The sequence below is a fragment of the Panulirus ornatus genome, chromosome 6 (assembly GCF_036320965.1).
Source record: "Panulirus ornatus isolate Po-2019 chromosome 6, ASM3632096v1, whole genome shotgun sequence".
Lineage (NCBI taxonomy): Eukaryota > Metazoa > Arthropoda > Malacostraca > Decapoda > Palinuridae > Panulirus > Panulirus ornatus.
Window position 1 is genome coordinate 54,744,268 of NC_092229.1, and position 144,179 is coordinate 54,888,446.

A 144,179-nucleotide genomic window follows, 5' to 3' on the forward strand; every position below is an offset into this window, starting at 1 on the left:
CCTACTCCAGACACTCTTGCATACTAGTTAGTCTAGATTTGGAAGGATACACTGTACATCAGTAACTATGCAAATGTTGAAATGTTATGCTTTTTTCCTTTTACGCTTTTTCCTCCTTCTTGCTTCTTTATTCTTTTTCTTTTGAATACTAGAATCATACTGATCAAGAATCTCAAAAATTTCTTGAGAAAGGCAGTTCATGTTTAACTTTTCAAAAACACTGCATACAACCTGGGAAGGTCTTAGTGTTTCAGAGTAATCAATCATATTTGTCTTACTTTTCAGTATAAACTTCGCTAAAAATGCCCCATCTATGTGGTGCTGATGACAGTAGACCCTCCTGGTATAATGCATTTGCCTGTGAAACCTAGGAAGATAGAAGGCTTTTAAGCTGGATTTACTCGGGGATAAAGTAAGCAGTATATATATGGATAAGACATGAGTAGAGAAGACATTCAGTGACAGATGTAGCGATGACGCTACTTAGAAGGTATCTTATTGATAAGAGTAAAGATGACCTACAGTGATGGATTCAATGATGACGCAATTTCATAGGTATCTTATGTGTAAGATACGAGTGCAGATGACCTCCAAAGAAGATGCAGTGATCATGCTACTTGCAAGGCATCTTACTTATATCAGAAGAGTGCAGATGACCTTCAGTCACAGATGCAGTGATGATGCTACTTGCAAAGGATCTTTAATGAAGCATCACCTCTAAGGCAACCAAAGGTGATGAGCATCAAAGACTCGAAAAAAGAGGCTTGTGGATAGGGAAGTCAGTAAGTAAAGTTGGAATGTCATGAACAACAGTTATGAGGTGGAAAAGACAAATAAGCAGAAAACATACAAGGGATAATTGTGTGTGGTTATCTCAGATATATAGAAGAAGCACAAATGCAGTTCCTCCCAATCTCTACTTGTCAAGCATGGGAAAAAGCAGTGGAGCTGCCATGTACTCCTCATATGCCAATTCTCAGAATTGGTCAGAATGACTACGATCATATTAGTCCCTCCCCAAGCATTGAAGTCCTCAAAATCATAACAGAAGAAAGGTTTTTTAATATGGCCTGAATGCAATGTATGTGAGGGAGCAGTGTGTGGAGGAAGAATGCCAAATAACAGATGGAGAAGAATACACAAGAGCTTAAAGCTGTGAGTCTGTTATTTTTTGGCAAAAGCAAAAGAACAGTAACATGCACTTTGGAACCTTGGGACAATAACAGGGATTCCGGAGACAGGAGTCCTGGGCACTTTTGGCACCAGAGGCAGCTCAGATAGGGCAGCATACAATAGGCACACCAGAAAGGTCAGCATACCAATTATTAATAGGCAAATCTTAAATGAAACTTGCAGGAAGATCTCCAAAGGTAGAAGAGTAAAAAGTGGTGAGTTAAGGGGAGTAGCTTAAGAAAATGAGTTAGGAAGATAGATGATATGGAATGAAAGAGGGAAGATGATATGGAACGAAAGAGGGAAATGAATGGCTAATAACTCACACGGGTAATATATTTAGGTGGGTATAAAAGGTGGAAGCCCTTCAGCATGTTAGCCTGAAGAGTGACACTCAGCCAGTTACAACAGACATCACACTTCATGGAGCATTAATAAGAGTGCTTCACTACCCAAGCTAATAAGAAAGGCCCACCATAAGGTGACTGAAGGGGTTTGTGACCAAATTCACAAATGAAAACTACCAAAATCCCCATACAAAACTTAATTGCAAAGGAGTGCCTGACTTTAACCCTTATATGGAGGGAATGTAAAAGAAAAATCCAAAGCAGTAAAATAAAAAAACACAATTACCCCTAAACCAATATACATGAAAGAGTCCTGGTGTAACCAAGGATCTTAATAAAAGCCCTTGCAGCCCAAGGTGGTTCTACTATCAGTAGCAGGGAACTGTAGACTCCTTTGGAGTGAGTTCTTTCTTTGCTGAGATTGTATTCCAAATGATAAAACTTCATTAAAGATGACAAGGACAGGACACCAGTCATGAATATGCCAAAGTACAGAGAGAGAAGAAAGAGAAAATATGATTACAAATTACAACTTTCTAAATGAAAATGACAATGTTTATAGTGAGAACCCATTTAAATCAGCAAAAAAAATCAATGACAGGACCTAGCAAGAAATGCACAAAACAAAACAAAAACAACTTACAAAAGATATGAATAACTACTCAGATTGTTGTGGATGAATGGAGCAGCGTAAGTGAAAAAAAAAGTATGACGTCAAAAAAGTTACAGACAGGTCCCAAAAGTGTAGAACTCCTTGCCTGTATTGTACAGATGGGAATTATACAAGAGAGCTGAACAGCTGAAACATATCAAACATACCTTTGGCCTTGGAAGTATGTAAACCCTGGAAAGCCTATGTCTATACCAGTTGGGACAAGCTCCAACTTGGGGTATTTTCTAAGTATGAAGTCCACGACACATTCATTTTCTTCAACCTGATGCCAAAAGTGCAAAATATGAAGTTGGTGCAGTCTTCTTTACTATTCAATACAAAACCTAGGACTACTATAAATACTACTTACAACTACTAATACTTACTGCTACTAGTACTACTACTATAACAGAAACATTAGGGTGGAGGTGAGTGGAAAGGTTCTGGGAGCACTTAAGAATATGTGGAAAGAGAGAAGGTTATCTAGGAGAGCAAAAATGATTATGTTTGAAGGAAGAGTAGTCCTAACAATATTATATGGATGCAAAGCATGGGCTATAGATAAGGCTGTGCAGAGGATGGTGGATGTGTTTGAAATGAAATGTTGAGCAGAAATGGTTTGGACATATGGAAAGAATGAGTAAGAAAAAATTGACAAGGAGGATATATGTGTTAACATTGAAGGGAAAAGGGAGAATGGAACGACCAAATTGAGATGGAAGGATGGGGTGAAAAAAATTTTGAGCAACTGAGGCCTGAATATGCAGAAGATGAAAATAATAATGGGAATAATAATGGCATGAGAAGCGTGGGAGGTGGGCAGATTAGAAAGGGTAGTGAGTGGTGGGATGAAGAAGTAAGATTATTAGTGAAAGAGAAGAGAGAGGCATTTGGATGATTTTTGCAGGGGAAATAATACAAATGAGTGGGAGATGTATAAAAGAAAGAGGCAGGACGTCAAGAGAAAGGTGCAAGAGGTGAAAAGGAGGACAAGTGAGAGTTGGGGTGAAAGAGTATCATTAAATTTTAGGGAGAATAAAGAGATGTTTTGGAAGGAGGTAAATAACAGTGCATAAGGCAAGGGAACAAATGGGAACTTCAGTGAAGGGGGATAATGGGGAGGTGACAACAATTAGTGGTGATGTGAGAAGGAGATGGAGTGAGTATTTTGAAGGTTTATTGAATGTGTTGGATGATAGAGTGGCAGATATAGGGTGTTTTGGTCGAGGTGGTGTGCAAAGTGAGAGGGTTAGGGAAAATGATTTGGCAAACACAGAAGAGGTAGTAAAACCTTTGTGGAATATGAAAGCCAGCAAGGCAGCGGGTTTGGATGGTATTGCAGTGGAATTTATTAAAAAGGGGGTGACTGTATTGTTGACTGGTTGGTAAGGACATTTAATGTATGTGTGACTCATAGTGAGATGCCTGAGGATTGGCCAGAATGCTTGCATACCTGCCAATGTACAAAGGCAAAGGGGATAAAAGTGAGTGCTCAAAGTACAAAGGTATAAGTTTGTTGAGTATTCCTGGTAAATTATATGGGAGGGTATTGATCGAGATGGTGAAGGCATGTACAGAGCATCAGATTGGGGAAGAGCAGTGTGGTTTCAGAAGTGGTAGAGGATGTGTGGATCAGGTGTTTGCTTTGAAGAATGTACAGAGCATCAGATTGGGGAAGAGCAGTGTGGTTTCAGAAGTGGTAGAGGATGTGTGGATCAGGTGTTTGCTTTGAAGAATGTATGTGAGAAATACTTAGAAAAGCAAATGGATTTGTATGTAGCATTTATGGATCTGGAGAAGGCATATGATAGAGTTGATAGAGATGCTCTGTGGAAGGTATTAAGAATATATGGTGTGGGAGGTAAGTTGTTAGAAGCAGTGAAAAGTTTTTATCGAGGATGTTAGGCATGTGTACGTGTAAGAAGAGAGGAAAGTGATTGGTTCTCAGTGAATGTAGGTTTGCGGCAGGGGTGTGTGATGTCTCCATGGTTGTTTAATTTGTTTATGGATGGGGTTGTTAGGGAGGTGAATGCAAGAGTTTTGGAAAGAGGGGCAAGTATGACATCTGTTGCGGATGAGAGAGCTTGGGAAGTGAGTCAGTTGTTGTTCGCTGATGATACAGCGCTGGTGGCTGATTCATGTGAGAAACTGCAGAAGCTGGTGACTGAGTTTGGTAAAGTGTGTGAAAGAAGAAAGTTAAGAATAAATGTGAATAAGAGCAAGGTTATTAGCTACAGTAGGGTTGAGGGTCAAGTCAATTGGGAGGTAAGTTTGAATGGAGAAAAACTGGAGGAAGTAAAGTGTTTTAGATATCTGGGAGTGGATCTGGCAGCAGATGGAACCATGGAAGTGGAATCCCTGCGTGTCGTAGAAGGCGACTAAAAGAGAAGGGAGCGGGGGGCTGGAAATCTTCCCCTCTCATTTTTTTTTAATTTTCCAAAGGAAGGAACAGAGAAGGGGGCCGGGTGAGGATGTTTCCTCAGAGGCCCAGTCCTCTGTTCTTAATGCTACCTCGCTGAGGCGGGAAGTGGTGAATAGTATGAAAGAAGGAAGAAGAGATATATATATATATCTTTCTTTTTCTTTTTCTTTCAAACTATTCGCCATTTCCCGCATTAGCGAGGTAGCGTTAAGAACAGAGGACTGGGCCTTTGAGGGAATACCCTCACCTGGCCCAATTCTCTGTTCCTTCTTTTGGAAAATTAAAAAAAAACGAGAGGGGAGGATTTCCAGCCCCCCGCTCCCTCCCCTTTTAGTCGCCTTCTACGACACGCAGGGAATACGTGGGAAGTATTCTTTCTCCCCTATCCCCAGGGATAAATATATATATATATATATATATATATATATATATATATATATATATATATATATATATATATATATATTTTTTAATTTTCCAAAAGAAGGAACAGAGAAGGGGGCCAGGTGAGGCTATTCCCTCAAAGGCCCAGTCCTCTGTTCTTAACTCTACCTCGCTATCGCGGGAAATGGCGAATAGTATGAAAAAAAAAAAAAAAAAAAATATATATATTATCTTGTGGAGGCTAAGGTGAAGATTTGTATGGGTTTTCAGAAAAGAAGAGTGAATGTTGGGGTGAAGAGGGTGGTGAGAGTGAGTGAGCTTGAGAAGGAGACCTGTGTGAAGAAGTACCAGGAGAGACTGAGTACAGAATGGAAAAAGGTGAGAACAATGGAAGTAAGGGAAGTGGGGGAGGAATGGGATGTATTTAGGGAATCAGTGATGGATTGCGCAAAGGATGCTTGTGGCATGAGAAGAGTGGGAGGTGGGTTGATTAGAAAGGGTAGTGAGTGGTGGGATGAAGAAGTAAGAGTGTTAGTGAAAGAGAAGAGAGAGGCATTTGGATGATTTTTGCAGGGAAAAAATGCAATTGAGTGGGAGATGTATAAAAGAAAGAGACAGGAGGTCAAGAGAAAGGTGCAAGAGGTGAAAAAGAGGGCGGATGAGAGTTGGGGTGAGAGAGTATCATTAAATTTTAGGGAGAATAAAAAGATGTTCTGGAAGGAGGTAAATAAAGTGCGTAAGACAAGGGAGCAAATGGGAACTTCAGTGAAGGGCGCAAATGGGGAGGTGATAACAAGTAGTGGTGATGTGAGAAGGAGATGGAGTGAGTATTTTGAAGGTTTGTTGAATGTGTTTGATGATAGAGTGGCAGATATAGGGTGTTTTGGTCGAGGTGGTGTGCAAAGTGAGAGGGTTAGGGAAAATGATTTGGTAAACAGAGAAGAGGTAGTGAAAGCTTTGCGGAAGATGAAAGCCGGCAAGGCAGCAGGTTTGGATGGTATTGCAGTGGAATTTATAAAAAAAGGGGGTGACTGTATTGTTGACTGGTTGGTAAGGTTATTTAATGTATGTATGACTCATGGTGAGGTGCCTGAGGATTGGCGGAATGCGTGCATAGTACCATTGTACAAATGCAAAGGGGATAAGAGTGAGTGCTCAAATTACAGAGGTATAAGTTTGTTGAGTATTCCTGGTAAATTATATGGGAGGGTATTGATTGAGAGGGTGAAGGCATGTACAGAGCATCAGATTGGGGAAGAGCAGTGTCGTTTCAGAAGAGGTAGAGGATGTGTGGATCAGGTGTTTGCTTTGAAGAATGTATGTGAGAAATACTTAGAAAAGCAAATGGATTTGTATGTAGCATTTATGGATCTGGAGAAGGCATATGATAGAGTTGATAGAGATGCTCTGTGGAAGGTATTAAGAATATATGGTGTGGGAGGAGAGTTGTTGGAAGCAGTGAAAGGTTTTTATCGAGGATGTAGGGCATGTGTACGTGTAGGAAGAGAGGAAAGTGATTGGTTCTCAGTGAATGTAGGTTTGCGGCAGGGGTGTGTGATGTCTCCATGGTTGTTTAATTTGTTTATGGATGGGGTTGTTAGGGAGGTAAATGCAAGAGTTTTGGAAAGAGGGGCAAGTATGAAGTCTGTTGGGGATGAGAGAGCTTGGGAAGTGAGTCAGCTGTTGTTCGCTGATGATACAGCGCTGGTGGCTGATTCATGTGAGAAACTGCAGAAGCTGGTGACTGAGTTTGGTAAAGTGTGTGGAAGAAGAAAGTTAAGAGTAAATGTGAATAAGAACAAGGTTATTAGGTACAGTAGGGTTGAGGGTCAAGTCAATTCGAAGGTGAGTTTGAATGGAGAAAAACTGGAGGAAGTGAAGTGTTTTAGATATCTGGGAGTGGATCTGGCAGCGGATGGAACCATGGAAGCGGAAGTGGATCATAGGGTGGGGGAGGGGGCGAAAATTCTGGGGGCCTTGAAGAATGTGTGGAAGTCGAGAACATTATCTCGGAAAGCAAAAATGGGTATGTTTGAAGGAATAGTGGTTCCAACAATGTTGTATGGTTGCGAGGCGTGGGCTATGGATAGAGTTGTGCACAGGAGGGTGGATGTGCTGGAAATGAGAGGTTTGAGGACAATGTGTGGTGTGAGGTGGCTTGATCGAGTAAGTAATGTAAGGGTAAGAGACATGTGTGAAAATAAAAAGAGCGTGGTTGAGAGAGCAGAAGAGGGTGTTTTGAAATGGTTTGGGCACATGGAGAGAATGAGTGAGGAAAGATTGACCAAGAGGATATATGTGTCGGAGGTGGAGGGAACGACGAGAAGTGGGAGACCAAATTGGAGGTGGAAAGATGGATTGAAAAAGATTTTGTGTGATCGGGGCCTGAACATGCAGTAGGGTGAAAGGAGGGCAAGGAACAGAGTGAATTGGATCGATGTGGTATACCGGGGTTGACGTGCTGTCAGTGGATTGAATCAGGGCATGGGAAGCGTCTGGGGTAAACCATGGAAAGTTGTGTAGGGCCTGGATGTGGAAAGGGAGCTGTGGTTTCAGGCATTATTGCATGACAGCTAGAGACTGAGTGTGAACGAATGGGGCCTTTGTTGTCTTTTCCTAGTGCTACCTCGCACGCATGAGGGGGAGGGGGATGGTATTCCACGTGTGGCGAGGTGGCGATGGGAATGAATAAACGCAGACAGTGTGAATTGTGTGCATGGGTATATATGTATGTGTCTGTGTGTGTATATATATGTGTACATTGAGATGTATAGGTATGTATATTTGCGTGTGTGGACGTGTATGTATATACATTGTGTATGGGGGTGGGTTGGGCCATTTCTTTCGTCTGTTTCCTTGCGCTACCTCGCAAACGCGGGAGACAGCGACAAAGCAAAATAAAAAAAAATAAAAATCTTATTTATTTATTTATCCTAACCGTACTATTCCCTGGGGATAGGGGAGAAAGAATACTTCCCACGTATTCCCTGCGTGTCGTAGAAGGCGACTAAAAGGGAAGGGAGCGGGAGGCTGGAAATCCTCCCCTCTGTTTTTTTTTAATTTTCCAAAAGAAGGAACAGAGAAGGGGGCCAGGTGAGGATGATCCCTCAAAGGTCCAGTCCTCTGTTCTTAACGCTACCTTGCTAACGCGGGAAATAGCGAATAGTATAAAAAAAAAATATATATATTTTATTATTTTGCTTTGTCGCTGTTTCCTGTGTTAGTGAGGTAGCGCAAGGAGACAGATGAAAGAATGGCCCAACCCACCCACATACGCATGTATATATATACACATCCACACACGCAATATATACATACCTATACATCTCAACGTCTACATATACATACACACACACATATTTTTTTTTTTTTATACTTTGTCGCTGTCTCCCGCGTTTGCGAGGTAGCGCAAGGAAACAGACGAAAGAAATGGCCCAACCCCCCCCATACACATGTATATACATACGTCCACACACGCATATATACATACCTACACAGCTTTCCATGGTTTACCCCAGATGCTTCACATGCCTTGATTCAATCCACTGACAGCTCGTCAACCCCGGTATACCACAACGCTCCAATTCACTCTATTCCTTGCCCTCCTCTCACCCTCCTGCATGTTCAGGCCCCGATCACACAAAATCTTTTTCACTCCATCTCTCCACCTCCAATTTGGTCTCCCTCTTCTCCTTGCTCCCTCCACCTCCGACACATATATCCTCTTGGTCAATCTTTCCTCACTCATCCTCTCCATGTGCCCAAACCACTTCAAAACACCCTCTTCTGCTCTCTCAACCACGCTCTTTTTATTTCCACACATCTCTCTTACCCTTACGTTACTCACTCGATCAAACCACCTCACACCACACATTGTCCTCAAACATCTCATTTCCAGCACATCCATCCTCCTGCGCACAACTCTATCCATAGCCCACGCCTCGCAACCATACAACATTCTTGGAACCACTATTCCTTCAAACATACCCATTTTTGCTTTCCGAGATAATGTTCTCGACTTCCACACATTCTTCAAGGCCCCCAGAATTTTCACCCCCTCCCCTACCCTATGATCCACTTCCGCTTCCATGGTTCCATCCGCTGCCAGATCCACTCCCAGATATCTAAAACACTTCACTTCCTCCAGTTTTTCTCCATTCAAACTCACCTCCCAATTGACTTGACCCTCAACCCTACTGTATACATATATATACATGCACATAATTCATACTGTCTGCCTTTATTCATTCCCATTGCCACCCCGCCATACATGAAAATAACCACCCTCTCCCCCCAAATGTGCGCGAGGTAGTGCTAGGAAAAGACAACAAAGGCCACTTTCGTTCACATTCAGTCTCTAGCTGTCATGTTATAATGCACCGAAACCATAGCTCCCTTTCCACATCCAGGCCCCACACAACTTTCCATGGTTTACCCCAGATGCTTCACATGCCCTGGTTCAATCCACTGACGGCACGTCAACCCCGGTATACCACATCGTTCGAATTCACTCTATTCCTTGCCCTCCTTTCACCCTCCTGCATGTTCAGGCCCCGATCACTCAAAATCGTTTTCACTCCATCTTTCCACCTCCAATTTGGTCTCCCACTTCTCCTCGTTCCCTCCATCTCTGACACATATATCCTCTTGGTCAATCTTTCCTCACTCATTCTCCCCATGCAACCAAACCATTTCAACACACCCTCTTCTGCTCTCTCAACCACACTCTTTTTATTACCACACATCTCTCTTACCCTATTATTATTTAATCAATCAAACCACCTCACACCACATATTGTCCTCAAACATCTCATTTCCAGGACATTCACCCTCCTGCGCACAACTCTATCCATAGCCCATGCCTCGCAAACATATAACATTGTTGGAACCACCATTCCTTCAAACATACCCATTTTTGCTTTCCAAGATAACGTTCTCGACTTCCACACATTCTTCAACACTCCCAGAATTTTCGCCCCCTCCCCCACCCTATGATTCACTTCCGCTTCCATGGTTCCATCCGCTGCCAAATCCACTCCCAGTTATCTAAAACACTTCATTTCCTCCAGTTTTTTTTCCATTCAAACTTACCTCCCAATTGACTTGTCCCTCAACCCTACTGTACCTAATAGCCTTGCTCTTATTCACATTTACTCTCAGCTTTCTTCTTTCATACACTTTACCAAACTCAGTCACCAGCTTCTGCAGTTTCTCACCCAAATCAGCCACCAGCACTGCATCATCAAGGACCAACAACTGACTCACTTCCCAAGCTCTCATCCACAACAGACTGCATACTTGCCCCTCTTTCCAAAACTCTTGCATTCACCTCCCTAACAACCCCATCCATAAACAAATTAAACAACCATGGAGACATCACACACCCCTGTCGTAAACCAAAATTCACTGAGAACCAATCACTTTCTCTCTTCCTACATGTACACATGCCTTACATCCTCGATAGAAACTTTTCACTGCTTCTAACAAGTTGCCTCCCACATCATATATTCTTATCAACTCTATCATATGCCTTCTCCAGATCCATAAATGCTACATACAAATCCATTTGCTTTTCTAAGTATTTCTCACATACATTCTTCAAAGCAAACACCTGATCCACACATCCTCTACCACTTCTGAAACCACACTGCTCTTCCCCAATCTGATGCTCTGTACATGCCTTCACCCTCTCAATCAATACCCTCCCATATAATTTACCAGGAATACTCAACAAACTTATACCTCTGTAATTTGAGCACTCACTTTTATCCCCTTTGCCTTTGTACAATGGCAGTATGCAAGCATTCTGCCAAGCCTCAGGCACCTCACCATGAGTCACACATACATTAAATAATCTTACCAACCAGTCAACAATAAAGTCACCCCCTTTTTTAATAAATTCCACAGCAATACCATAATAAATTCCACAGCAATAGCCTTGACGGCTTTCATATTCCGCAAAGCTTTTTCTACCTCTTCTCTATTTACCAAATCATTTTCCCTAACCCTCTCACTTTGCACACCACCTCGACCAAAACACCCTATATCTGCCACTCTATCATGAAACATATTCAACAAACCTTCAAAATATTCACTCCATCTCCTTTTCACATCACCACTACTTGTTATCACCTCCCCACTTGCCCCCTTCACTGAAGTTCCCATTTGTTACCTTGTCTTGCACATTTTATTTACCGCCTTCCAAGACATCTTTTTATTCTCCCTAAAATTTAATGATACTCTCTCACCCCAACTCTCATTTGTCCTCTTTTTCACCTCTTGCACCTTCCTCTTGACCTCCTGCCTCTTTCTTTTATACATCTCCCAGTCATTTGCATTACTTCCCTGCAAAAATCGTCCAAATGCCTCTCTCTTCTCTTTCACTAATAATCTTATTTCTTCATCTCACCACTCACTACCCTTTCTAAACTGCCCACCTACCACACTTCTCATGCCACAAGCGTAGGGGAGAAAGAATACTTCCACGCATTCCTCACATGTCATAGAAGGCGACTAAAGGGGATGGAAGCCGGGGGCTGGAGACCCTCCCCTCCTTGTATTTTAACTTTCTAAAAGGGGAAACAGAAGAAGGAGTCATGCGGGGAGTGCTCATCCTCCTCGAAGGCTCAGATTGGGGTGTCTAAATGTGTGTGGATGTAACCAAGATGAGAAAAAAGGAGAGATAGGTAGTATGTTTGAGGAAAGGAACCTGGATGTTTTGGCTCTGAGTGAAACGAAGCTCAAGGGTAAAGGGGAAGAGTGGTTTGGGAATGTCTTCAGAGTAAAGTCAGGCGTTAGTGAGAGGACAAGAGCAAGGGAAGGAGTAGCACTAATCCTGAAACAGGAGTGGTGGGAGTATGTGATAGAGTGTAAGAAAGTAAACTCTAGATCAATATGGGTAAAACTGAAAGTGGATGGAGAGAGATGGGTGATTATTGATGCATATGCACCTGGGCATGAGAAGAAAGATCATGAGAGGCAAGTGTTTTTGGGAGCAGCTAAGTGAGTGTTTTAGTAGTTTTGATGCACGAGACCGGGATATAGTGATGGGTGATTTGAATGCAAAGGTGAGTCATGTGGCAGTTAAGGGAATAATTGGTGTACATGGGGTGTTCAGTGTTGTAAATGGAAATGAAGAGCTTGTAAATTTATGTGCTGAAAAAGGACTGGTGATTGGGAATACTTGGTTTAAAAAGAGAGATAACATAGGTATGCATATGTAAGTAGGAGAGATGGCCAGAGAGCGTTATTGGATTAAGTGTTAATTGATAGGCGCGCGAGAGAGACGAATGTTAATGTGCTGAGAGATGCAACTGGAGGGATGTCTGATCATTATCTGGTGGATTTGTAGAGGTTTTCAGAAAAGAAGAGAGAATGTTGGGGTGAAAAGAGTGTGAGAGTAAGTGAGCTTGGGAAGGAGACTTGCGTGAGGAAGTACCAGGGGAGACTGAGTACAGAATGGAAAAAGGTGAGAACAAAGGACATAAGGGGAGTGGGGGAGGAATGGGATGTATTTAGGGAATCAGTGATGGCTTGCGCAAAAGATGCTTGTGGCATGAGAAGCGTAGGAGGTAAGCAGATCAGAAAGGGTAGTGAGTGGTGGGATGAAGAAGTAAGATTATTAGTGAAAGAGAAGAGAGAGGTATTTGGATGATTTTTGCAAGGAAATAATGCAAATGAGTGGGAGATGTATAAAAGAAAGAGGCAGGAGGCCAAGAGAAAGATGCAAGAGGTGAAAATAAGGGCAAACAAGAGTTGGGGTGAGAGAGTATCATTAAATTTTAGGGAGGATAAAAAGATGCTTTGTAAGGAGGTAAATAAAATGCATAAGACAAGGGAACATATGGGAACTTCAGTGAAGGGGGCTAATGGGGAGGTGATAAGTAGTGGTGATGTGAGAAGGAGATGGAGTGAGTATTTTGAAGGTTTGTTGAATGTGTTTCATGATAGAGTGGCAGATATAGTGTGTTTTGGTCGAGGTGGTGAGCAAAGTGAGAGGGTTAGGGAGAATGATTTGGCAAACAGAAAAGAGGTAGTAGAAGCTTTGTGGAAGATGAAAGCCGGCAAGGCAGCGGGTTTGGATGGTATTGCAGTGGAATTTATTAAAAAAGGGGGTGACTGTATTGTTGACTGGTTGGTAAGGTTATTTAATGTATGTATGACTCATGGTGAGATGCCTGAGGATTGGCGGAATGCTTGCATAGTGCCATTGTACAAAGGCAAAGGGGATAAAAGTGAGTGCTCAAATTGCAGAGGTATAAGTTTGTTGAGTATTCCTGGGAAATTATATGGGAGGGTATTGATTGAGAGAGTGAAGGCATGTACAGAGCATCAGATTGGGGAAGAGCAGTGTCATTTCAGAAGTGGTAGAGGATGTGTGGATCAGGTGTTTGCTTTCAAGAATGTATGTGAGAAATACTTAGAAAAGCAAATGGATTTCTATGTAGCATTTATGGATTGGAGAAGGCATATGATAGAGTTGATAGAGATGCTCTGTGGAAGGTATTAAGAATATATGGTGTGGGAGGTAAGTTGTTAGAAGCAGTGAAAAGTTTTTATCGAGGATGTAAGGCATGTGTACGTGTAGGAAGAGAGGAAAGTGATGGGTTCTCAGTGAATGTAGGTTTGCGGCAGGGGTGCGTGATGTCTCCATGGTTGTTTAATTTGTTTATGGATGGGGTTGTTAGGTAGGTGAACGCAAGAGTTTTGGAAAGAGGGGCAAGTATGCAGTCTGTTGTGGATGAGAGAGATTGGGAAGTGAGTCAGTTGTTGTTTGCTGATGATACAGCGCTAGTGGCTGATTCATGTGAGAAACTGCAGAAGCTGGTGACTGAGTTTGGTCAAGTGTGTGAAAGAAGAAAGCTGAGAGTAAATGTGAATAAGAGCAAGGTTATTAGGTACAGTAGGATTGAGAGTCAAGTCAATTGGGAAGTAAGTTTGAATGGAGAAAACTGGAGGAAGTGAAGTGTTTTAGATATCTGGGAGTGGATTTGGTAGTGGATGGAACCATGGAAGTGGAAGTGAATCATAGGGTGGGGGAGGAGGCGAAAATTCTAAGAGCATTGAAGAATGTGTGGAAGTCAAGAACATTATCTCAGAAAGCAAATATGGGTATGTTTGAAGGAATAGTGGTTCTAACAATGTCATATGGTTACAAGGTGTGGGCTATGGATAGAGTTGTGCGGGGGAGGGTGGATGTGCTGGAAATGAGATGCTTGAGGACAATATATGGTGTGAGGTGGTTTGATCGAGTAAGTATTAATAGGGTAAGAGAGATGCGTGGTAATAAAAAGAGTGTGGTTGAGAGAGCAGAGGAGGGTGTTTTGAAATGGTTTGGTCATATGAAGAGAATGAGTGAGGAAAGATTGACAAAGAGGATATATGTGTCGGAGGTGGAGGGAACGAGAAGTGGGAGACCAAATTGGAGGTGGAAACTTGGAGCGAAAAAGATTTTGAGGGATCTGGGCCTGAACATGCAGGAGGGTGAAAGGCGTGCAAAGAATAGAGTGAATTGGAACGATGTGGTATACCGGGGTCAACGTGCAACACGTCAATGGATTGAACCAGGGCATATGAAGCGTCCTGCGTAAGCAATGGAAAGTTCTGTGGGGCCTGGATAGGGAAAGGTAGCTGTGGTTTCAGTGCATTATTACATGACAGCTAGAGACTGAGTGTGAACAAATGTGGCCTTTGTTGTCTCTTCCTAGCACTACCTCGCGCACATTTGGGGGAAGGGGGTTGTTATTTCATGTGTGGCAGGGTGGCGACGGGAATGAATAAAGGCAGACAGTATGAATTATGTACATGTGTATATATGTATATGTCTGTGTGTGTATATATATGTATACATTGAGATGTATAGGTATGTATATTTGCATAAGTGGACGTGTATGTATATACATGTGTATGTGGGTGGGTTGGGCCATTTCTTTCATCTGTTCCCTTGCGCTACCTTGCTAACACAGAAGACAGTGACAAAGCAAAATAGATAAATATAAATAAATATTTTTTTTTTTTTTTTTTTCATACGATTCGCCGTTTCCCGCATTTGCGAGGTAGCGTTAAGAACAGAGGACTGGGCCTTAGAGGGAAAATCCTCACCTGGCCCCCTCCTCTGTTCCTTCTTTTGGAAAATTAAAAAAAAAAATGAGAGGGGAGGATTTCCAGCCACCCGCTCCCTCCCCTCTTAGTCGCCCCCCACGACACGCAGGGAATACGTGGGAAGCACTCTTTCTCCCCTATCCCCAGGGATATATATATATATATATATATATATATATATATAATTTTTATCATGACTAAATGTAGTAGTTACAATAAACATATGGCCTTCCATCAATTTTAGTTTCATAATCCAGCCCTAATCCTAAAGTAATTGAATAGCCCTGGTATAGGGGAAAACTGTTGGACTGTGTAAAAGCCTTCTACGGAGGAGCAGATGCACGCGTAAGAGTGGATGGAGAGCTGAGCGAAAGTTCCGGGACACATGTAGGTGTGAGGCAGGGATGTGTGATGTCACTGTGGCTTTTGAATATGGGGGATACGGGGGAAAGAACACCTCCCAAGCATTCCCGCGCGTCGCAGAAGGCAACCAAAGGAGACAGGAGCGGGGGACAGAAACGCTCCCCTCCCTGTATTTCAACTTTCTAAAAGGGGAAACATTTATATTTTATCTATTTTGCCCCAAGTGCTCAAAATCTTTTCACTCCATCCTTCCGCCTCCAATTTGGTTTCCCACTTCTTTTCGTTCTCTCGACCTCTGACACATATATCCTCTAGGTCAATCTTTTCTCACTCATTCTCTCCATGTGGCTAAACCATTTCAATACACCCTCTTCTCCTCTCTCAACCACACTTTTGATTACCAGACATCTCTCTTACCCTTTCATTACTTACAAGATCAAACAACCTCACACCACATATTGTCCTCAAACATCTCATTTCCAACATATCCACCCTCCTCCACACAACCCTATCTATAGCCCACGCCTCGCATCCATACAGCATTGTTGGAACCACTATTCCTTCAAACATACCCATTTTTGCTTTCCGAGATAATGTTTTCGACTTCCACTCATTCTTCAACACTCCCAGAATTTTCGCCGCCTCCCCCACCCTGTAAATTCCACTTCCATGGTTCCATCCACTGCCAAATCCACTCCCAGAAATCTAAAACACTTCACTTCCTCCAGTTTTTCTCCATTCAAACTTTCCTCTCAATTGACTTGTCCCTCAACCCTATTGTACTTAATAACCTTGCTCTTTTTCACATTTACTCTCAGCTTTCTTCTTTCACACACTTTACCAAACTAGTCACCAGCTTCTGCAGTTTCTCACTCGAATCAGCCACCAGCAATGTATTGTCAATGAACAACTGACTCACTTCCCAAGCTCTTTCATCCACAACAGATTGCATACTTGTCTCTCTCTCCAAAACTCTTGCATTCACCTCCCTAACAACCCCATCCATAAACAAATTAAACAACCATGGAGACATCACACACCCCTGTCGCAAACCAAAATTCACTGAGAATCAATCACTTTCCTCTCTTCCTACTCATACACATGCCTTACATCCTCGATAAAAACTTTTCACTGCTTCTAGCAACTTGCCTCCCACACCATATACTCTTAATACCTTCCACAGAGCATCTCTATCAACTCTATCATATGCCTTCTCCAGATCCATAAATGCTACATACAAATCCATTTGTTTTTCTAAGTATTTCTCACATACATTCTTCAAGCAATCACCTGATCCACACATCCTCTACCACTTCTGAAACCACACTGCTCTTCACCAATCTGGTGCTCTGTACATGCCTTCACCCTCTCAGTCAATACCCTCCCATATAATTTCTCACGAATACTTAACAAACTTATACCTCTGTAATTTGAATACTCATCTTTATCCCCTTTGCCTTTGTACTATGGCACTATGCATGCATACTGTCAATCCCCAAAAACTTCACCATGAGCAATACATACACTAAATATCCTCACCAACCACTTAACAACACAGTCACCCCCTTTTTTAATTAATTCCTCTGCAATACCATCTAAACCCGCCGCCTTGCCGACGTTCATCTTCTGCAAAGCTTACACTACCTCTTTTCTGTTTACCAAATCATTCTCACTGACCCTCGACCAAAACACCGTATATCTGCCACTCTATCATCAAACACATTCAACAAACCTTCAAAATACTCACTCATCTCCTTCTCACATCACCACTACTTGTTATCACAACCCCATTAGCCCCCTTCACCAATGTTCCCATATGTTCTCTTGTCTCATGCACTTTATGTACCTCCTTCCAAAGCATCTTTTTATTCTCTCTAAAATTTAATGATTCTCTCTCACCTCAACTCTCATTAGCTCTCTTTTTCACTTGTGACTATGTTCAACAATCAACTCAACATACATAAGACTATGACCAACACGCAACCAAACATACATCCGACTATGACCAGCAAGTAACCTAACATACATAAGACTATGACCAATAAGCAACCCAACATACATCCGACTATGACCAGCAAGCAACCCAACATACATGTGACCAGGACCAGTAAGCAACCCAACATACATGTGACCATGACCAGCAAGCAACCAAACATACATGCGACCAGGACCAGCAAGCAACCCAACATTCAAGTGACCATGACCAGCAAGCAACCCAACATACATGTGACCAGGACCAGCAAACAACCCAACATACATGTGACCATGACCAGCAAGCAACCCAATATACATGTGACCATGACCAGCAAGCAACCCAACATACATATGACCAGGACTAGCAAGCTACCAAAGATACATTTGACCATGACCAGCAAGCAACCCAACATACATGTGACCAGGACCAGTAAGCAACCCAACATACATGTGACCATGACCAGCAAGCAACCAAACATACATGCGACCAGGACCAGCCAGCAACCCAACATTCAAGTGACCATGACCAGCAAGCAACCCAACATACATGTGACCAGGACCAGCAAACAACCCAACATACATGTGACCATGACCAGCAAGCAACCCAACATTCAAGTGACCATGACCAGCAAGCAACCCAACATACATATGACCAGGACCAGCAAACAACCCAACATACATGTGACCATGACCAGCAAGCAACCCAATATACATGTGACCATGACCAGCAAGCAACCCAACATACATATGACCAGGACTAGCAAGCAACCCAACATACATGTGACCAGGACCAGCAAACAACCCAACATACATGTGACCATGACCAGCAAGCTACCAAAGATACATTTGACCATGACCAGCAAGCAACCCAACATACATGTGACCAGGACCAGCAAGCAACCAAACATACATGTGACCATGACCAGCAAGCAACCAAAGATACATGTGACCATGACCAGCAAGCAACCAAACATACATGTGATCATGACCAGCAAGCAACCCAACATTCAAGTGACCATGACCAGCAAGCAACCCAACATACATATGACCAGGACTAACAAGCAACCCAACATACATGTGACCAGGACCAGCAAGCAACCCAACATACATGTGACCATGACCAGCAAGCAACCCAACATACATGTGACCATGACCAGCAAGCAACCCAACATACATGTGACCATGACCAGCAAGCAACCCAATATACATGTGACCATGACCAGCAAGCAACCCAACATACATATGACCAGGACTAGCAAGCAACCCAACATACATGTGACCAGGACCAGCAAACAACCCAACATACATGTGACCATGACCAGCAAGCTACCAAAGATACATTTGACCATGACCAGCAAGCAACCCAACATACATGTGACCAGGACCAGCAAGCAACCAAACATGCATGTGACCATGACCAGCAAGCAACCAAAGATACATGTGACCATGACCAGCAAGCAACCAAACATACATGCGACCAGGACCAGCAAGCAACCCAACATTCAAGTGACCATGACCAGCAAGCAACCCAACATACATGTGACCAGGACCAGCAAACAACCCAACATACATGTGACCATGACCAGCAAGCAACCCAATATACATGTGACCATGACCAGCAAGCAACCCAACATACATATGACCAGGACTAGCAAGCAACCCAACATACATATGACCAGGACCAGCAAACAACCCAACATACATGTGACCATGACCAGCAAGCTACCAAAGATACATTTGACCATGACCAGCAAGCAACCCAACATACATGTGACCAGGACCAGCAAGCAACCAAACATACATGTGACCATGACCAGCAAGCAACCAAAGATACATGTGACCATGACCAGCAAGCAACCCAACATACATGTGACCATGACCAGCAAGCAACCCAACATAAATGTGAACAGGACCAGCAAGCAACCAAACATACATGTGACCACATGTGACCATGACCAGCATGCAACCCAACATACATGTGACCATGAACAGCAAGCTACCCAACATACATGTGACCATGACCAGCAAGCAACCCAACATACATGTGACCATGACCAGCAAGCAACCCAACATACTTGTGACTATGAGCATAAGCAACCTAACATACATGTGACTATGACCAGCAAGCAACCCAACATACATGTGACCATGACCAGCAAGCAACCCAACATACATGTGACTATGAGCTTAAGCAACCTAACATACATGTGACTATAACCAGCAAGCAACCAAACATATGTGTAACCATGACCAGCAAGCAACCCAACATACATGTGACCATGACCAGCAAAGCAACCCAAAACATAAGTGACCATGACCAAAAAGCGACCCAAAACATAAGTGACCATGACCAAAAAGTGACCCAACATACACGTGGCCTTGGCCCAAGTGACCTATCATTTATCTGACCTTGACAAGCAAGCCAACATACATGTGACCATGGAACCAAGCAACCTAAGATACATGTAATCATGAACAGCAAGAAAGCATAAACTGAGTTAGTTGGGAACTTGCACCCCTGCAATGAGTAGGTCTGTGATGTCATGGTCATGGCAGTTGCTGATTGGCTGGTAGGACCCTGTGTAAGTGTGAAAAGCTGATACCACTAGTGGAATTGTTGCAAAGGTTGGGAAGGTCTTATGGTTTTCACCAGTGAAACAAGCACTCTCATGAACTATATGAAATAGAAAAAAGTTAAAAGTATCTTGGTATTATTAGAGTTAAATCTACCACAAAGTTAATCATCTACTACTAAGCAAATCATCAATATCACCAGAATCAACTAAAAAGCTTATTCTTACCAAAAGGGAGCAGGTTGTATACAGCAGGTAAGAATTATGGCTTATATCCTCTTTCAAGCATTTTACACCATTAATCATTAAGTTTTCTTGAATACTGGAGCAGATTTGAAGGCCTTTAGCTCTGTTGAATACTTTAGAACTTGAGTCTGTAGACACCACACCCACCCCTGAGCTCGGAGCATCTACTAAAATCCGGTTAAATGAGCCTGCCAGCTCCTGTACAAGTACAGTTGAGCTGTCATGTGTATTGTTCTATAAGTTTACACAAAAAATTAATCTAAATATAATCAAAAAAGTAAAAGAATGCATAAATATCAATCAAGAGTAATATTCTCTAAAGACTATAGTAATAAAACATTCTGAATAAAAAAATTAGTTGGACACCATTTACAAAATAATGTTTACAAGACTTTTACAAGTATTATTTATTTATTCATTTATTTTGCTTTATCGCTGTCTCCCGCGTTTGCGAGGCAGCGCAAGGAAACAGGCGAAAGAAATGGCCCAACCCACCCACATACACATGTATATACATACACGTCCACACACGCAAATATACATACCTATACATCTCAATGTACACATATATATACACACACAGACACATACATATATACCCATGCACACAATTCACACTGTCTGCCTTTATTCATTTCCATCGTCACCTCGCCTCACATGGAATACCATCCCCCTCCCCCCCTCATGTGTGCGAGGTAGCGCTAGGAAAAGACAACAAAGGCCCCATTCGTTCACACTCAGTCTCTAGCTGTCATGCAATAATGCCTGAAACCACAGCTCCCTTTCCACATCCAGGCCCCACACAACTTTCCATGGTTTACCCCAGATGCTTCACATGCCCTGATTCAATCCACTGACAGCACGTCAACCCCGGTATACCACATCGATCCAATTCACTCTATTCCTTGCCCTCCTTTCACCCTCCTGCATGTTCAGGCCCCGATCACTCAAAATCTTTTTCACTCCATCTTTCCACCTCCAATTTGGTCTCCCACTTCTCCTCGTTCCCTCCACCTCTGACACATATATCCTCTTGGTCAATCTTTCCTCACTCATTCTCTCCATGTGCCTAAACCATTTCATAACAGCCTCTTCTGCTCTCTCAACCACGCTCTTTTTATTTCCACACATCTCTCTTACCCTTACATTACTTACTCGATCAAACCACCTCACACCACACATTGTCCTCAAACATCTCATTTCCAGCACATCCACCCTCCTGCGCACAACTCTATCCATAGTCCACGCCTCACAACCATACAACATTCTTGGAACCACTATTCCTTCAAACATACCCATTTTTGCTTTCCGAGATAATGTTCTCGACTTCCACACATTCTTCAAGGCTCCCAGGATTTTCGCCCCCTCCCCCACCCTATGATTCACTTCCGCTTCCATGGTTCCATCCGCTGCCAGATCCACTCCCAGATACCTAAAACACTTTACTTCCTCCAGTTTTTCTCCATTCAAACTTACCTCCCAATTGACTTGATCCTCAACCCTACTGTACCTTATAACCCTGCTCTTATTCACATTTACTTTTAACTTTCTTCTTTCACACACTTTACCAAACTCAGTCACCAGCTTCTGCAGTTTCTCACATAAATCAGCCACCAGCGCTGTATCATCAGCGAACAACAACTGACTCACTTCCCGAGCTCTCTTATCCACAACAGACTTCATACTTGCCCCTCTTTCCAAAACTCTTGCATTCACCTCCCTAACAACCCCATCCATAAACAAATTAAACAACCATGGAGACATCACACACCCCTGCCACAAACCTACATTCACTGAGAACCAATCAGTTTCCTCTCTTCCTACACGTACACATGCCTTACATCCTTGATAAAAACTTTTCACTGCTTCTAACAACTTGCCTCCCACACCATATATTCTCAATACCTTCCACAGAGCATCTCTATCAACTCTATCATATGCCTTCTCCAGATCCATAAATGCTACATACAAACCCAATTGCTTTTCTAAGTATTTCTCACATACATTCTTCAAAGCAAACACCTGATCCACACATCCTCTACCACTTCTACCACTTTTACAAGTACAACAATTAATACTACTGAAAGATTATAATCATATTCAATAAGAGTGTTTGTGCATATGTTGGTAAAATTTTATGACATTCTTTCTTAACATCATATCATAAAAAAACAAACATTAACTACAAGACCACATGCTAAACACTGCATATCCAATGATTCTACAGACAAAGCATCTAAGATACCTGACCTTCAAAATATTATTCTACTCATCAAATCATATGCTCTGTATTTCCTCATACTATACAGCATTTCTTTTATGGCTCCAGTCAATGACAAAAGTCCACATCACAGCCAGGCCTTAATTGATTTTTTTTTTTTTTTTTTTTTTTTTTTTTTTTTTTCACTGTCTCCCGCGTTTGCGAGGTAGCGCAAGGAAACAGACGAAAGAAATGGCCCAACCCACCCCCATACACATGCCTTGATTCAATCCACTGACAGCACGTCAACCCCGGTATACCACATCGCTCCAATTCACTCTATTCTTTGCCCTCCTTTCACCCTCCTGCATGTTCAGGCCCCGATCACTCAAAATCTTTTTCACTCCATCTTTCCACCTCCAATTTGGTCTCCCTCTTCTCCTCGTTCCCTCCACCTCCGACACATATATCCTCTTGGTCAATCTTTCCTCACTCATTCTCTCCATGTGACCAAACCATTTCAAAACACCCTCTTCTGCTCTCTCAACCACACTCTTTTTATTTCCACACATCTCTCTTACCCTTACGTTACTTACTCGATCAAACCACCTCACACCACACATTGTCCTCAAACATCTCATTTCCAGCACATCCATCCTCCTGCGCACAACTCTATCCATAGTCCATGCCTCGCAACCATACAACATTGTTGGAACCACTATTCCTTCAAACATACCCATTTTTGCTTTCCGAGATAATGTTCTCGACTTCCACACATTCTTCAAGGCTCCCAGAATTTTCGCCCCCTCCCCCACCCTATGATCCACTTCCGCTTCCATGGTTCCATCCGCTGCCAGATCCACTCCCAGATATCTAAAACACTTCACTTCCTCCAGTTTTTCTCCATTCAAACTCACCTCCCAATTGACTTGACCCTCAACCCTACTGTACCTAATAACCTTGCTCTTATTCACATTTACTCTTAACTTTCTTCTTTCACACACTTTACCAAACTCAGTCACCAGCTTCTGCAGTTTCTCACATGAATCAGCCACCAGCGCTGTATCATCAGCGAACAACAACTGACTCACTTCCCAAGCTCTCTCATCCCCAACAGACTTCATACTTGCCCCTCTTTCCAAAACTCTTGCATTCACCTCCCTAACAACCCCATCCATAAACAAATTAAACAACCATGGAGACATCACACACCCCTGCCGCAAACCTACATTCACTGAGAACCAATCACTTTCCTCTCTTCCTACACGTACACATGCCTTACATCCTCGATAAAAACTTTTCACTGCTTCTAACAACTTGCCTCCCACACCATATATTCTTAATACCTTCCACAGAGCATCTCTATCAACTCTATCATATGCCTTCTCCAGATCCATAAATGCTACATACATAATTGAAATATAGAGGGAATAATAAGAGGGAAAAAAGAAAAGACAAGGGAAAGTATTTACAAATTTTGGAGGAAGTGAAAAGCCTGTCTTTCAAAATGTGCCAAGTCATAGTTATTGGGAAAGGTATAAGAGGGTAGGGAGTTCCAGAGCTTCAGGGAAAGATATGAGAGGGTAGGGAGTTCCAGAGCTTCAGCATGTAAAGACAGAAGATGTTATCAAAGTGGCTCACCCTTGAGTTGCTGATGGCCACACAGTAATCATGAGACGCAGCAGCTTGCCAAGTATTCCCTGGTCTACTAAGCAATGGGGGCATACAAACAACCAGCTCAAGGAAGCAAAATCCAAGGTAATACCTAAAGAAGAGTGAAAGTGAGCCAGCATTGTGGCATACAGCAAGAGCGTCAAGTTTGGTAGTTAGCCTGGAACAAATTATAAGTCAGACTGCTTTCGACTCAACTGTGCCAAGTACGGATACAGAGATACAACCAACTCAGATGTGAGAGCAGTACTTCATACAAGGAGAGATTCCTTATATCAAAGGCTCAAGCAGTCAGTCCTGACTGTGAAAGGAATAACAAATACTTGATCCAACAAGAGACATTCCTTGCCGACAGCTTAAAAACTAATATCTGGAAGGAAAAATAATCTTCTATGTAATTTTTCCTGAAAATCATAAAATCTTCATGTGTTGACCAGACAATACATAATCAAAAGGAATTCAAAAAGATTGTATCAAACTAAAGTTAACCATCTCATATTTTAGCAAGAATCTGTCTGCATGGATTCATCCTTTCTCAAAAAAGATGATTTTCACATTTCAGTAGATTTCAATTATCAGAAATTGCAGGAATTTCCTATAAGGAACAGTCTTCACACTAGATGAGGAAAACATAATTTTCATAAAACCTACAATCTTTAACAGTTCAATGACTGATCTTTTAAATGTCCACTGTAAGTTTGGAGCAGGGAGGAACTGAAGGAAGTGGAGTGCTTACGTATATGATAGCAGACTTGACACTGGATGGATCCTTGGGAGTTGAAGTTAGTCACTGGGTGGGAGAGAAGTTAATGTTCTGGGTATAATGAGTACTGTGTGGATGGAGAGGTAGTGTCTGTTATGGCAAACAAAGGTATGGCTGAAGGTATAATTGTTGTAGTATATTATATAAATGTCTTTTGGGCCCTAAATATGACAACATTGAAGAAAGAAAATGTGCTGGAAATTTGCCAGACAACATATAGTGTTAGCCGGGTTGATTATGTATGGAATCATAGTGTATGAAAGGGATGTGCTTATAATGTATGCGTTCAGTTTTGGTCACCCAACCTTAAAAAATAACAGACAAGATGGAAAGGGTACAGCACAGAGCTACCGAGATGATTTCCAGACTGAGAAACAAATCCTACAAGATCAGTTTAATAGACTTGAATCTCTTAAGCTAAGAAAAAAAGACTGTTAAGAGGTGATCTAATACAAGTATTTAAAATGATCAAAGGCTTTGATAATCTTAGGCAACTTGATCTATCAAATTATCTAAGCCTTAATTCATCTGATTTCACTTGCATTAATGAATACAAATTTGTCGGCAAATCATTTACCTCAAATAAGGCAAAGCCCTTTTTCTTCAACAGGATTGTTAACATATGGAATGATTTACAAATCAAAGTGGTTAATGCAGTACTATATATACATTTAAGAATGGACTTGATAAATGCTTCACTTCAAGTCCACATCTTTCATTACGTGTGCCTCCATAGTCAAATGACCATTTGCAGGTTATTCTTTTTGAATTATCTGTATGCCTTCTAACTTTTACCTCACTAACCTGTGAGATTCTGATCTCTTCCACTATCTCAAACAACCTCAAAAGGTCTCAATGGTCTGTTGCTCTTTGTATTCCTTTGTATGAATGCGAGCTGACAAGGGTGTGCTGAAAGAGCTTGGATATATGGAAAGGATAAAAAAGAAATAAAGGGTGACTAAAACAATATCCATGTTTGAGGTGGAAGGAGGGAAAGGGAGTATGTACCTACTGAAGAGTGCCTGTGATGAAATGTTGCCAGAATGGTAAGGTTAATGCACAGATCAAGGAAAAGCTGGAAGGATGGAGCAGAAGATGTTTTAGAGTATTAGGTTCCAAACAATCAGGAAAGAATTGAGCAAGTATGAAAGAGAATAAACCAGGATGACATGTTGTCAATGGGGTGAATCAGGGTATATGAAGCAGTCAAGGTGCTCCACAGGATAATCTGTGGGGCCTGCCAGCAGATGATAGGTGCTGCTTTTGGTGCATTACAGGTGACAGCTAGAGAGTGAATATGCTGGAATGATGCCACTGTTTGTCTCTTCCTGATCCTAATTCAATGAGGCAAAAGAAGCAATTGTGAAAAAAAGTGAGGTCAAATCCCAAGCTTCAAAAGAGTTCTGGCTGACTGCCTCAAGAGGGGGTAAATTAAAAGCAAACTCATCCAAAAGAATAAATAGGCACTTCTTAATACAATCGAAACCTGTTAAAGGGCTGACAAAAACTCTGTACTCTATCTATAAGTTCAAATGTTTGTCTTCAAAAACTACATTTTCTTTAAAATCTCCATATGTCACACTTTTCATGTTGAAAAGATCCTGGGTTTGAAATGTTATTTTGGGACCATTAAATTTCAAAATCAAGCTTTGAAATAATTACATACATAATTCATTTTTTCATACATATTCACCATTTCCTACATTAATGAAGTTGCACCAGTAGCAGGTAAATAAATGGTATCATTCACTCTAGCAGCCATGTATAATGGATCAAAATCAGAGCCCCTAATCCACAACCAGGCTCCACAAACCTTTCCATTGTTTCCCCCAATTGTTTTATATAATCTGGTTCAGCCCACTGACAGCATATCATACCCTGTATACATGTCACTCCACTTTGCTTTATACCTTGCACGCCTCAACCCTCTTGCATGTTCAGGCCTCAGGTCTTCAAAGCATCTCTCACTCCATCCTTCCACATCCTACTCGGTTTCCCCCTTCCTTGTCCCCTCCACTTCTGATACGTACATCCTCTCCTCTTTCATTCTTTCCATATGTCTAAACCATCTCAGCACTCTCTCTTCAACTCACATACGTACTACTCTTACTACCACAACTCTTTCTTAGCCTACTGTTTTATATTTGATCAAACTTCTTTACACCGCATACTGCCCCTAAACATTTCATTTCCAACACATTCTCCCTATCCTTTACATTTTAAGCTAAGGCCCACTCTTTGCATCCATAGAGCACTGACAGGACTATTATAACGTTAAACATAAATATATCATCTTTGCCCTTAACAACAGTGAACATTATTTCCACACCTTCCAAGCACTAAAGACCTCTGTCCCTTCATTCACCAAAGGGAGCATAACCTCCCAGGGTTCCATTCGAAGCCATGTCCACCCCTAGGTACCAACACCCTCCACTTCCTTGAAGTTCACTCCATTCAAACTCACACTCCAAATAACTGCTCTCTTTTCACTAGCAAACCTTATAACCTTGCTTTTATTCACATTTACCTTGAATCTCACAATCTTTTCCCTTATCACCAGTATGGCTTCCTTACGGCAAAATCCATTGATGTTCTTTCCTGTTTTACTGATGTCTGGTCAACATCCCTGAAAGATACTGGGGAGACGTATGTAGTTGCCACTGACTTATCAAAAACTTACAGCTCGTCTCTCCTTTGACGGCTCAGTAATTCGATCTCTCAACTCAATGAACATATTTGGTATCACTGTAACATCCACTCTCTATAAACCCACATTACAAAAATACCTATGTCCCACCACTAGCTAAACCACGCGATACTCAGCAAGCTGATGCGTCACATGATTACTGTGTGGCTACTGGCAACTCAAGAGTGGGATGCTTTGACAACTGTTTCTTTCCCTACACCTTGAAGCCTTGGAGCTCTCTCCCAATAACTATGACCAAGCACATTTTAAAAGAAAAGCTTTTAACTTCCTTCAAAATTCATAAATACTCTCCCTTGTCTCTTCTTTTTTTCTTTCATAATTTTTATATCTCAATTCTGGGCTGGCTTGGATAAGGACTTTTGTCCATGACTTAAAGGAGAGAGAGTCATGGAGAGGATTAGGGGTCAAAAGTTCTGGAAGTAATGAAGACTGTGTGGAAAGAGAGGTCATCAATGAGGAGGACAAAAATGGGTATGTTTGACAGTATAGTAGACCCAACAATGTTGTAGGGACATGAGGCATGGACTACAGATGAGGATGTGCAGGAGAGGGTGGAAGTGTTGGAAATTAAATGTTTGAGGACAAGGTGTGCTGTTAGGTTGTTTGATCAAATAAGAAATAAAAGTGAGTAAGTTATAAAAGGGTAAGAGACAGGTGTGGTAATAATAAGAGTGTGGTTGAGAAAGCTGAAGAGGGTTTGCTGAAAGAGTTTGGACACATGGAGAGAATGAAGAGAGTTGACAAAGAGGATATATTTGTCAGAAGCAAAGGGGACAAGGAGATGGGGAGACCAAACTGGATTTAGGGAACGAGTTTGAGTGATCAGGACTTAAGCATGCAGGAGGATGAAAGGTGTGAACAGGGTAGAGTGAACTGGAACAATGTAATATACATGTATTAACATGCGGTCCACTGACTAAGCTGGGCTGTGTGAAGTGGCAGAAGGAAACCATGGAAAGGTCTATGGGGCCACTTGTAATTAAGGGGCTAGTTTTATTGGTGCAGTGCACATGACAACCTGAGAATGGAGATGGGCAAATAACATTCTGGGGACACAAGGTTATTTTAGAACCATTTTAAGTCGTGACATTAAAGTCTTAAATCATTAATTGTTAAATGTCATTCTAAATATATTGATTCACATCATATTCTATTTGTCAACCCTGGGAATTATCACTGACTATTTTAGACTATAGTTTAAGGTGAAGAAGCTTTTTAAGCTATGCTCCTGTTTTGAAAGAAGTTTTTCTTTGGGTCTTAAAAATTACCCTGAACCAATACTATGGTATTTGCTGTATTTTTTCAAATATTAGATTTGCTCTTAAATCACAGTATACTTTACAGTTAAACAGATGTTAGGAAAGACACTTCAGAATAAACAGTAATACTACAGTGAGTACTACCATTATAATCACAACTTTTTCTGAGCCCGGTGGGCACAAATTCAATTAAAATAAAGTCCCCTGTTCCAAAGGTTTATTTTATTAGTGTTACAGATTAAGATAAATTTCTGAAGTTGCAGTTAACAAGTAAATTACCCTTGCAACAGCTGCTGGAGAAGCACTCATTACTATGCAGTTGTTGACACCAAGAAGCCTGTTGTTTTCCTCTATAGCATTCACATCATCATCTTGTAGAGCATTGGCTATGAGAGTTCCTGTGTTCATCATTATGGCTCCTGTAATGTAGTGAAGTGTTTAAATCTAAGCATAAATTTTCAAAAACTTCTTCCCAAAATATCTATAACTCTTGCAAGTGTGAGAATGAGTTCTGTGATATTCTTAGCTCTTTAGTGAGTGAATCAAAGAACACACAGTACTTATACAAACCTTATACCAGAGGCTGTTATAATCTGAGAATAAACCAAAGTATATGAAAGCACAGACAAAGTGACTAGCAACCAAAATTCTTCTTAACAAAATAATCTACACAATGACAGATTTTTTTTTTTTTTTTTTTTTGAAAGAAAGAAATGCCCCCCCCCCCCATACACATGTATATACATACGTCCACACACGCAAATATACATACCTACACAGCTTTCCATGGTTTACCCCAGACGCTTCACATGCCCTGATTCAATCCACTGACAGCACGTCAACCCCGGTATACCACATCGATCCAATTTACTCTATTCCTTGCCCTCCTTTCACCCTCCTGCATGTTCAGGCCCCGATCACACAAAATCTTTTTCACTCCATCTTTCCACCTCCAATTTGGTCTCCCTCTTCTCCTCGTTCCCTCCACCTCCGACACATATATCCTCTTGGTCAATCTTTCCTCACTCATTCTCTCCATGTGACCAAACCATTTCAAAACACCCTCTTCTGCTCTCTCAACCACGCTCTTTTTATTTCCACACATCTCTCTTACCCTTACGTTACTCACTCGATCAAACCACCTCACACCACACATTGTCCTCAAACATCTCATTTCCAGCACATCCATCCTCCTGCGCACAACTCTATCCATAGCCCACGCCTTGCGACCATAAAACATTGTTGGAACCACTATTCCTTCAAACGTACCCATTTTTGCTTTCCGAGATAATGTTCTCGACTTCCACACATTCTTCAAGGCTCCCAGGATTTTCGCCCCCTCCCCCACCCTATGATCCACTTCCGCTTCCAGGGTTCCATCCGCTGCCAGATCCACTCCCAGATATCTAAAACACTTTACTTCCTCCAGTTTTTCTCCATTCAAACTTACCTCCCAATTGACTTGACCCTCAACCCTACTGCACCTAATAACCTTGCTCTTATTCACATTTACTCTTAACTTTCTTCTTTCACACACTTTACCAAACTCAATCATCAGCTTCTGCAGTTTCTCACATGAATCAGCCACCAGCGCTGTATCATCAGCGAACAACAACTGACTCACTTCCCAAGCTCTCTCATCCCCAACAGACTTCATACTTGCCCCTCTTTCCAAAACTATATATATCATATATTATATATTATATTACATTTTTCTTAGATTTTCCTTTCTACTTAGCTATCTTTAGTTGGTTCTTTTAAAACTTAACAACTGATTATCGTTCATATGTTCCAAAAATATCTTACATACAAACCTATATGTACCATAATTGATCACCGTTTCCCATGTCAGCGAGATAACACCAGGAAAGACAAAGAATGACCCAGCCACTCATATACACATATATGTAAATAAACACCCATGCACGCACATATACATATCAGCATATACACATACATATAAAAAGACACATACATATATACACGCATACATATTCATACTTGCTTGCCTTCATCCATTCCTCATGCTACCCCGCCCTACAGGAAACAGCATCGCTACCCCCTGCTTCAGTGAGGTAGTGGCAGGAAAACAAACAAAAAAGGCAACATTTGTTCACACTCAGTCTCTAGCTATCATGTGTAATGCACTGAAACCACAGATCCCTACCCACATCCAGGCCACAAAGACCTTTCCATGGTTTACCCCAGACATTTCACATGCCCTGGTTCCATCCATTGACAGCACATCAACCCCAGTATACCACATCGTTCCAATTCACACTATTTCTTGCACACCTCTCACCCTTCTGTATAGTAAGGCCCCAATTGCTCAAAATCTTTTTCACTCCATCCTTCCACCTCCAATTTGGTCTCCCGCTTCTCCTTCTTCCCTCCAAATCTGAAACATGTATCCTCTTTGTTCTCTCCTTTCACACATTTTTCATCGCTCCCAGAACCTTCGCCCCCTCCCCCATCCTGTGACTCACTTCCGCTTCCATGGTTCCCTTCGTTGCTAAGTCCACTCCCAGGTATCCAAAACACTTCAATTCCCCCAACTGTTCTCCATTGAACACTTATATCCCAATTAAATTGTCCCTTAACCCTACTGAACCTATGAACCTTGCTCTTATTCACATTAACTCTCAACTTTCTCCTTTCACACACTTTTCCAAACTCAGTCACTAAATTCTGCAATTTCTCACTTGAATCAGCCACTAGAGCTGTATCATCAGTGAACAACAACTGACTCGCTTCCCAGGCCCTTTCATCTCCAACAGATTGAATACTCGCCCCTCTATCCAACATTCTTGCATTCACCTCCCTAACCACCCGATCCATAAAGAAATTAAACAAAAATGAGGATATCACACATCTCTACTCCAAGCTGACATTCACTGGCAACCAATCACTCTCCTCTCTTCCTACTCATGCACATGCCTTACATCCTTGGTAAAAACTCTTCACTGCTTCAAGCAACTCACCTCCCACACCATATACTCTTAAAACCTTCCACAAAGCATCTCTATCAACCCTATCATATGCCTTCTCCAGCTCAATGAATGCTACATACAAATCCATCTGTTTTTCTAAGTATTTCTCACATACATTCTTCAAAGCAAACACACAATTCACACATCCCCTACCAATTCTGAAACGACTGCTCTTCCCCAGTCTGATGCTCTATACATGCTTTCACCCTCTCAATCAAGACCCTCCCATATAATTTCCAAGGAATACTCAACAAACTTATGCCTCTGTAGTTTGAACTCTCACCTTTATCCCTTTTCCCTTTGTACAATGGCACTTTGCATGCATTCTGCCAATCCTTAGGCACTTCACTATGATCCACACATACACCAAATATCCTTACCAACCAATCAACAACACAGTCACCCCTTTTTTAATAAATTCCACTGCAATACCATCTAAACCCACAGCCTTGACGGCTTTCATCTTCTGCAAAACTTTCACTACCTCTTCTCTGTTTATCAAATCATTCTCCCTGACCCTCTCACTACACACACCACCTCGGCCAAAACACCCTATCATCTAACACATTCAACACACCTTAAAATACTCACTCCTTCTCCTTCTCACATCACCTAATATCAGAACAATCCTCTAACCCTAATCTGAAATTCTAATGGCCACATCAGTTTCATGAACAAGACTGTCAAAGATTTTCTAATTGCCCATCTCTTTCTTCTAAAATATTATACACACAATAACAGAAATCAAATGGTTGGCAAGACAGGATGAACATATACTGTCTTTCAATTATGGAGTTTTTACCATCCCATAACCCATTCAGTTTTTCCCTTACTTTTATCATTATCATACTTGATTGCCATTTCCTGCATCAGCGAGGTAGCACCAGGACACAGAAGAAAAACAGCCCACCCACTCACATGTACCTATATATACATAAAAGCCAATACACTCACACATACATACATATACATATCAATATATATACATATACACCAACATACACATATATACACATGTACATTTTCAGGTACATGTGTAGGGGTTTTCAGAAAAGAAGAGAGAATGTTGGGGAAGAGAATGGTGAGAGTAAGTGAGCTTGGGAAGGAGACTTGTGTGAAGAAGTACCAAGAGAGACTGAGTACAGAATGGAAAAACGTGAGAACAAAGGAGGTAAGGGGAGTGAGGGAGGAATGGGATGTATTTAGGGAAGCAGTGATGGCTTGCGCAAAAGATGCTTGTGGCATGAGAAGCGTGGGAGGTGGGTTGATTAGAAAGGGTAGTGAGTGGTGGGATGAAGAAGTAAGATTATTAGTCAAAGAGAAGAGAGAGGCATTTGTACAATTTCTGCAGGGAAAAAATGCAAATGACTGGGAGATGTATAAAAGAAAGAGGCAGGACGTCAAGAGAAAGGTGCAAGTGGTGAAAAAGAGGGCAAATGAGAGTTGGGGTGAGAGAGTATCAGTAAATCTTAGGGAGAATAAAAAGATGTTTTGGAAGGAGGTAAATAAAGTGCGTAAGACAAGGGAACAAAAGGAAACTTCAGTGAAGGGGTCTAATGGGGAGGTGATAACAAGTAGTGGTGGTGTGAGAAGGAGATGGAGTGAGTATTTTGAAGGTTTGTTGAATGTGTTTGATGATAGAGTGGCAGATATAGGGTGTTTTGGTCGAGGTGGTGTCCAAAGTGAGAGGGTTAGGGAGAATGATTTGATAAACAAGAGCTAGTAAAAGCTTTGCGGAAGATGAAAGCTGGCAAGGCAGCAGGTTTGGATGGTATTGCAGTGGAATTTATTAAAAAAGGGGGTGATTGTATTGTTGACTGGTTGGTAAGGTTATTTAATGTATATATGATTCATGGTGAGGTGCCTGAGGATTGGCGAAATGCTTGCATACTGCCATTGTACAAAGGCAAAGGGGATAAGAGTGAGTGCTCAAATTACAGAGGTATAAGTTTGTTGAGTATTCCTGGGAAATTATATGGGAGGGTATTGATTGAGAGGGTGAAAGCATGTACAAAGCATCATATTGGGGAAGAGCAGTGTCGTTTCAGAAGTGGTAGAGGATGTGTGGATCAGGTGTTTGCTTTGAAGAATGTATGTGACAAATACTTAGAAAAGCAAATGGATTTGTATGTAGCATTTATGGATCTGGAGAAGTTATATGATAGAGTTGATAGAGATGCTCTGTGGAAGGTATTAAGAATATATGGTGTGGGAGGCAAGTTGTTTGAAGCAGTGAAAAGTTTTTATCGAGGATGTAAGGCATGTGTACGTGTAGGAAGAGAGGAAAGTGATTGGTTCTCAGTGAATGTAGGTTTGAGGCAGGGGTGTGTGATGTCTCCATGGTTGTTTAATTTGTTTATGGATGGGGTTGTTAGGGAGGTGAATGCAAGAGTTTTGGAAAGAGGGGCAAGTATGCAGTCTGTTGTGGATGAGAGAGCTTGGGAAGTGAGTCAGTTGTTGTTTGCTGATGATACAGCGCTGGTGGCTAATTCCGGTGAAAAACTGCAGAAGCTGGTGACTGAAATTGGTAAAGTATGTGAAAGAAGAAAGTTGAGAGTAAATGTGAATAAGAGCAAGGTTATTAGGTACAGTAGGGTTGAGGGTCAAGTCAATTGGGAGGTAAGTTTGAATGGAGAAAAACTGGAGGAAGTAAAGTGTTTCAGATATCTGGGAGTGGAAATAAAAAGAGTGTGGTTGAGAGAGCAAAAGAGGGTGTTTTGAAAGGGTTTGGGCACATGAAGAGAATGAGTGAGGAAAGATTGACCAAGAGGATATATGTGTCAGAGGTGGAGGGAACAAGGAGAAGTGAGAGACCAAATTGGAGGTGGGAAGATGGAGTGAAAAAAATTTTGAGTGATCGGGGCCTGAACATGCAGGAGGGTGAAAGGCATGCAAGGAATAGAGTAAATTGGAACGATGTGGTATACTGGGATCGACATGCTGTCAATGGATTGAACCAGGGCATGTGAAGTGTCTGAGGTAAACCATGGAAAGTTCTGTGGGGCCTGGATGTGGAAAGGGAGCTGTGGTTTTGGTGCATTATTACATGAAAGCTAGAGACTGAGTGTGAACGAATGTGGCCTTTGTTGTCTTTTCCTATCACTACCTCGCACACATGAGAGGGGAGGGCGTTGTTATTCCATGTGTGGTGAGGTGGCGATGGGAATAGATAAAGGCAGACAGTATGAATTATGTACATGTGTATATATATATATATTTCTGTGTGTGTATATATATGTATACATTGAGATGTATAGGTATGTATATTTGCATGTGTGGATGTGTATGTATATACATGTGTATGTGAGTGGGTTGGGCCATTTTTCGTCTGTTTCCTTGCGCTACCTCGCTAACACGGGAGACAGCGACAAAGCAAATATATATACATTTTCATACTTGCATGCCTTCATCTATTCCTGATGCTACCCTCCCCACAAGAAACAGCATCACTACCCCCTGCTTCAGTGAGGCAGCACCAGGAAAAGACAAAAAAAAAAAAAAAAGGCCACATTTGTTCACTCTCAGGCTCTAGCTGTCATGTGTGATGCACCAAAACCAAAGCTCCTTATCTACATCCAGGCCCCATAGACCTTCCCATGTTTACTCCAGACGTTTTATATGCCCTGGTGCAGTCCATTGACAGCATGTTGACCTGGTATAACATACCATTCCAATTCACTCTGTTCCTTGCACACCTCTCACCCTCCTGTATGTTCAGGCACCAATCACTCAAAATTGTTTTCACTCCATCATTCCGCCTCCAATTTGGTCTCTCACTTTTCCTTCTTCCCTCCACTTCTGACATATATATCCCCTTTGTCAACCTTTCCTCATTCATTCTCTCCATATGATCCAAATGTCCAAACCATCTTCTGCTCTCTCATCCATACTCTTTTTATTGCCACACATCTCTCTTACTCTTTCATTATTAACCTCAATCAAACCACCTCAGACCACATATTGTCCTCAAACATTCCATTTCCAACACATCCACCCTCCTCCGTACAACCCTATTTATAGCCTATGCCTTGCAATCATATATTATTTTTGGAACTACTATTCCTTCAAACATACCCATTTTCGCTCTCTGAGATAACCTTCTCTCCTTCCACACATTCTTCATCACTCCCAGAACCTTCTCCCCCTTCCCCACCCTGAGACTCACTTTCATTCCCATGGTTTCACTCCCTGCTAAGTCCACTCCCAAATATCTAAAACATTTCACTTCCTCTAATTTTTCTCCATTCAAACTTAAATCCCAACTAACTTGTCCCTCAAACCTGCTGAATCTAATAACTTTGCTCTTATTCACCTTTCACACACTTTTCCAAACTCAGCCACCAACTTCTGCAGTTTCTCACTTGAATCAGCCATCAAAGCTGTATCATCAGCGAACAACAACTGACTCACTCAGGCCCTCTTATCTCCAACAGACTGCATACCCCCCCTCTCCCCAAAACTTTTGCATTTACCTCCCTAACCACCCCATCCATAAACAAATTATACAATCATGGAGACATCACACACCCTTGCTGCAGACCAACCTTCACTAGGAACCAGTCACTCTCCTCTTTTCTTACTAAGAAACATGCCTTACATCCTTGATATAAACTTTTCACTGCTTCTAGCAGCTTACCTCCCACACCATATACTCTTAAGGCCTTCCACAAAGCATCTCTATCAACCCTATCATATGCCATCTCCAGATCCATATATGTGTGAGTATTTCTCACACAAATTCTTCAAAGCAAACGCCTGATCCATAAATCCTCTACTACTTCTGAAACCAAACTCAAATTTATTTTTTTTGTAAGTATTATTCACACATTCTTCGAGCAAACACATGATCCACACATCCTTTACCACTTCTGAAACCACACTGCTCCTACCCAATCTGATGCTCTGTACATGCCTTCACCCTCTCAATCAATATCCTACCAAACAATTTCCCAGGAATACTTACCTTTATCCCCTTTGCCTTTGTACAACAGCACTATGCATGCATTACAGCAATCCTCAGGCACTTCATCATGATCTACATATACAGTGAGTACCCTTACCAACCAATCAACAACACAGTAATCCCCTTTCTTAATAAATTCAACTGCAATATCATCCAAACCCATCATCTTGCCACATTTCATCTTCTGTAAAGCTTTCACTACCTCTTCTTTCTTAACTCAACCATTCTCCCTGACTTCGCACACCACCCCGACCAAAACACCCTACATCTGCCACTCTAACATCAAAAACATTCAACAAACCTTGAAAATACTCACTCCATCTCCTTTTCACTTCATCACTATATGTTATCACAATCACCCTTGTCCCCTTCACTGATGATCCCATTTGTTCTCTTGTCTTACGCACATTATTTACCTCCTTCTAAACATCGTTTTTTATCCTTACAGTTTAATGATACTCTCACCCCAACACTCACGTGTCTTTTTTTATCTTTGCATCTTCCTCTTGACCTCTTGCTGCTTTCTTTTATACATCTTTCAGTCATTTGCAATCCTTCTTTGTAAGTATCATCCAAACGCCTCTTTTTTTCTCTTTCACTAACAACTTTACTTCATCCCACCACTCACTACCCTTTCTAATCTGCCCACCTCCCACCTTTCTCATGCCACATGCATCTTTTGCACATGCTATCACCGCTTCCCAAAATACATTCCATTCCTCTCCCACTCCCCTCATGTCATTTGCTCTCATCTTTTGCCATTGTACACTCAATCTCTCCTGGTACTTCCTCACACAAGTCTCCTTTCCAAGCTCCTTTACTCTCACCACACTCTTCTCCCCAACATTTTCTCTTCTTTATTGAAAACCTCTACAAATCTTCAACTTTGCCTCCACAAGACAGTGATGAGACACCCTACCAGCTGCCCCTCTCAGCACATTAACATCCAAAAGTCACTCTTTTACACGCTTATCAATTAACTCATAATCTAATAATGCCCTTTTACCATCTCTCCAACTCATATAAGTATAATTGAGTATACTTGAGTATACTTTTCGATGGGAATGAATAAGGGCAGACAGTGTGAATTGTGTGCATGGGTATATATGTATGTGTCTGTGTGTGTATATATATGTGTACATTGAGATGTATAGGTATGTATATTTGCATGTGTGTATATACATGTGTATGGGGGTGGGTTGGGCCATTTCTTTCTTCTGTTTCCTTGCGCTACCTCGCAAATGTGGGAGACAGCGACAAAGCAAAATAAAAATAAAAAATAAAAACCTCTCTTTTTAAAACCAGGTATTCTCAATCACCAGTCTTTTTTTCAGCACACAAATCCAAAAGCTCTTAACCATTTCCAATCACAACACTGAATACCCCATGTACACCAATTGTACCCTCAACTGCCATATTACTCACCTTCGCATTTAAATCATCCATCACTAATACCTAGTTCCATGCATCAAAGCTGCTGACACTTTCACTCCGCTGCACCCAAAACACTTGCCTCTCATGATCTTTCTTCTCATGACCAGGTGCATAAGCACCAATAATCATCTATCTCTCTCCTCATTTTCTTGGCTATTACATCTGACTCTATTTTTCAGAGTAACAAAGGTATATACAGTACTTTATAGGCCTGCCATACCATTCTTCTTAAAAACATACACAAAATATTTCTAAACTACAGCCCTGACAGCTTGTGTTATGTTTCCCTAATTTCTCTGATAATTAATATTACAGTTATCATAGGGAACATAGGCTCAACGGAGATAAAGTTCTAATATCATGATTCAAATATGCTCAAAGCCACAATCCAATCTAAGTTTGGAAATGATTGGGGTGGTGGAGGTATAGAAAGATGCAGCTATGTGTATGTATGCTATTATATACATAATATTTTTCATATCAATGTATAAGATACAATAAAAAATTTAAAGCATGTCACCAAAACAAGAAATTTCAATAAAAGTTTATCATAAAGTATAATTCTTCGATGAAAATCTTCCCTGTGAACTTGTTTGAAACATTGTAAATCTATGAAAAAAACTTTCAAACTAGCTGATGCTTCATTTCCTCACCCAGTATGTGCAAAACAACTCATATGAATAATAATGCTATAAGAACGTAAGAAATTAACTTACCTATATGTGAGGTTTTGCCAGAACTGGCAGCACATAGCTCAAGAACATCTTCTCCCTCTTTGGGTGCTAAAGCCATGACAATAAGGGTACTTATACTGCCCTACAAAGAAAATCAGCTATGTGAAACCCAATGTTTAGCCACTCGTATCAGCAAAGTCTGAGGAACAACTAAGCAAATATGACCATTTGTAACAAATGATTGGGATGTCTGATTTTCTCTTTCACAGAAAAAACATGAGACTATTGCAATGTGGTAGTATATAAATGTTATTTCCAGTTCACACACAGCACTTTCCTTGCATACTTCAATAGGCAGATGATGATGAATACATTGTGCTTTAAATCAAAATACTCGAGTAAAGGGTGGGCAGCAAGGTAATAAGTCTACACCAAGGAACTAAGCAATCCTTCCTTTTTGCCATCCTGCAAGGTTGGCAATGGGGACCAAACTTCTGCAAAATGGATTCCTTAAAAAGAATAGGCCTATACAATACCTACTTAGGCTACCTCATATAAACAGGAATGAAGGTGACGAATAAATAAATTATGTAACAGAAAAAGTGTAGGGTTAATCCACTGAAGACAGCTGCCATTTACAGACGACAAAACACATCAGTCCATGTGTCTGGAATTTCACTCCCGGTGATATCTACAGCAGTACCAACCGGTGTATGGGTTGAAAAGGGTGTTGAATAACAAGATTCCAGTGGGACATTGACAGTTAAATAGCAAATTATTATTTTTTTTTTTGTCGCTGTCTCCCGCATTTGCGAGGTAGCGCAAGGAAACAGACGAAAGAAATGGCCCAACCCACCCCCATACACATGTATATACATACACATCCACACACGCAAATATACATACCTACACAGCTTTCCATGGTTTACCCCAGACGCTTCACATGTCCTGATTCAATCCACTGACAGCATGTCAACCCCAATATACCACATCGATCCAATTCACTCTATTCCTTGCCCTCCTTTCACCCTCCTGCATGTTCAGGCCCCGATCGCACAAAATCTTTTTCACTCCATCTTTCCACCTCCAATTTGGTCTCCCACTTCTCCTCGTTCCCCCCACCTCCGACACATATATCCTCTTGGTCAATCTTTCCTCACTCATTCTCTCCATGTGCCCAAACCATTTCAAAACACCCTCTTCTGCTCTCTCAACCACGCTCTTTTTATTTCCACACATCTCTCTTACCCTTACGTTACTTACTCGATCAAACCACCTCACACCACACATTGTCCTCAAACATCTCATTTCCAGCACATCCACCCTCCTGCGCACAACTCTATCCGTAGCCCACACCTCACAACCATACAACATTGTTGGAACCACTATTCCTTCAAACATACTCATCTTTGCTTTCCAAGATAATGTTCTCGACTTCCACACATTTTTCAAGGCTCCCAGGATTTTCGCAAATTATACATGCATATATACACATGGGATGCCACAGGGTTCACTTCTGGGACCATTTATTCTTCTTAACCTATGCTAATGACTTGCCTGAAGGTATGGAATCCTACTTGGAAATGTTTCCATATGATAAAGGTAAGAAGGGGTGTAAAAAAGTGAGGAGAATTGCATCAGCTTACAAGGGGACCTAAGCAGATTCCAAAGGTGATCAGAAACATGGTTGATAAATTCAACCCAATCAAATGTAAAGTAAGCAGGATGGGACAAAGCAAAAGATGGCCTCAATAAAATCACCATATAGCAGGAAATAAGCCTCAACATTCTATGCATGAAAAAGACCTACGAGTTGACTTCATCCCTAACCTGTCATTAGAGTCTCATCCTATAAGAAGAGTTAGGGAGAAAAAATGTCAGGAGGCAAATTCAAAATACTTTTCTAGAAGAGGGGTGAGAAAATTTTCAGTAAGCTATTCATATCCTTCATAAGGCTAAAACTAAAATGTGCTTCTCAGGTTTGGTCACCACACCTAAAAGAAGCACAAAGAGCAAACAGAGAAGGTCCAGAGGAGTGCAACAAAGGTTAAGAGAGGTAAGTTACAGGGAAAATATGTTCACTTTAAATTTACCCACCTCGAAAGAAAGGGAAGGATGATGATGACCATGAACAGTTCTTCAAAAGATGCTAGGATACAGCAAGCAAAGTACATATCTTAAAATTAAATTTTCTAAAATGGATATCATGAAATACTTTTATTGTATAAGAGTGAGGGATAAATGGAAAAGAATGACTGATGACATGGTCAATGAAGACGACACAGATATATCTAATACGATGTATGATAACAAAGAGATTTTAAGAGCTGGGTAGGGGTGTTACTGGGATTGGATGAAGGCAAGAAAGTACGAATATGTACATGTGTATATATGTGTATGTCTGAGTATGTATAACTATGTATATGTGTATATGTTGATATGTATATGAGTGTGTATGGGCGTTTATGTATATATATATTTATTTATATTTATATTTATTTTTATTTCATTTTGCTTTGTTGCTGTCTCCTGTGTTTGCGAGGTAGCGCAAGGAAACAGATGAAAGAAATGGCCCAACCCACCCCCATACACAATGTATATACATACACATCCACACACGCAAATATACATACCTATACATCTCAATGTACACATATATATACACACACAGACACATACATATATACCCATGCACACATTTCACACTGTCTGCCTTTATTCATTCCCATCGCCACCTCGCCACACATGGAATACCATCCCCCTCTCCCCTCATGTGTGCGAGGTAGAACTAGGAAAAGACAACAAAGGCCCCATTCGTTCACACTCAGTCTCTAGCTGTCATGCAATAATGCCCAAAACCACAGCTCCCTTTCCACATCCAGGCCACACACAACTTTCCATGGTTTACCCCAGACGCTTCACATGCCCTGATTCAATCCACTGACAGCACGTCAACCCCGGTATACCACATCGATCCAATTCACTCTATTCCTTGCCCGCCTTTCACCCTCCTGCATGTTCAGGCCCCGATCACACAAAATCTTTTTCACTCCATCTTTCCACCTCCAATTTAGTCTCCCATTTCTCCTCGTTCCCTCCACCTCTGACACATATATCCTCTTGGTCAATCTTTCCTCACTCTTTCTCTCCATGTGTCCAAACCATTCCAAAACACCCTCTTCTGCTCTCTCAACCACTCTCTTTTTATTTCCACACATCTCTCTTACCCTTACATTACTTACTCGATCAAACCACCTCACACCACACATTGTCCTCAAACATCTCATTTCCAGAACATCCATCCTCCTGTGCACAACTCTATCCATAGCCCACACCTCGCAACCATACAACATTCTTGGAACTACTATTCCTTCAAACATACCCATTTTTGCTTTCCGAGATAATGTTCTCGACTTCCACACATTCTTCAAGGCTCCCAGGATTTTCACCCCCTCCCCCACCCTATGATTCACTTCTGCTTCCATGGTTCCATCCGCTGCCAGATCCACTCCCAGATATCTAAAACACTTTACTTCCTCCAGTTTTTCTCCATTCAAACTTACCTCCCAATTGACTTGACCCTCAACCTTACTGTACCTAATAACCTTGCTCTTATTCACATTTACTATTAACTTTCTTCTTTCACACACTTTACCAAACTCAGTCACCAGCTTCTGCAGTTTCTCACATGAATCAGCCACCAGCGCTGTATCATCAGCAAACAACAACTGACTCACTTCCCAAGTTCTCTCATCCACAACAGACTTCATACTTGCCACTCTTTCCAAAACTTTTGCATTCACCTCCCTAACAACCCCATCCATAAACAAATTAAACAACCATGGAGACATCACACACTCCTGCCGCAAACCTACATTCACTGAGAACCAATCACTTTCCTCTCTTCCTACACATACACATGCCTTACATCCTCGATAAAAACTTTTCACTGCTTCTAACAACTTGCCTCCCACACCATATATTCTTAATACCTTCCACAGAGCATCTCTATCAACTCTATCATATGCCTTCTCCAGGTTCATAAATGCTACATACAAATCCATTTGCTTTTCTAAGTATTTCTCACATACATTCTTCAAAGCAAACACCTGATCCACACATCCTCTACCACTTTTGAAACCACACTGCTCTTCCCCAATCTAATGCTCTGTACATGCCTTCACCCTCTCAATCAATAACCTCCCATATAATTTACCAGGAATACTCAACAAACTTATACCTCTGTAATTTGAGCACTCACTCTTATCCCCTTTGCCTTTGTACAATGGCACTATGCACGCATTCCGCCAATCCTCAGGCACCTCACCACGAGTCATACATACATTAAATAACCTTACCAACCAGTCAACAATACAGTCACCCCCTTTTTTAATAAATTCCACTGCAATACCATCCAAACCTGTATATAAGTGGATGGGCCGTTCTTCGTCTGCTTCCTAGCACTACCTTGCTGAAGCAGGAAAGGGCAATCAAGAACAATAAAAAACAATAATAACAAAACCATGGAAAGGTCTGTGGGGCGTGGATGTGGATAGGAAGCTATGGTTTCGGTGCATTACATATGACAGCTAGAGACTGAGTGTGAGCAAATGTGTCCTTTTCTGTTTGTTTTCCTGGTGCTACCTCACTGAAGCAGAGGGCAGCGATGCTGTTTACTGTGAGTTGGGGTGGTGCCAAGAATGGATTGAAGACAAGCAAGCATGAATATCTCGGAAAGCAAAAATGGGTATGTTTGAAGGAATAGCGGTTCCAACAATGTTGTATGGTTGTGAGGCATGGGCTATGGATAGAGTTGTGCGCAGGAGGGTGGATGTGCTGGAAATGAGATGTTTGAGGACAATGTGTGGCGTGAGGTGGTTTGATCGAGTAAGTAACATAAGGGTAAGAGAGATGTGTGGAAATAAAAAAAGCGTGGTTGAGAGAGCAGAAGAGGGTGTTTTGAAATGGTTTGGGCACATGGAGAGAATGAGTGAGGAAAGATTGACCAAGAGGATATATGTGTCGGAGGTGGAGGGAACGAGGAGAAGTGGGAGACCAAATTGGAGGTGGAAAGATGGAGTGAAAAAGATTTTGTGTGATCGGGGCCTGAACATGCAGGAGGGTGAAAGGAGGGCAAGGAATAGAGTGAATTGGATCGATGTGGTATACCGGGGTTGACATGCTGTCAGTGGATTGAATCAGGGCATGTGAAGCGTCTGGGGTAAACCATGGAAAGCTGTGTAGGTATGTATATTTGCGTGTGTGGACGTGTATGTATATACATGTGTATGGGGGTGGGTTGGGCCATTTCTTTCGTCTGTTTCCTTGCGCTACCTCGTAAACGCGGGAGACAGTGACAAAGCAAAAAAAAAAAAAAAAAATGTATATGTCTGTGTATGTATACGTGTTTATGTTGATATGTATGTATGTGTCTGTATATGTATGTGTATGGGCATCTATTTTAATATATATTTATGTGTTTATTATACTTTGTCGCTGTCTCCCACATTAACGAGGTAGCGCAAGGAACCAGACGAAAGAATGGTCCAACCCACATACACATGTATGTACATACATGTCCTCAAATGCACATACACACACCTATACATTTCAATGTATACATATATATACATACACATATACTTATATACATATGTACATAATTAATACTTGCTGCCTTTATTCACTCCCGTCGCCACCCCGCCACACATGAAATGACATCCTCTCTCACCCTGCACATACTTGAGGTAGCGCTAGGAAATGACAATATAGGCCACATTTGTTCACACTCAGCCTCTAGCTGTCATGTATAATGCACCGAAACCATAGCTCCCTTTCCACATCTAGGCCCCACACAACTTTCCATGGTTTACCCCAGATGCTTCACATGCCCTGGTTCAATCCACTGACAGCACGTTGACCGTGGTATACCACATCGTTCCAATTCACTCTATTTCTTGCACGCCTTTCACCCTCCTGCATGATCAGGCCCTGATCATTCTAAATCTTTTTCACTCCATCTTTCCAACTCCAATTTGGTCTCCCACTTCTCCTTGTTCCCTCCACCTCTAACACATATATCCTCTTGGTCAATCTTTCCTCACTCATTCTCTTCATGTGACCAATCCATTTCAGTACACCCTCATCTGCTCTCTCAACCACACTCTTTTTATTACCACACTTCTCAACCTTTCATTACTTACTCGATCAAACCACCTCACACCACATATTGTCCTCAAACATCTCATTTCCAACACATCCACCCTCCTCTGCACAACCCTATCTACAGCCCATACCTCGCCACCATATAACATTGTTGGAACTACTATTCCTTCAAACATACCCATTTTTGCTTTCTAAGATAATGCTCTTGCCTTCTACACATTTTTCAACGCTCCCAGAACTTTCGCCCCCTCCCCCACCCTGTGACTCACTTCTGCTTCCATGGTTCCATCCGCTGCCAAATCCACTCCCAGATATCTAAAACACTTCACTTCCTCCAGTTTTTCTCCATTCAAACTTACCTCCAAATTGACATGTCCCTCAACCCTACTGTACTTAATAACCTTGCTATTATTCACATTTACTCTTAGCTTTCTTTTTCACACACTTTACCAAACTCAGTCACCAGCTTCTGCAGTTTCTCACATGAATCAGCCACCAGCGCTGTATCATCAGTGAACAACAACTGACTCACTTCCCAAGCCCTCTCATCCACAACAGACTGCATACTTATCCCTCTCTCTACACACTTGCATTCACCTCCCTAACAACTCCATCCATAAACAAATTAAACAACCATGGAGATATCACGCACACCTGCCGCAAACCGACATTCACTGAGAACCAATCACTTCCCTCTCTTCCTACTTGTACACATGCCTTACATCCTCAATAAAAACTTTTCACTGCTTCTAACAACTTGCCTCCCACACCATATATTCTTAATACCTTCCACAGAGCATCTCTATCAACTCGTATCATATGCCTTCTCCAGATTCATAAATGCTACATACAAATCCATTTGCTTTTCTAAGTATTTCTCACATACATTCTTCAAAGCAAACACCTGATCCACACATCCTCTACCACTTCTGAAACCACACTGCTCTTCCCCAATCTGATGCTCTGTACATGCCTTCACCCTCTCAATCAATACCCTCCCATAGAATTTCCCAGGAATACTAAACAAACTTATACCTCTGTAATTTGAACACTCACCTTTATCCCCTTTGCCTTTGTACAATGGCACTATGCATGCATTCTGCCAATCCTTAAGCACTTCACCATGAGCCATGCATACAATGAATATCCTCACCAACCAGTCAACAACACAGTCACCCTCTTTTTTAATAAATTCCACAGCAATGCCATACAAACCCGCCACCTTGCCGGCTTTCATCTTCCGCAAAGCTTTCACCACCTCTTCTCTGTTTACCAAATCATTCTCCATGACTCTCTCACTTCGTACACCACCTCGACCACAAAACACCCTATATCTGCCACTCTATCATCTAACACATTCAACACACCTTAAAATACTCATTCCATCTCCTTCTCACATCACCACTACTTGTTATTACCTCCCCATTAGCCCCCCTTCACTGATGTTCCCATTTGCTTTCTTGTCTTACACACTTTGTTTACCTCCTTCCAAAACATCTTTTCATTCTCCCTAAAATTTAATGATACTCTCTCACCACAACTCTCATTTGCCCTCTTTTTCACCTCTTGCACCTTTCTCTTGACCTCCTCCTTCTTTTTTATACATCTCCCAGTCATTTGCACTATTTCCCAGCAAAAATCATCCAAATGCCTCTCTCTTCTCTTTCACTAATAATCTTACTTCTTCATCCCAACACTCACTACCCTTTCTAATTTGCCCACCTCCCACACTTATGCCACAAGCATCTTTTGCGCAAGCCATCACTGCTTCCCTAAATACATCCCATTCCTCCCCAACTCCCCTTTTGTCCTTTGCTCTCATCTTTTTCCATTCTGCACTCAGTCTCTCCTGGTACTTCCTCACACAAGTCTCCTTCCCAAGCTCACTTACTATCACCACTCTCTTCACCCTAACATTCTCTCTTCTTTTCTGAAAACCTCTACAAATCTTCACGTTCACCTCTACAAGATAATGATCGGACATCCCTCCAGTTGCACCTCTCAGCACATTAACATCCAAAAGTCTGTCTTTCACGTGCCTATTCTTTTGTCTGTTTCCTTGCGATACCTCACTAACGTGGGAGACAGCGACAAAGTATAATAAATAAATAAAACAAATATTACATATATCAATATATACACAGTCTCTCCTGGTACTTCCCCACACAGGTCTCCTTCCCAAGCTCACTTACTCTCACCACCTTCTTCACCCCAACATTCACTCCTCTTTTCTGAAAACCCATACTAATCTTCACCTTAGCCTCCACAAGATAATGATCAGACATCCCTCCAGTTGCACCTCTCAGCACATTAACATCCAAAAGTCTCTCTTTCGCACGCCTGTCAATTAACACGTAATCCAATGACGCTCTCTGGCCATCTCTCCTACTTACATAAGTATACTTATGTATATCTCGCTTTTTAAACCAGGTATTCCCAATCATCAGTCCTTTTTCAGCACATAAATCTACAAGCTCTTCACCATTTCCATTTACAACACTGAACACCCCATGCATACCAATTATTCCCTCAACTGCCACATTACTCACCTTTGCATTCAAATCACCCATCACTATAACCCGGTCTCGTGCATCAAAACCGCTAACACACTCATTCAGCTGCTCCCAAAACACTTGCCTCTCATGATCTTTCTTCTCATGCCCAGGTGCATATGCACCAATAATCACCCACCTCTCTCCATCAACTTTCAATTTTACCCATATTAATCGAGAAGGTGAGAACAATGGAAGTAAGGGGAGTGGGGGAGGAATGGGATGTATTTAGGGAATCAGTGATGGATTGCGCAAAAGATGCTTGTGGCATGAGAAGAGTGGGAGGTGGGCTGTTTAGAAAGGGTAGTGAGTGGTGGGATGAAGAAGTAAGAGTATTAGTGAAAGAGAAGAGAGAGGCATTTGGACGATTTTTGCAGGGAAAAAATGCAACTGAGTGGGAGAAGTATAAAAGAAAGAGACAGGAGGTCAAGAGAAAGGTGCAAGAGGTGAAAAAAAGGGCAAATGAGAGTTGGGGTGAGAGACTATCAGTAAATTTTAGGGAGAATAAAAAGATGTTCTGGAAGGAGGTAAATAAAGTGCGTAAGACAAGGGAGCAAATGGGAACTTCAGTGAAGGGCGTAAATGGGGAGGTGATAACAAGTAGCGGTGATGTGAGAAGGAGATGGAATGAGTATTTTGAAGGTTTGTTGAATGTGTCTGATGACAGAGTGGCAGATATAGGGTGTTTTGGTCGAGGTGGTGTGCAAAGTGAGAGGGTTAGGGAAAATGATTTGGTAAACAGAGAAGAGGTAGTAAAAGCTTTGCGGAAGATGAAAGCCGGCAAGGCAGCAGGTTTGGATGGTATTGCAGTGGAATTTATTAAAAAAGGGGGTGACTGTATTGTTGACTGGTTGGTAAGGTTATTTAATGTATGTATGACTCATGGTGAGGTGCCTGAGGATTGGCGGAATGCGTGCATAGTGCCATTGTACAAAGGCAAAGGGGATAAGAGTGAGTGCTCAAATTACAGAGGTATAAGTTTGTTGAGTATTCCTGGTAAATTATATGGGAGGGTATTGATTGAGAGGGTGAAGGCATGTACAGAGCATCAGATTGGGGAAGAGCAGTGCGGTTTCAGAAGTGGTAGAGGATGTGTGGATCAGGTGTTTGCTTTGAAGAATGTATGTGAGAAATACTTAGAAAAGCAAATGGATTTGTATGTAGCATTTATAGATCTGGAGAAGGCATATGATAGAGTTGATAGAGATGCTCTGTGGAAGGTATTAAAAATATATGGTGTGGGAGGCAAGTTGTTAGAAGCAGTGAAAAGTTTTTATCGAGGATGTAAGGCATGTGTACGTGTAGGAAGAGAGGAAAGTGATTGGTTCTCAGTGAATGTAGGTTTGCGGCAGGGGTGTGTGATGTCTCCATGGTTGTTTAATTTGTTTATGGATGGGGTTGTTAGGGAGGTAAATGCAAGAGTCCTGGAAAGAGGGGCAAGTATGAAGTCTGTTGGGGATGAGAGAGCTTGGGAAGTGAGTCAGTTGTTGTTCGCTGATGATACAGCGCTGGTGGCTGATTCATGTGAGAAACTGCAGAAGCTGGTGACTGAGTTTGGTAAAGTGTGTGGAAGAAGAAAGTTAAGAGTAAATGTGAATAAGAGCAAGGTTATTAGGTACAGTAGGGTTGAGGGTCAAGTCAATTGGGAGGTGAGTTTGAATGGAGAAAAACTGGAGGAAGTGAAGTGTTTTAGACATCTGGGAGTGGATCTGTCAGCGGATGGAACCATGGAAGCGGAAGTGGATCATAGGGTGGGGGAGGGGGCGAAAATTTTGGGAGCCTTGAAAAATGTGTGGAAGTCGAGAACATTATCTCGGAAAGCAAAAATGGGTATGTTTGAAGGAATAGTGGTTCCAACAATGTTGTATGGTTGCGAGGCGTGGGCTATGGATAGAGATGTGCGCAGGAGGATGGATGTGCTGGAAATGAGATGTTTGAGGAAAATGTGTGGTGTGAGGTGGTTTGATCGAGTAAGTAACGTAAGGGTAAGAGAGATGTGTGGAAATAAAAAGAGCGTGGTTGAGAGAGCAGAAGAGGGTGTTTTGAAGTGGTTTGGGCACATGGAGAGAATGAGTGAGGAAAGATTGACCAAGAGGATATATGTGTCGGAGGTGGAGGGAACGAGGAGAAGAGGGAGACCAAATTAGAGGGGGAAAGATGGAGTGAAAAAGATTTTGTGTGATCGGGGCCTGAACATGCAGGAGGGTGAAAGGAGGGCAAGGAATAGAGTGAATTGGAGCGATGTGGTATACAGGGGTTGACGTGCTGTCAGTGGATTGAATCAAGGCATGTGAAGCGTCTGGGGTAAACCATGGAAAGCTGTGTAGGTATGTATATTTGCGTGTGTGGACGTGTGTATGTACATGTGTATGGGGGGGGGTTGGGCCATTTCTTTCGTCTGTTTCCTTGCGCTACCTCGAAAACGCGGGAGACAGCGACAAAGTATAAAAAAAAAAAAAAAAAAAAAAAAATCAATATATACACATATACATTCACAGACATATACATATACTCTCCTGTACATATACTTGCTTGCCTTCATCCATTCCTGGCGCTACCCTGCCCCACAGGAAACAGCATCAAAATGCCAAAAAGACTTGAATCATAAAAAAAGAATAAAAATCATCATTACTATTGAGTAAGTATACTGTATATTGTACAGCCCAAAGAGGAGGGGGATCAAATGCCCCTGATGGTCCCTCGTTAGGCCCCAGCTTACAAGAAATTATGGGGATTTGATTTTGCAAAACAAGTTTCCAGCCTCAACTTCAAAGGCTTTCAAGAGAGCAAGGATGCCTAATTCCCTTGGGTAAACTTTGCAGCTACCCTTTATAATGACATGAACACTATACCCTAGAAAATAAAATGAACCTATTTTTTTCTTTTTTTTCATAAAATAAAGTAGTGATTACATACTCCAGAAAAATACCTGAGCACTGTAGTATAAGGTAAGTTCCCCCACATTATTGGTAGTAGCATCTCCTTCTGCAACCTTCCTGTTATCTGTGTTCTGAGCTAGATTTTCTTTTTCTGCACTGTAAATATTCTTATCCCAACACCAAGGTTCCACTTCAATCTTTTGCCACTGTCGTTCATACTGTAAGGACATTTCTGGACATGACTGCATTGAAGACAGACAGTGCATTGACAAAATGGATACAGAGTCCAGACATATGCACAGGGAACAGTCTTGGCATAAATCTGACACAATTCTATACAGAAATAAGTGAGACAGAAGCATCTGGAAAATGCATACCTCCCCTTAAAGGTTTATAACTAACTAATAACATCCCTTTCAGCACAAGGTAAACATGTCTCTACACTTATTCCAGACAGATGTACTATAATGACATACTCTAACCTAAAAGAAAGTGAAATTAACATAATATTCTAAAATACCCCTGTAGTTCTGTAGATTTTAGTTAAATGTGTAGGCCATTTGCAACTTTGTTGTGTGCTACCAAATAGAACTCTTTCACAAGCAGTCCAACATTCCCTTCACAACCTGGGCAAGTAGAAAAAGCAAGGCAAGGAAGAAAACTGAAGGTCAAAATAAGAGAATCTCAAAGGAAAATACAGAAATACAATATATACACTAGTATCTGCAGCACCCTTTCCCCCTGCTCTCTTGTCATCCAAAGGAAATGACAAAGAAAATTAACCAGATTCTGAAAATGAGGCAGAGCAAAACACTGTATAAAGCTACATAGGAAATAGTGTATACAGTAAGAGACAGGATAGTTGGAAGAGCACAAGATGCAACTAATAGAAGACTTAAGAAGGGATATGCCATTCAAGATAACTGTGTGGTGATGAAAAATAGATTTCACAAGTGACCAAAGAAAGAGAACATACTACTACTACAGGAGATAAAAGAAAGGTGGGTCACTATGCAAATGAGGAAAGTTGTACAAAGGGAAGTTATCAGATGTAGGTCCACGGTGATGCTTATGCTGGAAGAGGACTATATTTATGCAAGTTGGATGACACTTCAGATGGATAGTTATGTGCTGACTTTTGCAACTCAATTTCAAGGCTGTGCACCTAGCCTGGTTGGTCAAAATGAGGTGCAGTGCATAATAATTTCTCCCCAACAGTTAACTGTCCTCCAGCCAACCCAATAAGAGTACATTTACACGAGTTTTCTGAGACGGAAACTGAACACCATTTAATAAGGTCGGGAGAACTAAGCAGATATTCCTGAATTCTTTGATGATCTGTTATTGAATCAAATGGAGTGCAATTTTACGAAATTTTATGGACACTGACTCTTTCAGCTTTAACAGTTGACTGATAATGACTTTCAGCATTAAAAGTTGACCAAGATGAAGCAAGAAAAGGTTTTCTAGCAAATATGGAGACAAGAGTTGCCAGTGCCTGTTTGACTTTAACAACACTGTTTAATTGGTGCAGCTGGTAATTTTACAAACTTTTACAGTTTTTCTGTTATGAAAACACTATCAATGAAAGAAAATGATTATATCAAGTATATAACTCCCTATCCTGTAAAATACCTGTAAAATAAGTAATTACACAGAAAAAAAAGGCTTTTGGCAAACAGTAATATGTTGCTGTATCTACTATATCTACTACCTTGCTGACACAGGGGGTGGTGATGCTGTCATGTGTAATGCATCAAAACCACAGCTCCCTATCCACATCCAGGCCCCACAGACCTTTCCATGGTTTATCCCAGACATTTCACATGCCTTGGTTCAGTCCATCAACAGCATGTCAACCCCAGTATACCACATTGTTCCAATTCAATCTATTCCATGCACATCTCTCACCCTCCTCTACGTTCAGGCCCCTATCACTAAAAATCTTTTTCACAACATCCTTACACCTCCAATTTGGTCTCCTGCTTCTCCTTCTTCCCTCCACCTCTGACACTTATATCCTCTTTGTCAATCTCTCCTCACTTATTCTCTCCATAAGTCCAAACCATTTCAAAGCACCCTCTTCTACTCTATCAACCACATTCTTTTAATTACCACACATCTCTCTCACCCTTTCATTACTTACTCAATCAAACCACCTCACACCACATATTGTCCTCCAAAATTTCATTTCCAACACATCTACCCTCCCCCTGTACAATCCTATCTACAGCCCATGCCTCGCAACTATATAACATTGTTGGAACAAGTATTCCTTCAAAAAAAAAAAAAAAAAATTGTTGCTTCCCAAGATAACGTTTTCTCCTTCCACACATTCTTCATGGCTTTGAACCTTTGCCCCCTTAACCACCCTGTGATTCACTTCTGCTTCATTGGTTCCATTTGCTGCTAAGTCCAGTCCCACATATCTAAAATAGTTTACTTCCTTCAATTTTTCTAAAAACTTATTTTTATCTATTATACTTAATTGCTGTTTCCCGCATCAGCGAGGTAGCGTCAGGAAACAGACGAAGAATGGCACATCCACTCATATAAACATAAATAAATATAAACATATATGCACATATACATACAAATACATTATATAAATACATATACATATGCATAAACAGACATATTCATTTATTTATTTACCTATTTATTTTGATTTGTCACTGTCTCCCGCATTAGCGAGGTAGCGCAAGGAAACAGATGAAAGAATGGCCCAAACCACCCACATACACATGTATATACATACAGGTCCACACACGCAAATATAAATACCTATACATCTCAACATATGCATATATATACACACACAGAGATATACATATATACACATGTACATACTTCATACTGTCTGCCTTTATTCATTCCCATCGCCATCCCGCCACACATGAAATAAAAACCCCCTCCCCCCTCGTGTGTGTGAGGTAGCGATAGGAAAAGACAACAAAGGCCACATTCATTCACACTCAGTCTCTACCTGTCATGTAATAATGCACTGAAACCCCAGCTCCCTTTCCACATCCCGGCCCCACAGAACTTTCCATGGTTTACCCCAGATGCTTCACATGCCCTGGTTCAATCCACTGACAGCATGTCGACCCTGATCACTCAAAATCTTTTTCACTCCATCTTTCCACCTCCAATTTGATCTCCCACTTCTCCTCGCTCCCTATACCTCTGACACATATATCCTCTTGGTCAATCTTTCCTCACTCATTCTCTCCATGTGACAAAACCATTTCAAAACACCCTCTTCTGCTCTCTCAACCACGCTCTTTTTATCACCACACATCTCTCTTACCCTATTATTACTTACTCGATCAAACCACCTCACACCACATATTGTCCTCAAACATCTCATTTCCAGCACATCCATCCTCCTCCACACAACTCTATCCATAGCCCATGCCTCGCAACCATATAACATTGCTGGAACCACTATTCCTTCAAACATACCCATTCTTGCTTTCCGAGATAATGTTTTCGACTTCCACACATTCTTCAACGCTCCCAGAACTTTCGACCCCTCCACCACCCTATGATTTACTTCTGCTTCCATGGTTCCATCCGCTACCAAATCCACTCCCAGATATCTAAAACACTTCACTTCCTCCAGTTTTTCTCAATTCAAACTTACCTCCCAAATGACTTGTCCCTCAACCCTACTGTACCTAATCACCTTGCTCTTATTCGCATTCACTCTCAGCTTTCTTCTTTCACACACTCTACCAAACTCAGTCACCAGCTTTTGCAGTTTCTCACACGAATCAGCCACCAGCGCTGTATCATCAGCAAACAACAACTGACTCACTTCCCAAGCTCTCTCATCCACAACAGACTGAATACTTGCCCCCCTTTCCAAAACTCTTGCATTCACCTCCCTAACAACCCCATCCATAAACAAATTAAACAGCAATGGAGACATTACACACCCCTGCCGCAAACCAGCAGTCACTGAGAACCAATCACTTTTCTCTCTTCCTACATGTACACATGCCTTACATCCTCGATAAAAACTTTTCACTGCTTCTAACAACTTGCCCCCACACCATATATTCTTAATACCTTCCACAGAGCATCTCTATCAACTCTTATCATATGCCTTCTCGAGATCCATAAATGCTACATATAAATCCATTTCCTTTTCTAAGTATTTTTCACATACATTCTTCAAAGCAAACACCTGATCCACATATCCTCTATCAATTCTGAAACCACACTGCTCTTCCCCAATCTGTTGCTCAGTACATGCCTTCACCCTCTCAATCAGTACCCTCCCATATAATTTCCCAGGAATACTCAACAAACTTATATCCCTGTAATTTGAGCACTCACTCTTATCCCCTTTGCCTTTGTGCAATGGCACTCTGCAAGCATTCCTCCAATCCTCAGACACCTCACCATGAGTCATATATACATTAAATAACCTTACCAACCAGTAAACAATACAGTCACCCCCTTTTTTAAACAATTCCACTGCAATACCATCCAAACCTGCTGCCTTCCCGGCTTTCATCTTCTGCAAAGCTTTTACAACCTCTTCTCTGTTTACCAAATCATTCTCTCTAACCCTCTCACTTTGCACACCACCTTCACCAAAACACCCTATATCTGCCACTCTATCATCAAACACATTCAACAAACCTTCAAAATACTCACTCCATCTCCTTCTCACATCACCACTACTTGATATCACCTCCCCATTAGCCCCCTTCACTGAAATTCCCATTTGTTCCCTTGTCTTACGCTCTTTATTTACCTCTTTCCAACACATCTTTTTATTCTCCCTAAAATTTAATGATACTCTCTAACCCCAACTCTCATTTGCCCTCTTTTTCACCTCTTGCACCTTTCTCTTGACGTCCTGCCTCTTTCTTTTATACATCTCCCACTCATTTGCATTATTTCCCTGCAAAAATCATCCAAATGCCTCTCTCTTCTCTTTCACTAATATCTTACTTCTTCATCCCAACACTCACTACCCTTTCTAATCAACCCACCTCCCACGCTTCTCATGCCACAAGCATCTTTTGCGCAAGCCATCACTGCTTCCCTAGATACATCCCATTCCTCCCCCACTCCCCTTACCTCCTTTGTTCTCACCTTTTTCCATTCTGTACTCAGTCTCTCCTGGTACTTCCTCACACGTCTCCTTCCCAAGCTCACTTACTCTCACACTCTCTTCACCCCAACATTCTCTCTTCTTTTCTGAAAACCTCCACAAATCTTCACCTTCGCCTCCAAAAGATAATGATCTGCCATCCCTCCAGTTGCACCTCTCAGCACATCAAACATCCAAGTCTCTCTTTCGCACGCCTGTCAATTAACATGTAATCCAATAATGCTCTCTGGCCATCTCTCCTACTTACATATGTATACTTATGTATATCTCTTTTTAAACCAGGTATTCCCAATCACCAGTCCTTTTTCAGCATATAAATCTACAAGCTCTTCATCATTTCCATTTACAACACTGAACACCACATGTACACCAATTATTCCCTCAACTGCAACATTACTCACCTTTGCATTCAAATCACCCATCACTATAACCCGGTCTTGTCCATCAAAACTACTAACACACTCACTTAGCTGCTCCCAAAACACTTGCCTCTCATGATCTTTCTTCTCGTGCCCAGGTGCATATGCACCAATAATCACCCATCACTCTCCATCCACTTTAAGTTTTACCCATATCAATCTAGAGTTTACTTTCTTACACTCTGTCATATACTCCCACCACTCCTGTTTCAGGAGTAGTGCTACTCCTTCCATTGCTCCTGTCCTCTCACTAACCCCTGACTTTACTCCCAAGACATTCCCAAACCACTCTTCCCCTTTACCCTTGAGCTTTGTTTCACTCAGAGCCAAAACATCCAGGTTCCTTTCCTCAAACATACTACCTATCTCTCCTTTTTTCTCATCTTGGTTACATCCACACACATTTAGACACCTTAATCTGAGCCTTCAAGGAGGATGAGCACTCCCCGCGTGACTCCTTCTTCTGTTTCCCCCTTTTAGAAAGTTAAAATACAAGTAGGGGAGGGTTTCCAGCTCCCCGCTCCCATCCCCTTTAGTCGCCTTCTATGACACGTGAGGAATGCGTGGGAAGTATTCTTTCTCCCCTATCCCCAGGGATAATAATAATAATAAAAAATAATATACGTATTTGCTGATGATACAGCGCTGGTGGCTGATTCATGTGAGAAACTGCAGAAGCTGGTGACTGAGTTTGGTAAAGTGTGTGAAAGAAGAAAGTTAAGAGTAAATGTGAATAAGAGCAAGGTTATTAGGTACAGTAGGGTTGAGGGTCAAGTCAATTGGGAGGTAAGTTTGAATGGAGAAAAACTGGAGGAAGTAAAGTGTTTTAGATATCTGGGAGTGGATCTGGCAGCGGATGGAACCATGGAAGCGGAAGTGGATCATAGGGTGGGGAAGGGGGCGAAAATCCTGGGAGCCTTGAAGAATGTGTGGAAGTCGAGAACATTATCTCGGAAAGCAAAAATGGGTATGTTTGAAGGTATAGTGGTTCCAACAATGTTGTATGGTTGAGAGGCATGGGCTATGGATAGAGTTGTGTGCAGGAGGATGGATGTGCTGGAAATGAGATGTTTGAGGACAATGTGTGGTGTGAGGTGGTTTGATCGAGTAAGTAACGTAAGGGTAAGAGAGATGTGTGGAAATAAAAAGAGCGTGGTTGAGAGAGCAGAAGAGGGTGTTTTGAAATGGTTTGGGCACATGGAGAGAATGAGTGAGGAAAGATTGACCAAGAGGATATATGTGTCGGAGGTGCAGGGAACGAGGAGAAGTGGGAGACCAAATTGGAGGTGGAGAGATGGAGTGAAAAAGATTTTGTGTGATCGGGGCCTGAACATGCAGGAGGGTGAAAGGAGGGCAAGGAATAGAACGAATTGGATCGATGTGGTATACCGGGGTTGACGTGCTGTCAGCGGATTGAATCAGGGCATGTGAAGCGTCTGGGGTAAACCATGGAAAGCTGTGTAAGTATGTATATTTGCGTGTGTGGACGTGTATGTATATACATGTGTATGGGGGTGGGTTGGGCCATTTCTTTCGTCTGTTTCCTTGCGCTACCTCGCAAACGCGGGAGACAGCGGCAAAAAAAAAAAAATATATATATAAGTATTGCCTCATATAGGTATCAAATGATGTCACTATATTTGGATTTGTTTAGGCTACCTTTACTAAGTGCAGAATCATATTTTCATACTGTACACTATAAACTATGTTAGAATTTAATTCATGGGATTGAAGAGATGAAACTGGCTACTTTATAATCTAGTCCCCTTTTCCCCATTAGTTTATGTACCGTAAATTTCACAAATGAAACAGGAACCTAACCTCATGGGACTACAGGAGTATATTTTACAATTAAACAGCTTCATATATAAAAACAGTACTATCCCTTAAAAACACCAAGATAAAACAAAATCATGATTATAAATTTGATGTCTCTAATTTCCATTCATCTTTTTTAAATCAAATTAAACAGATAACATGAATAAAGAAATACCAATCTGATTAAATGGAATTAAGCAATCTGGAGATGCAATGATCAGAATCAAGCAGGTGAATACTAACCAAGATAATGCAGCGTCCTTGAGAGATCATCTCTGCCACAAAACAGTCTTCAAAATGGATGCTCTGATAAATAATGACAGCAGACCACTGAGGCATCCAGCATGAGACATCATGTGATTCAAGGTCTCTCCACAAAAGCTTCCTGTTGCCCTATAAAGGTATGTTTGAAGGTACATTAGTTCCAAAAATGTAAAATAGATGTGAGGCATGGGCTAAAGATGAGGGTGGAAGTGTTGGAAATTAAATCTTTGAGAACAAAATGTGGTGTGAGAAGTTTTGATCTAGTAAGAAATAAAAGAGTATAAGAGTGGTGTGGTAATAAAAAGTGTGTGGTTGAGAGAGCTGAAGAGGGTGCATTCAAATGGACTGGACATGTGGAGAGAATGAGTGATGAGAGGTTAACAAAGAGAATACAAATGTCAGAGGAAGAGGGAATAAGAAGGGGGAAACCAATTTGAGGATTTAAGGATTGAGTGAAAAAGATTATGAGTGACTGGGGCCTGAACATGCAAGGTGTGTACAGGATGGAGTGAACTGGAATGATATGGTATACGGGTGTCAATGTGCTGCCAATGGACTTAACCAGAGGATGTGAAGTGGCAAGGTAAAACAAGGATAAGTCTGTGGGGCCTGGTTATGGATAAGGAGCTGTTGTTTCAATGCACTGTACATGACAGCAAGGAAACGTATGTGAGCAAATGCATCCTTTCTTCATCTATTACCAGCACTATCATGCTAACATGGGGCATGGCGATAAAGTGAAAAAAAAATGACACACATACCCTGTTTATATTTCTACCAATCACAATAAGCCATACTTTTTTCATTTAAATAACCAAGTCAAATAAAAATCAGCACTAGGACCTGGTGGTGTCCAAGTAAGTCAAAGTGATAGAGAGAGAGAAGGGGAACCAAAACGGATAAATATACATGTGATGATCGAGTAACAATTTCAGGCACTAATCTCACTGCAAATGCATCTTTTGTTTTTGAGGCCGTTTAAGCTACAGACTGAAAAAATCCTCGAAAAGTAGTTCTTTCAAGTTACTGATGCCATTTTTACACAGTTCCTTTCAAAAAGTCTGATAATCATGATATAAATGCACATTTAATGCTCATAATTACACCATACTCACTTATATTGCCTTCTACTAGTTAAAATACTATGTATCATCTGTGCTTTACACTAATTTTTAAACAATTACCTTTCCAAACAACTTACCTAACTCATATACTAATAATATAGGAAACTTTCACAATACAAGCCTATAATTTGAGATAATAATTGCAATATTTACAACAGTTGTTTGACAAGTACATTTACCATTTATCATCTTTTACAGTCAAAATAAACTACTTTTTCATTTTGTATTTCTTCTCAAACAGTTCCCTTCAGAAACAACATAAATGACTCATACACTAAAAACATGTGAAATAATCACAGTATTAATGCATGTCATTACTGTGCATAATTACACCACTTACAAATGTTTTCTGGGAGGGCAAAAACGGGTATGATGGAAGTGCCAGCAGTTCCAACAATGTTAAATGGATGGAAGGCATGGGCTATAGATGAGGATGTGAGGACAAGGGTGGACGTAATAGAAATGAAGTCTGAGAACAATATGTGGCGTGAGGTGGTTTGATTAAGTAATAAAATGGTAAGAGGTGTGGTAATAAAAGAGGGTGTGGTTGAGAGCTGAAAAGGGTGTGCTAAAATGGCTTGGACACAAGAGAATAAGAGGAAATGTTAACAAAGAGGATATATGTGTCAGAAGAAGAGGGAGCAAGAAGGGGTTAGCAATTTAAGAGATAATGAGCGAAAAAAAGATTTTGTGTGATCAAGACCTGAACAAGCAAAAGGGTGAAAAGCATGTATGGGACAGAGTAAATCGGAATGTGGTAGACAAGGGTCAACATGCCACCAACGGACTGAACCAGGGCAAGTGAAGCAGCCGAGGTAAACCAAAGAAAGGTCTGTGGGGACTTGTGGTTAGGAAGCTGTGGTTTCAGTGAATTGCACAGGGCATCTAAGAATGGATGTGAGCATATGCGGCCTTTCCTTGTCAGCTTTGGTGCTAAACCATTAACGTGGATGACTGTGATCAAGTATATAAAAAATTTCATTTACATATTTACTGTTAACTTTTTTACTTGTCAAAATGAACAGTACTTTTTTCTACTTAAAGCAACTGACCAAGTCAGATAAAAATCAGCATCAGGGCCTGGTGGTGTACCAATAGGACAAAGACTGCAGTATTAAAACATCTGATGTCACAGAGAAAGCATTGATCAGTCTCAAGATAGCAGATTTTTTTTTTTTTTTTTTGCTTTGTCGCTGTCTCCCGCGTTTGCGAGGTAGCGCAAGGAAACAGACGAAAGAAATGGCCCAACCCACCCCCCCATACACATGTATATACATACGTCCACACACGCAAATATACATACCTACACAGCTTTCCATGGTTTACCCCAGACGCTTCACATGCCTTGATTCAATCCACTGACAGCACGTCAACCCCGGTATACCACATCGATCCAATTCACTCTATTCCTTGCCCTCCTTTCACCCTCCTGCATGTTCAGGCCCCGATCACACAAAATCTTTTTCACTCCATCTTTCCACCTCCAATTTGGTCTCCCTCTTCTCCTCGTTCCCTCCACCTCCGACACATATATCCTCTTGGTCAATCTTTCCTCACTCATTCTCTCCATGTGCCCAAACCATTTCAAAACACCCTCTTCTGCTCTCTCAACCACGCTCTTTTTATTTCCACACATCTCTCTTACCCTTACGTTACTTACTCGATCAAACCACCTCACACCACACATTGTCCTCAAACATCTCATTTCCAGCACATCCATCCTCCTGCGCACAACTCTATCCATAGCCCACACCTCGCAACCATACAACATTGTTGGAACCACTATTCCTTCAAACATACCCATTTTTGCTTTCCGAGATAATGTTCTCGACTTCCAAACATTCTTCAAGGCTCCCAGAATTTTCGCCCCCTCCCCCACCCTATGATCCACTTCCGCTTCCATGGTTCCATCCGCTGCCAGATCCACTCCCAGATATCTAATACACTTCACTTCCTCCAGTTTTTCTCCATTCAAACTCACCTTCCAATTGACTTGACCCTCAACCCTACAGTACCTAATAACCTTGCTCTTATTCACATTTACTCTTAACTTTCTTCTTCCACACACTTTACCAAACTCAGTCACCAGCTTCTGCAGTTTCTCACATGAATCAGCCACCAGCGCTGTATCATCAGCGAACAACAACTGACTCACTTCCCAAGCTCTCTCATCCCCAACAGACTTCATACTTGCCCCTCTTTCCAAAACTCTTGCATTCACCTCCCTAACAAACCCATCCATAAACAAATTAAACAACCATGGTGACATCACACACCCCTGTCGCAAACCTACATTCACTGAGAACCAGTCACTTTCCTCTCTTCCTACACGTACACATGCCTTACATCCTCGATAAAAACTTTTCACTGCTTCTAACAACTTGCCTCCCACACCATATATTCTTAATACCTTCCACAGAGCATCTCTATCAACTCTATCATATGCCTTCTCCAGATCCATAAATGCTACATACAAATCCATTTGCTTTTCTAAGTATTTCTCACATACATTCTTCAAAGCAAACACCTGATCCACACATCCTCTACCACTTCTGAAACCACACTGCTCTTCCCCAATCTGATGCTCTGTACATGCCTTCACCCTCTCAATCAATACCCTCCCATATAATTCACCAGGAATACTCAACAAACTTATACCTCTGTAATTTGAGCACTCACTCTTATCCCCTTTGCCTTTGTACAATGGCACTATGCATGCATTCCGCCAATCCTCAGGCACCTCACCATGAGTCATACATACATTAAATAACCTTACCAACCAGTCAACAATACAGTCACCCCCTTTTTTAATAAATTCCACTGCAATACCATCCAAACCTGCTGCCTTGCCGGCTTTCATCTTCCGCAAAGCTTTTACTACCTCTTCTCTGTTTACCAAATCATTTTCCCTAACCCTCTCACTTTGCACACCACCTCGACCAAAACACCCTATATCTGCCACTCTATCATCAAACACATTCGACAAACCTTCAAAATACTCACTCCATCTCCTTCTCACATCACCACTACATGTTATCACCTCCCCATTTGCGTCCTTCACTGATGTTCCCATTTGCTCCCTTGTCTTACGCACTTTATTTACCTCCTTCCAGAACATCTTTTTATTCTCCCTAAAATTTAATGATACTCTCTCACCCCAACTCTCATTTGCCCTCTTTTTCACCTCTTGCACCTTTCTCTTGACCTCCTGCCTCTTTCTTTTATACATCTCCCACTCAATTGCATTTTTTCCCGGCAAAAATCGTCCAAATGCCTCTCTCTTCTCTTTCACTAATACTCTTACTTCTTCATCCCACCACTCACTACCCTTTCTAATCAACCCACCTCCCACTCTTCTCATGCCACAAGCATCTTTTGCGCAATTCATCACTGATTCCCTAAATACATCCCATTCCTCCCCCACTCCCCTTACTTCCATTGTTCTCACCTTTTTACATTCTGTACTCAGTCTCTCCTGGTACTTCCTCACACAAGTCTCCTTCCCAAGCTCACTTACTCTCACCACCCTCTTCACCCCAACATTCACTCTTCTTTTCTGAAAACCCATACAAATCTTCACCTTAGCCTCCACAAGGTAATGATCAGACATCCCTCCAGTTGCACCTCTCAGCACATTAACATCCAAAAGTCTCTCTTTCGCGCGCCTGTCAATTAACACGTAATCCAATAACGCTCTCTGGCCATCTCTCCTACTTACATAAGTATACTTATGTATATCTCGCTTTTTAAACCAGGTATTCCCAGTCCTTTTTCAGCACATAAATCTACAAGCTCTTCATCATTTCCATTTACAACACTGAACACACCATGTATACCAATTTTTCCCTCAACTGCCACATTACTCACCTTTGCATTCAAATCACCCATCACTATAACCTGGTCTCGTGCATCAAAACCACTAACACACTCATTCAGCTGCTCCCAAAACACTTGCCTCTCATGATCTTTCTTCTCATGCCCAGGTGCATATGCACCAATAATCACCCATCTCTCTCCATCAACTTTCAGTTTTACCCATATCAATCGAGAATTTACTTTCTTACATTCTATCACATACTCCCACAACTCCTGTTTCAGGAGTACTGCTACTCCTTCCCTTGCTCTTGTCCTCTCACTAACCCCTGACTTTACTCCCAAGACATTCCTAAACCACCTTTCCCCTTTACCCTTGAGCTTCGTTTCACTCAGAGCCAAAACATCCAGGTTCCTTTCCTCAAACATACTACCTATCTCTCCTTTTTTCACATCTTGGTTACATCCACACACATTTAGGCACCCCAATCTGAGCCTTCGAGGAGGATGAGCACTCCCCACGTGACTCCTTCTTCTGTTTCCCATTTTAGAAAGTTAAAAAAAAAAATACAAGGAGGGGAGGATTTCTGGCCCCCCGCTCCCGTCCCCTCTAGTCACTTTCTACGACACGCGAGGAATGCGTGGGAAGTATTCGTTCACCCCTATCCCCTATTGATATACATATATCAATACACAAAGAAGGATCTAAGCTAATACCAAAGCATTATAGACCAGTTAGCCTAACCTCACATATAATCAAAGTGCATGTGAAGATGGAATGAGATGAAACTGGCAAGATGGTTGGTAAATGCAGTGTCTGGGGTAAATGAATGGAAATCATTTCATGAATGTCTGTACGGAGAGGGGGGTTTACTACTTGCAAACACCATTTTTCAGCAGATGATGATATATGTGGATGAGAAATGATAGAAGAGGAGAACAAGAGGGTGAGAGTAATCATGCAGCAGTGGATGAAAGGATGAGAAAGGTTGTGCTGGATGTTAGAGTTGTGAGAAAATTCTTTGCAGATTATGGCCATTTTGCAGTGCTTGTAGAAGTGAGGATCAAGGAGAAGTTGAAGTATGGCATAAGGAAGAATGAAGAGGTAAAAGTGTTACCAAGCAAAATGATGAATTAGAAAGAATGCAAGGAGTATGAAAGAGGTGTGACAGAAAGTTTAGATGAAAATGCAGTAAAGGGAGAAATGCAGGAATGCAGTCATGTGAGAATGAGGTGTCTAAAATGTTTAGAGAAAGACTGTTAAAAGGTTGTAGAATTAGTAGTTGGATACAAGTTAGAGAAAAGAATTAAAGAGGAAATTCACAGTGGATGAATGAGATTAGAAATGCTGTGGAAGAGAAAAAAGCCATAGGATAGACTGCTCAAAAGGAATGTAACAGAGGAACTTCATCAAAGGAAGAGGGAAGAAAAGATGAGTAAGTGGAATATCAAGAAGCTCATGGAGGAAAGCAAAGAAAGAGTAAATGAAAATCTTTGAAAAAAGTGGAGTTTAAAACAAGAAATTGTACTGCAAGGAGGTGAAAAATGAGAGGTGGATGTAGGAATGTAAATGTATGAAGTAGTGACAGAGAGTAGCTGAATCAAAAGGAAGAAATGAAGATGGAAAGAGCATTCTGAAGAAGTGATGAAAGTAAAAGGTGAAGCAGCAGTTGTTATATGTATGGGTATGGAGAATGGAAGGTTAAGGATACAAATGTAGGGCCCTATAGCAAGGAAGGAGGTAAAATGGATGATAATGAGGCTGAAGGTAGGAAAGGAGCCTGAAGTGGATGAGATTACTTCTGAAATGTTGAAATATGGAGAAAGTATAAACCTGAAGTGGATGAGATTACAACTGAAATGTTGAAGTGTGGAGGAGAAAGTATAAGAGTGTATGCAACTGATTAATTTAGCATGGAAGCGCAGCAAGTTGTGCCTGAGCAGTGGGTAAAGGCTATTATTGTTCCTTTATTCAAAGGACTAAGGGGAATAAGACAAGTATACCTGGAAAATTGTATACAAGAGTGTTGTTTTACAATGACGGAAGTGACTGAATGCAGAATAATTGTAGCGCAAGGGGGTTTACGAAAGGCAGGATATAAGTGGATCAGATTTTTGCAATGGCAATCACTATGGAAAAGTATCTAGTGAAAGATAAGTGGTTGTATGTAGCTTTTACGAGTCTGGAGAAAGCATGATGGAGTTGAGTAGGATGCTTTACAGGATGTGCTAAAGATGTATGGGGTAGGGGTACAACTGCTAGATGACTGAAAGCCTTCTGTAGATTAGCAAATACATATGTAAGAGTGGATGGAGTGCTGAGAGAAAATTCTGGTAAACTTATGGGTAAGAGGTATGGCTGTAAGATGTCACTGTGGCTTTTGAACATATATATATAGATGGAGTGATAAGAGAGGTAAAAGCAAAACTTGGGAAAAGGTGTGTAGAGATGAAATTTGGAGATGAGGTATGCTGGCTAGTGATAAGTCTGTTCATGGATGATACTATGTTGTCTGCTGTGAATGAAGAGATGAAGGTTTGTTTTATAATGTATGTAAAAACAAGCAATTTGAAGGTAAATGCAAGTAAAAGTAAAGAAATAGTGTTCAAAAAGAAATATAGTGAAAGTACAGATTTTGCAAACCCCAACAGAGTGAGAGATGAAAGTGCAATAAACAGTATCATATAAATGAGGGTAGAAAGACTTGTAAGAGGTGACACAATTTAAAGATTTGGAAGTCATCTTGGGTAAGCTCAGTTATATGGATGGAAAGAAAAGGAAGAGAGCAATTCAGAGTATGAGAGTCACTGGGTCACTTAATAATGATGAATAGAAGTGTGCTTATGGAGGTAGATAAAATATTAGGGGACAGCATAGTCCTCCAACCCAGACCTACATAACTACAACATGGAAATGGGATGAGTGACAAAGATCAAGAATCCATGCTCTGGAAATTAGTTGTTTGAGAGAAGCCATGGCATGACTAGATAGAATGAAGAAAGTCATGAGGATGTGTTTGAGAGATTTGGTATGGCATGGAATGCAAAGGGAATGAATTGTGAAGTGATAAAGTGGATGAAACGTAATACTTTAAGATGGTTTGGGAATGTAGAAAGGATGCAAGACAGGGAGTTTTGGAGGGAGAGAAATGGGGAAGAATGCATGAAATGGCATATGCGAGGAGGCTTGAAAAGACAAGAGATAACTGGAGATTCTTTTCCTATCACTACCACCTTGATGCAATTCCCCAAGAATACATGTTAGAGATATAAATAGATAAATAAATGTAACAGTGATGAGAGACAAGCTGTAGGCCAGCATGGATTTGCATATCAGGTAAAAGCACATAATATTAGTTCACTACAATGATATATATAAACAATATTACATGGAAGAAGAATGGACAGTTTTCATTAGATTTTGCCAAAGTATCTGACAAAGCTGATTATCATACACATTAAATGGAGAAAGTGGTTGGAAAATGTCAAAAGTAAATAGGGAAAATGAATCTGAAAGATTTCAACCAACAGAAAATGCAAAGTGGGAGGAAATCGATCCACATTTGAAGCAAAAGGATGTTCTTCCTGGAGAACCACAGGCAATAGTATTAACTTCACTACCATTTGTAATAATGATCTCACACAGAGAGATGAAGGAAAGTATCATCAGGTGTTTTGAATGTGAAATGGGAATAAGACAACAGGATCAGAAGAAAAACTGTAATCTACTAAAGGGCAAAAGAAAATCTTATGGAATTTTTTTTTTTTTTTTTTTCATACTATTCGCTATTTCCCGCGATAGCGAGGTAGCGTTAAGAACAGAGGACTGGGCCTTTGAGGGCATATCCTCACCTGGACCTCTTCTCTGTTCCTTCTTTTGGAAAATTAAAAAAAAATTTACTTTTTGAAAATTAAGAGGAAATAAATCAGGGAACTATTCACAATACATCAGTATCTCCCTACTAATGCCTAACAGGGAGAGCCTTATGGAGCAAAGCAAAGATCTAGGAGTTATCACATATGAGAAACCTGTATTCATGAAGTCCATGGATAACATAGTAATATCAAGCCAAATAATGAGCAGTCTGATAATGCAAACTTCCAAAATGAGAGACGGAGTGCTAATGATAACTATGTTTAATGTATGTGTTAGAAGTAAAACTGAATAATATACTACTCCAACATATGGTTGTCAATCAAACAAACGGAAATAAAAAAGTTGGAGAGAATTAAAAACTCTTCACCAGCAAAACTGATGGACTAGAGCTCAGGAACTATCTTACAAGGTTGATGGTATTTGAACTCTAAAAAGCCTACAATGAAGAATGAAAAGATACATGATAACATATGAGGGCAAAAACAGATAACATCAAATAAGTCTTTTACACTTGAAAACATCTCAGCAGGAGAAATAAAGAATTATCATGTCTGGAATAATACCTTGAAAGATACATAAAAGCTATCAGACTTCAAAAAGCTACAAACAATACCTGGAAAGATACAAAAAACTATCAGACTTCAAAAAGCAATGAACAATACCTGGAGAGATACAAAAAAGCTACCAGACTTCAAAAAAGCTATCAAGTTTAAATGTGCACGAGTCAAAATAGTAGAGATAATTCAATGTAAAACCACAAAAAAAATTACATACATGAGGCAACTAAAAAATTTAAAAGAAAATTAAATACATATAGAGGTTAACAGTATTATTCAACAAACAGGATATGCAGTGAGCACTGTACACTAGTCTTCATTCTAGAAGTTATTTTATTTATTTTTTATTATACTTTGTCGCTGTCTCCCGCGTTTGCGAGGTAGCGCAAGGAAACAGACGAAAGAAATGGCCCAACCCCCACCCCATACACATGTATATACATACGTCCACACACGCAAATATACATACCTACACAGCTTTCCATGGTTTACCCCAGACGCTTCACATGCCTTGATTCAATCCACTGACAGCACGTCAACCCCGGTATACCACATCGCTCCAATTCACTCTATTCCTTGCCCTCCTTTCACCCTCCTGCATGTTCAGGCCCCGATCACACAAAATCTTTTTCACTCCATCTTTCCACCTCCAATTTGGTCTCCCTCTTCTCCTTGTTCCCTCCACCTCCGACACATATATCCTCTTGGTCAATCTTTCCTCACTCATCCTCTCCATGTGCCCAAACCACTTCAAAACACCCTCTTCTGCTCTCTCAACCACGCTCTTTTTATTTCCACACATCTCTCTTACCCTTACGTTACTCACTCGATCAAACCACCTCACACCACACATTGTCCTCAAACATCTCATTTCCAGCACATCCATCCTCCTGCGCACAACTCTATCCATAGCCCACGCCTCGCAACCATACAACATTCTTGGAACCACTATTCCTTCAAACATACCCATTTTTGCTTTCCGAGATAATGTTCTCGACTTCCACACATTCTTCAAGGCCCCCAGGATTTTCGCCCCCTCCCCCACCCTATGATCCACTTCCGCTTCCATGGTTCCATCCGCTGCCAGATCCACTCCCAGATATCTAAAACACTTCACTTCCTCCAGTTTTTCTCCATTCAAACTCACCTCCCAATTGACTTGACCCTCAACCCTACTGTACCTAATAACCTTGCTCTTATTCACATTTACTCTTAACTTTCTTCTTCCACACACTTTTCCAAACTCAGTCACCAGCTTCTGCAGTTTCTCACATGAATCAGCCACCAGCGCTGTATCATCAGCGAACAACAACTGACTCACTTCCCAAGCTCTCTCATCCCCAACAGACTTCATACTTGCCCCTTTTTCCAAAACTCTTGCATTTACCTCCCTAACAACCCCATCCATAAACAAATTAAACAACCATGGAGACATCACACACCCCTGTCGCAAACCTACATTCACTGAGAACCAATCACTTTCCTCTCTTCCTACACGTACACATGCCTTACATCCTCGATAAAAACTTTTCACTGCTTCTAACAACTTGCCTCCCACACCATATATTCTTAATACCTTCCACAGAGCATCTCTATCAACTCTATCATATGCCTTCTCCAGATCCATAAATGCTACATACAAATCCATTTGCTTTTCTAAGTATTTCTCACATACATTCTTCAAAGCAAACACCTGATCCACACATCCTCTACCACTTCTGAAACCACACTGCTCTTCCCCAATCTGATGCTCTGTACATGCCTTCACCCTCTTAATCAATACCCTCCCATATAATTTACCAGGAATACTCAACAAACTTATACCTCTGTAATTTGAGCACTCACTCTTATCCCCTTTGCCTTTGTACAATGGCACTATGCACACATTCCGCCAATCCTCAGGCACCTCACCATGAGTCATACATACATTAAATAACCTTACCAACCAGTCAATAATACAGTCACCCCCTTTTTTAATAAATTCCACTGCAATACCATCCAAACCTGCTGCCTTGCCGGCTTTCATCTTCCGCAAAGCTTTCACTACCTCTTCTCTGTTTACCAAATCATTTTCCCTAACCCTCTCACTTTGCACACCACCTCGACCAAAACACCCTATATCTGCCACTCTATCATCAAACACATTCAACAAACCTTCAAAATACTCACTCCATCTCCTTCTCACATCACCACTACTTGTTATCACCTCCCCATTTGCACCCTTCACTAGAAGTATCTTTGCGTAAATCCTCATAGGCAGTTACTCTCCCTTGCTCCCTGGACTTCTGACGCACAGATCTTTTTAGTTTGTCATTCTACACTAAACATTTGTCCAAATAATATTAGCATACCCTCCTTAACTATCTCAATTGGGCTGAGGTTACAAGCACACCTCACTCTTTTAGTATCAAACATTTGCATGATGAACTTGCTTCGCTATATACTGTCCTAAGGCATGTACGTCCACTCTCTTCTGTTATTTTGCATTCTGGGCCTTAAGCTCACAACCATACAACACTGTCAGGACTACTATACCTTCAAGCATACTCATCTTTACCCTAACATACAATGACCTCTTTCTTCACACACTCCTTACTGTATCAAATACTCAGTTCACCCCACATGGTTCCATCCATTGCCATGCCCACCTCCAGGTACCTACTCCACATCTCGAGCTTCTTCCCATTCATTCTCACATTAAAAATATCCTCTCTCTTCCCCTTGCTGCCCTCATTACCTTAAAAAGTCTCAACTTCCTCCTTTCACACACTATCCCACATTCAGACACCAGCTTCTGAAATTTCTCCCTCAAGTTTGTCGACATTGCGGTATCATCTTCAAACAGCAACTAATTCACCTCCTAGGCACCCTCCCATCCAAGCAAACGGTAGATTAGCCCCTTGTTCACATTAGCCTCCCTCTTCCCCCTCTCTATGAACAGATTAACATAAGCATGGTGACATCTCACACCTTTGACAGCGACCATCTTCACTTGGAACCACTCACCCTTCTCGGTTTCTACTCACCCATCCACCTTACTTTCCTAATAAAAATCCTCATTGCATTTCATAGCTTTCCATCCTCACCAAATATTCATAAAAAGTCATCTCTGTCTGCCTTTTTTTTAAGATTATAAAAGACACAAAATCCCTATCTTTCTCTGATTATTCCTGAAAAAAATGTTCAAAGCAAACACCCAGTTTCTACATCTTCTACCACTCTGAAGCAACATTGCTCCATCTTTATATAATGCCCTGAATATGCCATTATCCTATTAATCAATATTCTCCCACACAGCTTCCTTACCAGGTACACTCTATAGACATATCTCTATAATTTGAGCATTCACTTGTATCCCTCTTGCCTTTATATAAAGGCACTACATGCCTACCTTGGATGACTTAACATTACTTCACAGCCTGATGCTCTGTTTACAAATCCTATGCCCCTTCCTGGAATCTCTTTTTGAACAGTCTGAAAAGTGCCTGTCTCTCTGGACACAAGCAAGTCTTATGGTCCTGACAGCACCCATCACCATGTACTGAAAGAGTGTGCCTCTAAACCTATACCTGCACCTGCTCATCTGTTCCATTTCTGATTAAAATCCAAGACATTCCCTTCTTCTTGGAAGCAGACATTAGTGCATCCCATACCTAAGAGGGATGACCATTCTGTCTCCTCTTACTATCCTGTTGCTAAGACATATACCATTTCCAAAGTCTATGAAACATTCCTCAACTCCCTTATCCTTAGACATCTTGAATCTAACAGTTTTCTCTGTGATCACCGGTATGGTTTCCATAAGGTAAGCTCCACCAATAATATTCTTTCCTACCTAATGTTTGGTCATCATCCCTGAAAGATTTTGGGGAATCCTATGTAGTTGTCCTTGATATATCTAAAGCATTTTAATGGTGTGGCATCGGGGTCTCATCTCTAAGCTCCCCTTTTATGGCTTCCCTCCCCCACTTTGTTCCCTCATATCTAGCTTCCTCTTTGGCCAATCAATCTCCATGGCTGTTCTTGGATTGGCCTCTTCCCCTTTCTCCATCAACAGCAGTGTCCCTCAAGGTTCTGTCCTGCCTTGTACACATTTCTCCTTCAAGGTTCTGTCCTGCCTTGTACACATTTCTCCAAGGTTCTGTCCTGCCTTGCACACATTTCCCCTTCATGGTTTTGTCCTGCCTTGTACACATTTTTCCTTTTTATAGACAATTTCCTTCCTTTCACAAATGTCCAAAAACACTCATATTCTGGGGACTGAACACTGCATTTCTGCACATCCTTCAATTCTGCTCCTTCTCTTACTCAATCTGCATCTACTTTCGACTCCAACTTTCTCAATAAACTTGGAAATATCTCAGTGGGGATGACAAAATCTGGTTAAGTTTAATGCCCCCAACCAGCTTCTGCCCATCTCTCTATCAAAAATTTTGCACAACCTTTGTTTCTCTTTCAACAGTTCTGTAATTCCCTCTCTTGACTCAATGAAAATATTTAGTATCATTGTAACATCTACTCTATCTTGGAAACCCTACATTATGGAAATAGCTAAGTCTGCCTCTAAGAGACTGGGAGTCCTGTTTAGATATCAAAATGTCTTTTATTTCAAAAAGTTGCTCTGTTCACACAAAGGATTGACCATCCTCATATGCACTACCACTCTCGCATCTGGGTTGGCTCTGCCCTCGATCCTTACTTGACATGGTCTGCCTCATAAGCTCTCCTACGTTAATCTTAAAACTTAACCAACTTGCCCTATACAGCAGTGTTGATTCACTCTCCCTATTCTGCTCCCGAGAGCTGGCCACTTGTATGTCCCACCACTAGCTAGACCACACAATACTCAGGACGCTGCTGCATCACATGATCACAATGTGGCGTTGGTAACTCAAGGGTGGGTCATCTTGTTAACTGTCTCTTTCCTTACACCTCAGACCTCTGGTAATCTCTACTCTTTCATGTCTTTCCCAATAAATATTACCAAGCAGATTTTAAGTCAGGTCTTTCACTTCCTCCAAATTTCATAAATAATTTCTCTTGTCTCTTCTCTTCCCCTTTCATTAACCTCTCTATATTCAATTAATGCCCAACACTGAAGTGAATTCAAGTTTGTGATTGGAGCCTTTAAAAAAATACAATTAAGAAAAAAATAAAAATTCTCAGGTACCTCACTTTGGGCAATACATGCAATGAAAATCTTGATTAAGCAACTGACAACACTATTGTCCCTTTCTTTAGAACAGCTGTTATCCCATCCACTACTGACACTTCATCTTAAGGCTTTCACCACCACCTCTCTTTCTCCAAACCAGTTGCCATGACCCTCTTGCTCCTCATACCATCTCATCTGAAATACAACACATCCACCATTCTTTCATCTGACACAAGGAGCAGTCCTTCAATTAATCTCTCCATCTCTTTTTCACCTCTTCTTTGCTTGTTGACACTTCCCAACCCACACACCTCACTGCTGCACCCATTTGTGCTTGTGCTCTTTATACTATTTACCTCGTTCCAAAATATTTTCTTATTCTCCCTGAAATTTACCAACATTCTCTCAATTCCATCTCTCATATCATTTTTCATTTCTTGTATCTTCCTCACAACTTCTCTGAGGGAGCCTGGCTCTCGTGGGGGCCAGGTGAGATAACAAACCCAACCCCCTAGGCCCAGTGCTTAAGTCCCTCACCATTGATGGGCTGCCTTAGAGCATAAGGCTCACACTTCCTGAGCTGAAGGAAGGTTTAATCTCAAATAACAACATCCTGACTTCTGTTCGATTTCTCTTGTAAACCTCCCAATAACTTACATGTTTAACATATGAAGCAAAATAGGATACTGCTGAGATGTATCATCACCAGTTGAACTGATGGAAATAAACAAGGTTGGAAGAACACTGCAACATTTCATGAGCAAAACTGATACTCTAGAGCATATCAACTACCAAGAGAAACTAAATGAAAAACTCTACACTCTACAAAAGAAGGAAGAGATACACAATAATACATGTATGGCATCAACCTGAAGGCATAAATGTTTTAAATGAGTGCATCTTAGTAAGAAAGATTCATAATTATCAAGCTGAGAATAACTCAGGAATACATAAAAAATATCAAAGACAACATTCAAGTTTCAAGCAAAAATCTTGAAAAACTATTTACTGCAAGAGTATGGGAAATAAGAAACATGATCACAGAAATGGGAGAAATATGACACATGCAAGGAGTCAGTAAAGAAATATTTACAAGAAAACTATGTCCATGGATGAAATCAATCTCTGATGAACCTCAGACATATAATCATTCAAGACAAGTAGCAGTGGACAGAACCAGTATGGTTCAACAAGACATGTAGTTAGCACCAAGTGCTTGCGAGCAAAATTTCATCTTAAAATGACAGGTACTTCTTCCCAGCAGGATTTGTCCATACACCTCTCTTTTCTCTTTCAGAAGTAATCTAACCTCCTCATCCTACCACTCACTATCCTTTCTCATAAGCCTCCATCCCACCTTCCACATATTACACACTTCACATACATATGTAAGTTCTTCCCTGAATATCTTCCACTCCTTGTCCACTTCCTTTGTTTCATTCACCCTCACTTAATACCACTCATCACTCAATCTCTCTTAGTATCTGCACACAGGCCTCTTTTCCAAGCTCACTTATTTTCACTATTTTTAAACCAAATATTCCAAACCACCAAATCTCTTTCGGAACAACTTGACAAGCTGTACCATATTTTCAATTACAATGGGTACCCTAAGCCCCCAGTCATACCCTCAACTACCCCATCATCCACTCTTGCATTCAAATACCTCACCCAAGGACTACATCCCTTACATTAAAATCACAGAATTCATTACTCAGCTGCTCCCAGAAAACTACCCCTCTCACTCCAGAGGCTTCCAGATGCATATGCATTGACAATCACTCACTTCAATTAGTCTACTTTCATTCTCAGCCATATCAGTCTAAACCCAGCCAGAATTCATCTTTCAATGCTGCTCCTTCAGTGGTAAAAAAAAATCAATTCTTTCCTCTACAGAAATCCTTTATAGGATATGTTACTGAAGAAAATGCCAAAAAAGTACTGCATTTTCCTCTTTATCAGTGTGGAAGGGTGCATGAATGAGCAGTAACTAGTTGGTTGCATGGACACTCCTTACTTATGTAAGTAAACAATAATTATGTTTTTTTCCAGATGTGATATCGATATATAGTATACAAGCACACACTTCATAGAGAACTTTCTAAAGCCTCTCAACAAGTGACCTATTTCTTTCTATTCTTCACAGCATTTCATTTTCATAGAAATGAAAATTTACCAGTAGGAAAACACTTATAAAAATCTGGTTTAAGTAGAACTTCTTTTGAGGAATTTAAATATACATACCACATTATAAATTCATCCCCTTCCACCAAAATATAACTATTTAGCTTTTCCATCTGTATGTGGGTCAACTTCCTTTCTCTAGTTACAAAATAAGCATTCAGTTCTTGTATTACCACTGCAGCCCACAAGAAGAATTAGCACACTCTTCCTACAACAAAATTTTAAAATCATAAGCAGTAAATCTTTGATGTCATCCACAGGCAGGTTAAAAGAAGAAAATACAGACACTAAAATTTAGTAGCACATCGGGCTTGTTAGCTGCAGGAGACTGAAGAGAAAATATGAAAAGCAAATATGTGGGAGGAAAGGTTTGGTTTCTATAAATAATAAAATGTCAGCTGAATATTAAGAGAGAAAAAACATTTTGATAAACAAAGATGGTGAAAAGAGATGGTAAATAGGACACATCACAGTAATGCATGAGAAGGGAGATACATACACACAGTACATTAGAAAATACTTTATCTGGTTTGTCACTTAAGAATAACAGTAAGATGATTGGCAAACTAGAGTAAAAGGTAGTACCTTTATGGTGTTTGTTCTCAAGACGGTAACAGGCGGAGTAAAAGCCACAGCATTCAGGGTGAGCACTGTAGCCTCCTTTCCCAGCACTTCATTCAGTTTTACTATCACATAATCCTTAGGTGACTGAGGTACATTCCTAGAATTGTTGTAAATATGGGAAAGATGGATTAACGCAACTAAGTATTTTACATATTCTTTTAATCTGGAACTTGTTCTATCTATTTCTCTGACACCTGTTTCCTTCTGGAACTCCCTTAAGGGGAGTGACTGCAGCAGTAGAGTTTCCAACTTAGCCTTTAGTGCCTCACTTTTAACAGTATACTGGCAAAGGGCAATTCTAGCACAGTGTTTGCAAAGGCTCCTACCTAATGTTTCTACTAACTACTTCTACTCATACAGCACTGGTGGCTGATTCATGTGAGAAACTGCAGAAGCTGGTGACTGAGTTTGGTAAAGTGTGTGAAAGAAGAAAGCTAAGAGTAAATGTGAATAAGAGCAAGGTTATTAGGTACAGTAGGGTTGAGGGTCAAGTCAACTGGGAGGTAAGTTTGAATGGAGAAAAACTGGAGGAAGTAAAGTGTTTTAGATATCTGGGAGTGGATCTGGCAGCGGATGGAACCATGGAAGCGGAAGTGGATCATAGGGTGGGAGAGGGGGCGAAAATTCTGGGAGCCTTGAAGAATGTGTGGAAGTCGAGAACATTATCTCGGAAAGCAAAAATGGGTATGTTTGAAGGAATAGTGGTTCCAACAATGTTGTATGGTTGCGAGGCGTGGGCTATGGATAGAGTTGTGCGCAGGAGGATGGATGTGCTGGAAATGAGATGTATGAGGACAATGTGTGGTGTGAGGTGGTTTGATCGAGTAAGTAACGTAAGGGTAAGAGAGATGTGTGGAAATAAAAAGAGCGTGGTTGAGAGAGCAGAAGAGGGTGTTTTGAAATGGTTTGGGCACATGGAGAGAATGAGTGAGGAAAGATTGACCAAGAGGATATATGTGTCGGAGGTGGAGGGAACGAGGAGAAGTGGGAGACCAAATTGGAGGTGGAAAGATGGAGTGAAAAAGATTTTGTGTGATCGGGGCCTGAACATGCAGGAGGGTGAAAGGAGGGCAAGGAATAGAGTGAATTGGATCGATGTGGTATACCAGGGTTGACGTGCAGTCAGTGGATTGAATCAGGGCATGTGAAGCGTCTGGGGTAAACCATGGAAAGCTGTGTAGGTATGTATATTTGCGTGTGTGGACGTATGTATATACATGTGTATGGGGGTGGGTTGGGCCATTTCTTTCGTCTGTTTCCTTGCGCTACCTCGCAAACGCGGGAGACAGCGACAAAGCAAAAAAAAAAAAAAAAAAAAAAAAAAAAAAAATAACTTCTACCTAGTGATCCTATCTAACGTTCGTCCCTATCACTTTTACCTCATGTTTCTACCTAATGCACCTACCTAAATGTTCCTACCTATTACTTCTATCCATTGCTCCAACCATTTCGCCAAAAGGCAGGGCTCGCACACAGAGCTCACCACATGAAAATCTAGTTATAAAGAATGAGCTGTATGAGTCAAGTGCTGTTAAGTGTTATATGTGACATGGAGAGAGTGTATGTTTCTGGACAGAATGCAAGTAGTCCACATGTGGAAAAAAAAAGTTATCTGGGTCACAGGAGAGCAACTTGACAACCACTGAAGTGCTGGCTCACTACGCAGCTGCCATTAACCCTCCTGATACCCAAGTGGTTAGTACTAGTGATATACCTGCCTGGTATTGTATTTACCATTCATAAATTTGTTTGACAGCATTTGTGCAAGTTCTTTAAAAGAAGGGCATTTTTACATGCTTTTACTGATGATTAATTCTGTATCTGTCAACAATGAAAAAGTGAAACAACATAAAAAGGGGCAACAAAAAGTAAGGAAAAGCTTTATCACAAAGCTGCAAACTACACACTATGCATTCATAAAAATCCTGGCTGCCTAGCAAGTAATAAATATTCAAAACCTACATAATGAAACAAAGATTATCCCAATACAATCCCACCTCAACAGGCTCAGCGCTAAATTTTTTACAACAGCACTTGACCCTTCTTATCCAAACTACTCCATAATCAACAACGAAACCCCAAGTAAAAATAAAAAACTGACCCTGGCCTTACACACAAAGCCTATGTTCACAAATCTCTCCCTCTCTAAACACAAAAATGGTAAAACGCATACACAGTGAAATGATCTGACACGCATTAAACAACAGCTCTCCCAAACCAATCTTAAACACCACCATGCAAGACATACACCAATGAATAACTACACTACCCAGATATGTATGAGTTATCTTTTCCCATCAACACTCTGGATATCACCCACCACTCCAACACTTAAAACAACAAACACTAAAAACCTACTTCACAGTTGCTCTGCACTTTCCCCAACATAGACATAAACACATCACCACACTTCATGATTTGTGGTCTCACCCAGCGAACATGGCCGGCTTCCCGAGTATTGCTGGAGTCCCACAGAAAGGACACCTTGAACAGGAAGGAAAGATGTTTCATAAGTTTCATAAGGACAGAAGGGACTCTTGGGAAGGAAGAGCAGAAAGGATAGGTGTACAGTTTTATAAAGACAGAAGGGACTCCTGGGGAAGGCAGTATATGTACATATATTCATCTGTCTATAATCCTCTCTCCCAATTTCTAAAAAAGAGTCAAAGTACTACCCAGGATCTCTCTCTAAAGGCTCCTACTGCCTAAGGTTGTGCTACTGCCAACAGCAAGGAACTGTGGACTCCTTTGGAGAGAGAGGTTCATGTTGAAAAAAAAAAAAGACATACAAGTGAAAATAAAATCAAACATTACAGTAGTTTTTAAACATTTATGTGCAACTAAGCAACAGCATTGTCTGCTGAGTTAACCTTAAATGTTGCCCCCAAGGTCCCCTTGGTTCATTATCACTGTCTGCTTGTATACCCTCAACTACAACCTAAGTCTGTAACTTGTTTTTACTTCTATGATATTATGTTGACATTTGCCATGTTTTCAAATTATAGTGCATGCTTTAAGAGTGACATCCCTTGTAAAAAGTCAATGTTTTTTCTTTTTGGTTTGTGTATGAATTAAAGTACATGAATCATTCACTTTCTTAGGTTCTTCCTTTCATCTGCAGATGCACTGTTCACTATCTTAGATCTAATTTTACATCCATACTCAGAACCCCTTTTTTCCATTAAACATATCTAAGACTGAGGCCTCCCAACCATAATATTACTGTCTTAGGTTTATCTATATCTTTAAGCAGTTCTTTCACTCTCATCAGAGTCTCATCAAATTCTTCCATCCTAGTATTTGGAGGACTACATTTCACTACAGTATGCTAATTTTGTTTATGGAAGGTTTTTTTTTTTTTTTTTTTTTTTTGCCGGTCTCCCGCGTTTGCGAGGTAGCGCAAGGAAACAGACGAAAGAAATGGCCCAACCCACCCCCATACACATGTACATACATACGTCCACACACGCAAATATACATACCTACACATCTTTCCATGGTTTACCCCAGACGCTTCACATGCCCCGATTCAATCCACTGACAGCACGTCAACCCCAGTATACCACATCGCTCCAATTCACTCTATTCCTTGCCCTCCTTTCACCCTCCTGCATGTTCAGGCCCCGATCACACAAAATCTTTTACACTCCATCTTTCCACCTCCAATTTGGTCTCCCTCTTCTCCTCGTTCCCTCCACCTCCGACACATATATCCTCTTGGTCAATCTTTCCTCACTCATTCTCTCCATGTGCCCAAACCATTTCAAAACACCCTCTTCTGCTCTCTCAACCACGCTCTTTTTATTTCCACACATCTCTCTTACCCTTACGTTACTCACTCAATCAAACCACCTCACACCACACATTGTCCTCAAACATCTCATTTCCAGCACATCCATCCTCCTGCACACAACTCTATCCATAGCCCACGCCTCGCAACCATACAACATTGTTGGAACCACTATTCCTTCAAACATACCCATTTTTGCTTTCCGAGATAATATTCTCGACTTCCACACATTCTTCAAGGCTCCCAGAATTTTCGCCCCCTCCCCCACCCTATGATCCACTTCCGCTTCCATGGTTCCATCCGCTGCCAGATCCACTCCCAGATATCTAAAACACTTCACTTCCTCCAGTTTTTCTCCATTCAAACTCACCTCCCAATTGACTTGACCCTCAACCCTGCTGTACCTAATAACCTTGCTCTTATTCACATTTACTCTTAACTTTCTTCTTTCACACACTTTACCAAACTCAGTCACCAGCTTCTGCAGTTTCTCACATGAATCAGCCACCAGCGCTGTATCATCAGCGAACAACAACTGACTCACTTCCCAAGCTCTCTCATCCCCAACAGACTTCATACTTGCCCCTCTTTCCAAAACTCTTGCATTCACCTCCCTAACAACCCCATCCATAAACAAATTAAACAACCATGGAGACATCACACACCCCTGCCGCAAACCTACATTCACTGAGAACCAATCACTTTCCTCTCTTCCTACACGTACACATGCCTTACATCCTCGATAAAAACTTTTCACTGCTTCTAACAACTTGCCTCCCACACCATATATTCTTATGGAAGGTATATTTATGTTAATGCTTCAAATATTCCAAGCCTTCATTTCATCAAAAGATTTGCTTCTGGTGTGCTGTTTACATTTACTGCAAAATTATCCAAGTTGATCCTTCCTATACCTCTTCTAAAGGTTTCAGAGCATTCCAGGTCTGCTTCATTCTTAATCATTCATTCAACCAACTCTCGGCTGACTAACAGATATTAGATTCCAAATAGTACATTTACTGAAATAGTTGGATATCATTCTGGAATTCTCAGGTTTAGCTTGATATAATCATATATGCTGGTGTTTACTGTTTATCTATTACTTTTTCTGTCTCTCTAATACCTATCTCTTTGCTCTTTTATCATCTACAACCTTGTTTCATTTTACATACTGAAGTTTTGTCAGCTTCTTTGCTATTTCCATCAGCAGATCTACTAAAAAGCAATTCAGTTTCATGTTATTATTGCTTTCATGTGGATCCTGGTCTGTTCTTTCTACTGTCAAATATTCTGCATTTCTTAGCAATGGGGCCCTATCATTCTCATATTCCCTCGATTCCAATTTTGTCTTTTCATGTACTTGCCTATTATCCATGTTCTACCAACATCCTCATGATGCTTTCTACATTCTCCTCACTGTGCTCACTCTTGCTCAATGTGCCTTCTTTGCTCATACTAGTTGTACCTCTTTAAACCGGCAACACTGGGCCATGGCCATTGCAAGACCACATAAAATGCCGGAAAACAGAAACTGATCCCTAAATCATACATTGGTGAAGGTCTGATCTCATACTACTTACACAAAGTCTTTACAGAAGTTCCTTATCTAATTTTTTCAAGCATAGCTAATGATTTATGCTTATGCTCATTAGCACTAGCACCATCTTCTACACCTCTTGGTCTCTTGGATGACTCCTGAAGGGCTAAAATACAGCTGAATATAAGAAATTTACAGGACTGTTAATTAGCTTGACTGTAGTGTAAATAGGTTTTGGGGCCTTAGCACTGCTTACAGCACTGCCCTGGTGGCAGATTCAAAATATGCCAGACCATGGGAGAGGAACATCTGTATAGGTTTAGACTGTTCCACTCCTTTATCGATTCCTGTCCATGTCACCAGTGAATCTCTCAAATGGCATTCCCATATCTAACCCTATTTTCTTTTTCTTGGGTAGAGGGCACTATAGAGATTTGCACCAATTATCTCACCTACAATTACCACATTTGTTACTTAGCCTCCATACTGTTGGGTGTCTGAACTCGAAATTTACCTTTTACATCCATTTGGGTGATGGCAACCATAATAAAACATTGTACTGCATTGTAGTTGGTATTCATACCTACATTTGCTTTTAAACCTGCTTTTACCTCTGAGATGGTATGTGCATGTTTCTTATTCCTAATTCAGTTGCATCATTTTCATCCCTGTTATCTTTCTTATATATTCCTCTTCCTTCCCCCATGATGTGTTCAATATTGTCAAAGTTGTCTGTTATTTACTCCACAAGTTTGGTGTTACTGGACTCCATCTGCTCATGGTAATGTTGCGGGTGAGAAGTCACCATTGGCAAGGCTGTATCAATGCAAGCAGAGTTTCTTCAAAGAACTTCTCACTACAAAGGAATCTATGGATCTCAGCAATGAGAAGCAATGCAGCCTTGGGCTGCAGGAATCTTTCATCAGATCCTGAGTAACACAAGGACTCTTTCACAGAAAATGGTCCTGGCATAATTATAAATAAAATCATTAAATTCTGCTACTCTCTCCCAGAGTGTCTTTCATGTGCTCAGTGATAGCTCTTGTTTATTCCATTACATTCTTGAAACATGACTTTTAGGTTTTCATTATTTCTATTCATTTTCATTTCTATCTTCAGCTACACCTGCTTGTGAGGTCATCATTTTACCTAGCCTGCCCTCCACAGCAGAAAGAGAATATCTATAACTGCCTTATGGCGTGATTCTGCCAGAATGGCAGGGCTAACACGAAGTGCTCATCACATGAGAGAGAAAGAGAGGGTCAGACTACATCATACATTCCACACATGATAGGCCACATACAAGAAATTTCATGACATCATATGTATTTTGTAAGAAATATCACTCACCCACTATGAACTGTGCAGCGTTGTTGAGATTCTTCTAATTCACTGTTGGGACCATCCTTACATCTGGGTGATGGCAATCTACCGAGTCTTCTGAAATCGTTCAAGAAACTACTCACATTCCCAATTTCTGTATGTGTAAAAAATCAACCTTAAGTCATAACTACAACACAGATGATTCTGACTGGAATATACTAATACTGCTTAATGGAATGCAGTTACCATACATACCTCCCTGTCTATCTACCTATATGTGTGACACCTGTTCCCTCCTCAAACTCCCTCAAAGGGGTGGCCAAGGCAACAGAGTTTTCATAACTAGTGAAGTCCAATGCCATTTCTAAGCCTTTAGTGCCTCACCTTAATGCTCCTACCTAATGTTCCTAACTACTACTTTTATCTAATGCTCCAGCCTACTACTTCAATCCATTTCTTATATCATTTTGCCAAAAGGCAGTGCTAGCATATATTGTTCACCGCAGGAAAATCTATAGTTATGAAAAATGAGCTATGTGAGTCAAGTGTTATGAATGATAAAGAAAGACTGTATGTTTGTGGACATAATGCCAGTAGTCTATGTGTGGGTGAGGCAGAAAGAAAAAGCAGCTAACTAAGTCAAAAGAATGCAACTTAACAACCTCAACTACCTTCCTCCCTTGCACCAGAAACTGACAATGAAGATGACTCCACATGATATGCCCCAACACTAAACCCTGGTATTGCTAATTCCTATACTATTTATACATTCAATTTTGGACAAAATTTGACTATCTTAGTACCTTCTACAAACAATCTATCCACTCCTTCCTAAATCATGCCTTACTTTCCTAAATGAGGAACAGAACAAGGAGCCATACGAGGAATTTTCCCCCTGAGGCTCAGTCCTCTGTTCCTGGCGCTACCTTGCTCATAAAAGAAATGGCAAGCATGTATGAATAAGAAGAGAGAGAGTAAGTGAGGTGCCCTCAATTACGGCTTCAGTTGCCTGTCCTGTCTCTGCTAACATAAGGAAAAATGGAGGCAATGTTGCCAATGCCTGCCTGAACTTGACAAAATTGCATTTGTCTTGGGCAGCTAGTAATTTACCAATCTTTTATACTTTTTTATATAATGAAAAATTATCAATGAATCACACTGAATATGAAAAATAAAGATTTATCTTCCAAAGCAGAACATAACAATAATAATAATAATAATAATAATAATAATAATAATAATAATAATATTAATAATAATAAAAATAATACAAATGGATTTGTATGTGGCATTTATGGATCTGGAGAAGGCATATGATAGAATTGATAGAGATGCTCTGTGGAAGGTGTGGGAGGCAAGTTGTTAGAAGCGGTGAAAAGTTTTTATCAAGGATGTAAGGCATGTGTACGTGTAGGAAGAGAAGAAATGGATTGGTTCTCAGTGAATGTAGGTTTGCGGCAGGGGTGTGTGATGTCTCCATGGTTGTTTAATTTGTTTATGGATGGGGTTGTTAGGGAGGTGAATGCAAGAGTTTTGGAAAGAGGGGCAAGTATGAAGTCTGTTGTGAATGAGAGAGCTTGGGAAGTGAGTCAGTTGTTGTTCGCTGATGATACAGCGCTGGTGGCGGATTCATGTGAGAAACTGCAGAAGCTGGTGACTGAGTTTGGTAAAGTGTGTGGAAGAAGAAAGTTAAGAGTAAATGTGAATAAGAGCAAGGTTATCAGGTACAGTAGGGTTGAGGATCAAGTCAATTGGGAGGTAAGTTTGAATGGAGAAAAACTGGAGGAAGTAAAGTGTTTTAGATATCTGGGAGTGGATCTGGCAGCGGATGGAACCATGGAAGCAGAAGTGAATCACAGGGTGGGGGAGGGGGCGAAAATCCTGGGAGCATTAAAGAATGTGTGGAAGTCGAGAACATTATCTCGGAAAGCAAAAATGGGTATGTTTGAAGGAATAGTGGTTCCAACAATGTTGTATGGTTGCGAGGCGTGGGCTATGAATAGAGTTGTGCGCAGGAGGGTGGATGTGCTGGAAATGAGATGTTTGAGGACAATGTGTGGTGTGAGGTGGTTTGATCGAGTAAGTAATGTAAGGGTAAGAGAGATGTGTGGAAATAAAAAGAGTGTGGTTGAGAGAGCAGAAGAGGGTGTTTTGAAATGGTTTGGGCACATGGAGAGAATGAGTGAGGAAAGATTGACCAAGAGGATATATGTGTCGGAGGTGGAGGGAACGAGGAGAAGTGGGAGACCAAATTGGAGGTGGAAAGATGGAATGAAAAAGATTTTGAGTGATCGGGGCCTGAACATGCAGGAGGGTGAAAGGCGGGCAAGGAATAGAGTGAAATGGATCGATGTGGTATACCGGGGTTGACGTGCTGTCAGTGGATTGAATCAGGGCATGTGAAGCGTCTGGGGTAAACCATGGAAAGTTGTGTGGGGCCTGGATGTGGAAAGGGAGCTGTGGTTTCGGCCATTATTGCATGACAGCTAGAGACTGAATGTGAACGAATGGGGCCTTTGTTATCTTTTCCTAGCGCTACCTCGCACACATGAGGGGGAGGGGGATGGTATTCCATGTGTGGCGAAGTGGCGATGGAAATGAATAAAGGCAGGCAGTGTGAATTGTGTGCATTGGGTATATATGTATGTGTCTGTGTGTGTACATATATGTGTACATTGAGATGTATGGATGTGTAGGTTTGCGTGTGTGGACGTGTGTGTATATACATGTGTATGGGGGTGGGTTGGGCCATTTCTTTCTTCTGTTTCCTTGTGCTACCTCGCAAATGCGGGAGACAGCGACAAAGCAAAATAAATAATGAATATATATAATATATATATCTTTCTTTTTTTCATACTATTCGCCATTTCCCGCTTTGAGGTGTTGCATACAGGGGTCAATGTGCTGTCACTGGATTGAACCAGGGTATGTGAAGCAGCCAGGGGAAACCATGGAAATGTCTATAGGGCCTGGTCATGGATAATGGGTTGTGGTTTCAGATGACAGAAAATGGATGCGAGCAAATGTGGCCTTTCTTCAACTGTTCTTATCATTACCTTGCTAAAGCATGGAAAGGCAGATCAGTCAAAAAAGGGAGTGGTTGAGAAAGCTGAAGGGGGTGCACTGAAATGGTTTGGACATATGGAGATACTGAGTGAGGAAAGGTTGACAAAGAGAACATGTGTCAGAAGTGGATGGAACATGGAGAATGGGGAGACCAAACTGGAGATGAACAGGTGGTGAAAAATATTTTCAATGTTCAAGGCCTAAACATGCAGGAGGGTAAAAAGTGTGCAAGAGATAGTGTCTCAACTCATTAAAATCCAAAGTCTCTCTTTTACAAGCCTATCAATTAACATGTAATCCAATAATGCCCTTTGACCATCTCTCCTACTCACTACATATAAATATATATATATATATATATATAATCCAGGTATTCACAATCACCAGTCTTTTTCAGCACAAATCCACAAGTGCTTCACCATTTCCATTCACAACACTGAATACCCCATGTACACCATTTGTACCCTCAATGCCACATTACTCACTTTCCATTTAAATCACCCATCACTATAACCTGGTCTCGTGCATCAAAGCTTCTGACACACTCACTCGGCTGCTCCCAAATCACTTGCCTCATGACCATATATATAGGCACCAATAATCACCCATCTCTCTCCATCCACTATCAGTTTTACCCACATCAATCTAGAATTTACTTTCTTACACTCTTATCACATACTTCCACAACTCCTGCTTCAGGAGTAGTACTACTATTTTCCTCATCTTGTCCTCTCACTAACCCCTGACTTTACTCCCAAGACATTCCCAAATCACTCTTCCACCTTACCCTTGAGCTTCGTTTCACTCAGAGCCAGAACATCCAGGTTCCTTTCCTCAAACATACTACCTATCTCTCCATTTTTCTCATCTTGGTTACATCCACACACATTTAGACACCCCAAACTGAGCCTTCGAGGAGGAGGAGCACTCCCGCCCCCTTTAGAATACCAATTTACCCAAATAGAACCAAAATTGTAGTAATAAAATAAATGCGTTTACAATTCAGTTGTGGATATAAGCAACAATAAAGAAGCAAAATGAAGAAAGCATAAAAGTTCCAAAGTATCTGTAAACACTTTAATTGATGCCACCATATCTACACCTGAAATCAGCAGTCAAACTTACACACTCATCATATGGTTACGTTAGAACATCAGGTCAACTACAGCAATAAATCTCACATAGTTATCTAATTAGCGGAGGTGCAATTTCTTTATACACCTACCTGATTCTATCCAATTATATAAAATAGGATGAGGCCCCATGTGTACCATGAACTCGAGATATTTCTTTTCCTTTTTCAGATCTTTCACTTTGCACATTTTGAGATCTTTCACTTTGCACATTTTGAGATCTTTCACTTTGCACATTTTGTATATCTTGTACCAGTCCACATCATCAAAACAAGTGCAACTGACACGTGAACCCTGGATCTTTAAACCCAACTTGGGCCTGACCCCTAAACCGTCACTAGACTTTCTGTACCAGCGGTCAGAATCATCATAACAAATGTTGTAGCGATTATTATAACAAAAGTTGTACCAATCCTCGGCATCATCAGAAGGCTTGTTGTACCACTTAAAAGACTCCTCAGAGGGCTTGTTATAAACAACTTCTGAATCACCAGATTTGCCGGACTGGACATGTGAATCGTCACCATACCTGCTATATCGGACCTCAGATTCCCAGAAGAGCTGCTGTTCCTGGTCTTCTCCTCTGAAGGATTAATAAGCGGGACCTTAGAATCCTTAGAGGATTTGCAGTACCGGACCTCTACATCGTTATGAGATTTACTGTATCGAATCTCGATTTCTTTAGGAGACTTATTGTACCTGTCTGCAGAAGCCTTTCTGCACCAGTCTAAATACTGAAAGGGCTTTCTGTGCCAATCCAAGTTCTCAGAAGTCATATGATACCTTTCCAAATCTTTAGAAGACGTGCTACACTGAGGCTCTGAACCCGTTGAGGGCTTGCTGTACCAAACCTCCGACTCCTCAGAAGACGTGCAGTACCGGTATTCCAAAACCTCACAAGTGCTGTAACACTGCTCCGAATTTTCAGATGACATGGTGTATCCATCCTCCACTAAAAAGTTACAATCATCCATGTTGGCTGATAGACAAGTGGCACAAGAAGACGCATTTCTTGGTAATTCTATTGAACACAACTTAAATCAGGTTTTTAACTGCTTTAGGGGTTTTAAGGATTTTATATTAATAACAGATGATGAAGTGAATCATTAAAGATATAATTTTTTAAACGTCTTCGAAATTTGTCTGAAAATCGTTCAAACGTTTCCAATATGTTAGAAGACATCGTTTTACACTGAACTAATTTCCTTTTCAAAATTGTCATTAGATGATTTGTTTATATCCGGTGTAATGGCATTTGAAGGGAAAACGAAATCTAATTTTCACATTCCGATGTTTTTCTACACACACACACACACACACACAAAAAAAAACGGAAATTTGTGAGGTTGTTGCCAGTCCATCAGTTTGAAGGAATGTTTCAGTCAAATAATTCAGTACTTTATGGATATCTTTTTACCATTTTCCAGTAGAAAGATTATCTTTTTCAAATATCCATTTAAATATAAAAGAATACATACAAATATTTCGTTTAAATACTACCAATTTCGTGTATATACTTCAAAATCTCGGCTTGGATAACTATTACCCACTCCAACTTTTAAATGTTCACCATTGTCAACTGTGCTGTACAGAGAAGTTCGCAAAAAGAGTATCTGAAATAATTTTGTAAAACGAAGCACACGGTTTCGTTTCTAACTGGTGAAAGAAAATTACCTTAGCAGACATTTTGAAACGCAAATTTGTCGGCGATGATCAAAAGAATAGGTTGCTGCTGAATAGAGTGAATTGGACCAGGGTCGACGTGATGTCAATGGATTGAACCAGGACATATGAAGCGTCTGGGGTAAACCATGGAAAGATTTGTGAGGCCTGGATGTGGCTGTTACAGGTTTGTATGTTCTATGAAGGTGCGCGTTCATTTGCACTTTGTTCGTATATATATATATATATATATATATATATATATATATATATATATATATATATATATATATATAATATATTATCCCTGGGGATAGGGGACAAAGAATACTTCCCACGTATTCCCTGCGTGTCGTAAAAGGCGACTAAAAGGGGAGGGAGCGGGGGGCTGGAAATCCTCCCCTCTCGTTTTTTTTTTTTTAATTTTCCAAAAGAAGGAACAGAGAATTGGGCCAGGTGAGGGTATTCCCTCAAAGGCCCAGTCCTCTGTTCTTAACGCTACCTCGCTAATGCGGGAAATGGCGAACAGTTTGAAAGAAAGAAAGAAATATATATATATATATATATATATATATATATATATATATATATATATATATATATATATATATATATATATACAGAACATCAGATTGGGGAAGAGCAGTGTGGTTTCAGAAGTGGTAGAGGACGTGTGGATCAGGTGTTTGCTTTGAAGAATGTATGTGAGAAATACTTAGAAAAACAAATGGATTTGTATGTAGCATTTATGGATCTGGAGAAGGCATATGATAGAGTTGATAGAGATGCTCTGTGGAAGGTATTAAGAATATATGGCGTGGGAGGCAAGTTGTTAGAAGCAGTGAAAAGTTTTTATTGAGGATGTAAGGCATGTGTACGTGTAGGAAGAGAGGAAAGTGATTGGTTCTCAGTGAATGTAGGTTTGCGGCAGGGGTGTGTGATGTCTCCATGGTTGTTTAATTTGTTTATGGATGGGGTTGTTAGGGAGGTGAATGCAAGAGTTTTGGAAAGAGGGGCAAGTATGAAGTCTGTTGGGGATGAGAGAGCTTGGGAAGTGAGTCAGTTGTTGTTCGCTGATGATACAGCGCTGGTGGCTGATTCATGTGAGAAACTGCAGAAGCTGGTGACTGAGTTTGGTAAAGTGTGTGAAAGAAGAAAGTTAAGAGTAAATGTGAATAAGAGCAAGGTAATTAGGTACAGTAAGGTTGAGGATCAAGTAAATTAGGAGGTAAGTTTGCATGGAGAAAAACTGGAGGAAGTAAAGTGTTTTAGATATCTGAGAGTGGATCTGGCAGCGGATGGAACCATGGAAGCGGAAGTGGATCATAGGGTGGGGGAGGGGGCGAAAATCCTGGGAGCCTTGAAGAATGTGTGGAAGTCGAGAACATTATCTCGGAAAGCAAAAATGGGTATGTTTGAAGGAATAGTGGTTCCAACAATGTTGTATGGTTGCGAAGCGTGGGCTATGGATAGAGTTGTGCGCAGGGGGATGGATGTGCTGGAAATGAGATGTTTGAGGACAATGTGTGGTGTGAGGTGGTTTGATCGAGTAAGTAACGTAAGGGTAAGAGAGATGTGTGGAAATAAAAAGAGCGTGGTTGAGAGAGCAGAAGAGGGTGTTTTGAAATGGTTTGGGCACATGGAGAGAATGAGTGAGGAAAGATTGACCAAGAGGATATATGTGTCGGAGGTGGAGGGAACGAGAAGTGGGAGACCAAATTGGTGGTGGAAAGATGGAGTGAAAAAGATTTTGTGTGGTCGGGGCCAGAACATGCAGGAGGGTGAAAGGCGGGCAAGGAATAGAGTGAATTGGATCGATGTGGTATACCGGGGTTGACGTGCTGTCAGTGGATTGAATCAGGGCATGTGAAGCGTCTGGGGTAAACCATGGAAAGCTGTGTAGGTATGTATATTTGCGTGTGTGGACGTATGTATATACATGTGTATGGGGGTGGGTTGGGCCATTTCTTTCGTCTGTTTCCTTGCGCTACCTCGCAAACGCGGGAGACAGCGACAAAGCAAAAAAGAAATATATATATATATATATATATATATATATATATATATATATATATATATATATATATATATATATGTGTGTGTGTGTGTGTGTGTGTGTGTGTTTGTATCATACTTTGTCGCTGTCTCCCGCGTTAGCGAGGTAGCGCAAGGAAACAGACGAAAGAATGTCGCAACCCACCCACATACACATGTATATACATAAACGTTCAAACACACATATACATACCTATACATCTCGACGTATGCATATATATACAAACACACAGACATATACATATATACACCTGTACATAATTCATACTGTCTGCCCTTATTCATTCTCGTCGCCACCCGCCACACATGAAATGAAAACCCCCTCCCCCCGCCTGTGCGCGAGGTAGCGCTAGGAAAAGACAATAAAGGCCACATTCGTTCACACTCAGTCTTTAGCTGTCATGTATAATGCACCGAAAACACAGCTCCCTTTCCACATCTAGGCCCCACAAAACTTTTCATGGTTTACCCCAGACGCTTCATATGCCCTGGTACAATTCATTGACAGCACGTCTATCCTGGTATACCACATCGTCTCATTTCGCTCTATTTCTTGCACGTCTCTCACCCTCCTGCATGTTCACTCAAAATCTTTGTCACTCCATCTTTCCACCTCCAATTTGGTCTCCCACTTCTCATTTCCTCCACCTCTGACACATATATCCTCTTTGTCAATCTTTCCTCGCTCATTCTCTCCATGTGACCAAACCATTTCAAAACACCCTCATCTGCTCTCTCAACCACACTTTTTATTACCACACATCTCTCTTACCCTTCCACACATTTTTCAATGCTTCCATAACTTTCGCCCCCTCCTCCACCCATGATTCACTTCTGCTTCCATGGTTCCATCCGCTGCCAAATCCACTCTCAGATATCTAAAACACTTCACTTCCTCCAGTTTTTCTCCATTCAAACTTACCTCCCAGTTGACTTGTCCCTCAACCCTACTGTACCTAATAACCTTGCTCTTATTCACATTTACCCTCATCTTTCTTCTTTCACACACTTTACCAAACTCGGTCACCAGCTTCTGCAGTTTCTCACCGAATCCGCCACCAGCGATGTATCATTAGCGAACACTGAGTCACTTCCCAAGCTCTCTCATCCACAACAGACTGCATACTTGCCCTTCTTTCCATATATATATATATATATATATATATATATATATATATATATATATATATATATATATATATATATATATATATATGAGGTAATAACAAGTAGTGATGAAGTGAGAAGACGGAGCGTATATTTTGAAATTTGAAGGTTTGTTGAACGTGTTTGGTGATAAAGTGGAAGATATACGGTGTTTCGGTCGGGTTGGTTTGTGAAGTGAGAGGGTCAGGGAGAATGGGTTGGTGAACAAAAAAGAGGTAGTGAAAACTTTGCAGAAGATGAAAGCTGGTAAGACAGCGGGTTTGGATGGTATTACAGTGGAATTTGAAATAGGGAGTGACTGTGTTGTTGATTGGTTGATAAGGATATTCAGTTTATGTATGGATCATGGTGAAGTGCCTGAGGATTGGCGGAATGCATGCATAGTGCCATTGTACAAAGGCAAGGGATAAAGGTGAGTGTTCAGATTACAGAGTCATAAGTTTGTTGAGTATTCCTAGGAAATTATATGGGAGGGAATTGATTGAGAGGGTAAATGCATGTACAGAGCATCAGATAGGGGAAGAGCAGTGTGGTTCCATAAGTATTAGAGGATGTGAGGATGTTTGCTTTGAAGAATGTATTTGAGAAATACTTAGAAAACAGATGGATTTGTATTTGTATTTATGGATCTGGAGAAGGCATATGATAGAGTTGATAGAGATGCTCTGTGGAAGGTATTAAGAATAGGGATGCTTTGTGAAAGGTTTTAGGAGTATGCAGTGTTGGAGGTAAGTTGCTAGAATCAGTGAAAAGGTTTTACCAAGAATGTATGGCATTTGTACGAGTAGGAAGAGAGGAAAGTGATTGGTTCCCAGTGAGTGTCGGTTTGCAGCAGGGTTGTGTGATATCCCCATGGTTGTTAAATTTTTCTGTGGATTGGGGTGTTTAGGGAGGTAAATGCAAGTTTTGGAGAGAGAGAGAGAGAGAGAGAGAGAGAGAGAGAGAGAGAGAGAGAGAGAGAGGCAAGTATGCAATCTGTTGTGGATGAAAGGGCTTGGAAAGTGAGTCAGTTGTTATTTGCTGATGATACAGCGCTGGCGACTGATTAGGGTGAGAAACTGTTGAAGTTGGTGACTGAGTTTGGTAGAGTGTATGAAAGAAGAAAGTTGAAAGTAAATGTGAATAAGAGCAAGGTTATTAGGTTCAGTAGGGTTGAGTGACAAATTAACTGGGAGGTAAGTTTGAATGGAGAAAAACTGGAGGAAGTGAAGTGTTTTAGATATCTGGGAGTGGACTTAGCAGCAGATGGAACCATGGAAGCAGAAGTGAGTCACAGGATGGGGTAAGGATCGAAGGTCCTGGGAGCTTTGAAGGATGTGTGGAAGGCAAGAACGTTATCTTGGAGAGCAAAAATGGGTATGTTTGAAGGAATAGTGGTTCCAACAATGTTGTATGGTTACAAGGCATGGGCTATAGATAGGGTTGTGCGTAGGAGGATGGATGTGTTGGAAAGGAAATGTTGAGGACCATATGTTGTGTGAGGCGGTTTGATCAAGTAAGTAATGAAAGACTAAGAGAGATGTTCGGTAATGAAAAGAGTTTGGTTGAGAAAATAGAAGAGTGTGTTTTGAAATAGTTCGGACACATGGAGAGAATGAGTGAAGAAAGATTGACAAAGAGGATATATGTGTCAGAAGTGGAGGGCAGAAGGAGAAGCGGGAGACCAAATTCGAGGTGAAAGGATGGAGTGAAAAATATTTTGAGCGATCGGGGCCTGGACATACAGGAAGGTGAAAGGCGTACAAAGAATAGAGTGAATTGGAACAATGTGGTATACCGAGGCCGATGTGCTGTCAATGGATTGAACCAGGGCCTGTGAAGTGTCTGGGGTAAACCATGGAAAGGTTTGTGGGGCCTGGATATGGAAAGTTAGCTGTGGTTTTGGTGCATTACACAGAACAGCTAGAGACTTGAGTGTGAACGAATGTGTCCATTTTTTTCCATTCCTGGCACTAATGGGGGATGCTATTTTGCATGTGGCAGGGTGGTGATGGGAATGGATGAAGGCAGCAAGTATGGATATGTAAATGTGTATATATGTGTATGTATATGTATGTATATGCTGAAATGTATATTTATGTATGTGTGCATATGTGGGCATTTATGTATATACATGTGTATGTGGGTGGGTTAGGCCATTCCTCGTCTTTTTCCTTGCGCTACCTTGCAAATGCAGGAGACGGTTGGTAAGTATAATAAAAGAAAAAATATATATATATATATATATATATTATTTATTTTATTATACTTAACTGCTGTCTCCCGTGCTAGCGAGGCAGCGCAGAGAAACAGACGAGGAATAGTCCAACCCACCCACATACATTTGTATATACATAAACGCCCATACACGCAGATATATAGACATATACATATATACACATGTACATATCCATACTTACTGCCTTCATCCATTCCTATTGCCACACCATCCAACATGAATTCCACCCCTTCTCTATTGAGGCAGCGCCAGGAACAGACAAAAAGGCCATATTCGTTCACACTCAGTCTCTAACTGTCATGTGTAATGCACCGAAACCACAGCTCTCTTTCCACATCCAGGCCCCCGCAGACCTTTCCATGGTTTACCCCAAATGCTTCACATGCCCTGGTATAATCCATTGACAGCACATCAACCCCAGTATACCACGTTGTTCCAATTCATTCTATTCTTTGCACACCTCTCATCCTCTTGTATGTTCAGGTCCTGATCACTCAAAATCTTTTTCACCCCATCCTTCCTCCTTGAATTTGATCTCCTGCTTCTCCTTCTTTCCTCCACCTCTGACACATATATCCTCTTTGTCAATCTTTCCTCACTCATTCTCTTCATGTGAACAAACCATTTCAACACACCCTCTTCTGCTCTCTCAACTACACTCTTTTTATTACCACACATCTCTCTTACCCTTTCATTACTTACTCGATCAAACCACCTCGCACCACATATTGTTCTTAAACATTCAATTTCCAACACATCCACCCTCCTCTGCACAACCCTATTTATAGCCCATGCCTCGCAACCGTATAACATTGTTGGAACCACTATTCCTCCAAACTTACCCATTTTTGCTCTGAGATGACATTTTTGCCTTCCACTCATTCTTCAACTCTCCCAGAACCTTCACCTCCTCCCCCACCCCGTGATTCACTTTCACTTCTATGGTTCCATCTACTGCCAAATCCACTCCCAGATATCTAAAACACTTCACTTCCTCTGGCTTTTCTCCATTCAAACTTACCTCTCATTTGTTTGTCCCTCAACCCTACTGAACCTAATAACCTTGCTCTTATTCACATTTACAGTCAACTTTCTTTTTTCATACGCTTTACCAAACTCATTCACCAACTTCTGCAGTTTTCAGCCGAGTCAGCCACCAGCGCTGTATCATCAGTGATGAACAACAACTGACTCACTTCCCAAGCCCTCTCATCCAGGACAGACTGTATACTTGCCCCCTCTCCAAAACTCTTGCATTCACCTCCCTAACAACCCCATCCAAAAACAAATTAAACAACCATGGTGACATCACCCACCCTTACCGCAAACCGACATTCACCAGATCCATAAATGCTACATACAAATCCATCTATTTTCTAAGTATTTCTCACATACATTCTTCAAAGCAAACACCTGATCCACACCTCCTCTACCACTTCTGAAACCACACTGCTCTTCCCCAATCTGATGCTCTGTACATGCCTTCACCCTCTCAATCAATACCCTCCCAAATAATTTCCCAGGAATACTCAACAAACTTATATGCCTGTAATTTGAACACTCACTTTTATCCCCTTATCCCCTTTCCCTTTGTACATTTGTACATTGGCACTATGCATGCATTCCACCAATCCTCAGGCACTCCACCATGATCCATCCATACACTGAATAGCCTTACCAACCAATCAACAACACAGTCACTCCCTTCCAATATAAAGTCCACTGCAATACCATCCAAATCTGCTGCCTTTCCAGCTTTCATCATCCGCAAAGCTGTCACTACCTCTTCTCTGTTCACTGTTCACCAAACCATTATCTCTGACTCTCTCACTTCACACACCACCCTGACCAAAACACCCTATATCTGCCACTCTATCATCAAACACATTCAACAAAATTTGAAAATATTCACTCCATCTCCTCACTTCAACAGTACTTGTTATTACTTCCCCATTTGCCCCCTTCACTGATGTTCACATTTGTTCTCTTGTCTTATGCACTTTATTTACCTCCTTCCAAAACATCTTTTTTTTTCTCCCTAGAATTCAATGATACTCTCTCACCCCAACTCTCATTTCCCCTTTTTTACTCCTTGCACCTTTCTCTTGACCTTCTGCCACCTGCTTTTATATATCTCCCAGTCATTTGCACTACTTCCCTGCAAAAATTGTCCAAAAGCCTCTTTCACTAATAATGCTACTTCTTCATCCCACCATTCACTACTCTTTCTAATCTGCCCACCTCCCACCTTTCTCATGCCACATGCATCTTTTGTGCGAGCCTTCACTGCTTCCCTAAATACATCCCATTCCCGCCACTCCCCTTACATCATTGGCTCTCACCTTTTTCCATTCTCCACTCAATCTCTCCTGGCACTTCCTCACACACGTCTCCTTTCCAGGCTCACTTACTCTCACCACTCTCTTCTCCCCAACATTCTCTTTTCTTTTCTGAAAACCTCTACAAATCTTCACTTTCGCCCCCACAAGATAGTGATCAGACATCCCTCCAGCTGCCCCTCTCAGCACATTAACATCCAAAAGTCTCTCTTTTACATGCCTGTCAGTTAACTCGTAATCCTATAATGCCCTGTGACCATCTCTCCTGCTCACATACGTATACTTATGTATATCTCTCTTTTTAAACCAGGTATTCCCAATCACCAGTCCTTTTTCAGTACACATATCCACAAGCTCTTCACAATTCCATCTACAACAATGAACACCCCATGTACACCAATTATACCCTTAAATGTCACATTACTCATCTTTGCATTCAAATCACCCATCACTGTAACCTCGTATCGTGTGTCAAAGCTGCTAACACATTCACTCATCTGCTCCTGAAACACTTGCCTCTCATGATCATTCTTCTCATGACCAGGTGCATATGCACCATTAATCTCTCATCTCTTTCCTCCCACTTTTAGTTTTACCCATATCAATCTGGAGTTTACTTTCTTACACTGTATCACATATTCCCACAACTCCTGCTTCAGGAGGAGTGCTACTCCTTCCTTTGCTCTTGTCTACTCACTAACCCCTGACTTTACTCCCAAAACATTCTCAATCCACTTTTCCCCTTTACCCTTGAGCTTCGTTTCACTCAGAGCCAAAACATCCAGGTTCCTTTCCTCAAACATACTACCTATGTCTCCTTTTTTCTCATCTTGGTTACAGCCACACACATTTAAACACCCCAATCTGAGCCTTCGAGGAGGATGAGCCCTCCCTGCCTGACTCCTTCTTCTGTTTCCATGGTTTACCTCAGACGCTTCACGTGCCCTTGTTCAATCCATCGACAGCACGTCAACACCAGTATACCACATCATTCCAATTCACTCTATTCCTTTCATGCCTTTCACCCTCCTGTATGTTCAGGCCCTGATTGCTCAAAGTCTTTTTCACTCCATCCTTCCACCTCCAATTTGGTCTCCCACTTCTCCTCGTTCCCTCCACTTCTGACACATATATCCTCTTTGTCAATCTTTCCTCATTCATTTTCTCCATGTGACCAAACCATTTTAAAACACCCTATTCTTCTCTCTCAACCACACTCTTTTTATTACTACACATCTTCCATGTGACCAAACCATTTTAACACACCCTATCCGTCTCTCTCAACCACACTCTTTTTATTACTACACATCTATCTCTCTTACCTTTTCATTACTTACTCGATCAAACCACCTCACACCACATAATGTCCTCAGACATCTCATTTTCAACATATCCATCCTCCTCCACACAACCGTATCTATAGGCCATGACTCGCAACCATATAACATTGTTGGGACCACTATTCCTTCAAAAATACCAATTTTTGCTCCGAGATAATGTTCTCGCCTTCCACACTTTCTTCAACACTCCCAGAGCCTTTGCTCCTTCCCCCACCCTGTGACTCACTTCTGCTTCACTGGTTCCATCCTCTGCTAAATCCACTCCCAGATATCTAAAACACTTCACTTCCTCCAGTTTTCTCCATTCGAACTTACCTCCCAATTGACTTGTCCCCCAACCCTATTGACCTAATAACCTTGCTCTTATTCACATTTACTATCAGCTTTCTTCTTTCACACACTTTACCAAACTCAGTCACCAGCTTCTGCAGTTTCTCACCCAAATCAGCCACCAGTGCTGTATCATCAATGAACAACAACTGACTCACTTCCCAAGCCCTCTCATCCACAACAGACTACATACTTGCCCCTCTCTCCAAAGCTCTTGCATTCACCTCCCTTACAACCCCATCCTTAAATAAATAAACAACCAGATACTCTCTTACAGTATGTTCTTTCTGACGTTGTTTCCCCTTTTTTGAAAACCTCAGGAAATTTGCACCACCTTCACTAGTTAGTGATCAGACATCCGATCAGTTGCCCCTTTCAGCACATCTTTATCCAAAAGTCTCTCTTTTACATTCCTATCAATCAATATTTAATCCAACAGTGCATGCTGACCATTTCTCTTACTCTTATACATTTTTTTTTTTTTTTTTGCTTTGTCGCTGTCTCCCGCGTTTGCGAGGTAGCACAAGGAAACAGACGAAAGAAATGGCCCAACCCACCCCCATACACATGTATATACATACGTCCACACACGCAAATATACAAACCCACACAGCTTTCCATGGTTTACCCCAGACGCTTCACATGCCTTGACTCAATCCACTGACAGCACGTCAACCCCGGTATACCACATCGCTCCAATTCACTCTATTCCTTGCCCTCCTTTCACCCTCCTGCATGTCCAGGCCCCGATCACACAAAATCTTTTTCACTCCATCTTTCCACCTCCAATTTGGTCTCCCTCTTCTCCTCGTTCCCTCCACCTCCGACACATATATCCTCTTGGTTAATCTTTCCTCACTCATTCTCTCCATGTGACCAAACCATTTCAAAACACCCTCTTCTGCTCTCTCAACCACGCTCTTTTTATTTCCACACATCTCTCTTACCCTTACGTTACTTACTTGATCAAACCACCTCACACCACACATTGTCTTCAAACATCTCATTTCCAGCACATCCATCCTCCTGCGCACAACTCTATCCATAGTCCACGCCTCGCAACCATACAACATTGTTGGAACCACTATTCCTTCAAACATACCCATTTTTGCTTTCCGAGATAATGTTCTCGACTTCCACACGTTCTTCAAGGCTCCCAGAATTTTCGCCCCCTCCCCCACCCTATGATCCACTTCCACTTCCATGTTTCCATCTGCTGCCAGATCCACTCCCAGATATCTAAAACACTCTTATACATATACATGTGTATTTCCCTCTTTTTAAGCCAGGTATTCCTGAGTCACCAGTCCTTTTTCAATATACAACTCCACAAGCTGTTCACCATTTCCATTCATAAAACTGAATACCCCATGCATCTGTTATGCCCTGGTTCCTTCCGTTCCCTATGTATATGTACACAAGTAACCCCAGAAAACAACAGTTCAAAGAACAACATTTTGCAATCACGACATCTGAAAATTAGGAAACAGAGTGGGAGAACAGAACCAAATTTTTGCTAATTGACTGATTTGAAGAAAATTTTACATTTTTAAGTGGCATGAGAAGCGTGGGAGGTGGGCAGATTAGAAAGGGTAGTGAGTGGTGGGATGAAGAAGTAAGATTTTTAGTGAAAGAGAAGAGAGAGGCATTTGGACGATTTTTGCAGGGAAAAAATGCAAATGAGTTGGAGATGTATAAAAGAAAGAGGCAGGAGGTCAAGCGAAAGGTGCAAGAGGTGAAAAAGAGGGCAAATGAGAGTTGGGGTGAGAGAGTATCATTAAATTTTCGGGACAATAAAAAGATGTTTTGGAAGGAGGTAAATAAAGTGTGTAAGACAAGGGAACAATGGGATCTTCAGTGATGTGAGAAGGAGATGGAGTGAGTATTTTGAAGGTTTGTTGAATATGTTTGATGATAGAGTGGCAGATATAGGGTGTTTTGGTCGAGGTGGTGTGCAAAGTGAGAGGGTTAGGGAAAATGATTTAGTAAACAGAGAGGAGGCAGTAGAAGCTTTGCGGAAGATGAAAGCCGGTAAGGCAGTGGGTTTGGATGGTATTGCAGGGGGATTTATTAAAAAAGGGGGTGACTGTATTGTTAACTGGTTGGTAAGGTTATTTAATGTATGTATGATTCATGGTGAGGTGCCTGAGGATTGGCGGAATGCTTGCATAGTGCCATTGTACAAAGGCAAAGGGGATAAGAGTGAGTGCTCAAATTACAGAGGTATAAGTTTGTTGAGTATTCCTGGTAAATTATATGGGAGGGTATTGATTGAGAGGGTGAAGGCATGTACAGAGCATCAGATTGGGGAAGAGCAGTGTGGTTTCAGAAGTAGTAGAAGATGTGTGGATCAGGTGTTTGCTTTGAAGAATGTATGTGAGAAATACTTAGATAAACAAATGGATTTGTATGTAGCATTTATGGATCTGGAGAAGGCATATGATAAGAGTTGATAGAGATGCTCTGTGGAAGGTATTAAGAATATATGGTGTGGGAGGCAAGTTGTTAGAAGCAGTGAAAAGTTTTTATCGAGGATGTAAGGCATGTGTACGTGTAGGAAGAGAGGAAAGTGATTGGTTCTCAGTGAATGTAGGTTTGTGGCAGGGGTGTGTGATGCCTCCATGGTCGTTTAATTTGTTTATGGATGGGGTTGTTAGGGAGGTGAATGCAAGAGTTTTGGAAAGAGGGGCAAGTATGCAGTCTGTTGTGGATGAGAGAGCTTGGGAAGTGAGTCAGTTGTTGTTTGCTGATGATACAGCGCTGGTGGCTGATTCATGTGAGAAACTGCAGAAGCTGGCGATTGAGTTTGGTAAAGTGTGTGAAAGAAGAAAGTTAAGAGTAAATGTGAATAAGAGCAAGGTTATTAGGTACAGTAGGGTTGAGGGTCAAGTCAATTGGGAGGTAAGTTTGAATGGAGAAAACTGGAGGAAGTGAAGTGTTTTAGATATCCTGGAGTGGATTTGGCAGCGGATGGAACCATGGAAGCGGAAGTGAATCATAGGGTGGGGAAGAGGGCGAAAATTCTGGGAGCCTTGAAGAATGTGTGGAAGTCGAGAACATTATCTTGGAAAGCAAAAATGGGTATGTTTGAAGGAATAGTGGTTCCAAGAATGTTGTATGGTTGCGAGGCGTGGGCTATGGATAGAGTTGTGCACAGGAGGGTGGATGTGCTGGAAATGAGATGTTTGAGGACAATATGTGGTGTGAGGTGGTTTGATCGAGTAAGTAATGTAAGGGTAAGAGAGATGTGTGGTAATAAAAAGAGTGTGGTTGAGAGAGCAGAAGAAGGTGTTTTGAAGTGGTTTGGTCACATGGAGAGAATGAGTGAGGAAAGATTGACCAAGAGGATATATGTGTCAGAGGTGGAGGGAACGAGAAGTGGGAGACCAAATTGGAGGGGGAAAGATGGAGTGAAAAAGATTTTGAGTGATTGGGGCCTGAACATGCAGGAGGGTGAAAGGTGTGCAAGGAATAGAGTGAATTGGAACGATGTGGTATACCGGGGTCGACGTGCTGTCAGTGGATTGAACCAGGGCATGTGAAGCGTCTGGGGTAAACCATAGAAAGTTCTGTGGGGCCTGGATGTGGAAAGGGAGCTGTGGTTTTGGTGCATTATTACATGACAGCTAGAGACTGAGTGTGAACGAATGGGGCCTTTGTTGTCTTTTCCTAGCGCTACCTCGCACACATGAGGGGGGGATGGGGTTGTTATTCCATGTGTGGCGAGGTGGCGATGGGAATGAATAAAGGCAGACAGTATGAATTATGTACATGTGTATATATGTATATGTCTGTGTGTGTATATGTATATGTATACAATGAAATGTATAGGTATGTATATTTGCGTGTGTGGATGTGTATGTATATACATGTGTATGTGGGTGGGTTGGGCCATTCTTTTGTCTGTTTCCTTGCGCTACCTTGCTTACGCAGGAAACAGCGACAAAGCAAAATAAATGAAATAAATAAATGATATATAAAGGAGCCAAGATGAAACCAAGATGAGTAGTATGGCGGAGGAAAGAAACCTGGATGTTCTGTATCCTCGTGAAACAAAGTTGAAGGGTAAAGGGGAAGATTGGTTTGAAAATTTCTTATGAGTTATAGTCAGGGTTTGATGAGAGGAGAAAAGTTAAGGAATGAGCAGCACTACTTCTGAAGCAGGAGATTTGGGAGTATGATAGGGTGTAAGGAAATAATTTTTCGATTGATACAGGTAAAAATGAAAATGGATGATGAGAGATTGGTGTTTAGTAGTACTTATTGCACCTGGCTATGAGAGACAAGTGTTTTAAAAGTGGCTGAGTAAGTGTGTCAGCAGTTTTGATCTAAGTGACTGGGTATTAGTGATGGGTGATTTAAATGTAAAGGTGAGTAATGTGGGAGTTAAGGGTATAATTGGTGGGCATGGGGTATTTGTTATAAATGGAAATGGTAAAGAGCTTGTGGAATTGTATGCTGAAAAAGGACAAGTGATCGGGAATACCTGGTTTAAAAAGAGGGACATACACCAGTATATGTATGTGAATTGTAGAGATGGTCCTTAGGCATTTGTTGGATCACATGTTAATTGATAGGCATGTTAAAGAGAGACTTTTGGAAGTAAATGTGCTTAAAGGAACAGCTGGTGGGATGTTTGATCACTATTTTGTGAAGGCAAAGGTGAAGATTTGTAGAGATTTTTGGAAAAGAGGAAATTGTCAGTGAGAAGAGAAATGATGAGATTAAATGAGCTTGGAAAAGAGACTTATGTATTTATATATTATACTTAATTGCTATTTCCTGCATCAGTGAGGTAGCACCAGGAAACAGATGAAGAATGGCTCATCCACTCATACACACAAATATCGACATAAACACCCATACACATACATATACATATCAACATATACATATATACACATGTACATATTCATACTTGCTTGCCTTCATTCATTCCTGTTACTACCCTGCCACACAGGAAATAGCACACACATACACACACACACACACACACACACACACACACACACCAGCAAGGTAGCTCTAGGAAAAGACAAAAAAGGCCGCATTCACACTCAGTATCTATCTGTCATGTGTAATGTGCTGAAACCACTTATGTGAAGAAATGCCAGGAGAAATTGGGTATAGAATGGCAAAAGGTGAGAATAAATGAGGCAAGGGGAGGTGTTTGGGGTAGCAGTGCTGACGTGTGATGCATGTGGTATGTGTAAGTTGGGAATATGCGTAAGTTGGGAAGTGGGCAGATTAGAAACTTGGATAGTAAGTGGTGGGATAATAAGTAAAGTTGATAGTGAGAAAGAAAAGAGTGGTTTTTGGACATGACTTACAGGAATGGAGTGGAAATGATTGGGGAGTACATGACAGAAGCGGGAGGAGACCAAGAAGAGGGTATACAGGTTGAAAAAGAGGGCAAATGAGAGTAAGGGTGAGCAAGTATCAGTAAACTATAGGGAGAATAAGATGTTTTGGAAAGAGGTTGATAATGTGCAAAAAAAACAAAAACAAATAGGAACATCAGTAAAGGAGGCAAAAAGAAAAGTGGTAATATGTAGTAAGAAGATGGAGCAAGTATTATGAAGGACTGTTGAATGTGTTGGATGGTGGGGTGGCAGATGTAGGATGTTTGAGTCAGCATAGTATGTGAAGTGAGAACGTCATTGAGAGTGGTATGGTGAAGAGAGAAGAGGTTTTGAAAACCTTACGTTAGATGAAGTGTGGCAAAACAGCTGGAGTGTATGGTATTGCAGTTGTATTTATTAAGGAAGGGGTTGACTGTTATTAATTGGTTGGTAATGATTTTTACTGTATGTATGGATCATTGTAAGGCATCTGAGGATTGGCAGAATGCATGTATAGTGCCATCGTATGAAAGTAAGTGGGATAAAGGTGAGTGTTCAAACAACAGAGGTATAAATTTGTTGATTGTAGTTACTAACTTAAATGGAAAGGCATTGATTGAGAGGTTGAAAGCATGAACAGAGCATCAAATTGGGGAGGAGCAGTTTGGTTTCATATGTTAAAGGATGTGTGACCAGGTGTTAGCTTTAAGGAATGTTTGTGAGAAATACTTAGAGAAACAGATGGATTTTTATGTGGCATTTATGGATCTAAAGAAAGTATATGATAGAGTTGATAGAGACGCTTAGTGGAAGGCCTTAAGATTATATGGTGTGGGAGGAAAGCTGCTGGAAACAATGAAATATTTCATCAAGGATGTAAAGCATATGTACAAATAGGAAGAGAGGAGAGTGAATGGTTCCAAGTGAAGGTTGGTCTGTGGCAGGGATATGTGATGTTACTATGGTTCAATTTGTTTTTGGTTGGGGTGGTGAGGGAGGTAAATGCAAAAGTCTTGGAGAGAGGGGCAATATGCAGACTGTGGGGGAAGAGGGCCTGGGAAGTGAGTCAGTTGTTGTTTGATGATGAAACAATGCTGGTGGCAGATTTGAGTGGGAAATTGCTGAAGTTGGTGACTAATTTCAGAAGAGTGTGTGAAAGGAGAGAGTTGAGAGTAAATGTGAATAAAAGCAAGCTTTTTAGGTTTAGCAAGGTTGAGGGACAAGTTAGTTGGGGTGTGAGAGTTTGAATGGAAAAAAAAATGGAGGAAGTGAAGTGTTTTAGATACCTGAGAAAGGACATGGCAGTGAATGGAACCATGGAAGTGGAATTGTGTCATAGGGTGTGTGAGGGGTTGAGAATTCAGAGAGCGGATGAAGAATGTGGAAAGAAAGAACTTTATCTGGGAGGGCAAAAATGGATGTGAGGTATGAGCTATATGTAAGGTTGTATGGAGGAGGATGGATGAATTGGAAATGAAATGTTTGAAGACAGTATAGGGTGTGGAGTGGTTCAGTCTTGTAATTCATGAAAGGTAAGAGAGAGGTTTGGTAGTAAAAGGGTTGTGGGTGAGAGAGTTGAAGAGTCTGTGGTGATATAGTTTGGACATATGGAGAGAATGAGTATGAAAAATTTGTCTAAAGATGATAAATGTCTCGAGTGAAGGGACCAAGAATGGGAAGACCTTGGAAATGCAAGGATGGAGCGAAAAAGATTTTCAGCGATTGGGTCCTGAACATGCAGAAGGGTGAAAGGCATGCACAGAATAGAATGAAATGGAATGATATGGTATATTGGAGTTGATGCTGTCAGTGGGCTGAATCAGGGCATGTAAAGTGTCCAGGGTAATCTATGATAAGGTTTATGGGGGTTGGTTGTGGATAAGGAGCTGTAGTTTCACTGCATTACATGTGACAGCTAGAGAATGGATGTGAGCAGATGTAGCCTTTTTTGGTCTGTTCCTAGCACTGCCTTTTTAACGAGGGAAATGGTGATCAGGTATGAAAAAAAATCAGGATTTTCAATCGTAATGCCTTTTTATAATGAGATGACAAAAACTTAGAGATTCTTAGAATATTCTAGCAAGTGACAGTTACATTAACAGAGAGAGATTCTTGATATATTCCAGCAACTGACAGTTGCATTATCAGGAACACCCAGTTTTCATATTCTTAATGTGTCATGTAAATGTGATCTGTCTAACTCATAATTATTGAAATAGGTAATATAATGGCCAGACACATCAACAAACATATATATCACATATTGAAATGGATAAACTTTGGAGGGCTTGACAAACTATTCAATCCATCCCCATCTCACTTCAATGCCAGCTGCCTCAATCCCTCATTAATCTCTCTCTCTAAGAATTATTATATATTGCCTGATTTACCAGTGGAATGGCAGCAGGGTCTAATTTACATCTTGAGAGTTGCTTTATAGATGGTAAGCTGTTAAAGGTATAGTCCTTACATGAGAATTAGATTGGGGAACTTTTAGGTGTGGAAGGTAATGCCCCTTTTAACATGGGCTTCTCTTATTCTTGTAACAACATTCCATTAGAATGAAAGATCTCCAGGAACATAAGCCCATTGTTATGAGAATCCTGTGTGTATACTTTTTCATATACATTCACCAATTCCTGTATTAGTGAGGTAGCACCAGGAACAGAGAAAGAAAGGCATCATTCTCTCACATCCACTCTCTAGCTGCTATATATAATGCACTGAAGCAAGTGACCCTTTACAAGGCCCCACATACCTCTGTGGTTTCCCCTGACTGCTTCATATGCCTTGGTTCAGTCCATTGACTGTATGTCATATCCTGTATAACACATTGCTCCAATTTGCTCTATCCCTCATACAGCTTGCACCCTCCTGCATTTTCCAACCCCAAGCCCTCAGATCATCTTTTGTTTCATTATTCCATCTCCTCTTTGGTTTCCCCACCATTTCTGACATGTAAATTCTCTTAGTCATCCAAATCTCATTCATACATTCCATTTGTCCCAACTGTTTCAGCACATCCTCTTCAGCTCTCTTCTTCTTACCATGCTAAGTTTATGTAAATGGTATGACGTTTGTAGATATCTTTTAAATGAAGCCGAAATATATAATTCTATATAAATAGTTCTAAGTTCTTAGATATCTTTTACTTGCTAAAAAAAAAAGCTGAAAAACCATTAGGTTCAAATGCTTTACAATTTCCACAAAATCAAATCTTACTCTTTCATTTCTTATTCAATCAACCCTATTCAAGTCATATATTGTCCTCAAACATTTAATTTCCAATGCATCCACCCTCCTTATTTCGTTTTTATCCATGCAACATGGCTGGAACTACTATACCATCAAACATAACCATCTTTACCCTCACAGACTCTCCTACCCAACACTCTTCATTATACTCAGTGTCTTAGACCCCTTGTCCACTGTGTGGCTTACTTCAGTACTCATGGTTCCATCTGCTGCCATATTCAACTTCACACTCCAGCTAACTTCTCCCTCACCCTGCTAAACTTTATAACCTTACATTTATTTACATTTGCTACCAACTTTCTCCTTTCAACACTCCCAAACTCAGAAACAGCTGCTGCAGCTTCTCACTCAAATCTGCTTTAGGAGCAATGTTATCAGCTGCTTTAGGGGTAGTGTAATCAGCAACCAACAAATGACTTATCTCCTAAGCATCCCACCCCACACCCCACCCCACCAGACTATAAACCTGCCCCATTTTCTAATACCCTCACCACCTGATCCATAAACAGATTAAACAGCCATGGTGACATCACACACACACACACACACACACACACACACACACACACATACACACACACACACACACACAAACTTTTCTCATGAATGCTTTGCATCTCAGGAGTCACCATTTGGAATTTAAAATTTTTGCAGTGAAATAGTTAATTCTTGCTTGTACTATGTCTTATTACATTTTGCCAAACTTAGTGAGTATTAGTATTGCCTAAGCTAAATATAATGATGAAGTTTGGACTATACTGTACTATACTTGCACTCATACGTATATCATAAAATGTTGCATCTGATCATATGCTGGTATAAATAAAATGGGATTTTAATGAAACTTACTGAGATTATAGTCTCATAATATGCCATGGTAGAGGCATTTATGTCACTCAAACATAGTAGGAGTTTTAATGTCCTCTGGTAGTTTTTGTTACTGATGAATTTAATTTGGGAAAAAGATATAATTACAAAATACAATTATTGTTATATATTTGTGTAGAAATAACATCTGACATATCACTGACAAGATTTACAAAAGCTCACTGAGAGATTCACACAATTATCATTAATGTTGCTCTCTTGAGTACATTCACATTCCATCATTTATGTGTAATTTTGCAACTCAAGTTTAAGCAAAATAAGAATCAAAATATGGTAACAAATAGGTGAAGACCTACTACAATATCACCAACTTGAGAAAACCAGCACTTAATTTCAGTTTAGACTGGGTTCATAACTGTATCAGAGACCATTAGACTGGGGCATATAATTGTAGCAAAGTTCCTTAAGACTGGACACATAACTATTAGAATCCATGATTGAAAATAATGACTGAAGGTACAGGACTGGCTGTCATTAGGACATTATAAGAAGTAAACAGAGAGACTACATCCTTGCATACACACACTGATCCACAATTAGTGACTGTGGAAACACTGAAAAGTATAACAATAACACTAGCCACATTCAATATTTTATCTTCAGTTTATCTATGAGTATATTTCTTCTTTATATTACTTTACTCCTTGCAATATATGTTTGCTAGGTTACTTTCACTCTGAATTACCTTTTCACTCTGAATTAATTAGAAAACAGTTTCCTATGCTTTTACGCTTGATTGTCAACAAGCACCACTGATGGAATCTTGAATATAGTCACTTTCCCCAGCATATATACAACCAGCAATACAAAGATTTCTGACGGGTTTTTGAGAGTAAAGTCTCCTTCACTTTTTCCCATCTTATTATATCTGGCCCTTAACACATACATATGACCACAGCCAAATCCTGTCACAGAGTGCATGAAAATTCAATAGAACTGGTTTCTCTTTACCAAATAACCAAACATATAATGTACACACACTTTCATTCTATCATAAGAGAGATTCTTTGGTAAAAATGTAAGTACAAAAAGCATGAAGAGAATCTGTTGCACAAAATTGTGGTTGAAATGCAAAATTACAATGGTATACTCATTTTCATCCCAAATGTTGATAAAAGAAATACTGAATAGGAAGCATTTCTAAACATTAAGGCCTTCTGGGACATTTGGAAAGATATCTAATGATAAAGATTAATGATAAATCTTAAGTTCTCAATATTATAATACATTTCTTAGCAAATACTAATTAAAGCTAACATCTGTTTATGCCATCATTCACCATCCTGGATTAATTTTAGTACAAGTTTCACAAGCAGAGTAAATATCTCACCATTTGTCCAGTGAATAATAACCTGCCTGTCCTCAGGTCTAACTTATGTCTGATGAGTTATAAATACTTTATATTACCCCATGTATATTGGACATCCTACTGAGGAATTAATTTCATTTTCTTTTCTCATTTTAATCAATCTATAGTTGTTATGCTGGTTAGTAAGAACAGATTTATTTCAAGAATTAAGGTTTCTTTGGGCCTTTGGATACAGTCACTTCCAGTATTCAGTATTTGAAAAAGGACAGGATCACTTGAAAAAGGCCATTTCTTGGGCATTGAAAAGTTGCCTTAAATCATAGAATAAAAAAAGATGATAAAAAATAATAAAAGCCTTTTAAGTTAAGCCATTCTTTTATACATATCTAGACATCATATTTAAAGAGTGGGTTTTTTTCTTACACTATGTACACACAATCTTTCTTAAAAAAAATACACGTAGAAACTTTGATCATATGTATCTTATTTTTCAACAATTTGTAGGTATATATTTAACTTTTTATGCTTGCACTCTACATTCAGTGAGTAAGAAATATGGAGTCAAATCATTCTGAATAAAATTAAAATAATCCAAATATCAATGCACTTCAAGAGAGAGAGAGAGAGAGAGAGAGAGAGCAGCATGAACTAGGTGAAGGATACATGTGATTATGTCTTTATCATTGATAACAAAATTTACATGAATGACTGTATCAACCACATAATCTTTTCTTAACAAGCAACTCTGTTATAACATGCTATGCTTCCTGTAAAACTGTTGCAAGAATTCACATGTTTTAGGCAACAACATCCACCCTATCTTTGAGGATAATAGCCATTAACAATATTAGAGAAAAGTTACCACTCCATATTTACACATGTGATATCTGGATTATGCAGACCTTATTTAACAAGAATTAACTTCACCTAAAGTGTCATGATGACATATTTTAGCAGTGGTTATGTTTCACTTCCTTATTATACAAAATAGTATTAATATCAAAAGGAAATTATGAATTGAAAGCCTTGTTTTTGTATTCAAACATAACAGAAGTGTGGAAACACTTTATGTTTACAACTTTATCCATAATCAGTAGTCAGACAGTCATATAATGGAAGCCAAACTCCTGAGGTGGAACCAGCTTTGATTATTTTCTCTCTAGAATTTGAGCAAACCAAAACTGATACATCAATTCTTAATCTAACCTTTAAGCTAATACTTGCCCATGCCCTTTGAAGCAGAATTGTGCTAAGTTAATACAGTACAATGCATTATCCCTAGGAATTGGGGAGAAAGAATACTCCCCATGTATTCCCTGTGTGTTGTAGGACGTGACTAAAAGGGGAGGGAGTGGGTGGCTGGAAATCCTCCCCTCCAGTTTTTACTTTTCCAAAAGAGGGAACAGAGAAGGGGGCCAAGTGAGGATTTTCTTTCCAAGGTTCAGTCCTCTGTTCTCAATGCTACCTCGGTAATGTGGGAAATGGTGAATATATATGAAAAATATAAGTTGGGGTGAGAGTATCATGAAATTTTAGGGAGAATAAAAAGATGTTTTGGAAGGAGATAAATAAAGTGCGTAAGACAAGTGAACAAATGGGAACATCGGTGAAGGGGACAAATGGGGAGGTAATAAAAATAGTGATGAAGTGATAAGGAGATGGAGAGTATTTTGAAGGTTTGTTGAATGTGTTTGATGATAGAATGGCAGATATAGGGTGTTTTGGTTGGGGTGGTGTGTAGTGCACTAAGTGAGAGGGTCAGGGAGAATGGTTTGGTACACAGAGAAGAGGTAGTGAAAGCTTTGTGGAAGATGAAATCTAGCAAGGCAGTGGGTTTGGATGGTATCCGCTTCCAAGGTTCCACTTGCTGCTAAATCCGCTTCCTGATATCTGAAACACTTCACTTCCTCCAATTTCTCTCCATTCGAACTTACATCCCAATTAACTTGTCCCTCAACCCTACTGAACCTAATAACCTTGCTCTTATTCAAATTTACTCTCAACTTTCTCCTTTCACACTTTTCCAAACTCAGACACCAACTTCTGCTTTTTCTCTCGAATCAGCCACTAGAGCTGTATCATCAGCAAACAAGAACTGACTCACTTTCCAGGCCCTCACATCCCCAAAAGATTGCATACTCTCCTCTCTCTCTCCAAAACTCTTGCATTGAACTTCCTAACCACCCCAGCCATGATCAAATTAAGCAACCATGGGAACATCACACATCCCTGCCACTGACCAACATTCACTGGAAACCAATCGCTCTCCTCTCTTCCTACTTGTACACATGCCTTACATCCTTGGTAAAAACTTTTCACTGCTTCTAGGAACTTATCTCCCACATCATATACTCTTAAGACCTTCCACAAAGCATCTCTTATCATATGCCTTCTCCAGATCCATAAATGCTACATGCAAATCCATTGTTTCTAAGTATTTCTCACACACATTCTTCAAAGCAAACACCTGGTCTACACCTCCTTTACCACTTCTGAGACCACACTGCTTTTCCCCAGTCTTATGCTCTGTACATGCCTTCACCCTCTCAATCAATACCCTCCCATATAATTTCCCAGAAATACTCAAACTTATGCATATTTAGTTTAAACACTCACCTTTATCCTCTCTGCCTTTGTACAATGGCATCATGCATGCATTCTGCCAATCCTCAGGCACTTCACCATGATCTATACATACAATGAATATCCTTATCAACCAATCAACAACACAGTCACCCATGGTTTACCCAAGACGCTTCACATGCCCTGGTTCAATCCATTGACAGCACATCGACCCCACATCGTTCCAATTCACTCTATTCCTTGCACGCCTTTCACCCTCCTGCCTGTTCAGACCCCGATCGCTCAAAATCTTTTTCACTCCATCTTTCCACCTCCAATTTGGTCTCCCACTTCTCATTCCCTCCACCTCTGACACATATATCCTCTTTGTCAATCTTTCCTCATTCATTCTCTCCATGTGACCAAACCATTTCAAAACACCCTCTTCTGCTCTCTCAACCACACTCTTTTTATTACCACACATCTCTCTTACCCTTACATTACTTACTCGATCAAACCACCTCATACCACATATTGTCCTCAAACATCGCATTTCCAACACACCCACCCTCCTCCGCACAACTCTATCTATAGCCCACGCCTCGCAACCATATAACATTAACATTGTTGGAACCACTATTTCTTCAAACATACCCATTTTTGCTTTGAGATAATGTTCTCGCCTTCCACATATTTTTCAATGCTCCCAGAACTTTCACCCCCCCCTCCCCCACCCTGTGACTCACTTCCACTTCCATGGCTCCATCTGCTGCCAAATTCACTCCCAGATATCTAAAACACTTCACTTCCTCCAGTTTTTCTCTATTCAAACTTACTCCCAATTGACTTGTCCCTCAACCCCACTGTACCAAATAACCTTGCTCTTATTCACATTTACTCTCATCTTTCTTCTTTCACACACTTTACCAAACTCAGTCACCAGCTTCTGCAGTTTCTCACCCGTATCAAACACCAGCACTGTATCATCAGCAAACAACAACTGACTCACTTCCCAGTAAACCCTCAATTCAATGGACTAATAGGGGAAAGGGTGTCTGTTAATGCTGAAAGTTCATTAAATCAAATGTAATGTATTTCTGTGCCACATTTAAGTTCACATACTTTCTTTTAACTCCTCTATCACTATAGGTACAATAGTAGGGCAGCGGGCACCTGGCAGCATGGGAATGCCCACCCGGCAGTTGGAGGCAGACTGAGATAGAGGTGTTGCCACCCCTCTCCTGTGAAAGGATACTTCTATTTAATAAGGTAAGGACGGGCTACTTGTTTTCATTTCACCTCTTACATGGCACAGTGAGTAGGATTCGAACCTACGTGGGAAAATCCCAAGATATCACAAGGCTGCTCAACTTCTTCAGGAGATGGGGCGCACTCAAGGAAATCGCCTTGGATGGGGGAACCAATCTAGACAGCAAGAAGATAGAAGCTTTCTACAAAAAATGAGGAATCATCCCTAGTCCATTGGACATGCTGAAGTGGTGGTACAGGCAGCCAAATGCATTTTGAGGGCAACACAAATGTTGGAGGTAGCCTGTACAAAAGCAAAGTATCTCCAGTATCTCAACATATCCATAAGAGGGGGGGTAAGTCACCCACACAGCTGGCAGCAGTAAGACAGTTGTAAGATATGTCCTGGCGCCCCAGCAACATTATCTGATAAATCAGCGATGAAGAACTGCTCTGCGAAACAGGGATCTGGCACAACATAGAGCCAGGTTTGTGTGCAGGATGGCCCAGCAGGTGATGCTGCTATGGTGCCCCAGCTGTCCATGAGCACCTCTGTCTGTGAGCATGATGTCGCTTTGAAGTTGTGGGACTAATCGGGCATGGTAATGAAAGTTAAGCTGCATAGACAGTACTCAGTGAAGCTGGACAGTAGTGGCCACCTGTCTTTGCAAAACCAACGTCCCCTAAGCCTCCAGGTTTTGCTGATCCCCATGACACCCATGGATCAAGGGCAGTATCCACCAGCATCAGCTTTGCCCCCAGTTGTGGTGACACCCAGCCTCAGGTGGAAGCACCCTCATCATGGAAAACACCGCTTCCCCACACACTTGCAAGATTATGTTTGTGGTGGGTCCTGTGAAGAGTGAACACAGTGATTTGTCATTTTTTTCTGCTCGCATGTAAAGGAAGTGTATTGTTGCTGAGCAGTTATTTGCATGCATATTTCCCACATGCCTTGTCAAATTCTAATTTAATTTCATTTTTTGTTTTTGTTGTAAAAAAATTTCAGATTTAGTTACCAAAATCGTGTGAAGAAATGGGAAATGGCAATCAGGTATAATATTTGAAAGAATAGTAGTTCCAACAATGTTGTATGGTTGTGAGGCATGAGCTACAGATAGGTTTCTACAGAAGAGGGTGGATATGTTTGAAATGAAATGTGAGGACAATATGTGTGAGGCGGTTTGATCGAATAAGTAATGAAAAGGTAAGAAAGATGTGTGGAAATAAAAAGAGTGTGGTTGAGAGAGCAGAAGAGGGTATGTTGAAATGGTTTGGACATATGGACAGAATGAATGAAGTAAGATAGACAAAGAGGTTGTATGTATCAGAGGTGGAGGGAACAAGAAATGGGAGACCAAATTGGAGATGGAAGGATGGAGTGAAAAAGATTTTGAACGATCGTGGCCTGAACATACAGGAGGGTGAAAGGTGTGGAACGAATACAGTGAATTGCAATCCTGTGGTATACCGGGGTTGACGTGCTGTCAGTGGACTGAACCAGGGTATGTGAAGCGTCTGGGGTAAACCATGGAAAGATATATGGGGCCTGGATGTAGATAGGGAGCTGTGGTTTCATTGCATTACACATGACAGCTAGAGACTGAGTGTGAACAAATGTGGCCTTTTTGACTGAATTCCTAGAGCTACCTCACTGAAGCAGGGGATAGCGATGCTGTTTTCCCGTGAGGCGGGGTAGCAACAGAAATTGATAAAGGCAAGTATGAATATGTACATGTGTATGTATGTAATGTCTGCGTATGTGTACGTATATGTTAATATACACATGCATATATAAGTGTGTATGTGGGCGTTTATGTATATACATGTGTATATGAGTGGATGGGCCATTCTTCATATGTTTCCTGACATTACCTCGCTAATGTGGGAAACAGCAATTATGTGAAATGAATAAATATTATATATATTATACTATACTTTGTTGCTGTCTCCCGTGTTAACGAGGTAGCGCAAGGAAACAGATGAAAGAATGGCCCAACCCACCCACATACACATGTATATACATAAACGCCACACACCCACATATATTTACACACCCACATATTTTTTTTTTTTTTTTTTTTTTTTTTTTTTTTTTTTATACTTTGTCGCTGTCTCCCGCGTTTGCGAGGTAGCGCAAGGAAACAGACGAAAGAAACGGCCCAACCCCCCCCCATACACATGTACATACACACGTCCACACACGCAAATATACATACCTACACAGCTTTCCATGGTTTACCCCAGACGCTTCACATGCCTTGATTCAATCCACTGACAGCACGTCAACCCCTGTATACCACATCGCTCCAATTCACTCTATTCCTTGCCCTCCTTTCACCCTCCTGCATGTTCAGGCCCCGATCACACAAAATCTTTTTCACTCCATCTTTCCACCTCCAATTTGGTCTCCCTCTTCTCCTCGTTCCCTCCACCTCCGACACATATATCCTCTTGGTCAATCTTTCCTCACTCATTCTCTCCATGTGCCCAAACCATTTCAAAACACCCTCTTCTGCTCTCTCAACCACGCTCTTTTTATTTCCACACATCTCTCTTACCCTTACGTTACTTACTCGATCAAACCACCTCACACCACACATTTTCCTCAAACATCTCATTTCCAGCACATCCATCCTCCTGCGCACATCTCTATCCATAGCCCACGCCTCGCAACCATACAACATTGTTGGAACCACTATTCCTTCAAACATACCCATTTTTGCTTTCCGAGATAATGTTCTCGACTTCCACACATTTTTCAAGGCTCCCAAAATTTTCGCCCCCTCCCCCACCCTATGATCCACTTCCGCTTCCATGGTTCCATCCGCTGACAGATCCACTCCCAGATATCTAAAACACTTCACTTCCTCCAGTTTTTCTCCATTCAAACTCACCTCCCAATTGACTTGACCCTCACCCCTACTGTACCTAATAACCTTGCTCTTATTCACATTTACTCTTAACTTACTTCTTCCACACACTTTACCAAACTCAGTCACCAGCTTCTGCAGTTTCTCACATGAATCAGCCACCAGCGCTGTATCATCAGCGAACAACAACTGACTCACTTCCCAAGCTCTCTCATCCCCAACAGACTTCATACTTGCCCCTCTTTCCAGGACTCTTGCATTTACCTCCCTAACAACCCCATCCATAAACAAATTAAACAACCATGGAGACATCACACACCCCTGCCACAAACCTACATTCACTGAGAACCAATCACTTTCCTCTCTTCCTACACGTACACATGCCTTACATCCTCGATAAAAACTTTTCACTGCTTCTAACAACTTGCCTCCCACACCATATATTCTTAATACCTTCCACAGAGCATCTCTATCAACTCTATCATATGCCTTCTCCAGATCCATAAATGCTACATACAAATCCATTTGCTTTTCTAAGTATTTCTCACATACATTCTTCAAAGCAAACACCTGATCCACACATCCTCTACCACTTCTGAAACCGCACTGCTCTTCCCCAATCTGATGCTCTGTACATGCCTTCACCCTCTCAATCAATACCCTCCCATATAATTTACCAGGAATACTCAACAAACTTATACCTCTGTAATTTGAGCACTCACTCTTATCCCCTTTGCCTTTGTACAATGGCACTATGCACGCATTCTGCCAATCCTCAGGCACCTCACCATGAGTCATACATACATTAAATAACCTTACCAACCAGTCAACAATACAGTCACCCCCTTTTTTAATAAATTCCACTGCAATACCATCCAAACCTGCTGCCTTGCTGGCCTTCATCTTCCGCAAAGCTTTTACTACCTCTTCTCTGTTTACCAAATCATTTTCCCTAACCCTCTCACTTTGCACACCACCTCGACCAAAACACCCTATATCTGCCACTCTGTCATCAGACACATTCAACAAACCTTCAAAATACTCATTCCATCTCCTTCTCACATCACCGCTACTTGTTATCACCTCCCCATTTACGCCCTTCACTGAAGTTCCCATTTGCTCCCTTGTCTTACGCACCCTATTTACCTCCTTCCAGAACATCTTTTTATTCTCCCTAAAATTTACTGATAGTCTCTCACCCCAACTCTCATTTGCCCTTTCTTTCACCTCTTGCACCTTTCTCTTGACCTCCTGTCTCTTTCTTTTATACTTCTCCCACTCAATTGCATTTTTTCCCTGTAAAAATCGTCCAAATGCCTCTCTCTTCTCTTTCACTAATACTCTTACTTCTTCATCCCACCACTCACTACCCTTTCTAAACAGCCCACCTCCCACTCTTCTCATGCCACAAGCATCTTTTGCGCAATCCATCACTGATTCCCTAAATACATCCCATTCCTCCCCCACTCCCCCACTCCCCTTACTACCTATATATTTCAACGTATACATAAATATACATACACAATGTACATATACATGCTGCCTTCATCCATCCCAGCTGTCACCCAGCCACACATGAAATGGCACCCCCCCCTCCCCGTGTGTGTGTGTGTGCGAAGTAGTGCTAGTAAAAGAAAACAAAGGCCACATTCGTTCACACTCAGTCTCTAGCTGTCATGTGTAATGCACCGAAACCACAGCTCCCTTTCCACATCCAGACCCCACAAAAAAATTCCATGGTTTACCTCAGACGCTTCACATGCCTTGTTTCAATCATTGACAGCACGTCGACCACAGTATACCACATCGTTCCAATTCACTCTATTCCTTGCACACTTTTCACCCTCCTATATATATATATATATATATATATATATATATATATATCTATATTTATTTATTTTGCTTTGTTGCTGTCTCCCGTGTTAGTGAGGTAGTGCAAGGAAACAGACGAAAGAATGCCCAACCCACCCCCATACCCATGTATACACATACATGTCCACACACGCACAATATACATACCTATACATCTCAGTGTACACATATGTATACACAAACAGACATATACATATATACACATGTACATAATTCATACTGTCTGCCTTTATTTGTTCCCATCGCCACCTCGCCACACATGGAATAACAACCCCCTCCCCCCTCATGTGTGCGAGGTAGCGCTAGGAAAAACACCAAAGGCCCCATTCGTTCACACTCAGTCTCTAGCTGTCATGTAATAATGCACCGAAACCACAGCTCCCTTTCCACATCCAGGCCCCACATACTTTGCATGGTTTACCCCAGATGCTTCACATGCCCTGGTTCTATCCATTGACAGCACGTCGACCCCGGTATACCACATCATTCCAATTCACTCTATTCCTTGCACGCCTTTCACCCTCCTGCATGTTCAGGCCCCGATCACTCAAAATCTTTTTCACTCTATCTTTCCACCTCCAATTTGGTCTCCCACTTCTCCTCGTTCCCTCCACCTCTGACACATATATCCTCGTGGTCAATCTTTCCCCACTCATTCTCTCCATGTGACCAAACCATTTCAAAACACCCTCTTCTGCTGTCTCAACCACACTCTTTTTATTTCCACACCTCTCTCTCACCCTTACATTACTTACTCGAGCAAACCACCTCACACCACATATTGTCCTTAAACCTCTCATTTCCAGCACATCCACCCTCTTGTGCACAACTCTATCCATAGCCCATGCCTCGCAACCATACAACATTGTTGGAACCACTATTCCTTCAAACATACCCATTTTTGCTTTCCGAGATAATGTTCTCGACTTCCAAACATTCTTCAAGGCTCCCAGAATTTTCGCCCCCTCCCCCACCCTATGATTCACTTCCGCTTCCATGGTTCCATCCGCTGCCAGATCCACTCCCAGATATCTAAAACACTTCACTTCCTCCAGCTTTTCTCCATTCAAACTTACCTCCCAATTGACTTGACCCTCAACCCTACTGTACCTAATAACCTTGCTCTTATTCACATTTACTCTTAACTTTCTTCTTTCACACACTTTACCAAATTCAGTCACCAGCTTCTGCAGTTTCTTACATGAATCAGCCACCAGTGCTGTATCATCAGCGAACAACAACTGACTCACTTCCCAAGCTCTCTCATCCACAACAGACTGCATACATGCCCCTCTTTCCAAAACTCTTGCATTCACCTCCCTAACAACCCCATCCATAAACAAATTAAACAACCATGGAGACATCACACACCCCTGCCGCAAACCTACATTCACTGAGAACCAATCACTTTCCTCTCTTCCTACACATACACATGCCTTACATCCTCGATAAAAACTTTTCACTGCTTCTAACAACTTGCCTCCCACACCATATATTCTTAAAACCTTCCACAGAGCATCTCTATCAACTCTATCATATGCCTTCTCCAGATCCATAAATGCTACATACAAATCCATTTGTTTTTCTAAGTATTTCTCTAAGTATTTCAAAGCAAACACCTGATCCACACATCCTCTACCACTTCTGAAACCACACTGCTCTTCCCCAATCTGATGCTCTGTACATGCCTTCACCCTCTCAATCAATACCCTCTCATATAATCTACCAGGAATACTCAACAAACTTATACCTCTGAAATTTGAGCACTCACTCTTATCCCCTTTGCCTTTGTACAGTGGCACTATGCAAGCATTCCGCCAATCCTCAGGCACCTCACCATGAATCATACATACATTAAATAACCTTACCAACCAGTCAACAATACAGTCACCCCCTTTTTTAATAAATTCCACTGCAATACCATCCAAACCTGCTGCTTTGCTGGCTTTCATCTTCCGTAAACCTTTTACTACCTCTTCTCTATTTACCAAACCACTCTATCATCAAACACATTCAACAAACCTTCAAAATACTCACTCCATCTCCTTCTCACATCATCACTACTTGTTATCACCTCCCCATTAGCCCCCTTCACTGAAGTTCCCATTTGCTCCCTTGTCTTACGCACTTTATTTACCTCCTCCAAAACATCTTTTTCTTCCTGAAATTTAATGATACTCTCTCACCCCAACTCTCATTTGCCCTCTTTTTCACCTCTTGCACCTTTCTCTTGACCTCCTGCCTCTTTCTTTTATACCTCTCCCACTCATTTGCATTTTTTCCATGCAAAAATCGTTCAAATGCCTCTCTCTTCTCTTTCACTAATAATCTTACTTCTTCATCCCACCACCCACTACCTTTTCTAATCAACCCACCTCCCACGCTTCTCATGCCACAAGCATCTTTTGCGCAAGCCATCACTGCTTCCCTAAATACATCCCATTCCTCCCCCACTCCCCTTACCTCCTTCGTTCTCACCTTTTTCCATTCTGTACTCAGTCTCTCCTGGTACTTCCTCACACAAGTCTCCTTCCCAAGCTCACTTACTCTCACCACTCTCTTCACCCCAACATTCTCTCTTCTTTTCTGAAAACCCCTACAAATCTTCACCTTCGCTTCCACAAGATAATGATCATGCATGTGAAACGAAGCTAAAGGGTAAAGGGGAAGAGTGGTTTGGGAATGTCTTGGGAGTAAAGTCAGGGGTTAGAGGAAAAGAGCAAGGGAAGGAGTAGCACTACTCCTGAATCAGGAGTTGTGGGAGTATGTGATAGAGTGTAAGAAAGTAAATTCTAGATTGATATGGGTAAAACTGAAAGTTGATGGAGAGAGATGGGTGATTATTGGTGCATATGCACTTGGGCATGAGAAGAAAGATCATGAGAGGCAAGTGTTTTGAGAGCAGCTGAATGAGTGTGTTAGTGGTTTTGATGCACAAGACCGGGTTATAGTGATGGGTGATTTGAATGCAAAGGTGAGTAATGTGGCAGTTGAGGGAATAATTGGTATACATGGAGTGTTCAGTGTTGTAAATGAAAATGGTGAAGAGCTTGTAGATTTATGTGCTGAAAAAGGACTGGTGATTGGGAATACCTGGTTTAAAAGCGAGATATACATAAGTATACGTATGTAAGTAGGAGAGATGGCCAGAGAATGTTATTGGATTACGTGTTAATTGACAGACGCACAAAAGAGAGACATTTGGATGTTAATGTGCTAAGAGGTGCAACTGGAGGGATGTCTGATCATCATATATATATATATATATATATATATATATATATATATATATATATATATATATATATATATTTATATTTTGCTTTGTCGCTGTCTCCTGCATTACCGAGGTAGCACAAGGAAACAGATGAAAGAATGGCCCAACCCACCCACATACACATGTATATACATACACGTCCACACCCGCAAATATACATACCTATACATGTCAATGTATACATATATATATATATATATATATATATATATATATATATATATATAAGGTTATTAGGTACAGTAGGGGTGAGGGTCAAGTCAATTGGGAGGTGAGTTTGAATGGAGAAAAACTGGAGGAAGTGAAGTGTTTTAGATATCTGGGAGTGGATCTGTCAGCGGATGGAACCATGGAAGCGGAAGTGGATCATAGGGTGGGGGAGGGGGGCGAAAATTTTGGGAGCCTTGAAAAATGTGTGGAAGTCGAGAACATTATCTCGGAAAGCAAAAATGGGTATGTTTGAGGGAATAGTGGTTCCAACAATGTTGTATGGTTGCGAGGCGTGGGCTATGGATAGAGATGTGCGCAGGAGGATGGATGTGCTGGAAATGAGATGTTTGAGGACAATGTGTGGTGTGAGGTGGTTTGATCGAGTAAGTAACGTAAGGGTAAGAGAGATGTGTGGAAATAAAAAGAGCGTGGTTGAGAGAGCAGAAGAGGGTGTTTTGAAATGGTTTGGGCACATGGAGAGAATGAGTGAGGAGAGATTGACCAAGAGGATATATGTGTCGGAGGTGGAGGGAACGAGGAGAAGAGGGAGACCAAATTGGAGGTGGAAAGATGGAGTGAAAAAGATTTTGTGTGATCGGGGCCTGAACATGCAGGAGGGTGAAAGGAGGGCAAGGAATAGAGTGAATTGGAGTCATGTGGTATACAGGGGTTGACGTGCTGTCAGTGGATTGAATCAAGGCATGTGAAGCGTCTGGGGTAAACCATGGAAAGCTGTGTAGGTATGTATATTTGCGTGTGTGGACGTGTGTATGTACATGTGTATGGGGGGGGGTTGGGCCATTTCTTTCGTCTGTTTCCTTGCGCTACCTCGCAAATGCGGGAGACAGTGACAAAGTATAAAAAAAAAAAAAAAAAAAAAATATATATATATATATTTTTTTTTTTTTTTCATACTATTCGCTATTTCCCGCGATAGCGAGGTAGCGTTAAGAACAGAGGACTGGGCCTTTGAGGGAATATCCTCACCTGGACCTCTTCTCTGTTCCTTCTTCTGGGAAAAAAAAAAAAAAAAAAAAAAAAAAAAAAAAAAAAACGAGAGGGGAGGATTTCCAGCCCCCCACTCCCTTCCCTTTTAGTCGCCTTCTACGACACGCAGGGAATACGTGGGAGGTATTCTTTCTCCCCTATCCCCAGGGAATAATATATATATATATATATATATATATATATATATATATATATATATATATATATATATATATATATTCTTCTTCTTCATACTATTCGCCATTTCCCGCGTTTGCGAGGTAGCGTTAAGAACAGAGGACTGGGCCTTAGAGGGAAAATCCTCACCTGGCCCCCTTCTCTGTTCCTTCTTTTGGGAAATTAAAAAAAAATGAGAGGGGAGGATTTCCAGCCACCCGCTCCCTCCCCTTTTAGTCGCCTTCTACGACACGCAGGGAATATATATATATATATATATATATATATATATATATATATATATATATATATACATACCCACACAGACATATATATATATACCCATGTACATAATTCATACTGTCTGCCTTTATTCATTCCCATCGCCACCTCGCCACACATGGAATAACAACACCCTCCCCCCTCATGTGTCCGGGGTAGCGCTAGGAAAAGACAACAAAGGCCCCATTCGTTCGCACTCAGTCTCTAGCTGTCATGTAATAATGCACTGAAACCACAGCTCCCTTTCCACATCCAGGCCCCACAGAACTTTCCATGGTTTACCCCAGATGCTTCACATGCCCTGGTTCAATCCATTGACAGCACGTCGACCCCGGTATACCAAATCGTTCCAATTCACTCTGTTCCTTGCACGCCTTTCACCCTCCTGCATGTTCAGGCCCCGATCACTCAAAATCTTTTTTACTCCATCTTTCCACCTCCAATGTGGTCTCCTACTTCTCGTTCCTTCCACCTCCGACACATATATCCTCTTGGTCAATCTTTCCTCACTCATTCTCTCCATGTGACCAAACCATTTCAAAACACCCTCTTCTGCTCTCTCAACCACATTCTTTTTATTACCACACATCTCTCTTACCCCATTATTACTTACTTGATGAAATCACCTCACACCACATATTGTCCTCAAACATCTCATTTCCAGCACATCCACCCTCCTGCGCACAACTCTATCCATAGCCCACGCCTCGCAACCATACAACATTGTTGGAACCATTATTCCTTCAAACATACCCATTTTTGCTTTCCGAGATAATGTTCTCGACTTTTCGCCCTCCTCCCCCACCCTATGATTCACTTCCGCTTCCATCCGCTGCCAAATCCACTCCCGGATATCTAAAACATTTCACTTCCTCCAGTTTTTCTCCATTCAAACTTACCTCCTAATTTACTTGACCCTCAACCCTACTGTACCTAATAACCTTACTCTTATTCACATTTACTCTTAACTTTCTTCTTTCACACACTTTACCAAACACAGTCACCAGCTTCTGCAGTTTCTCACATGAATCAGCCACCAGCGCTGAATCATCAGCGAACAGCAACTGACTCACTTCCCAAGCTCTCATCCACAACAGACTGCATACTTGCCCCTCTTTCCAAAACTCTTCCATTCACCTCCCTAACAACCCCATCCATAAACAAATTAAACAACCATGGAGACATCACACACCCCTGCCGCAAACCTACATTCACTGAGAACCAATCACTTTCCTCTTCCTACACGTACACATGCCTTATATCCTCGATAAAAACTTTTCACTGCTTCTAACTACTTGCCTCCCACACCATACATTCTTAATACCTTTCACAGAGCATCTCTGTCAACTCTATCACATGCCTTCTCCAGATCCATAAATGCTACATACAAATCCATTTGCTTTTCTAAGTATTTCTCACATACATTCTTCAAAGCCAACATCTGATCCACACATCCTCTACCACTTCTGAAACCACACTGCTCTTCCCCAATCCGATGCTCTGTACTTGCCTTCACCCTCTCAATCAATACCCTCCCATATAATTTACCAGGAATACTCAACAAACTTATACCTCTGTAATTTGAGCATTCACTCTTATCCCCTTTGCCTTTGTACAATGGCACTATGCAAGCATTCCGCCAATCCTCAGGCACCTCACCATGAATCATACATACATTAAATAACCTTACCAACCAGTCAACAATACAGTCACCCCCTTTTTTAATAAATTCCACTGCAATACCATCCAAACCTGGTGCCTTGCTGGCTTTCATCTTCCGCAAAGGTTTTACTACCTCTTCTCTGTTTACCAAATTATTTTCCCTAACCCTCTCACTTTGCACACCACCTCGACCAAAACACCCTGTATCTGCCACTCTATCATCAAACACATTCAACAAACCTTCAAAATACTCACTCCATCTCCTTATCACATCACCACTACTTGTTATCACTTCTCCATTAGCCCCCTTCACTGAAGTTCCCATTTGTTCCCTTGTCTTACGCACTTTATTTACCTCCTTTCAAAACATCTTTTTATTCTCCCTAAAATTCAATGATACTCTCTCACCCCAACTCTCATTTGCCCTCTTTTTCACCTCTTGCACCTTTCTCTTGACCTCCTGCCTCTTTCTTTTATACATCTCCCACTCATTTGCATTACTTCCCTGCAAAAATCGTCCAAATGCCTCTCTCTTCTCTTTCACTAATAATCTTACTTCTTCATCCAACCATTCACTAACCTTTCTAAGCTGCCCACCTCCCACGCTTCTCATGCCACAAGCATCTTTTGCGCAAGCCATCACTGCTTCCCTAAATACATCCCATTCCTCCCCCACTCTCCTTACGTCCTTTGTTCTCACCTTTTTCCATTCTGTATTCAGTCTCTCCTGGTACTTCCTCACACAAGTCTCCTTCCCAAGCTCATTTACTCTCACCACTCTCTTCACCCCAACATTCTCTCTTCTTTTCTGAAAACCTCTACAAATCTTCACCTTCGCCTTCACAAGTTAATGATCAGACATCCCTCCACTTGCACCTCTCAGCACATTAACATCCAAAAGTCTCTCTTTCGCGCGCCTATCAATTAACATGTAATCCAATAACACTCTCTGGCCATCTCTCCTACTTACATACGTATACTTATGTGTATCTCTCTTTTTAAACCAGGTATTCCCAGTCACCAGTCCTTTTTCAGCACATAAATCAACAAGCTCTTCACCATTTCCATTTGCAACACTGAACACCCCATGTATACTAATTATTCCCTCAACTGCCACATTACTCACCTTTGCATTCAAATCACCCATCACTATAACCTGGTCTCGTGCATCAAAACCACTAACACACTCATTCAGCTGCTCCCAAAACACTTGCCTCTCATGATCTTTCTTCTCATGCCCAGGTGCACATATATATATATATATATATATATATATATATATATATATATATATATATATATATATATATACATGTGTGTGTGTACGTGTAGGAAGAGAGGAAAGTGATTGGTTCTCAGTGAATGTAGGTTTGCGGCAGGGGTGTGTGATGTCTCCATGGTTGTTTAATTTGTTTATGGATGGGGTTGTTAGGGAGGTGAATGCAAGAGTTTTGGAAAGAGGGGCAAGTATGAAGTCTGTTGTGGATGAGAGAGCTTGGGAAGTGGGTCAATTGTTGTTCGCTGATGATACAGCGCTGGTGGCTGATCAATGTGAGAAACTGCAGAAGCTGGTGACTGAGTTTGGTAAAGTGTGTGAAAGAAGAAAGTTAAGAGTAAATGTGAGTAAGAGCAAGGTTATTAGGTACAGTAGGGTTGAGGGTCAAGTCAATTGAGAGGTAAGTTTGAATGGAGAAAAATTGGAGGAAGTAAAGTGTTTTAGATATCTGGGAGTGGATCTGGCAGCGGATGGAACCAGGGGGCGAAAATCCTGGGAGCCTTGAAGAATGTGTGGAAGTCGAGAACATTATCTCAGAAAGCAAAAATGGGTATGTTTGAAGGAACAGTGGTTCCAAGAATGTTGTATGGTTGTGAGGCGTGGGCTATGGATAGAGTTGTGCGCAGGAGGGTGGATGTGCTGGAAATGAGATGTTTGAGGACAATGTGCGGTGTGAGGTGGTTTGATCGAGTAAGTAATGTAAGGGTAAGAGAGATGTGTGGAAATAAAAAGAGCGTGGTTGAGAGAGCAGAAGAGGGTGTTTTGAAATGGTTTGGGCACATGGAGAGAATGAGTGAGGAAAGATTGACCAAGAGGATATATGTGTCGGAGGTGGAGGGAACGAGAAGTGGGAGACCAAATTGGAGGTGGAAAGATGGAGTGAAAAAGATTTTGTGTGATCAGGGCCTGAACATGCAGGAGGGTGAAAGGAGGGCAAGGAATAGAGTGAATTGGATCGATGTGGTATACTGGTATATATATGTACATATATATATATATATATATATATATATATATTATATTATATATATATATATATATATATATATATATATATATATATATATATATATATATATATATATACATATATATATTTCAATGTATACATACATATACATATATACATGTACATATTCATACATGCTGTCTTCATCCATTCCCACTGCCACCCCACCACACATGAAAAGACATCCCCCTCCCCCGCATGTGAGCGAGGTAGCGCCAGGAAAGGACAACAAAGGCCACATTCGTCCACACTCAGACTCTAACTGTCATGCGTAATGCTCTGAAACCACAGCTCCCTTTCCACATCCAGTGCCCACAAAACTTTCCATGGTTTACCCTGGATGCTTCACATGCCCTGGTTCAATCCATTGACAGCATGTCGACACCGGTATACCACTTTGTTCCAGTTCACTCTATTCCTTGCACGCCAGCTAGAGACATGACAGCTAGAGACTGAGTGTGAACGAATGTGGCCTTTGTTGTCTTTTCCTAGCTCTACCTCGTGCGCATGTGAGGGGAGGGGGTTGTTATTTCATGTGTGGCGGGGTGGCGATGGGAATGAATAAAGGCAGACAGTATGAATTGTGTACATGTGTATATATGTATATGTCTGTGTGTGTCTACATATGTATAGGTATGTATATTTGCGTGTGTGGACGTGTATGTCTATACATGTGCATGTGGGTGGGTCGGGCCATTCTTTCATTTGTTTCCTTGAGCTACATTGCTAACGCGGGAGAGAGCGACAAAGTATAATATATATATATATATATATATATATATATATATATATATATATATATATATATATATATATATATATATATATTTTTTTTTTCTTTGCTTTGTCGCTGTCTCCCGCGTTTGCGAGGTAGCGCAAGGAAACAGACGAAAGAAATGGCCCAACCTACCCCCATACACATGTATATACATACGTCCACACATGCAAATATACATACCTACACAGCTTTCCATGGTTTACCCCAGACGCTTCACATGCCTTGATTCAATCCACTGACAGCACGTCAACCCCAGTATACCACATCGCTCCAATTCACTCTATTCCTTGCCCTCCTTTCACCCTCCTGCATGTTCAGGCCCCGATCACACAAAATCTTTTTCACTCCATCTTTCCACCTCCAATTTGGTCTCCCTCTTCTCCTCGTTCCCTCCACCTCCGACACATATATCCTCTTGGTCAATCTTTCCTCACTCATTCTCTCTGTGTGACCAAACCATTTCAAAACACCCTCTTCTGCTCTCTCAACCACGCTCTTTTTATTTCCACACATCTCTCTTACCCTTACGTTACTTACTCGATCAAACCACCTCACACCACACATTGTCCTCAAACATCTCATTTCCAGCACATCCATCCTCCTGCGCACACCTCTATCCATAGCCCACGCCTCACAACCATACAACATTGTTGGAACCACTATTCCTTCAAACATACCCATTTTTGCTTTCCGAGATAATGTTCTCGACTTCCACACATTCTTCAAGGCTCCCAGAATTTTCGCCCCCTCCCCCACCCTATGATCCACTTCCGCTTCCATGGTTCCATCCGCTGCCAGATCCACTCCCAGATATCTAAAACACTTCACTTCCTCCAGTTTTTCTCCATTCAAACTCACCTCCCAATTGACCCTCAACCCTACTGTACCTAATAACCTTGCTCTTATTCACATTTACTCTTAACTTTCTTCTTTCACACACTTTACCAAACTCAGTCACCAGCTTCTGTAGTTTCTCACATGAATCAGCCACCAGCGCTGTATCATCAGCGAACAACAACTGACTCACTTCCCAAGCTCTCTCATCCCCAACTAACTTCATACTTGCCCCTCTTTCCAAAACTCTTGCATTCACCTCCCTAACAACCCCATCCATAAACAAATTAAACAACCATGGAGACATCACACACCCGTGCCGCAAACCTACATTCACTGAGAACCAATCACTTTCCTCTCTTCCTACACGTACACATGCCGTACATCCTCGATAAAAACTTTTCACTGCTTCTAACAACTTGCCTCCCACACCATATATTCTTAATACCTTCCACAGAGCATCTCTATCAACTCTATCATATGCCTTCTCCAGATCCATAAATGCTACATACAAATCCATTTGCTTTTCTAAGTATTTCTCACATACATTCTTCAAAGCAAACACCTGATCCACACATCCTCTACCACTTCTGAAACCACACTGCTCTTCCCCAATCTGATGCTCTGTACATGGCAGAATGCATGCATAGTGCCATTGTATAAAGGCAAAGGGGATAAAGGTGAGTGTTCCAATTACAGAGGTATAAGATTGTTGAGTATTCCTGGGAAATTATATGGGAAGTATTGATTTAGAGGGTGAAGGCATGTACAGAGCATCAGATTGGGGAAGAGCAGTGTGGTTTCAGAATTGGTAGAGGATGTGTAGATCAGATGTTTGCTTTGATGAATGTATGTGAGAAATATTTAGAAAAACAAATGGATTTGTATGTAGCATTTATGGATCTGGAGAAGGCATAAGATAGGGTTGATAGAGATGCTTTGTGGGAGGTATTAAGAGTATGTGGTGTGGGAGGGAAGTTGCTAGAAGCAGTGAAAAGTTTTTATTGAGGATGTAAGGCATGTGTACGAGTAGGAAGAGAGGAAAGTGATTGGTTCTCAGTGGATGTCGGTTTGCAGCAGGGGTGCATGATGTCTCCATAGTTATTCAATTTGTTTATGGATTGGGTTGTTAGGGAGGTGAATGCAAGAGTTTTGGAAAGAGGGATAAGTATGTAGTCTGTTGTGGATTAGAGGGCTTGGGAAGTGAGTTAATTGTTGTTTGCTGATGATACAGCACAGGTGGCTAATTCAGGTGAGAAACTGCAGAAGCTGGTGACTGAGTTTGGTAAAGTGAGTGAAAGAAGAAAGCTTAGAGTAAATGTGAATAAGAGCAAGGTTATTAGGTACAGTAGGGTTGAGGGACAAGTCAACTGGGAGGTAAGTTTGAATCGAGAAATACTGGAGGAAGTGAAGTGTTTTAGATATTGGGGAGTGGATTTGTCAGTGGATGGAACCATGGAAGTGGAAGTGAGTCACAGGGTGGGGGAGGGGGCGAAAGTTCTGAGAGCGTTGAAAAATGTGTGAAAGACGAGAACATTATCTCGGAAAGCAAAAATGGGTATGTTTGAAGGAATAATAGTTCCAACAATGTTATATGGTTCGAGGCATGGGCTATAAATAGGGTTGTATGGAGGATGGTGGAATGTGTTGGAAATGAGACGTTTGGGGACAGTATGTGGTGTGAGGTGGTTTGATCGAGTGAGTAATGAAAGGGTAAGAGAGATGTGTGGTAATGAAAAGTGTGTGGATGAGAGAGCAGAAGAGGGTGTATTGAAATGGTTTGGTCTATTGAGAGAATGAGTGAGGAAAGATTGACAAAGAGGATATGTGTGTCAGAGGTGGAGGGAGCGAGAAGTGGGAGACCAAATTGGAGGTGGAAGGATGGAGTGAAAAAGATTTTGAGCGATCGGGGCCTGAGCACTTATATCCTCTTTGTCAATTTTTCCTTACTCAAACCATTTCAATACACCCTCTTTTGCTCTCTTAACCATACTCTATTTCACACATCTTCCTTATCCTTTCATTACTTACTCGATCAAACCCCCTCACACCACATATTTCCCACACATCTACCCTCCTCCGCACAACCCTATCCATAGCCCATGCCTTGCAACCATATGACATTGTTGGAACCACTATTCCTTCAAACATACCCATTTTTGCTCCGTGATAACGTTCTCGCCTTCCACACTTTCTTCAACACTCCCAAAACGTTGGCCCCCTCCCCCACCCTGTGACTCACTTCCGCTTCCATGGTTCCATCCGCTGACAAATCCACTCCTAGATATCTAAAACACTTCACTTCCTTCAGTTTTTCTCCATTCCAACTTACCTCCCATTTGAAATGCCCTTCATCCCCACTGAACCTTAATAACCTTGCTATTATTCAGATTTACTCTCAACTTTCTCCTTTCACACACTTTACCAAACTCAGTCACAAACCTTTGCAGTTTCTCACCCGAATCAGTCACCAACCTCTGCAGTTTCTCACCTAAGTCAGCCACCAGCAATATATCATCAGCAAACAACACCTGACTCACTTCCCAAGCCATCTCATCCACAACAGACTCCATGCTTGCCCCTCTCCAAAACTCTTGCATTCATTGCTCTAACAACCCCATCCATAAACAAATTAAACAACCATGGAGACATCATGCACCCCTGCCGCTATGTGACATTCACTGGGAACCAGTCACTTTCCTCTCTTTCTACTCGTACTCATGCCTTACACCCTTGGTAAAAAAAAATATCACTTCTTCTAGCAACTTACCCCCACACTATATACTCTTAAAACCTTCCAAAAAGCATCTCTATCAACCCAATCATATGCCTTTTCCAGATCCAAAAATGCTACATACAAATCCATTTGTTTTTCTAAGTATTTCTCACACATCCTTCCAAGCTAACACCTGATCCACACATCCTCTACCACTTCTGAAACCACACTGCTCTTTCCCAATCTGATGCTCTGTACATGCTTTTACCCTCTCAATCAATACCCTCCCATATAATTTCTTAGGAATACTCAATAAACTTATGCCTCTGTAATTTGAACACTCACTCTTATCCCCTTTGCCTTTGTACAATGGCACTCTGCTCGCATTACGTCAATTCTCAGGCACTTCACCATAATCCATACATACATTGAATATATTTACCAACCAATCAACAACACAATCACCCCCTCTTTTATTAAATTCCATTGCAGTACCATGCAAACCCACCGCCTTTCCAACTTTCATCTTCCCTTAAAGCTTTCACTACCTCTTCTCTGTTTACCAGACAATTCTCCCTAACCCTCTCACTTTGCATGCCACCTTGACCAAAACACCCTTTATCTGCCACTCTATCATCAAACACATGTAACAAACCTTCAAAATACTCACTCCATCTCCTTCTCACTTAATCACTCATCACTACTTTTTATTACCTCCCCATTTGTCCCATTCATCAATGCTCCCATTTGTTCTCTTGTTACACATGTTATTTACCTCCTTCCAAAACATCTTTTTATTCTCTCTAAAATCTAATGACACTCTCTCACTCCAACTCTCATTTGCCCTCTTTTTCACCTCTTGCACATTTATTTTGACCTCCTGCGGCTTTCTTTTATACATCTCCCTGTCATTTGCACTACTTCCCTGCAAAAAATCGTCCAAATGCCTCTCTCTTCTCTTTCACTAACAACAGCGTTACTTCTTTATCCCACCATTCACTACCCTTTCTAATTTGTCCACCTCCCAACTTTCTCATGCCACATGCATTTTTTGTGCAAGCAATCACTGCTTCCCTAAATTCATTCCATTCCTCCCACACTCCCTTGATGTCATTTGCTCTCACCTTTTGCCATTCTACACTCAGTCTCTCCTGGTACTCCCTCACTCAAACATCCTTTCCAAGCTCACTTACTCTCCCCACACTTTTCTCCCCAACATTCTCTCTTCTGAAAACCTCGACAAATCTTCACCTTCACCTCCACAAGATAGTGATCATACATCCCTTCAGCTGCCCCTCTCAGAACACTTACATCCAAAAGTCTCTCTTTTATAGGCCTGTCAATTAACACATAATCCATTAACGCCCTTTGACCATCTCTCCAACTCACATTTGTGTACTTATGTATATCTTTCTTTTTAGACCAGGTATTCCCAATCACCAGTCCTTTTTAAGCACACAAATCTACAAGCTCTTTACCATTTCCATTTACAACACTGAACACCCCATGTACACCAATTATACCCTCAACTGCCACATTACTCACCTTCGCATTCAAATCACTCATCACTATAACCCAGTCTCTTGCATCAAAGCTGCTAACACACTCACTCAGCTGCTCCGAAAACACTTGCCTCTCATTATCTTTCTTTGCATGACTAGGTGCATAGGCACCCATAACCACCCATCTCTCTCCATCCTCTTTCAGTTTTACCCACATCAATCTTGCATTTACTTTCTTGCACTTTATCACATACTCCCACAACTCCTGCTTTAGGAGAAGTGCTTCCTTTGCTCTTGTCTTCTTACCAGCCCCTTGCTTTACTCCCAAGACATTCCCAATCCAATCTTCCCCTATACCCTTGAGCTTTGTTTATATTATCCTTGGGGATGGGGGAGAAAGAATACTTCCCACATGTTCCCTGCATGTCAAAGAAAGTGAGGGAGCAAGGGGCTGAAAGTCTCCCCTTCCTTTTTTTTTTCTAATTTTCCAAACGAAGGAATCGAGAAGGGGGACAAATGAGGATATACCTTCTAAGGCAGAGTCTTCTGTTCTTAGCACTACCTCGCTAATGTGGGAATGAATTGGTGAATATGTATAGAAAATATATATATATATATATATATATATATATATATATATATATATATATATATAAAGGGAGACCAAATTGGAGCATCTTGAGAGAATAATAATGATAATAATAATAATGATGATAATAATGATGATAATAATGATAATAATAATAATGTTTATGGATGGGGTTGTTAGGGAGGTGAATGCAAGAGTTTTGGAAAGAGGGGCAAGTATGAAGTCTGTTGGGGATGAGACAGCTTGGATAAGTGAGTCAGTTGTTGTTCGCTGATGATACAGCGCTGGTGGCTGATTCATGTGAGAAACTGCAGAAGCTGGTGACTGAGTTTGGTAAAGTGTGTGAAAGAAGAAAGTTAAGAGTAAATGTGAATAAGAGCAAGGTTATTAGGTACAGTAGGGTTGAGGGTCAAGTCAATTGGGAGGTGAGTTTGAATGGAGAAAAACTGGAGGAAGTGAAGTGTTTTAGATATCTGGGAGTGGATCTGGCAGCGGATGGAACCATGGAAGCGGAAGTGGATCATAGGGTGGGGGAGGGGGCGAAAATTCTGGGAGCCTTGAAGAATGTGTGGAAGTCGAGAACATTATCTTGGAAAGCAAAAATGGGTATGTTTGAAGGAATAGTGGTTCCAACAATGTTGTATGGTTGCGAGGCGTGGGCTATGGATAGAGTTGTGCGCAGGAGGATGGATGTGCTGGAAATGAGATGTTTGAGGACAATGTGTGGTGTGAGGTGGTTTGATCGAGTAACGTAAGGGTGAGAGAGATGTGTGGAAATAAAAAGAGCGTGGTTGAGGGAGCAGAAGAGGGTGTTTTGAAATGGTTCGGGCACATGGAGAGAATGAGTGAGGAAAGATTGACCAAGAGAATATATGTGTCGGAGGTGGAGGGAACAAGGAGAAGAGGGAGACCAAATTGGAGGTGGAAAGATGGAGTGAAAAAGATTTTGTGTGATCGGGGCCTGAACATGCAGGAGGGTGAAAGGAGGGCAAGGAATAGAGTGAATTGGAGCGATGTGGTATACCGGGGTTGACGTGCTGTCAGTGGATTGAATCAAGGCATGTGAAGCGTCTGGGGTAAACCATGGAAAGCTGTGTAGGTATGTATATTTGCGTGTGTGGACGTATGTATATACATGTGTATGGGGGGGGTTGGGCCATTTCTTTCGTCTGTTTCCTTGCGCTACCTCGCAAACGCGGGAGACAGCGACAAAGTATAATAATAATAAAAAATATATATATATATATATATATATTATCCCTGGGGATAGGGGAGAAAGAATACTTCCCACGTATTCCCTGCGTGTCGTAGAAGGCGACTAAAAGGGAAGGGAGCGGGGGGCTGGAAATCCTCCCCTCTCCTTTTTTTTTTTTTTTTTTTTTTTTTTTTTTTTTTTTTTTTTCAAAAAGAAGGAACAGAGAAGAGGTCCAGGTGAGGATATTCCCTCAAAGGCCCAGTCCTCTGTTCTTAACGCTACCTCGCTATCGCGGGAAATAGTGAATAGTATGAAAAAAAAAAAAATATATATATATATATATATATATATATATATATTTTATTTATTTATTTGCTTTGATGCTGTCTCCCACAGTAGTGAGGTAGCGCAAGGAAGCAGACGAAAGAATGGCCGAACCCACCCACATACACATGTATATACATACACGTCCACACATGCAAATATACATACTTATACATCTCAACATATACATATATATATACACACAGACATATACATATATACACATGTACATAATTCATACTGTCTGCCTTTATTCATTCCCATCGTCACTCCGCCAAACATAAAATAACAACCCCCTCCCCCGTTATGTGTGCAAGGTAGTGCTAGGAAAAGACAACAAAGGCCACATTCGATCACACTCAGTCTCTAGCTGTCATGTAATAATGCACCGAAACCTTAATAATATATATTATTATCATTATTATTATTATTATCATACTTGATTGCTATTTCCAGCATCAGCGAAAAAGTTACATAAATGCCCTTACATATATACATAACATATAAACATATACATACATATACATTTATTTATTTTATTTATTTTGCTTTGTCGCTGTCTCCTGCGTTAGCGAGGTAGTGCAAGGAAACAGATGAAAGAATGGCCCAACCCACCCACATACTCATGTATATACATACACGTCCACACACGCAAATATACATACACTGACATATACATGTATACACATGTACACATTCATACTTGCTTGCCTTCATCCATGCCTGTCGCTGTCCCTTCCCACAAGAAACAGCATCACTACCCCCTGCTTTAGCAAAGTACCACTGGGAAAGTACACAAAAAAAGGTCACATTCGTTCACACTCAGTCTCTAGCTGTCATGTAATGCACCAAAACCACAGCTCCCTATCCACAGCCAGGCCCCACAGAACTTTCCACGGTTTACTCCAGACATTTTTCATGCCCTAGTTCAGTCCACTGACAGCACGTTGACCCCAGTACACCACATCGTTCCAATTCACTCTATTCCTTGCACGCTTCTCACCTTCCTTTATGTTCAGGCCCCAATTGCTTATAATCTTTTTCACTCCATCCTTCCACCTCCAATTTGGTCTCCCATTTCTCCTCGTTCCCTCCACCTCTGCCACATGTATCCTCTTTGTCAATCTTTCCTAACTCATTCCTTTCATATATCCAGACCATTTCAACACACCCTCTTCTGCTCTCTTAACCATACTCTTTTTATTCCCACACATCTCTCTTACCCTTTCATTACTTACTCAATCAAACCACCTCACACCACATATTGTCCTCAAACATTTCATTTCCAACACGTCTACCCTCCTCCCATACAACCCTATCCATAGCCCATGCATTGCAACCATATAACATTGTTGGAACCACTATACCTTCAAACATACCCATTTTTGCTCTCCGAGATAATGTTCTCTCCTTCCACACGTTCTTCATTGCTCTCAAAACCTTCACCCCCTCCCCCACCCTGGGACTCGCTTCTGCTTCCATGGTTCCTTTCACTGCTAAGTCCAATCCCAGATATCTAAAACATTTCGCTTCCTCCAATTTTTCTCCCTTCAAACTAGCTTCCCAATTAACTTGTCCCTCAACCCTAATAACCTTGCTCTATTTTACATTTACTCTCAACTTTCTCCTTTCACACACTTTTCCAAACTCAGTCACCAACTTCTGCAGTTTCTCCCTCGAATCAGCCACCCGAGCTGTATGATTGGCAAACAACAACTGACTCCTTTCCGAGGCCCTGCCATCCCCAACAGACTGCATACTCACCCCTCTCCAAAACTCTTGCATTTCCTAAGGATAGGGGAGAAGGAACACTTCCCATGTATTCCCTGTGTGTCATAGAAAGAGCCTAAAATAGGTGGAAGTGGTGCTGGAAATCCTCCCCTCCAGTTTTTACTTCTCCTAAAAGAAGGAATAGAGAAGGATGCCAAGTAAGGATTTTCCCTCTAGGGCTTTCCTTTCTTCTTGATGCTTCCTCGCTAATGCGGGAAATGGCGAATATATTATATATAGATTTTTTTATTATACTTTGACGCTGTCTCCCGCGTTAGTGAGGTAGCGCAAGGAAACGGACAAAAGAATGGCCCAACCCACCCACATACACATGTATATACATAAATGCCCACATACGCACCTATACGTACCTATACGTTTCAACGCATACATACATATACATACACAGACATATACATACATATACATATATACACATATACATATTCATACATGCTGCCTTCATCCATCCCTACCGCCACCCCGCCACACATAATATGATATCCCCCTCCCCCTGCGTGCGTACGAGGTAGCACAAGGAAACGACAACAAAGGCCACATTCATTCACGATCAGTCTCAAGCTGTCATGTGTAATGCACTGAAACCACAGCTCCCTTTCCACATCCAGCCCCCACAAAACTTTCCATGGTTTACCCCATATGCTTCACATGCCCTGGTTCAATCCATTGACAGCATGTCGACCCCGTTATACTACACCGTTCCAATTCACTCTATTCTTTGCATGCCTTTCATCCTCCTGTATGTTCAAGCCCTGATCACTCAAAATCTTTTTTACTTCATCCTTCCACCTCCAATTTGGTCTCCCACTTCTCCTCGTTCCTCCACCTATGACATATATCCTCTTTGTCAATCTTTCCTCACTCATTCTCTCCATGTGACCAAACTATTTCATTACACCCTCTTCTACTCTCTCAACCACACTCTTTATTACCATACATCTCTCTTACCCTTTCATTACTTACTCGATCAAACCACCTCACACCACATATTGTCCTCAAACATCTCATTTCCAACACATCCACCCTCCTCTGCACAACCCTATCTATCACTCATGCCTCACAACCATATAACACTGTTGGAACCACTATTCCTTCAAACATACCCATTTTTGCTATCCGAGATAGTGTTCTCGCCTTCCACCCATTCTTCAACACTTCCAGAACCTTTGCCCCCTCCCCCACCCTGTGACTCAATTATGCTTCCATGGTTCCATCCGTTCCCAAATCTACTCCCAGATATCTATAACACTTCACTTCCTCCAGTTTTTCTCCATTCAAACTTACCTACCAATTTACTTGTCCCTCAACCCTACTGAACCTAATAACTTTGCTCTTATTCACATTTACTCTCAGCTTTCTTCTTTCACACACTTTACCAAGCTCAGTCACCAGCTTCTGGAGTTTCTCACCCGAATCAGCCACCAGCGCTGTATCATCAGCAAACAACAACTGACTCACTTCCCAAACCCTCTCATCCACAACAGACTGCATACTTGCCCCTCTCTCTAAAACTCTTGCATTCACCTCCCTAACAACCCCATCCATAAACAAATTATATAACCATGGAGACATCACACACCCCTGCTGCAAACCGAGATTCACTGGGAACCACTCACTTTCCTCTCTTCCTTCTCGTACACATGCCTTACATCCTTGATAAAAACTTTTCACTGCTTCTAGCAACTTACCTCCCACACCATATATTTTTAATTCCTTCCACAAAGCATCTCTATCATATGCCTTCTCCAGATCCATAAGTGCTACACACAAATCCATCTGCTTTTCTAAGTATTTTTCACATACATTCTTCAAAGCAAACACCTGATCTGCACATCCTTTACCACTTTTGAAACCAAACTGCTCCTCCCCTATCTGGTGCTCTGTACATGCCTTGACCCTCTCAATCAATACCCTCCCATATAATTTCCCAGGAATACTCAATAAACTTACACCTCTGTAATTTGAACACTCACCTTTATCCCCTTTGCCTTTGTACAATGGCACTTGAATAGTGTTTCCCATGTTAGTAATGTAATGTCAGGAAAACATGAAGAAAGGCCACATTCACTCGTATCCATTCTCTAGCTGTTATGTGTAATGTGCCAACACCACAGCTCCCTATCCACAACCAAGCCTCAGATAACTTTCCATGGTTTACCTGACTGCTTCACATGCATTGGTTCAATCCTTTTTTCTTTTTTCAAGCTTGCTTGCTGTTTCTTGCTTTAGTGTGGTAGAACCAGAAACAGATGAAGAAAAGGCTCATTTGCTCACATCCATTTTCTAGCTGTCATGTTTAATTATAGCACTGAAATCAGAGTCCCTAATCCTCACCTTACCCACTTGTCCCAGGAATCCCCTCTATCCTCTATGGGGGCTTCCAGAGTGCTGCTAAGAAGTTGGCCATTTGGAGCACTTGTAATGACAACTCTATCATTGGTAATCTTCAGACAGTCTTACATTAAATAGACAAGATGAAAATGCCTTTTTTTTTTTTTTTTTTTATTGCCATCTGATGGGAATGGTAAAGTATTGGTTTCAAAAGGCATTTGACTGGTTGACTGGTATGCTCAAACTCTAAGTGGTAGATTTTGGCTGCCAGTTCTGTGGGATGGACCAGTCACTTTATTTTAAGAAACTGGATTTCATTAATGGTCATCCAGTTTATATTTCTGACATATCAGAGTAATAAGTGTTTCCACAGAACTGTATCAGGCACATAAATTCAACAGTCTGAATAAATACTGTTCTAGCTAAGTGGGTCTACGATGACTGTAGGGATGGCTAAGGAAACATACAAAAAAATCAAGCATATCCTACATCACATGTAGAAAACAGTCAACATGTAGCACCAGAAATATATAATCAACTGCAGAAAATTTCTTGAGACTTTTACCACAGGCATAATTATTGAGTCAGCAAACAATAGTACCAGGGATGAATATCTATCTTGCATTAGTACATAACACCCTAAATTCCAAGGCAGTTAAAGAGAATTCATTACTCTTCAAGGCATTAAGCTTTTCAGTGAATATACAATATATATACATATAATATATATATATATATATATATATATATATATATATATATATATATATATATATATATATATATATATATATATATATATATATATATATTATCTATAAAAGTATATATTCAAAATTCAAAATAACAAAAAAATATTTGTACAAGAAGAGAAAACAGAATGAGTCTTGGGATGTAACATATAATCATTCCAGTAATTCAGCAGTAACCACCAAAAATGATCACCATTCAGAGAGACATTCACACTCAAAAGTATTTTACTTAAATAATAAAAAAAGCCACAAACTTGGCACAACACACTACCATGTGACTTTGGTTGTTGCCCCATGAAAATGATCACTAACATTCAGTTGGCTTGTTAAGCTCTTGAGCAAGTTAGTGTATGGAAGTGAAGAACATGCCATCATCTGGCCTAACAAGAAGATCACGCATTATATACATGTCAAATCAGATCATCCCATATGCTGCTGCAATGACTTTTCAGACAGCATATATAATGGTGTTTAGACTTATTTTGAGTGTTAGCTTTATATGAAAGGATTGAGTTGGAGAGGTACTGTATGTGTAATACCATTTGGAACAGCTTAGAATTATCATCAGGAAGAATAACTTTTTTGGCCAAAATAGAGGTAAATTTAATAAAAATTACTTCCTTTTCTGTCTTTAGTCGCATTCATAGTTAATGTATGTGGAGGTAACAATACTTAAGCACTGCTATAAATATATTTGATTACACTGTCAATACCAGCTTTTAGAAACATAAACTGGTACAGATTAAAGTTTCACTAGTATCATTACTATGAATGACTGATCTTTGAGAATATTATTATATTCTGGCACTTTGCTTCCCTGCCTGAAGTACTCTGAATTTTTTAGAAATATCCTTCTGGCCATTTCCCAGGCTTACTGAAGAACAGAAAAAATTGCCATAAATAATGAAGCTTTATTCACTATAGCAGAATACTGTAACTGTAAGGAATATTACTAAGCATCATGGCATTATATAGATTACCATGCTGCCAGAAGCCATCATAAATAAGCTCTTCAATAGCAATGATGAGATCATTGAGTAACAAGCTCCTCTGTTAATGCTGGAGGTGGTCGAGCCATAATACTACGAGGCCGTGAATGTCTTGGCTCTTGGGATGTTCCTTCATTCAACTCAGGCGGTGCCATTAGCCCACCAGGAGCAGGACCCTCTGTGTTGCCACCAAGGTTTTCCCTTAAGACTTCCGTATAATCCTTGATTAAAGTTGCTATCATGAAAGCCTGAAAATCAAAACATTTTAAAAATATGCTAAACACATCTTTACAATATTAATACCAGATATGTTCAATGAATGAAAAGTCATTAGAGGTATGCCTATACAAATCCAGGAAGCTTAGAATTGAAGAGTTTCCAAATTTTAGGATTCCCCCTTCTTTTTTTCCAAACATATCTCTTCTTAAAAAGCAGTACCAAACATTGGCATCATCATGAATTTTCCAGAATTCCGAATTTAAGAACTCTCAAAACCCTATTACAGTAAAATTCAAGACAAAGCCCCATGAATACAAAACTCCTGCCCCAATTTCAAAAGCTTTATTCTGAAAAGTGACCCTATCTAGAAAACTGGCTTTGCACATGTAGGTATAACAAAGCAATTTTATGTTTACAGTGTATCAAACTTATAACAGCTTTATTAATCCATTCTGTTAATTAGTGGTATTGTTTATCAAATTTCTTCTTACTCTAAGCCTAAACAGTATGTTATATCCTTGAACATGAAGAAAAAGTTTATTTTGCTGTAAAACATTTTACAATTTCTATCTATCTTAAAGGTCACTTCCTATTCCCCTATCATTTTGTATCCTTGTCAAATAATGGTCTTCTAACTTTATATCTGGTTAATTAGGATGTCTCAGAGATCTCAGTATTCAGATCAACAAGTATGTCTCATATCTGCATGTGAAGTTTATATCTTTATGGGGTTAATAAGCTTCAACTGTGATGGTTATAGGATTCCCTCAGTTTGAACAGTTGTATCTACTCTGTGCTCTGTCTATTGTGGTTGAGCATCTTTTCAGCATGGCACATGCACATTGCTATACCTACCCTGAGAATGACAGGGACTTTATCAAAGACCTGCCAATAAGAAACAAAGGTAAATTCATCATACATTATTTCTGTTATTAATACTATATACTGTACTATCAAAAGAGATCAGTGATAACAGGTTAGCTAGTGAAAGTGTTGTAAAAGATTGTGTTTGTATGGTGAGGGGCACCTCCAGTGAAATAATAGCTGCTGAAAAAAATAGGGATGTAACGAAGAAAATAGATGAATTAGAAACTGCAGTGGTTATGGTGGAGACATCAGTAGAAAGAAGTGATAATTTTCATGTGGTCAGAAATGGGACGAAGCTTAAGGGTAAGGTTAAGGAAATGGTAAAAATAATGGGATTATAGTGATGAGATGATGAATTAGAGGAGGAATCTAGTATTATCCTTGATGGTGACTCTTTAGTAAGGTACTTAGATAGGGAGTTCTTTGGTAGGAATAAATATGGAAGGAGGCCGTGTTCCATGTGGTTAGGCTTGAAGACATCCCACAAGATTCAGGACATGGTTAGGGACACAGATGATGATTGCATAGTCATTATCCTGGCTGGAACAAATAATGTGATTTGGGATGTTCAGAAGAGATAAATTACAATCATAAAAACACTCATTAGAAAGTTCAAAGAAAGTCAAAGGAAGGTTATGATAACTGGTCTCCTTCCAAGTATGATGCCTACTAGGAAGTGAGTGTCAGAGTAGAATGCTAGGTACAGTATGGTGTTTGTAAAAGAGTAGGTACAATATTGTTTTTGTGACTGATTAGAGTGCAGCTGAATGGCAGAAGGGGATGATTACACAGATCCTTGGGACAATTTCATTGTTGATAGAAGCTTATCAGGTATTTCAACTTGGTGGTCATCATCAAAATTTCATCTAATATACTATAAGTGCAGAATGTATTTCTGGGAACTGAAAATGATAACTTGGCTATTAAGGATACTTAATGCCATTATGTACTTAAATATTTTGATAAATTATATTCAATCAAAGCAACTGATCTAGATGTTATCTCCTCAAGAATACTGAAAGATGCTAGCCTGCAATTTTTTCTTTTGTATATCTCTCTGTATCTCTGATGCCCATTCCCTCTAGAAACATCCATTATGGAGAAGGCACTCTTTCTCCACTACCTTAGGGATACATATATACATATATATTATACATGACAGCTAGAGACTGAGTGCGAATGAATGTGGCCTTTGTTGTCTTTTCCTAGTGCTACCTCGCACACATGCGGGGGGAGGGGGTTGTCATTTCATGTGTGGTGGGGTGGCGAAGGGAATGAATAAGGGCAGACAGTATGAAGTATGTACATGTGCATATATATATATGTCTGTGTGTGTATATATATGTGTATGTTGACATGTATAAGTTTGTGGATGTGTATGTATAGACATGTGGGTGGGGTGGGCCATTCTTTCATCTGTTTCCTTGCGCTACCTCGCTAACACGGAAGACAGCAACAGAGTATAATAAACAAATAATGAATACATATATATGGGAGGGTATTGATTGAGAGGGTGAAGGCATGTACAGAGCATCAGATTGGGGAAGAGCAGTGTGGTTTCAGAAGTGGTAGAGGATGTGTGGATCAGGTGTTTGCTTTGAAGGATGTATGTGAGAAATACTTAGAAAAGCAAATGGATTTGTATGTAGCATTTATGGATCTGGAGAAGGCATATGATAGAGTTGATAGAGATGCTCTGTGGAAGGTATTAAGAATATATGGTGTGGGAGGCAAGTTGTTAGAAGCAGTGAAAAGTTTTTATCGAGGATGTAAGGCATGTGTACGTGTAGGAAGAGAGGAAAGTGATTGGTTCTCAGTGAATGTAGGTTTGCGGCAGGGGTGTGTGATGTCTCCATGGTTGTTTAATTTGTTTATGGATGGGGTTGTTAGGGAGGTGAATGCAAGAGTTTTGGAAAGAGGGGCAAGTATGAAGTCTGTTGTGGATGAGAGAGCTTGGGAAGTGAGTCAGTTGTTGTTCGCTGATGATACAGCGCTGGTGGCTGATTCATGTGAGAAACTGCAGAAGCTGGTGACTGAGTTTGGTAAAGTGTGTGAAAGAAGAAAGTTACGAGTAAATGTGAATAAGAGCAAGGTAATTAGGTACAGTAGGGTTGAGGGTCAAGTCAATTGGGAGGTAAGTTTGAATGGAGAAAAACTGGAGGAAGTAAAGTGTTTTAGATATCTGGGAGTGGATCTGGCAGCGGATGGAACCATGGAAGCGGAAGTGGATCATAGGGTGGGGGAGGGGGCGAAAATCCTGGGAGCCTTGAAGAATGTGTGGAAGTCGAGAACATTATCTCGGAAAACAAAAATGGGTATGTTTGAAGGAATAGTGGTTCCAACAATGTTGTATGGTTGCGAGGCATGGGCTATGGATAGAGTTGTGCGCAGGAGGATGGATGTGCTGGATATGAGATGTTTGAGGACAATGTGTGGTGTGAGGTGGTTTGATCGAGTAAGTAACGTAAGGGTAAGAGAGATTTGTGGCAATAAAAAGAGCGTGGTTGAGAGAGCAGAAGAGGGTGTTTTGAAATGGTTTGGGCACATGGAGAGAATGAGTGAGGAAAGATTGACCAAGAGGATATATATGTCGGAGGTGGAGGGAACGAGAAGTGGGAGACCAAATTGGAGGTGGAAAGATGGAGTGAAAAAGATTTTGTGTGATCGGGGCCTGAACATGCAAGAGGGTGAAAGGAGGGCAAGGAATAGAGTGAATTGGATCAATGTGGTATACCGGGGTTGACGTGCTGTCAGTGGATTGAATCAGGGCATGTGAAGCATCTGGGGTAAACCATGGAAAGCTGTGTAGGTATGTATATTTGCGTGTGTGGACGTATGTATATACATGTGTATGGGGGTGGGTTGGGCCATTTCTTTCGTCTGTTTCCTTGTGCTACCTTGCAAATGCGGGAGACAGCGACGAAGCAAAAAAAGAAAAATATATATATATATATATATATATATATATATATATATCTTTCTTTCTTTCGTACTATTCGCCATTTCCCGCATTAGCGAGGTAGCGTTAAGAACAGAGGACTGGGCCTTTGAGGGAATATCCTCACCTGGCCCCCTTCTCTGTTCCTTCTTTTGGAAAATTGAAAAAAAATGAGAGGGCAGGATTTCCAGCCACCCGCTCCCTCCCCTTTTAGTCGCCTTCTACGACACACAGGGAATACGTGGGAAGTATTCTTTTTCCCCTATCCCCAGGGAATATATATATATATATATATATATATATATTATTATTATACTTTGTCGCTGTCTCCCGCGTTTGCGAGGTAGCGCAAGGAAACAGACGAAAGAAATGGCCCAACCCCCCCCATACACATGTATATACATACGTCCACACACGCAAATATACATACCTACACAGCTTTCCATGGTTTACCCCAGACGCTTCACATGCCTTGATTCAATCCACTGACAGCACGTCAACCCCGGTATACCACATCGCTCCAATTCACTCTATTCCTTGCCCTCCTTTCACCCTCCTGCATGTTCAGGCCCCGATCACACAAAATCTTTTTCACTCCATCTTTCCACCTCCAATTTGGTCTCCCTCTTCTCCTCGTTCCCTCCACCTCCGACACATATATCCTCTTGGTCAATCTTTCCTCACTCATTCTCTCCATGTGCCCA

At 41.0% G+C, this 144,179-nt stretch overlaps 2 protein-coding genes across 2 annotated transcripts in view; both read right to left on the reverse strand.

The window, feature by feature from the left end:
• Positions 1–25,608: 25,608 nt before the first annotated feature.
• LOC139748929 (uncharacterized) lies at positions 25,609–87,281 on the reverse strand. Its single transcript, XM_071662292.1, has 8 exons — positions 87,091–87,281; positions 86,400–86,890; positions 82,136–82,262; positions 75,420–75,555; positions 58,104–58,253; positions 50,543–50,710; positions 38,939–39,038; positions 25,609–29,254 (listed from the first exon to the last, which is right to left on the reverse strand). Exons 1-8 carry the CDS (start codon positions 87,279–87,281, stop codon positions 29,067–29,069), a joined length of 1,551 nt encoding a protein of 516 aa, XP_071518393.1. The 3' UTR covers positions 25,609–29,066.
• Positions 87,282–134,782: 47,501 nt separating this feature from the next.
• Positions 134,783–144,179, reverse strand: part of Myo81F (Myosin 81F) — a 387,373-nt gene continuing 377,976 nt past the window's right edge. The window contains exon 39 of the mRNA XM_071662293.1: positions 134,783–139,699. Within this exon, the coding sequence (XP_071518394.1) occupies positions 139,493–139,699 (207 nt within the window). The 3' untranslated portion in view covers positions 134,783–139,492. The remainder of the gene's footprint in view (positions 139,700–144,179) is intronic.

What these genes read in the sequence shown, in the direction of transcription:
- LOC139748929 (XM_071662292.1), bottom strand. Translation starts at nt 87,281, where the DNA reads ATGGATGATTGTAACTTTTTAGTGGAGGATGGATACACCATGTCATCT. An exon ending in TCTTCTAAAGATTTGGAAAG is followed by an intron (nt 86,891 to 87,090) that starts GTATCATATGAC and finishes TTAATCCTTCAG; the next exon opens with AGGAGAAGACCAGGAACAGC. An exon ending in TGGCAAAACCTCACATATAG is followed by an intron (nt 29,255 to 38,938) that starts GTAAGTTAATTT and finishes ACTACATTACAG; the next exon opens with GAGCCATAATGATGAACACA.